The sequence below is a fragment of the Castanea sativa genome, chromosome 8 (genome assembly GCF_040712315.1).
Source record: "Castanea sativa cultivar Marrone di Chiusa Pesio chromosome 8, ASM4071231v1".
Lineage (NCBI taxonomy): Eukaryota > Viridiplantae > Streptophyta > Magnoliopsida > Fagales > Fagaceae > Castanea > Castanea sativa.
In genome coordinates, this window is record NC_134020.1 from 52,807,494 (window position 1) to 52,951,672 (window position 144,179).

The 144,179-nt window shown below is 31.4% G+C and overlaps 6 protein-coding genes, 2 long non-coding RNA genes and 5 pseudogenes across 9 annotated transcripts; 4 read left to right on the forward strand and 9 right to left on the reverse strand.

Moving 5' to 3' along the window:
• The first annotated feature begins 22,208 nt into the window (after nt 1–22,208).
• On the forward strand, nt 22,209–26,424 carry LOC142607693 (zinc finger CCCH domain-containing protein 46-like). Of its 2 annotated transcripts, none has more exons than XM_075779283.1 (9): nt 22,209–23,638; nt 24,042–24,221; nt 24,336–24,515; nt 24,616–24,719; nt 24,820–25,095; nt 25,208–25,352; nt 25,575–25,771; nt 25,856–25,926; nt 26,056–26,424. In XM_075779283.1, exons 1-8 carry the CDS (start codon nt 22,680–22,682, stop codon nt 25,882–25,884), a joined length of 2,070 nt encoding a protein of 689 aa, XP_075635398.1. In that variant the 5' UTR covers nt 22,209–22,679; the 3' UTR covers nt 25,885–25,926; nt 26,056–26,424. The 2 variants fall into 2 exon arrangements, with proteins under 2 accessions (XP_075635398.1, XP_075635397.1); XM_075779282.1 differs by having other exon boundaries at nt 22,217–23,638; nt 24,811–25,095.
• A 9,748-nt stretch (nt 26,425–36,172) lies between these two features.
• Nucleotides 36,173–43,213, forward strand: LOC142607634 (zinc finger CCCH domain-containing protein 55-like). The gene is made up of 9 exons (XM_075779199.1): nt 36,173–37,495; nt 37,729–37,920; nt 40,931–41,110; nt 41,198–41,295; nt 41,515–41,772; nt 41,871–42,006; nt 42,260–42,467; nt 42,592–42,638; nt 42,754–43,213. The coding sequence occupies exons 1-7, from the start codon at nt 36,480–36,482 to the stop codon at nt 42,450–42,452; spliced, it is 2,073 nt and encodes a 690-aa protein (XP_075635314.1). The 5' UTR covers nt 36,173–36,479; the 3' UTR covers nt 42,453–42,467; nt 42,592–42,638; nt 42,754–43,213.
• A 7,512-nt stretch (nt 43,214–50,725) lies between these two features.
• LOC142606534 (glucan endo-1,3-beta-glucosidase-like) lies at nt 50,726–53,300 on the reverse strand (annotated as a pseudogene).
• Nucleotides 53,301–57,184: 3,884 nt separating this feature from the next.
• LOC142606619 (uncharacterized) lies at nt 57,185–59,391 on the forward strand. Its single transcript, XR_012839132.1, has 3 exons — nt 57,185–57,252; nt 58,071–58,116; nt 58,995–59,391. It is a non-coding gene; the product is annotated as an uncharacterized LOC142606619 (long non-coding RNA).
• A 13,278-nt stretch (nt 59,392–72,669) lies between these two features.
• On the reverse strand, nt 72,670–75,555 carry LOC142607983 (glucan endo-1,3-beta-glucosidase-like). The gene is made up of 2 exons (XM_075779675.1): nt 75,419–75,555; nt 72,670–73,821 (listed from the first exon to the last, which is right to left on the reverse strand). The coding sequence occupies exons 1-2, from the start codon at nt 75,507–75,509 to the stop codon at nt 72,875–72,877; spliced, it is 1,038 nt and encodes a 345-aa protein (XP_075635790.1). The 5' UTR covers nt 75,510–75,555; the 3' UTR covers nt 72,670–72,874.
• A 21,674-nt stretch (nt 75,556–97,229) lies between these two features.
• LOC142606536 (glucan endo-1,3-beta-glucosidase-like) lies at nt 97,230–101,259 on the reverse strand. The gene is made up of 2 exons (XM_075777864.1): nt 101,187–101,259; nt 97,230–98,179 (listed from the first exon to the last, which is right to left on the reverse strand). The coding sequence occupies exons 1-2, from the start codon at nt 101,257–101,259 to the stop codon at nt 97,230–97,232; spliced, it is 1,023 nt and encodes a 340-aa protein (XP_075633979.1).
• A 3,725-nt stretch (nt 101,260–104,984) lies between these two features.
• On the reverse strand, nt 104,985–106,900 carry LOC142606537 (glucan endo-1,3-beta-glucosidase-like). Its single transcript, XM_075777865.1, has 2 exons — nt 106,888–106,900; nt 104,985–105,973 (listed from the first exon to the last, which is right to left on the reverse strand). The coding sequence occupies exons 1-2, from the start codon at nt 106,898–106,900 to the stop codon at nt 104,985–104,987; spliced, it is 1,002 nt and encodes a 333-aa protein (XP_075633980.1).
• A 6,727-nt stretch (nt 106,901–113,627) lies between these two features.
• LOC142607315 (uncharacterized) lies at nt 113,628–117,356 on the forward strand. The gene is made up of 3 exons (XR_012839301.1): nt 113,628–113,672; nt 114,495–114,540; nt 117,298–117,356. It is a non-coding gene; the product is annotated as an uncharacterized LOC142607315 (long non-coding RNA).
• Nucleotides 117,357–118,521: 1,165 nt separating this feature from the next.
• On the reverse strand, nt 118,522–121,690 carry LOC142606538 (glucan endo-1,3-beta-glucosidase-like; annotated as a pseudogene).
• Nucleotides 121,691–123,564: 1,874 nt separating this feature from the next.
• LOC142606539 (glucan endo-1,3-beta-glucosidase-like) lies at nt 123,565–124,519 on the reverse strand (annotated as a pseudogene).
• A 7,479-nt stretch (nt 124,520–131,998) lies between these two features.
• Nucleotides 131,999–133,982, reverse strand: LOC142607043 (glucan endo-1,3-beta-glucosidase-like). Its single transcript, XM_075778454.1, has 2 exons — nt 133,854–133,982; nt 131,999–133,058 (listed from the first exon to the last, which is right to left on the reverse strand). The coding sequence occupies exons 1-2, from the start codon at nt 133,909–133,911 to the stop codon at nt 132,109–132,111; spliced, it is 1,008 nt and encodes a 335-aa protein (XP_075634569.1). The 5' UTR covers nt 133,912–133,982; the 3' UTR covers nt 131,999–132,108.
• Nucleotides 133,983–137,981: 3,999 nt separating this feature from the next.
• On the reverse strand, nt 137,982–140,315 carry LOC142606540 (glucan endo-1,3-beta-glucosidase-like; annotated as a pseudogene).
• A 3,612-nt stretch (nt 140,316–143,927) lies between these two features.
• The window catches only part of LOC142606541 (glucan endo-1,3-beta-glucosidase-like), a 1,047-nt pseudogene continuing 795 nt past the window's right edge, over nt 143,928–144,179 (reverse strand).

Here is a 144,179-nt window from a genome sequence, read left to right on the forward strand (position 1 = left end):
TTGAAGTGAAGAACTTTGTAGCCAATAACAATTGATCAGTTGCTTAGAGTTAGTCACAAACTGTGATCCGTATATGCAAAGAAGTCTTTTACAACAGTAAGTCCAATTGGGGATTAGTGTAAAGGTTCAACTATAGGTTGATATTTTGGGATAGTCCAGAGTAGTGGTAAGATTCCTTATATTTGTAACTCCATGTTCTTGATTGGTGGATTCTTGGAAGTGATGACTTGAAAGTTACTCGGTGGAGTTTTTGCCTTGCGAGGGGTTTTCCCCATTCGTTAACAAATCACCGTGTCGTTCAATTTCAACTGCATATTAGTTTATTTGATGATTTGTTGGTGCCTCCACGAATTGCATATAATTTGACCTAATTAATAAATTTAGATAATTGAATTAATTAACCGAGGTCAATCTATAACCCAACAAAATATTCAATGGTTTGCGTTTGTGATGGCCCTAATGGTCTATTTGGATTAAGGGGGAAGGAGAGTAAAGTAGAGTCGAATTAATCCAAAATTAACCTATTTTTAACCAACTTTACTCTACTCTACTCCACTCTCCCTCCCTCTCTCCTCAATCCAAACGAGCCCCAAGTTTTGTATCTTCATGTTAACACAAGATCATGGGTTTCGTTAATGTTCTTTACTTTTAGCTCACAATTTTCGTAAAAATATTGATATTGTTTTGTGGGGAACGGATTGTGTTGGTTTTTGTTGAGTGAGGTGAAACTATCGATTTGGGTTTGTTATGTTATGGCTACCCATGTATTTGGGTTGGTTTTCAACTTATTTAGATTTTAATTTTTTATTATACTAGTCGCAAACTCACGCAATGTGTGAGAATAGATAATTATTCATCAACTTAAAGTAGAATTGGGAAAAAAGGATAAAAAAATTGAGAGAGAGAGAAAGAGAATAATCAATTTTTTAGAAGAGAATGTTAGAGAGAATAGCAAAATAAATATAATATTAAACACAAAATTATCTAAGCCATGTTATGTAAATAGAATAATATTATATTCTTATATACAGTCTTTATAATGCAATAGAATAACATTTAACGATCAAAGAAAAGAAAATTTTAAAAAATTTAAAAACACAAAACTAAATCACATCAACCCAAAGCCTTGTACACCAGGACTGCTTTGAATTTAATCTCCATTTAGAATATACGCAAACATCTACAAATACATATATTGAATGCTCTGCTTTACATATCCTAACATATGCTCCACTTTATACTTGAACTAGCTATTGTAATGTGTGGCAAACAATTTACAAATAAGTATAACTAAATGCATAGTAAAATTTTACCAAGTTTATATATAATATATACATATTTGTATATTTGAAAATATAAATAATTATTAATAAAATAAATATAAGTTTATTTGAAGTAAATGAAAAAAAAATCATCTAAATATGGGTTTTTATTTTTTTTGTTTTTGAATGCGCTTTGTGGTAAATATGTTATTCATTTGTTATTATTTGGCATAATTTTATTATTGTTTGGGCTATTTTAACTGTTATTTGGGATAGTTTTTAGACTATATTTAAGGTGTCAATCCCTCTCATAGATCAAAATAAAATAATAAAATATTAAATTGTGCAATTAAAAATAAGTATTATAAAAATATTGTAAGATTTTATTGTGTATCCCATTAGCTATTCTTTCACGTAGTTTCCTAGCTAATGACTTAATTATCTTTTGTGGAATTTCCAAGCTAATTACTTAGTTCTCCACATAGGATACTTGTAGTGGGGTGAATACTGAGCCTTATTATAACGGGATAAACATTGAGCCTATTTTAAGCATTGGCCCAAACAGGGGAAACAAACCTAGCATTGGCTAGCCCATTCTGATAATAAACAAAGGTCCTCAAATCATTAGTCAGAACCAATGGCCTTCCGGGCCTAGGGCTGAGACCATGTCCGAGGCATATTCGAGTTACTAAGGTAAATCCCAAAGAAGGTACACTTTTCTAAGGTAGCTTTCTAAAATTTTTTGATGATTCCACAACAACCTCCACATTAATGAAGGTCACCTGCCTAGCACCACCACATTTAATGCAGAAGGACAAGCCTAAATAGTAGGGCTGGACCTAGACATTTTGGGGCCTGTCCTAGACATTTTGGGACCTTAGGCGAGAACTAAAAATGAGACTTTTTTTATACTTATATATTAATTAAATTAATGTTTATTTAATATTTTTATATTATAATATATTTCATTTAAAATCTATTTTTCTTGCCTTTTGAGATGCAAATGGGGTCTTTTGTGATATTTTCATTTAAATTTTGTGTTATATTTTGTTTATTACTAATAACAAATTTATCCATTGATCCTTTTTGAGACTCAATTAATTTTTCTTTTTTCTTTTTTATAAGTTTTTCATATCTAGATGCATATTTTCTAGTAGAAATTTCTAATCAAACAATATATATATATATATATATATATATATATATATAAACTCTAAAATAAAAAATAAAAAAAAATTTCAAGTGTAGAGCGAATGAGAAATAGAACTTGATTTATATAAAAAGTATTGTTGTAGTTTTACTGAACAATAATAAGTTTTTAGCAATGTCAACCTGCAATATATATATAAACACAAGATTAAAATTTATAAAAAAAAAATTAAGTACAAGCATAACAAAAATTTAAGCACAACCATAACACAAGGCTTATTAATAAGACCCACCTAACAAAACACAAAACAAATAGTATCTAATCTAATATAGTTATATCTATAATCCATAAATAAAAACGTAGGCTTTATATAAAATAAAATAAAAAATAAAAAAAGTTAAAGGCCCAAACCAAACAAAAGTGAAACGTCCAGGCAGGAGGAGGCAAGCCCAAACCAAACAAATGAAGAGACCAATTCCCAAATAAATTATACTTGATATGCTCATACACAGAAAACTCAAAACGAATGCGCAAAGCACTAAGCGAGGCGGAGAAAGCTATGGAGAGAATCAGAGAAATTTTTGGGCACCAACAACAGTGGAGTTGTGGACAGAATCAGAGAAAGAATGAGATGAGAGAGATCGGAGGCAAAGAGCAGAGAGAAAGAAGTGGAGGGAACATTATAACTAAAAATTTTAGGAATTTGAGGTGTTTTATTTGTTTTGATTTGTGATTGTTTTGTGGTCAATCTCTTAGACCGGATTTGTAGTTTATCTTGTTGATTTTTGGTTTGTCAAGAGGATAATAATGTTATTTTTGAACAATGATTTTGTTTAGAACCAATGTTTAACCAAATTTACCAAAATTTTTATTTTTTGGTTAAAAAGATGTGCTGGATATTTTTATTTCATTTGAAACTTTTTTTTTTTTTTGCCCCTACTACCCTTTTTTTCTAAAATTTTGGGGCCCCCTTCCACTTGGGGGCCTTAGGCAATTGCCTAATTGGCCAAAGGGAAGGGCCGGCCCTGCTAAATAGTAAGAAAAGCTCCAGAAGTCTTTGTTCATGATGAAAAACCAAGAAAGAAGAGCCCAATAAGACTAGACGTTATCCAGGTGGACGCCTGAACAGTAAGAAGAAACCCTAGAAGATTCCATTCATTATAAAAAACCAAGAAAGAAGAGCCCGATCAGACCAAAAGTTATCCAGATGGATAAGGACAAAATACGACAAAGAAGGAGATGGCTTATATAAAAGAGAAGACAGAAGAAAGAGAAAAGAACGACATATAATATATCAAACAGAAGGATAGCTTACATTCTGAGAGAATATCCTTTTAACAAAGAATACTAAATTCAATAAATAGAAGTTCATTTCCATATAGTGTGAGAGTCCTATGATTCATGTGTTATTGTCCAAATTTCGCATTATGGATCAATATTACCCATAATACAAATTAGTTACAGGATTATTCTCCAAGAAGAATCGATAGGTACTTGGGAAGCAATATCTTTTTTTTTTTTTTTTATCTTTGTTTTTTAAAGAGTTTCAATCTATGGTATCCGCTCTTGATGATAGATCTTTATCATCAGACCAAGACACCAATTAATTTTTGGTATAGACAGAGAGTAAACTCTAGATCTCTTTTTCAATCATCAAATACTTCATCAATTGTGCTAACTAGAATCCACAAAAAGCAATATCTCTTTGTTTGTCTTTTATAAGTGATAGTTATTAATGATATGACTAAATGTCAATTTTCTAATATAGACGTTTCGGCTGGCATTGGGATTGTAACAGTATTCTACATCATGATATAGGCTTTTCGGCTGGCATTGGGACTATGTAGTTTCATGCTTTAGAAAAGAACAAATACCAATTATAAAAGTGATCAAGAAGAAGAACACAACAATCAATATGTCAAGGCTTTCTTAATAAATCAAGGCTCGCTTGCGCTCAATCAATATACTTTTTCTGAGATTGAGAAAATCACCAATTCATTTAGAAACAAATTAGGTCAAGGAGGCTATGGTAGTGTATACAAAGGTGTAGTACTGGATGGTCGTCTAGTAGCAGTTAAAGTAAATAATAAGTGAGTTGAAAGGGGGCTATGGTAGTATATACAAACGTATATGATGGGATGGTTGTCTAGTTGCAGTTAAAGTAATGAGTGAGTTGAAAGATACTGGAACAATAATTTATTAATGAAGTTGTTACCATTAGTGGAACTTCCCATGTCAATATAGTCACTTTTTTATGATACTGTAATGACAGAACTAAAAGAGCTCTCGTTTATAAATCATGTCAAATGGATCTCTAAATAAGTTCATATATGATGATACCAAAAATTGTCAGTTGAGTCACTTATCCAAATCTGGAGTATTAAACGATCTTGTAGGATCTGCAAGATAAAAAGAGTTGATCGAAGAGACCACCAGGTTGTGCCTGGTGGGGGAGCCTCCAATGCCTGAGTTAGTATCAATCCATATATTTTGTATATAGATAGTGTTTTGTAGTCTTTTTTTACGTACCTTAGCAAGTGAAGCATATTGTCCCTTTTATAGGTGACTTAGGTAGCTGTTGCACATAAATGAAAGTGATTATTACCCTAATTGTAACGTTCTTTGTCTTGATGAGAATTTAACACCTTTGATGGCCTACTAATGATGCAATAGTCATCCATTAAGATGAACAATCTTAATGACTTTTATGGACTCATCAATTGCCCCCCATTCCGAAGACCGTTTTGCTTTGTGCTGGTCAGGCTTAGGGAATGTTTGCTTTGTGCTGATCAGGCTTAGGTAATGTTCTTGACTTGTTTAGATTCGGACTTCTTTGTCTTCAACTACTTTCTTCTTCAGGAATGGTAGTTTATCTATGACCATTTCTTAGTATCTGCCTTTTGAAGGTCCTTTTGGACGTTCGAAGGATCGTAGCTTGAACTTGAAAGTAAGCTAATTTCTTTGGACAAAATGTGTTAGATTTAGTGGCCTCTTTGGATCCTTTCATCATTCTTCTGTAGCTTGAAGAATTTTGATAGTTGGACGATCTTATTCTTCCATGATTTATATTCTTGTGTGAAGAATTTTTATCATCCGTTGATTTCACAATTTTATTCTTTCACGAAAATGTATTCGCTGAATATTAATTTCACTTTTTCACAAAATGAACTTTTAATGCTAAAGTATTTATTTTATCTTGGCTGTTTTGATGATGGAGCTTCGGAGAAGACTTGATGTTTTTCAGTTGTTGTTTGTCAAGTGATTACATTTTGTGGAAGGACTTTCACTCGTCATATGATTTATATCATTTTGCTCGTCGTATGATTTATACTCCCGTTTGGGGAATTTGTATCATTTTTCTTGTCGTATGATTTATAATCCCCCAAAGGAATTTGTATCATTTTTCTCATCGTATGATTTATACTCCCGCTTGGGGAATTTGTCTTATTTTGCTAGTCATAGTATTTATACTCTCGCTTGGGGAATTTGTATCATTTTGCTCGTCGAATGATTTATACTCCCGCTTGGGGAATTTGTATCATTTTGTTCGTCATATGACTTACTCTCCCACCTAGGGAATTTGAATCATTTGTTGCTGGAAAGATTCCTTGACACAATGTCATTTTGGACCCTCTTAAGGTCATGTTATTATTTGCATTAAGTAGCACATGTGCTTGCCAAAATTTGGTTAAACAAGAATTTCAGAACAATTCATACATGAATACTAAGTTACCAATGGTGTAGTTAGGCCTTTTTCTTATTCGGCCAAAATTTTGATCGGACCAATTACTTTCTTGTAACACTAGAGCTTTACTTCTTTTATAATTCATCTAGTAGTACATACATTTTTGCATGAAATCTCACTAGGTATACATTTTATAGCTTCTACAAAATAAGCTTTGAAACGATAATATTTCATGTGAGTAGTTAGCTGTAAAATGCTAGGGGATAAGAGTTACACAATTGCTAATCATAGTGCATAAATATTATCAATAGAATAATTAACGTAGTGTAATATGTTTCCTCTTGTTCCTTCCCATTTAATTCATTCAAAATGGAATTTTTGACAATTAATGTTAATCATAATTATTCCAAGAATATTGATAATCTTAAATATTGAGGTATGACATTCATCACAATTGTTGTGCTTTATGCATTTGATGGGTTTTCTGAAAATTTCATGAATTTTGCAAACCCAAAAACTATATACCTTTTTTATTTATTGATTATTTATGCAAGCTTGATATGTACTCATTTTTAATAAGATAATCACTCGCATCACTAATTAGATGCACACAAATATCAAAAAAGAAAGAAATAAATGAGTTACCTTAGATGACGACATTATTTTGGCACATACCTCAATCTTTTTATTGTTGAGATCTTCTTGAAGAGCTTTTGTCTTTTAAGATTTTTTAAGCTTAACATGATATTTAATGTCTAAGGCCTAGGTCTCTTTTGCTTCAATCTTTTGAAGATGTAAAAACTAGGCCATATTGTTGCCCCTGTTCAGACATGAAAAGTGCAATTCTTATTTGACAACAACCAGAGGAATCGCCTATCATGGTTTGAACTTGTATTTTCCTTTCTTTGGGCTTAATCTTATTTTTGATGGGAGTGCTTTGACCATGGTCATTTAAGAAAACTCACTTCGATAGAGCTAGCTGCATTTTGTTAGGAATGACAGTATACAAATAGGCAATTGCATGTTGCACAATAATTGATGTCTTTCGACAAAGCGTACTCTATATAAATCATAGATAATTATTATATGATGTGTAAATAATGAAGCTATTGACTATATGCTTCTTTAAAGTGTCGAGACTAAAGTAGAGACCGTTAAGTATTTTGGATACTTCTATTCTTGACAGGTTTCTCTTTGTTTTTACAAATTTCTTCTTTGCTAGATTCACATTTAGCTGGAAGTATTATATGATGTGTAAAGGATGAAGCTATTGACTATATGCTTCTTTAAAGTGTCGAGACTAAAGTAGAGACCGTCGATTATTTTGGATACTTCTATTCTTGACAGGTTTCTCTTTGTTTTTACAAATTTCTTCTTTGCTAGATTCACATTTAGCAATCTTTATAAGGCTATTTTCTGCTTAGTTGACCTTCGTCACAAGATTACTATTAAACTTGGTAGTCCATCAGTGTTTCGGGTAATACAACTAATTGGCTGAACCCCTCCTACACGTTCTGTTTGAATCTATATGAGGGTATATATATATACTCCTTTTTGACCTTACTCAATCACATGAGTAGTTAACTTTCAAAATAACACACCATTGCAGATATTTAAAAGGTAAAAAGAGATGAATCATTAAATAAAGCATTTCATCACTTTCCGCTTTTGAGCACAACCAATAGTCATCTTAGGATTTGGCTTCTCCTTCTTAATGCCCGTATATTATTATGGTATTTAGAGTGATGATGCCAAAGATTAATTTTGTATTTAATCGATAATTTATGCAATGCCTTAAATGTAAACTATATACGTTACACTTGACAATTAAGCCTTAGAAAGTTAATAGGAGAAAGAGTAAGGTTTTAATTACCTATCGGCCTTGGAGACTTTTTTAGAAATTGAATATCTGAGCCGACCTTGGCAAGGATGTTAGAACATGCATGCTTGGCTTGGAAACACTTTGCTCACATGACAAGTGACTTGGATGTGTGTGTGGGTCTTTTGGTATCCTTTTAAGATGATTCCATTTCAATGAGCTCTTCTTTGTTGGGTTGATATTGGCTTCAAAGTTACTAGGGTTTTATTCACTATTTGTGATGTCAAAGGAATTTTCACAATCTTTGGTTGTATTCCCCTTTTCCACTTAAGAGTTTTTTTATCTCTTTCTTTGCTGTTTCTTTTTGTCAAGTTTTCATTCTAAAGCTCATAAACTTAAGAATATAGGTACAATAAATAGTCTAGTACTTTTACTATGCAAAGTGTTAGACTTGGAGTAGCACTGTCAAGTAAGAAATTCACAAATGTCATTAACCACAAATATATAGAATTTGTTGTGGCTTATGGGCGGTTGATGCATCCATAACATAGTCTTTAGCATAGTATCCCTTAGTGTGTTTGCATAACACAAATATGTATGTGCATAACATAAAGAAAATGTAATTTAATTCATACCAAGCACTAAAATAATGGCTCAATTTATGAAAGTATGATGCTCAAACATATAGAGACCACTAAAGTTTGCATGAAACCATGTGGTGGGATTTGTGTATAAATGGAACAATTTTCATGCTCCATTGAAAGCAACATGTATTTATACACAAGAAATTTTGAACAATAGATTGTTCATTCTCTATGATGGAATGTTTCAATATATAAAATCTCATAACTTTTTAAAATAATTTTTGCTTTAACAATTGTCATGTTTCTGTAATGACTGAGGGTGGGTTTGGATACAAAGGTTGGCGTCTACATTTGGGATTTTCACATTTCAGACCTTTTTTTTTTTTTCCTGCACACAAATTTCAACCAGGAGACATGGCGCACTGTTCACCACTGTGCATGAATAGTAACCGCACAGTGGTGCACTGTTCATGCACTTTTCAGCTTTTTTTAATTAAAAATGGGACTTGCGACACTATTTACACATTTAAAATTTATTTTGCTACAGTGTTTTCAATTTTCAGCTGTATCCAAACGGACCCTGAATTTTGTAATTCTTTGGCTCTTTCAACCTTAGACCCACCTTGCATTCACTTTGAAAATTATTATCTTTGCAAGGCTGAATAGGCCATTCTTGTATTTTATCTCTAAAGCTTTCTTTATTTTGGATTTTTTAAGCTTAACATGATAGTTTTCACAATAAGAGTGTGTAGCAAAAATTCAAAATTTTCATTATTCTCATTCTAATCAGCAGGTTTGGCCGGGCTTATTGGACTTTCTCTTATATCCAAATTTAGCGTTTTTAAATTTGGTAAGACAGTAAAATTTGACTTTAGCCTCTTTAATGTCTAAAATTATGATATAGCTTTGGTAAGATAACAAAAAGTTTTGGCTTCATTTTTCTTAAATGCCGAAAGTTATGACATATTATCTTTTGCAAGGCAATAATATTTGACTTCCTTATTTCCAATCTTAGCAAGATGCAGTAGGAAAGAAAAGTAGTGATAAAAAATAAAAAAAATAAAAAAAAATGTTAACCAATGCTCTTAGGGTAAGGGCATTAGTTTAGGAGCTAATTTTAAAAATATTTTATTAGAAGAATGATAAACAATAAATTTTGTTGATAACTTTTTTATATTTTTCATGAAAATTGTGTAAAAACTTTCTTATTATGGTTTATTAACAATTGCCTAAGGGCATTCGTTAACATAACCAAAAGAAATAAAATAAAAAAGCCATAATTAGGATTTAGGATATTAAGGCCATAAAATTTGATAGTGACTAAATCCTTTTAATTCTTAAATGTGTGTAGGCTGTAACTATAAAGCCTCACATTTGTACAACTATTCAAACCCAATACTGGAATCTTAAATTTTGGCTAGACAACAGTCAAGGCTATTGCAAAGCTAGTATAAAATTGGATATCTTTCTTAAAATATTTCTAGGCCGTATATATTTATTACCATGAATTCACGCTAATCTAATTAAATTATGGCATTTTCCATCAATGCTTAACATAGTACTTGGGAATTATAATTTTGTCTAACATTTTGCATTCAAGGATGGAAAAGTATCTCTACCTCTTTCAGTCAAAAAAAAAAAAAAGATGGAAAAGTATTATAGTAATTTTTTTTTTTAATACAAGATAAAATTTCTACTCTAACATAATCTAAGTGTATATGTGTGTGAAGCTCCCTCCTAGAGACTTGAACCCCAACCCTTACCCCCCACACGCCACAAGCACTTATACTTGTGGAGTAACCACCGCACCAAGGGTGCGCAATGGTAGTAATTTATTTTATTAATTCTTATTTCCTTCACCCACGTGTGTCTTTTGAGAACAGCGTAGCGTGAAATAATAGGCTGTGGCTTGTGTCCAATGGAATTTTCCACTGGACACGTTAGATGGTGGACATGTGTCCACTCTTGGACACGTGTCCAGTAGAAATTTCCACGGGACAGAAGTCTTACCCGAAATAATATTAAATATTGTTGTGACTTTCTTGTACAGTTATCGACAAACTATCCAAGCAACAATGGAGTTGGTCACAGAACCATCAGAGGTCATTTCGAAGTCCATGTAAATGCTAATCCTGAAATTATTTAGTTCTTAAAAATTAAATGCAGTAAACATGAATGGTTTTTTCTTTTTTTTTGGTATGCTTTAATTTGAGATTTTAACCTTTTATTTTGGTCATATCTTAAGTTATTAAGTTTAATTGTTTCTTGTTTCAAGATGCGAGTTAAGCATACAAGAATCTGCAGATGAATCTTCAGAAGATTGCACAAGTCTTTCTAAGATTGCACATCCATCATATAATGATGATGATTTCTGACCCTTCTTATGTTTTTTGCCGCAGGAAAAAGGCTTTACCTTCAATTGGGTTAGACAATACTATGGTATGGCCTTTAAGAATTGTGGGTTTTTTTGGCTTTTTAAATTTTGTTTTCATAACCTCCAACTTAGATCATTATTTTTGCTATTAATTGCTTCTTGACTTTAATGTGTGTTGGATTAATTTTATGCGAAGATTCTAATCATCATCATCCTATTTATATGGATGATGATGATAAGCTTGCTCTACAAATGCCTATTGTTATTAAGGATCTTGCTCGCTGTGTCCCCCTCAATGTACCCCCCAATTGTGGAATCTGTTAGGATTAGTGCCCTTAAATCCTATTGTATGATGCTATGTATGATATTATGTATGACATTGTGTATAACTTAATATTATGATTAATAAAATTGTTTTATTATTATTTAAAATAATGGTAACATGAATATTGGGACATTATCATATAGTCCATAAAATGCATAGTATCTGATTTATGTGATTTAGTCACAGAAGATATAAGCCACAAGTTCTTTGTAAACTCTGAATTTATAGTTCGTAGTCGGTGATGAAATTGAGCATTTCATCTGCGAAGACTATAATGTATCAGCTAAGATGATTTGTCTTAATCATGGAAGTGGAAACTGCTAGTTGATATGTTGATATGTTTTAAGAGTTAAGACATATTAAACTGGACTGCTGTGAGATTTATTATTCTCCTAACGACTGTCAAATGAATAATAAATCTCACGACTTCTATTTACATGAACTCTTAATCCTAAGAGAATAATGGACCTGATCATGAAGTGTAGGTTACTTTGATATATCAGGAGTGAGATCTAAAGTAACGGTCAAAACCTCAATATGTTGGGCAACCACATTTAGTGTTGATGGAACATATATTCTCAAGATAGAATTCATAATCTCTTAACGGAGATATAAAATATTCCCTTGAGATAAGTTTAATAGGTTTGGTTATTCAAAGTGTCAGGCCTAACTATTTTAGTAAAGAGTTACTAAAGTATATATTTATGAAATTGGATTTCATAAATATATGATGACTTACTTAAAGGATTAAACCGGGTACTCAAGAATTAAGATGTAGTAATTTTCAAAGTAGCAGTCTATATTTATGACTTTGTATTACTACGTATATTTTATGAAGGGGTTGCATGTATAATAAAGTCTTGGGATATAATTTATTCATAAGGCCTAGAGTGCAATTATAGTTATATAGTGGTATTAAATATAATTAATGGTAACTTTAGACTTGTCAAGAGTTGACAGAAAAGCCCAATGCCCATTGGAGCTAGTGTCTTATTGGTCCCTTTTGGTCTCACTCCAAGCCACACACTAAAGCCCAACTGGCCTATTGGACCATTCCAATTAGATAATTAGTTAGTTATAAAGAAAGAAACATGCAAAAATTTTATGAGTGATATAATAAATGGTGTGTATGTGAGAGAGAGACACATTTTCATTATTCCTTTAAAAACTGATTGAGAGACCACACATCTTGGGCATAAAGTGGAATTGAAGTGAAGATTAAAAGTATTCTCGAGTACTTCAATTTTTGGTTTTGAATTTCACCACACCAAAGTACGCTATCTTGTTCTTACATTCTGAAATTTACATAATGCACGTTATCAATCATGAATGAAATAGATCATTGTTTGTTGCTTCCGCTATGTGTTTTGTATGAGATATAAAACCAGTTATTCCTTTAGAATCCCCCTCGATGTCCCTCCCCATTGTGGAATGAGAGCATGAGTGGAATGAAAGCTTGCTAAGAAAATCTCATGGCTAATATTAATGTGTACATTCTGTGGATGATCATTATTGTAGTTGATATTCTCTAGCACTAGTTGGACAATTCCTTCAAATGCGAAGTTGCTGTGCAACCCTATATTATAGTCAAATGATTTTATTAAGCATTTTAAGGTTTTTATTTTATTGATTTAAATAAACATTCAATTTGTATACAAATTCTATTTTAGTTTACAGCCCCAGTAGCAATGTGACATCAGATTTTTACACCAAGGAAAATAGAGCATGACACATTCAAGTCTCCCTTGCCGATAGGGCGCCTTCCCTACTTCTGCAAATAAGACCCATATTGTGCTACTTTAAATGCAAACAACAATAGGTGGGTCATAATTAATGCAAATCGATTACTATGTTAGGAATGAAGGGATATGAGAGGAGAGTAGAGGGAAAGGTGGTGGGAAGATGCTAAAATTTATTACATTCTAATTTACTTTCCTTTCCTCTTTCTAAACATAATAAGGTTAGTTCATAATTAATTTTCTGATTAGTGCAGAAATGCCACGTTAGTTGAGTGCTTGTTCATCATTCTATGTGTATATGATGTTTGTTCCAAAGCAAGGAGGGTGGAAGCACATTACGACATGGAAAACAGAAGCATTAAAAGAAAACATCAACATAAATAAAGTGAATGAGTGTAGAATGGACAAAGGAGCAAGGATACCCCAAAAGCTTTTCCATGTGGCCGCCTAGATTTGTGAAGCAGAAACCAAATAGGCAGTAGTTCGTGTAAAAATTTTGCCAAAAATTATAACACATTCTATAATCTATGAACACATTCTGGTTGAGATTCAAGTGCTTCTGCACCACTAAAAAAAATGCGTTTCTGCACCAGTTGCTGCAATTACAAACTAACTGAAGTCTAGCTGCTTCACTTAAAATGCTAGCAATAATTATGCCAGTGAATTGGTAATCCACAATGTGTCAAAAGTAGTCAAATTTGATGGTGAGTTTCCTATACCAAGTGCAGTCCTTTAAAAAAAAAACAAACAAACAAACAAGCAAGTGCATTGGTTTAATTGAGGTGTTTTTTTTTTTTTCTTCTTCTTACCATTGGGTTGGGTTGGTGGATTTGAACCTTGAACAATTCTATTGGAAATACCAAAAAATGTTAATTAGGCTACAAGTTGTTTGGCAGTTTAGCTAAGTTCGATTCTACTGCTAAGAAATCTAAATATTCTCCCACTTGAGTTTGGCATGAGTGCGAGATATATATATATATAAACCAAACTACCCTTTTTTCCCCTTTCCTTAAGCATGCCACTAATTGACCACATTGCAAAAGGCCATAGAAGCTCTTGTAACGTATAAAAATAGAACTTGAGAGAGAGAGAGAATTTTATGTGATTCAATTTGATTGCTTAAGTTCACAATAGAAACCCCTTGACAACTACATCTTTACTCTCGGAATACTTTAGGCTTAGTACAGTTACAAATCGTATATACTAGCCTATTATTGTAGAAAACCATAGTCTACATTATTTATCATGATATAAGTGAGCATAAACTCATGAAAACTGATCTGACAGCTTAATCTGACCCAACATGAGACTTCATGGTTGAATGTGTTAGTCGGCATTGGATTTCATGACATGAAACCCAACCCTTGTTAGATGGATAATATTAGGTAATGACATGAAACTCAACCCTTGTTGAATGGATAATATTAGGTAAGGGGACCTTAATCGATAAATCTAAAATTCTCCTCTACTACAGGTGCTCCTTATCGTTGCATAGAGCAATCGTCCAATTGTCGTCGTGGAAGGCTATTTTGGCATTGCGAAGCCACTTGCTTTTGATTTCTACTCATTATCGTCAAATGTCATGACTAAAAACTGGATTCAACAAATCATTGAAGGACACAACCCAATCAAATATCCAAACATCAAAGGTCTACAACATAATCTTGCTTTGTGAACTCAAAATTGCCAAGTTGGATGAAGGATGGAAATGACACCCATGCTAACCCGATTTTGAACACAACCTAATAACCTTATATATTCTAACACGGCTAATTGACCAAATTTACATAAATAATTGACAAAATTTACGTAACTTCAACATGTCAAAATACAATTAAAAACCTTAAAATTAACCACCGCACATCCTTGGTGCGATGGTCACTTCACAGGTATAAATGCTTGTGAAGTGTGGGGGGCAAAGGCAGGGTTCAAGTCTCCAAAAGGGAGTTTTTCACACATTTACACTTAGATTAAGCTAGAGTAGAAATTTTATCTTGTATACAAAAAAACAAAAACAAAAAAACAAACCTTAAAACTAAATTATCACCTCTTAGTATTTCAAAGGTTCAAAACTCTCATCTCCAAATGCCCAATTTTTTTTTTTTAGATCAAAATAAACATCTTAATGAGAAGACTCACACATCAATGAGATCTTTTATTTGCATTAGATGTACCACAAGCAACGGAAGACTGGCTGTGCTATATACATGTGACTGTCTCATATCTCTCGCAACTCGCAACTCGCAACTCGCAACACAACAATTCATGGGCCTTGGCCATGTTCTAAAAGCCTGTTCTATAGCACGGGCTGAAGCTTTTAAGCCCGTCCAAAATTTTGTCAAGCCGAAAACGTTGACCAACACTACCCACCAGTTAATGTGAAGTTCCATATGTAACGACGAACTTGGACCATTGTTGTTTGTTGCTTTAACCAATGCAGTATCCTAGTAACAACAGTGCCAAAATTTAAGTTAAACTATGTTATGATCACCAAATTTTTAGGTTGCTGTGATTTTAGTATTTCAAATATCAAAAAGTTCATAAAAGAATAACTTTGTGGTTTTGTTGAAGAACTGTGAATCCAGGAAGATGCTAGTTTATGTTATCCAAATTAGAATTATGCAATATTTGTTATTTTGAAGCATATGATAACCACCACAAACACACACTGACTTTGGAGTTAAATGCCCAGAGCTCGGTGAAAGTACATGAGCGATATGAGACATTGATACTTTGATAGAGCATAAGATACATCAAAATACATATCAAAATTAAATATAAAAACAGACACAAACATATAAATAAGGGAAGAGGAGAAGCATTGACCAGAATCGCAGTACTTGTCTGGAAAATTAAAAAATTTTGAAATTAAAAAAAAATAAAAATAAAAAAAGAACAGAACATGAGAAGATTCATCAAGGTTTTGAAGTCCCCCTAGGTGAATTTGGATGTTTCCAACATGTGATGGCTGTCTGGATATGGTTGATCTCAAAATTAAATATAGGACTAATGTGCTAAGGTGACCATCCTCTTTCATTCTTAGAATGACAGTCAATTTTTCACCATACTTTTTCTTTTTCTTTTTCTTTTTAGAGTGATTGATAAACTTGTTTGACTAGTCACGTGCTCACAAATTGCATGTAACCAAAATTCACAACTACCTCATTTGATAATAAGTAAATTGCTGCTTTTCATTAAAATGGGTGTACCTTTGGCAAACTTTCTAATACGTGCTCCTTTTATTTTATTTTGGGATATCTTTAAATATTGTATATGAGTCAAAAAACACAAATTTAACAACATTATTTAACTTATTTGAAAAATCAATCTACTTTTTCGTTTACTTTATTTAAGCTAAATAAAAGGTATTATAGTAACAATTAATAACTTTTTATATTGAAAAAACAATACATTAAATTGTTTTTGTTTAAAAATATTAAAAATAAAAAAAATTGATGTTACAATTACATTTCTAACCACCAACATGGATAACAAGTTGTTATTACTTTTCACGTTAATTTATTATTAATAATGTTTTATTATTGGCTCATGCTAACGAGTATTCTTAAGGCAATAATTAATAATCCATTTTAAGAAAGTTTTGATACCACTTTTATAAAAAAAATGAAAAAAAAAAGCTGTTAAAACATTAATTACTTTTTTATTTTTAACTATTACCCTAAAAGTATCTGTTAGCATTTCTCTATAATTTAACATTCACAATTTACCACCTAATTCACACTTGTAAGAAAAAAAAAATTGTATGAAATGAATAAACAAATAATTTGAGACAAGTTTGAAAGTACAGATATTAATGTTCAAAACTCCCCATGTCTGTCTCTAGCTATCATTAGACAAGAAGCTGTTGCTTTCCTATTCATAAATTTTGGCATACAATTTATTTATTGCAATGGCACCTTAGCCCTACCATTCTTCATTTCCTACTCAGGAATTTATTTAACTTTGTACTCGATCGATAAATGCCCTACCATTCCTTGCTTCAAACATTTGAAGAATTGTATTTTTCAATGGAACACAATCTACGATACTTCGTCAAAGACTTTTTTTTTTTTTTTTTGGCAATATAAGTATATAACTGCACTAACAGTATTGTTAAGAGCTGCATTCAAACTGAAATTTTGTCAGCATGTTTCCGAGGTATCTCTTGTGTTTATGCATTGTTTGTAATAAAGTGATTAGTATTGTTGTGATAGAATCAAGATTATTAGTTAAGTATTTCAAAATTCTATGATTTTATTTTTATTTGTTTACAAGATGTTGGAATTTGGACAAGTTAGATTGTTATTGGTGTAAACAACAATAAATAAATAGTCACTCTTATTTGTGCAAGAAGCAATATACAAAAATAAATAATAAATTTTCCACGTGTATGACTAGACTAAATTGTTTGGAATTCCAACGTTGGCCAATACATCAACTTCAAAGTTATAAGACATCGAGAGATAAATTTCTCAAGCAATTTTTAAAACAAAGTTTATCTAAAATGTATTTGTATTTATAGGTGAAAAAAAATAGGTGCCTTTTGTGATGAAACACATGAACCAAGGGTTTCTTTTTTTTTCCTAAGAAAAAAAATAGTGCCATGCTTGGGAAAAGAAAAAAAAAAAGTTAATATTTGAATAGCTTTTTATATTTCTCATAAAAGATGGTATCAAAATTTTCTTAAAATATATTATGACAATTGTTTTAAGGACATTCGTTATCACGGCCTTTTTTTTTTTTTTTAATGTTAACAGATGTTTTAAGGGAATTTGTCAATAAACCATTTTAAGAAAGGTTTTATAACAAAAGAAAAAAAAAACAATTAATATTTTGACAGTCTATTTTATTTCCCATAAAAATTGTATTAAAATTTTCTTAAAATTATTTGTTAACAATTATTCTAAGAGTATTGTTTAACATGACCCTTTTTCAAATAAGGCCGAAAAAAAAAAAAAGATTTAAAATCAACTAGGCTCAAGCTTTAGGGTTTTGGTTTAAATTATATATTCGGAAAACATTATGATGTGCCCATAATTTTTTTGACAAAAGTTTTGGTGAACTGTTTTAACCTAAACATGTGTTGAAGAACCTAGAAGACCGGACCATGACTTCAAAGTCTACTAAAGAATACAAAACTTGGAAACCAACCTTTACCTTCTATGAAAAAGACAAAATGTAAATAATAATAATAAAATAGTAATTTCTAGGGTATTTGAGAGTTTACCATAATATTGTTACGGGATAAATTATACAGGAGATCCATTATCAACGACAGGACTTCAATCATTTTTGCATATTTTTATAGTAATTTACAATATCTAATCACTAATCAGTGACTTTTTTATTATTATTTTTTAGATAGGAATGGACTATGGAGAGGAGATTCAAGCAACAACAAAAAAACATAAATTACTGTAAATTTTGTTATTATTACTGAACTATCATTTGAACTCTACGACATAGTCTTAGTTCTATACCTATAAAAATGTTAAAATATGAAAAATATAAATATTCCATTATACTAGCTTTTTCCTTTTTATATTTAATGTTGGGCAAGACTGAGGTACAATATTTAGGTGTTGTTTCTTATGTTTTTCTCTTAAAATTTTGTCATATAGATTTTTTTTCATAAGATGGAAGTGTATTTTTTTAATTAAGTAGTTACGTGGGTAAATTTTAAGAGGAAAATCTAAAAAATAACATCTAAAATACTGTATCTAAATTTTGTTTAAGTATCCTCCCAAAATTATCAAATTCTCTGCAGGGGATGTGTTATCAAATGCACTAATCAATCTTATAGCTTTGAAGTCCGAAATTTGAGGATTCCATTACAGAAACTAGGCCTATTTTGAATTCATTCTTTTGTTGGGATTTTAAATTTGTTCCCAAACATGTAAACTTTCTAGTTCATAATCTTGCCCATTCGACTATTTTGTATTGTTGGGATAAGCCCCTTATCATCTCCATTTTTTTTTTCATCGGGTCTTTGTTCTTAATGATATAGATGAGCCATGACCAACTCTCCCCCTTTCTCCTTATTAATATAATATAATTATTTAATAAAAAAGTATTATAAAAAATATATAAAATCATTTAACATAACAATTTTTTTTGTTTTTTGAGAATCATTTAACATAACAAATTTAACCCAATTATTTTTTGAAGAACATCAAAATATTTTACTAACTTTAGGGGATGTAATTTGCAAATTACCGTATTTAAAAAATAATAATAATAAACAATTATTATGAATCTCTATAATTTAAGAAGAAATGTCCTAATTTTTTTATTAAACAGTCAACTAGGGATGGCAATGGGGCAAGGCGGGGCGGGGATGAAGGATGTGGTTTTCATCCCCGCCCCGTATAGTTTTGTCTTGTCCCATCCTCGCCTCACCCCACCCCGCATGTTAGGGAAATTTTTCTCATCCCATCCCCCCTGGGGACCTTGTCCCACCCTGTAAAACTCTACTTTTTGTAAATTTGCCTTACAACTAGTACAATTTTTGTAATGAAACCTATTTTATTAATAAAAATATACTTGAAATTACAATTAAATTTATCCCATCAAATCAAATCAATTTTTAGAAAAAAGTTGAATAATATATCCAAGTGTTTAACAAGACAATCATAAAAAAAATAATAAAAAAAATCTCATAGAAAAGGCAAAGAATCACATTAGGTAGAATAAAATAAGCTAATATTGATATGATTGTATAAATAATAGGGTTTTAAGGTTAAAAAAATTATAATTATAACCTTTAACAATGTGGAACGGAGCGAGACGAGAACGAAAGAGAACAAAATAGGGTGAATATAAAAAGTCTAAACTCATCTTTACCCCATCCCACCTCATCCCATAGTACATCTTACCTTATATCCGCCCTAACACTTTTGCCCAGCGGAAAAATTTCCCATGGAGTAAAGCAGGAGAGAACGGATTAAGCGGTCGTGGGAAAAATTGTAATCCCTACAGTCAGCCCATCCCTTGAAACTAATCTATCACTTATGGGTTGGGCTGCTTTCAACCCACAGGAGTTCTGATCCTCGGTTTAAGGACATGGGCCCCCTTGATAAGGACAACCCTGATTGAATTATTATCCAAGAAGCTTTAAATAAAAGGACGAAATTACAAATGTCTCCCTTCTAATAATGCCTTCAAGGAAAAAAGCCAAAAAGGCGAAGTACTCAGAGGGAAAAGTAATTGGAGCCACTGACAATCATTTTAAATTTTAGTAGTATTAAATGTACGGCAAAGGCGTAATTTATTAGTATTTTTTAAGAAAATTGTATTTTACCTTTTCATAATAAATTTTTTGTAATAAATTCTTGTTAAATCTAATTTAAACTCTTGTTGCAATTAGTTTTTTACCTATTAGTAACAGCTTATAACAAATTACTCATTATCTATTATTTAAGATTTATTATAAATAATATTATAAACATATTATTTCCTTATTTTTATATTTTCTTGAGATGGTAAAATATGGTTGGAATATGAGTTTTATTGGCTTGATTTGTTTTCATATTAAAATAGTTTTCAATGTAAAATGATTTAGGAAAATTATTTTCTATCTTGGTGTTTGGTTGCACGTTTAAACGTGATTTAACGAAAACATTTTCCTATCTCACAAGTCATAACCCGACCCACACCATGCACAATTCACCAGATTGATGCAAACCCGATTTATTTACACACAAACAACTAAATCAACTCAAATTTAACCGGATCTACCCAACCCAACCATGAATGACACCTCCCACTATCGACAACCACTACAAGCCACCTCCTGCTAGCCACCAATCCTTGTCTATTATACCACCATTTGTGTACGAGAAAAGAAAGATGGAGGGATGTGTCTGTGAAGGGTCAAGATTAAAAATGTTTTACCAAATTTTTTTTACAATATATAACAATTTTGACCTATATATTTTTAATTGACATCAAATATTTTCAAAATTGACCAAGATTACAATAAATAAACATTAAAAAAATCTTACAAAAAAAAGAAAATATCTTGATCATGATAATATAATGTAATCATTGCCATAATTCAAATAGTACAGCTTCAATATTCTTTAGTTATATGATGGGTTTGTTTAGATACTTTTTATTGTTAAAAATTAAAAATATTGTAGTAAAATAATTTTTAAATGCATAAATAGTATCGTAGGACCCAACTTATAAGTTCAATAAACAGTGTACGAAATTCACTTACAAAGACACAAATGCGCCGAAATTTCATTTCAACGTAACCCAAACCCAGCGGATATATCACTTGTGCATGAATGATAGGATGTCATCCCTAAAAACCTTAAGTTGTTTTTTTGTCTAGGAAGTACATAAACCGATATAGGTGTGAGTATAGACACAGGCGCAACATAATAATACAAGTAATTTATAAAAAAATTATAATATGATATTACCAATACAACACTGCTACGACACAAATATAATACTCTAGTGGAAGGTGTTTTTATGATTTTGTGAAACGTTTCTTTCTTATGATTTTGTGAGGAAGTCAAAATCGAGTGGTGTATGTTTGGGATTTGTATCAGACCTCATGTGTATCAGTAGCACCGAAAGATGTTCTCTGGATATTAATCTAATGTAAAAAAAAAAAAATTACATCACTGATCAAATACTGTACGAGAGAAGAAGTTTGTCAGAATGATGGTAAAGTGAACGTGCACAATTCCAAACTCACGTTTGCTGATAAACTCCACGCTCCATTGTAGCTCGTGCAGAACAATCACAACCTAAACAAAATATTGAAATTTATTTTTAATTCTTTTCATTTTTGTGTATGCAAATTTCATGATTATGCAAATTTGATTTGGTTTTTATTATAAAGGGTCATGACCAAATCTATGATAGCTACACTTTCTTATAGATTTGGTCTCAATTATTGTGAGGATAGTTGAATACTGTAATGAATCTCCACCAATGGAGCAATTTCTTTTAAGTAGATTCAGTGAATGAGCTGAGCTTGCTCAAGTTTAGAGAGACTGGCAGTGTTTTATTTCCCTTTCAAGTTATTAGACAGATCTGAATCCACTCTCCCACTTTGCCTAGTTTTGTCCAATTCTGCAAAGTTCTGAGACAAACTTCAAAATGTCACAAATCCTTTTTTTAATATTAAAAAAAAAGCACATACAAAAAGAGAGAAAAAAAAATTGAAAAAGAAAAAAACACACACAAAAAGTGAGAGTGAGTTTACTCTCCCAAGGCTGCTATTACAGCAGGTATGCACTGCCACCAAAAGTTGTGGTTAGCAGCAACCTTCAAAGGACCAAAGCACCTTTGAATTGATACTCACACTCTTTCTCTCTCTCTCTCTTTCTCTTTTCTTTCCCTTCCACCATCTTCAACCTTAAAGTTCAAACCCCTACCAGGCTACTACTCCTACCACAGCACTACTCTTTTCTTTCACTTCATGGCTATGGCCATGGGAGAAAGAAACTGAGAAAGAAAGAAAGAAGAAAAGTCCCACCTCTTTTGTACATTTTGCTTTTCACTTTCATTTTCATTTCATACCCTTCAAAAACACCCATCATTATAATACTAAAATAATAATCCACCCATTATTGCTCTTTTAAACAAAGTCCACACTCACTCACTCACTCACACTCCTTGCCTCTTTCCCTCTCTCCCTCTTTTCCTCCTAAAAAGCTTTAGGCAGTATACTAAGTATAGTGTAGTGCTTACTTTTGCTAGATTCCTTTCTTGCTTGGTACCATGGATTCATATGAAGCTACTAAGGTTGTTTTCTCAAGGATCCAAACATTGGACCCAGAAAATGCTTCAAAAATCATGGGGTACCTTCTCTTACAAGACCATGGTGAGAAGGAGTTGATACGCTTGGCTTTTGGACCAGACACAAATCTTCACAATCTCATTCTCAAAGCCAAAACCAACTTAGGAATCTCTTCAAACTCACACCCTACTACCCCTTCATCATTAACTTCCTCACCTTTCAACCCCATCTCAAGGCCTATTACTAATCCTTTGTCCTCTTCAAGAATGACAAGCAATGGCTTTGACAACATAATGATCACAAACCCATCTTCACCGTCCTCAAACAGTGCTTGTTGGCCTCGCAGCACTAGTTTTTCAACTCCTTCACTCTCTTACGCTAGTGTTGTTAAGGAAACCAGTAATATTGGTTCCGGCTCATCGTCATCATCATCATCATCTTTATTATCTTCTGCATTGCCTTATAATACTTCTTCTTCTTCTTCTAGCGAACTCATTGATCATGATCAGTACCAACTTCAAGACCATCTGGCTTTCCTCAACGATTCAAAGATGGATGATTTGTACGATCCAAGTGCTTATTATGCTGAATCCACGTTGCATAAGCGAAGCTACTTGGCTCCAAGCATGTGTTTTGGGTCTGAAGATGCAAGCTCTGGGCTTGGATGGAAGCCTTGCTTGTATTTTGCAAGAGGGTTTTGTAAAAATGGCAGTACTTGCAGGTTTCTTCACAGTGATTCAGTGGATGCTACTACTACTGCTGTTATTAATGTTGGCTCGCCCAGCAAACTCAATGAGTTTGAACAGTGCCAAGAGTTGCTCAGATCAAAGGCTGCCCACCAACAAAAACTAGCTGCGGCGTCTCAGTTCATGGCTGGAGCCTCTTTCCCTTACAATAAGTGCCTGAACTTCCTAATGCAACAACAAAATGACACCCAGAGGTATATATATTTATGCAAGATTCAAATATGTCCATGTACTATTATTGCACTTCACACCCTTCAATTTTCACATTTAGTAATGCCATTTTTAGTTCAAGTTGTCAATTTGTAAATTTTTGGATGAGTCTTGCTTAATTAAGGTGTTTTGTTCATACTCTAACATTGTACAGTGTGCGCAAGTTGCTCCTTTTTTAATGGGTCTTCTTTTCTTAATGGAGCCTTGGTTTTCGATATTGGTTTATCTGCTGTCTTGGGTTGTGTGACTTCACATGTTGTATTACCTTAAAGTGTAAAGTTTGATTTTGAATGGGTCTTGCTTATGGGGTTTTTTTATATTTTATTTTAAATTTATTTCGGGTTGGTGATGGTTTTTTTTTGCGGTGGCATTCTGATAATGCTACAGATCAGCAGCGGCATTGATGATGGGGGATGAGCTTCACAAGTTTGGGCGGTGCCCACCTGAAAGTAATGATTTTTCATCGATAGGATTGGGTGGAATTGTGAATCCAGGTTCAAGACAGATTTACTTGACATTCCCAGCTGATAGTACTTTCAGAGAAGAAGATGTTTCCAATTATTTTAGGTACTACAATTTTTTTAGTTTGTTAGGATTTTCGCTCAGATGGAATTTCTAGTAGACGAGGAATTATAATTATAAAAATGGTTTCTTTTTTGTGTGATTGTGTGGTTTTTGAAGCATTTATGGACCAGTTCAAGATGTGAGGATTCCATACCAGCAGAAACGAATGTTTGGATTTGTTACATTTGTTTATCCAGAGACAGTGAAGATGATTTTGGCCAAAGGGAACCCTCATTTTGTTTGTGACTCGCGTGTGCTTGTTAAGCCTTATAAGGAGAAGGGAAAGATACCAGACAAGTACTACAAAACATATTTTCTATATTGGTTTCTTGTTTTATATGTTGGTTGCTTTCTACGTTGATTTTTTTTTTTTTGTTAATTAATTGTACAATTTTAGGAAGCAACAACACCAACAGCAACAACAATTGGAGAGGGGGGAGTATTCAATGTGTTCAAGTCCATCTGGGCTTGATTCCAGAGAGCCTTTTGACCTCCACCTTGGTAAGCAAATATGTATATAACAATCTAGCAAATTCCTTTGTCTGTGGCACATATTCTATTGTTCTCTCTTGAAGCTCTTATCTGTGTGAAGTGAACACAGGAGCAAGAATGTTTTATGATACCCAAGAGATATTAATGAGAAGGAAACTAGAGGAACAAGCTGATTTGCAGCAAGCTATTGAATTACAAGGGAGAAGACTAATGAATCTCCAACTTCTAGACTTCAAGAATAATCATCAGCATTATCATCCTCCACAATACCATCACAACTTATCTGTTGTTGGGTCCCCAATTCCTTCACCAACTCTAACTCACACTCCCAACAATCAAACTCTCATTCTTCCACCTGATGGCATTGATCAACAAGTCCCAACAGGTTAACTATCATCGATTATTGTCACTCAACATTGAACTGGGAATTCATTGTTTCATACTATGCAAAAATAATGGATTATTTATGGTGTTTTATTTGGATATTGTTGCTGCAGAGAAAAGTGGAAACCCAGCTGAAAATGAGGATGATCAACATCAACTACTGAAAGAAATGAATTCAGCTTGTAATATTAATGGCAATTCTAATAGCAGTGGCAAGGAAGAGAAATCCAATCCTGAAGAGAGTGAACTCCCTGAAAGGTATGAACTCTAATTTTTAATGCAAAGAAGGGTTACCCACAATAGCAAAGAAACATAATATTGCTCAGATTAAAGTCAATTCCTGCTGTATGCTGCATTGGGTAATCTGCTTTTCTTTCTTGTTTTCAACACAGCTGCCTAGTTCATGTCATTAATTAGGCTCTTGTTGTTCTCTATTTCTTTTATTTTATTCGACTTTTTTTCCTTTTGTATTGTGAACAGCTTAGAGCACATCCTCCCTGATAGCCTATTTGCTTGTCCAAAAAAGTCAGCTGATGACAACCACACTGCCCTCACCACTGCTCCTGTGGAAGCCAATGAAAACACCTCAACTCCATCTTCTAACAATAACCAATTGCTGCCTTCAGCTTCCCCACTCACCATGGCTACTATGAAAAATGTGTTTTCTAAGTGTCCAGGTAAGCAAATCCGCAAAAAGGAGAGCTTTGTGCAAATATAATATATTTTTCTTTATTGTGAAATTTTTTTCAATTATTTTTCAGGTTTTCTTTTGGGCATGGAATGTAGTTAATAGAGTAAGAGTATGGCCAGCAAGGGGGTTTCAATATGCTAGGTAAAAGACTTATAACTTTAAGAGATTACTATTATATATCAATCTTTGAGATCTTCAGCCATATTGCTGAATATTTAGTCAAATGGGTCTTTAACATTATACGTTTTGCTTTTATGTTTGGTTGTGCAGCAAAGATATGAGAAGCAGTATACTAAAGAAGAAAATCCTCCTAGCTGTACAGCCAAAAAATCATACCCACATTAAAGAAATCTGTAGAGTCAACATGGATCTCGGCAGGGATGACCATCACTATCATCATCATCATTATGATCATCATCATCATCAACCACAACAACAACAAAAAATACATACTACGACTACTTACAATGAATACATAATGCATACGTAAAAAGACAGATGAACTGATTTAAAGAGAGTGGGGTCTCTCTCTTCCTTAATTTACTGTGTACTCTCACTCTCTAGTGTGTGCTGGACCACACAGCAATAGTAGAAGAAAGTCTAGTAGTAACTAATATTAGTATCATATTGTTAAATTCAGTCTGTGTCCTATCTTTCACCACTTCTTTCCTTGTGAGGTAGTACCAAAAAAAAAAAAAAAAACCTCTAGAGTAAAATGATAGCCTGTAACATGCAGAAGTAATCTATATATTATATATATATAAATGTTGTACAGAAGTACTAGACCCCCAAGAAAGTTTAAAGCAAACTGTAGCAGAAGCTTAACAACTATACTGATTTGGAACCTCGAAATGGAAAAATGGAGTGGCATAGCAATGGCATGACTGAAGTGGGTGGTAAAAGCTGTATCTCTCTCTCACTTTTTTTCAGTTTTTATTGTCCTTGTTGCAGTAGCATCTGCATCTGTCACCCATTAGATTATGATACAGAAAAACTTTAAGGAATTTTTTAAAAATAAATAAATTGGGGTAAAGAAAAGGTTGTTCTTTCATGTGATTAAAGGCCACTTTAAGGGACTCTTTTGTCTCATTTTTTGGTTTCTTTTAGGTGAACATGAAGGGGTAAGGGCCACAATGTCACATGGGTTCTGACACCATATATGAATGGCCACGCACTCCTTTCCCTATCAATCTTTAACCTCATTCAAATATCACTATGCATATAGATGTTTTTATTTATTTTTTGGTTTATGGGTTTTGGTGTGTGTCCCTTGGTATGGTAGTAAAAGATTATGCGTGGTACTTTATTTTGCTGTATTTATTTCTGGCCCCGCACAAGTGACTATGTACGATGTTCTAATAGTGGTGGAACCACCTTATGTGTTGCAAAATGTCCCAAAATTTAATTTCTTTTTTCATGACATGTGCACTTTAACTTTTTTTTTTATTGAACTGGCATTAAATAAAAATTTTGAGTTCCCCACAAATTTGAGCTGACTCAAAAGCTCAATGTTAATGGACCCCATAAATAGAATATTTAGCTACTTGGTCTAGTGGCCCCCCTTAATAAAATTTTTGAAAGAAAGATTAATTTGGTCTCAGAGATATGTTTCTTTTATATTCATTAACGAGCAATGAATTTGATTTAAGGATGCAGGTCAAATAGCATAAATATTTTTTTTTTTGTTTCTTAATTTGTTTGTCAACACTTGATTGAGACTCCAAATACTAAACTCATTATGGTGCTTGAAGGATTAATTAAATATGGGAGATTTAATGTTATAAAATAATAGTGATTGAAAGGAAAACTGATTTTTTTTTATTAATAAAACCATTAAAATAATGGTGATTTTTTTTGCTAATTTTATGAATATAGGAGATTTAAAAAGTAAATAAATAAATTTGTTAAGAACTCTACTGTGGAGATAGTAATGGATGAGTTTGGAACTCAACATAACTTTGACTAGGGATGTTAATTTCTTTTTTGTATTTATTTTTTTGGTACAAGCTTAGCAACTACAAAATTTTTTGTATATTGATTAGGAGTTTAATAAGATAATAGGTTTTCTTCAATCTTGTGTGCGTTTTAAGTTTTTTAAAACTAGCAAAGTGCTTCGGCATTAGTGTTAGTGATTACGGCCATTTTGTATAGTAGTTTAACATGTTTTCAATTTTTAAACAATATTGTACGTATTTTTACTTACTTTTTTATTCACTCATATTTCAAAAGAATACAAATAACGTTACTTGAACAACATTACCAAACGGCCCCTAAAGTACTTGATGCAAGTCAAATTCAATCTTAATATGTCCATCTTCCACTGAGTCAAGGCACACAAAAAAAGAGTTCACTAAGCATATATATTATTGAATTACTGATACAGTGATGTCACTGCTGGTGGTTGTGGAGATCAATTTGTTTTTTAGAGCAGAAAATCCTTTTTTTTTTTTTTTGTAGAAAAAGTTTTCCATACAATTGAAATTGCTTACTTAAAGCGATTCAATTCGTTGCTGATGCCTTGCTTATCGAGTAGACAAGCACCTGAACCACAATTAAAATGTATGTGGTGGATTACTACATCATTAAACCCTAATGAAGTTAGGGTGTCAACATCGATCCCCATTGTTATGTGATATAGCTGGCCACCTCAATACAATTAGGAGGGTCTTGTTGTTCCTGATTTGGTTTGTTTTAGCAATAAACTATACAAGTTTTATTATGTCAAGTGCAATGTCCAAATCAACCTATAACATGAAGGTCAAGAATCTATTAATCTGCAAGTGATAGATACCTTTGTTTGTGATAGTGAGCAATCTTATTGTTGTCACGTAGTCATTGTCACAAATGCCTCTAGTCTATAAGACCTAAACCATAAGATCTTTAGAAATGTTTTTGTTATTAATGTATTAGATTTGGTGTCAAATATTCCTTCATGAGCTTATGATTTCTCACATAAAATTTTATCAAACAATGATCCTCTCAATTTCAAATAAAATGGATAAAAAGTTCATTTTACTATTAGTATTGCATTTCTAAATGGATCTTAATCTCTATTAATTATATGATTTTTAGCATTTTCGTATTAAATACAGTTCCTTCACAAGTTATATTTTGATAATCGTGCCCTAAATTATGACTTGTGGAAATATTTACATTAACATGAAATTGGAAATTTGACAGCAAATCCCTAATAAAATTGTAACCCACAAATATGTTGTTGAGATAAAAGTGCCTGCTATTTTGAGCCATCAATTTTACCCATCTAACCTTACCTCCATGTAAAAAAAATGATGCTATAAAGCTACTATGATGATTATTACACTAAATTATATTTGCTAAAGCGCTAAAGTATTTAGATTTGTTAGATTTGAAGTTTTTACTAGTGCACCAGAAAAAGTAGGGGTGAGTTTCCTTTGGTAAAGGATATAGTTGGAGAACAATAATGGCTAGGATTCTTAATTAAACCATAATTTCTTCTCTTTATAGTAGAGCCCTTCCAATCATCATGACAAATTCATTATTAGGACAAAATGATCATTGTGATAAAAAGGTTTAAGGGAAGAGAATAATATAAGTGAAACTCTTATATAATCATTGGAGGCACATAAAGAACCCGAACATTTTACACTGTACAAAGTATTGGTTGAGGAATCGCAAAGGTGTTGATGCAGTTTGGTAAACTTTGGTCCTTTTTGTTTTTTATTTTTTGGCTAAGAAAAAAGTAATAAAGTAGGAGATAAGTCATTGTGAATGTGACCCTAATGGAGTGAGATCATCTAGACCTCTTAATATGGAGTTTTTAAAATTAGCAAATTTGATTTTACTTATTCATCAATATTTTAAAATAAATGCTAAAGTTGTAATAATCAACATTTGTTTAAAAATTTAAATTTGATATGTGATAAAATGTGACATACTTGCTTCAAAATTAATGAATAAGATTTTACTATTTTAGAAATTCCATAGTGGAGTTACCAAATAATTTAAATGACATTAATTTAACCATAATAACTTATGCTTTGTTGAAAATATTAAAATAATAGTAAAATGATTAAATTTATTAGTATCTTTGTGGGGAGTAAAAAGACCTAAGTGGGCATATGAGCCATTGGGCTGTAGCAAGGAGGGCCGACCTACTCTTAAGCTAAGAATCTGTTAGTACTGCAAATCGGTCCATACGCCGAGGGTCCGAGGACACATCCGAGGGTAAGTTTCTCCTCGGATAGACCCAGGGGAACTCGAAGCTTCACCATAAAGGTCAAGGCAATATTCCGGAAAGACTGTTGGTTAAAGGGAGGAAACCCTAAACCTTCGAGGTACACCGGTATTAGAAAGATACCAAAAGCAAAGGCTGCCACCTCCACATTAAAGACTCTGCACCTACCTCTCTTGCCACATTAATGGGGAAGTGACCCCTGAACAATAGAACTGAAACTTCTGGTCACTATTCAAAGGCACTAAGAAAGGAAATATCTAGGAGGGAGTGGGTTGGAGCAACACGTGGATAAAGCATCAGGAAAAGAAGTATTTAAGGGGGATGAACGCCAAAGAAAGAGAGGGGGTCTGGAACTAAGAAAGAAATTAAGAATTGTAACCTTTAAGAAAGAAAGAGAAATAATATAGAAGTAGTCCTCGGCTCACGTTCGAGGAGGTCTATTTGCAATTATCATTTATTATTTACAAGTGTTTGTAACTTTTAGCTTGTTATCAAGTTCTCAGTACTTCAAATCTAGATTTCAAGCCCACACTCTACAAATTTCATTGTTTAAGGCTCATTGGGCCTGAGCCCGTGATTGTCTTTGAGTCCAGGTGCAATTGTGCACTTACAATCTTATAACCACTTATATTTTTTAAAATAAATGATAATTTCTCAAAATAGATTGTATTGAGTGGGATGATATATTTTCTTTAAATCTCCAACTCAACTCGATCTATTATTTAAAAAGTTAAACAACCCCTAAATAGATTTTTTTTTTTTTAAATAAAAACTCAAAATGGATGAGTTATTAAGTTATGCTTGTTCAAAATTTGAAATATCACCTCCGCACACCCGTGAGTTTGATAGTCACTTCACAAGTATAAATGCTTATAAAATGTAAGGGTTAAAGGCCAAAATATAAATCTCTAAGAATAAATTTCTTCCCTACCTATACTATAATTAGACTAAAGGAGAATTTTTATTCTGTATAAAAAAAAAATTCAAAACATCCAATGAACCTACTTCACCCGTAAATGTGGATCTATAAGTTAAACCCGAGAGAGAGAGAGAGAGAGAGAGAGAGAGAGAGAGAGAGAGAGAGAGAGAGAGGTGTAAATGTAATTAATTTGACAGAGAGAGAGAGAGAGGTGTAAATGTAATTAATTTTTACAGTATAATTAATTTTTACAGTAACCTTTGAGCAAAATAAGGAAGTCAAGGGGTCTCATGGACGGAGTTTCAATTATTATTATTTTTCTTGGTACGGGATAAGAGGGACATCTTGACCAAACATTCAAGCTGACTATGATTCCCTTCTCTAATGTTGTACATCCACATCAAATCTACACCATCTGATTTACACCTTTTACACAAGTCACAAGCATCGAAGGGTCAAAAAGTTGGAAAACACATGAGAGTTGAAACTCATTAGCAACACCATTTGGTTTTGTATTGTTCCAAAAAATCTAAAATAGATTACATCACAGTGTACTGGGGAAGAGAACTTAATTAGTCAGAATAACAGTAAAGAGAACGTGCACTATTTTTTGGAGCTAAAAAGTTGCGACTGCTTTTTATCACACGCGCTGTTTCCCAAAGTTTAAAATAATATTATTATTTTATATGTTACTCATTCTGACACAGTATTATACGGTATCTTCTTTTATATATATATATATATATATATATATATATAAAATCCATTATTTTAGAGTAAATCTAGTGTCACAGATTTTGGCACAATAAATACCACAATTCGTCACATGGCGAGTTGTGATTGGTAGAGAAGTGTATATCACATGGACCCACCATCACCTCTCTACCAATCACAACTCAGTATATGGGGCGAGTTGTGATATTTGTTGTGCCAAAATGTGTAGCACCAAACTTATTTATTATTTTATGTGTATTTCTAAGATTCCTTTTATGTTTTTTTTTTAATAAAAATATATATAATCCCACGGGCTGTTTAGACTTTAGACTTGGCTTAGAGTGGGTTTAGAAAATATTATTTTTATCAACTTATTGTACTATTCAGCTTATTTTTGTTACTATTTATAGTTCTTATTATATTTTTTGGTACTCATGGGTCTCATTGTATTATTTTACTTTTATATTTAAGTGCATATTACAACTTACTCACGTAGTTTAAAATTTTACACTTTACTCACATGGAATTAAACCAAAATTTAAGTTGTCTACTTGTGATTTGAAATTTCATGAAGCAAGTGTTCAGATGGATTTTTTTTTTATATCTTATTTGATGTTGCATTTTTATGTTTTCTGTGTTTTTGGAGGAGAGACACATAAAAGTAAAGCAAAAATTACATATTTAGCTATTTTTTAATAGAGGTGGGTTATAAAAATCTAATTGAGCTAATCTCAGATGGGGAAAGTGTCAAATTTTTAAATCACAGATAGACAACTAAAATTTCAGCTAAATCATAAGTGGATAAATTGTAATTTGCTCTATGTTTACTTTGTCATATTATTGGTCTATAAAATTTTCTAAATATTTCATAGTCTAATTAAAAGTAAGGGCACGAATTTCTTATATAAAAAATAAAAAGTATTATTATTTTTTACTTAAAAGGCAGGGATAACTATATCAAAGGGTTATTTGTCATTATCTCTAAAACTATAGGGCAGTTGTAAATTGTAATGTACATTTTAAGTTTCTATATCTTATGGTCAAAATTTTAATTCAAAAATAACTTATGATATACACCCACTATTCAAATTAGAATATAAATTAGTAGTAGTATAAAAGAAACGTGGGTATATAATTTCCTAATGTTCTATTAATCTATACAATATGATATAAGGAGTTTCTCCTTATTTTTTTCCCCTTTTAAAAAGTTAAATCAATAGTTATAAATAATATAGAAGGAGGGTTTGAACCACGATCCTAAATGGTCACACAGCAGGCTAAATAGGCTTTTAAAAATGGGAGTGAATGATAAAGTAGCATAGTCCATCTTCAATGGAGTATACAATAGATATGTGGAAGTAAAAAATGAGAAACTTTTTCCTTCACCGTTCATAAAACTTTTTAGGTTATCACTAATTAAATGAGAAATTTTGAACCCACAAGCTGGTCTTTAACTCATCTTCTCCCCCTATTAATGTTTTTTTTCTCTTTGAGAGCGAGCTGTTTATGTATTATTAAGCCATATAATTGAACTCCATTATGTCCACTTATCTGTCTTATCAAAAAGAGAGAGTAGATATTACGACGAAGGGGTTAGCAAGGCACCTGTTGCGTACGTTGTACCTAAAACATGAAAATGGATTTGATTCCTGCTATTTTTGTTATCATTAATTTGTTGGGTGTGCCTTAGAATTTTTTATTATATCAAAAACCCCTAAACGAATTAAAAAAATTTATTCTATTAAAATATATTCTAATCTTTACACACTTTTCATGGATAAGAATATAGAAATGCACAAATGATACAATATTTAAAGGATTTACTATAGTGTAGTTTTCAGTAGCTATTTATGGAGGTGCCTTAATCTGTCTATTGCAACTATTTGGGACTACACATACTAAAGGACTAGTTAAGTAATCTAAGAATTATGGAAAATGCTACCGAATGCACTTAGGGTATTGTTTAATAATCTATTTAAAAAAAGTTTTTATGGGGAAAAAAAGAAAAACAATTAATATTTTGATAGTTTTTTTTATTTCCCATAAAAGTGATGTCAAAACTTTCCCTAAAATGGATTGTTAACCAATGCCCTAAGGACATTCATTAGCATGACTCAAGAATTATAAACATCCGCATTTGTAAAAAAAAAAAAAAAAAAATTTAAATATTTTTACTTAAAATATATAGAATAACGATAAAATATAAATGAGTAACTAATTTTCAAACTAAATAAGTAAGAACAAAATCTTATATGACATGCCTTTTTGAGGACTAGATTATGATGCATAATTATATAGAGATTGACAAAATAAATGAGATACGTTTTTGTTCACTTTTATTTGTAATCAAAAGGTGATGATATAGTCAAAGGTTAAGACACAACTTCTTTAAAAATAGCTTAATTAATAACAATAACGTCTAACAACCATAAGATATAAAACATTATTTAATTATGGCATTTAAGAAACTACATCTAAGAATAATAAGATATAGTAGTGCATTTTTAACTAAGGCATTTAATTACATCATATACCCCCCCCCCCCCCCCCCTCCCCTCATTTGTAAGTCTTTGATATAACTTTTAACATTTTCTTTTTAGTTAAGGTAGAATGGCCAAGATAGCCCAATTACTAATTGACCTCAAAGTTGTTTTTCTTTTGGAGGGGTGGGGGGTATATGATGTAATTAAATGCCTTAATTAAACAATTTACTACTATATCTTATTATTCTTAGACGCAGTTTCTTAAATGCCATAATTAAATAATGTCTTATATCTTATGGTTCTTAGAGGTTATTGTTATTAATTAAACTATTTTTGGTTGATGTAATTGATAGAATGTACTAATAAACAATTTTATTAATTACTTTTTTGAAGTTGTATTTAAAGTATACGTAGTAAAATTGGTTGTATTTATATCATCACTTCTCTAATTAAAATATCATATATACTTCCTTGCAATAGTATATTAAATATCCCTCTTTCTTTTCCCGTTTCTACTTTCTACTTGAGCAATTGCTCTCGTATCAAACTTTTAATTTTATAAAATTGCTATTAAATAGCCATTTTTTTTTCTTCAATCTAGATTCTTTTAATTGTTATAAATTTGTTTTGCAGAGATGATATCCTAATCTAGTTTAAAGATGCACTGGTATTTTTCAATTCAAATTTTGTTGAAAAATTTGTATTGCTAAGATAGCAAATTATATAATATTAATGCATAATCTTTTGCAACACTACGTCCAATTGATAAAACAATGATTAAAATTCAAAATTTGCTATGTGTTTAATAAAAGTATCAAATAAGACCCAACGTAATTTTCCCTCCTAATTGTGAAGGTTTTGAATCTGTATTTGCGTAATGGCTAAGAAACAAAATTAAAAGGGAAGTGAAAAGCAAAATCTAATGACACGATCTGATTGGAGAAGATGTAGAAAAGCAAAATTCAAAGCCATGGACCAAAAATGCATAAAAGAAATACACAATAAGTCAAATTAAGGACTTGAACATTTTAATACGACTTGTTATAAAAAAAAACATCTTTGCAATGTTCTTTTTTGGCTGTTTGCTGTTCTGAGTCTTCTGACACTCATGTCCTTTTCAAAAAATTAGAAATTTTCATTGTAAAGTGCTTTATTCGTATTCTTATCCTATAAAAGAAAAAGAATGTTTTAATAGGAGTAATTTTTACTTGAAACAATTAATATTCAAGGGATAATACTAATAGTTTTGTAAGTTTATATTTATCTATTTTTTTGATATGGTTAAAAATTTATCCTAATATATATATATATATATATATATATAGAGAGAGAGAGAGAGAGAGAGAGAGAGAGAGAGTATTATCCTAATCTATTTTGAAATGTTTCTTTGGAGTTAAAATTTCGATACCCTAATTTAATTACTAGAAGAATGAGAAAATTACCGAATTAGAACTATAGTTCTCTTTATAAAAAGAAATAGTACAATTTCATTGAATTACAAAACTCTTAATACTATATAATAATGAAAACGATGTTAAATTTACATGAATTAAAGTAATAATTTATCAATAAAAATAGAAGGACGATAATTTATTTATTTCTTGAGGATTTATTTTTTATTAATGTGCAATGGTCTATCACTTAAATTGGGAACATGCCAATCAAACAATTACAAATCTTAATGCGACAGGTTAGAGTGACATTACTGCATGGCTTCTGGTTGGTGAAGAAGAGAAAAGGTTATCAGGTTCAAAGTTTCAAACTTTGTTAAATTAGAAAGAAACAAAAAAATAACCTTAAAAAGTATTTATTGGTGTTATTTCCCACCATAAGAAAAATTCTCAAATAAAAGAGCGGGAAAAAGGGAAAAAATAAAAAGAAAAATAAAAAAAGTCAAAAAACAACGTAGTGGTCCCACAATGAACTAGGGTTTCATTCAAAGGTCCAGTAGAAAAAAGAAAAAAACCTTTTCTCTAATGGTAATGTGGTATAGGAGAGAGTATACACTATTATTGTACTCTTCTGTATAAGACGCACAGCCTTACACTCTCTCTCTCTCACATGAATACAAGGGTGTGCTGGTAGACACAATGACACTTACCCATTGAAGTAGATCTGAAATCTACCACTCTTCCCCTTACAGATAGAGAGAGATTACAGTGAGAAATAGAGAAAGAGAAGCACATTCACACAGAGGGAGAGCGAGAGTGTGTGTAAGAGTGTTTGGTATTAGCTTTAGGTAGACCAAGCCCGCTTGTTATATTTCAAACCCTACTGATTCTCTTAACCCCAACACTCTCTCACTCTTAGGAGTGAAAACCCAAAACCCAGAAGCACAAAAAAACTGAATACCCAGAAGGCCATGGATCCACTTGAAGCAACAAACGTAGTGTTCTCAAAGATCAAATATTTAGAGCCAGAGAACGCCTCAAAAATCATGGGTTACCTCCTCATACAAGACCTAGGTGAGAACGACTTGATACGGTTGGCTTTTGGGCCAGAAGCATATCTCCACACGCTCATTCTCAAAGCCAAAACTCATTTAGGACTTTCATCAAACACTTCGTCTACACCTTCAACTCCTTCCTCTCCTTCCCCTCTAAACCCCATAGCCAGACCGACCAACACCAACCCATTTTCGCACTCCTCACCTAGACTCCCAAACGGCTTTGACTTTACCAAAAACCCATCTTCTCCTTCCTCAAATCCCTGGCCACTTTCTGCTTTGCAAAACAACAATAACAACCCCATTAGCCCAAACTCAAGCCCTTTGCTTTCGTACGATAATATTCGCTCCGCCTCGCTTGCTTTGCCTTCATTCCCACATCACAAAAACGGTTATGAAGCTACTGCTGGTACTGTCACTAACACTGAGCTCCTAGACGAGCACCAACTCAATGACTACCTCTCTTTCCTAAACGACTCGTCGTCTTCAGATTTGCTTGATTTGGGTCATGGAGTGCACAATTGGGCACATTCGGGGAATAATGGGGAGACCCATTTCCACAAAAGGAGTTACTCGGCTAGTGATGTGTGTTTCGGGTCAGAAGAACCGGGTTTGGGAACTGGGTACAAGCCTTGCCTTTACTTTGCTAGAGGGTTTTGCAAAAATGGTAGTAATTGCAAGTTTGTGCATAGTGGTAGTGGCTTTGCCGAGTCTGTGGATGGTGGTCCCACCATTGTGGGTTCACCTAGTAAGTTTGAGGAGTTTGAACTTCACGAAGAGATGATGAGATTGAAGGCTGCTCAGGCACAGCAACAAAGACTGGCTGCTGCACAACACTTCATGGCTGGTGGTGGAGTGTCACCTTCGCATTCACACTCAGCTTACACCAAGTACATGAATTTCCTCTTGCAACAAAACAATGACCCGCAGAGGTACACTTGAGTTATGACCCATTTTGCTCCCTTTTAACTTACTGTCTCTGTTTTAGTAATATATGAAGGTTATTGTTAATTGGAGTTTGTATTGGTTCAAATTGATGTATTGGTGAAGACCCATTTTCGTTTTTTAAGCTTTAACTTTGAGTTTGAGGACATGGGTTATTGATTTATTTAGTTTGTTTTAGCTTCGGATTGGTTTGATGTATTTTGTTGGTGATGCATTGTAGAGCGGCAGCAGCCGCAGCAGCAGCCTTCATGATGGGGGAAGATTTTTATAAATTTGGCCGGTGCCGACCAGAAAGGAATGATTTTTTGGCAATGGCGTCTGCAGAAAAGGCGAACTCAGCTTCTAGGCAGATATACTTGACCTTTCCAGCTGACAGCACTTTTAGAGATGAAGATGTTTCGGAGTACTTTAGGTAATAGAACACTCTATATTTAATTATAATAATCTTATAACAACCAAGCTGCTGCAATATCAGCATCATTAATTAAGTTTCCATAGATTGTATTTCTTAAGCATGTGTTGATTTTGGATGAATTGATTTTGCTTCTGCAAAATGATGCAACTTGATAAACTATAGATTTGTTTTTAGAAAGGCATTCTTGGCAATCTTTTTTGAACCATATTGGGAATATACTAGAAGCCTTTATAGTAGCAATATTATCTTTGAACATTCTGAGGCAGCTATGCATTCTTCAATGGTGTATAAACAATTATGATCGATATTATAATTGTATAATGTATTTTACGCAATGTATTTTCGTATTTGATTTCCTGCAATCTGTTTCTGTTTCTCTGTGATTTTATTTTTTTGGTATTTGTTTCAAGCACAGTCTGTTCATCATGGTGAACATGATGTACTTTTTTATTAATGAAAATATCTATTACCTATCAAAAAAAAAGAAACAATTATGGTCGATATTAAGGGCTTTGACCTACATTGAACACATGGCTATAAGCCTTTCTACTCTTTTACCGTGATCAATACATTTATTTTTTTTTTGACAATGGAACTTTAGAGTTGACATTTGGTGTCCAAGTTTATACTGGCTTGCCACTTTACATCTTCCACATTTTGGAATCCTTGTCTTGACAGTCACCTTGTACGTTAAAATAGAGGTGTGTCCATAAGCTTTCCTTATGGTCACCTTCCATTTCAAGGACAGCATCAACTGTAACTTTAGTGTATAAAACTCAGGTTGCAATTTTTTCGCTTGGCAATTGTCTTGGAGAGTTGTGTTGAAATTCCTGCCTGTAAGGGATAAAGTTTGTGAATCATCATGTGTTATTGCTTTGACAATGTAGTTATAAAATTGTGACTTATGCTTCTTGGATATGATAGCCCACTATACAATGTTGTTTGGGTTTTAGCTATCATTCTTTTGATATTTTCTATTAGTTCTCAATAACTAAAAATTAAAAAAGGTATTATGATCCTTGAATTCTGAATCTTATGGTGTTCTGACCCCCTTTTCCCCCTTCTAAAAAAAAAATCTCAGTGTATCTACTTATATTTTGTGCAAAGAGATTATTGCTTCAGCCTTAGTCATCTACTTAGTAAATATTGAAGTTGTCATCCTACTCCTATTCCTCTTCCACAATTTTGCTGTAGAACTTCTCTGTTTTGATTCTTTTAAAGCCACACTAACTTACCAATGCCATTGAGTCTGGTTCAGAGAGAATGAATAAAAATGACAGAGCTGGTAATTATTCAAGTAAATATCCACAATGGGATTTTATACCCAAAGCCTGATTTAGATGCCATATTCTCTTCCAGGTACGATATACCTACTAACAGACAACAGCTTGTGTATATCTTAACCCGTATCTGGATCTTTTACATTTCATTTTGAAATGGAGGTGGGACGATTTTACAGTGAAGGTTTAGTTTTTCATAAATTTAAAGGTATACGTGATGCCATGTCATTTTAAAATCATGTATGGTGTTTGGTGAAATGAGATCTTAATTGACATGGCACCTATACTTTGTTGTTTTTAGATTCAATAAAAATTAAATCTTCACCATGAAATAGACACTTTCCATTTCAAAGTAAATGAAGAGGATTTTCTTTAATCCAGTACAATTAAAGATTATGTTATAATCCATGTAAAACATATGATTATTAAAATTTAAAAAATTCTGCAGGAAGCATGGCCAGTCATAGACACGTTACATTTATTTTAGGGGTGGGTGGACAAGTCATGCAGAGATGGTTATAATATGCTGTTTTTCCCCAATGCCGTTGGATTGATAGATGTTTCAGAGAGGGAACAGTATCAGGCTTATACTATTTTGTCATGAAATTGTCTGATACCTTCATTCTAATATTATGGCTGTTATGCATAATTTGCATATTTCCTATATGGAATGTTCCTTTAAATTTGTGTCTGATTCTGATATCTGAAATATTCCTCTGAATTAGTTAAAGCTGTATGAAAGCCGATATAGTAACAAGATCTGATGCAAAATTTTGACTCAGAATAAATCCAAAACGGATGTGCAATAACAAAATTGAAGAATAGAAAGATAAAAAAAAGATAACCTAGGAATGAACACCCAGGCTTGCTTGGAATCAACACTAAGCAAGAGAGAACAAACCTAGGAATCAGCACCTAGGGTTGGCTGGAGTCAGCACCAGACTATTGGAAAAATTCCAAGAGAATTTTTATTAATCAAGCAAACTATAAAACAATACTGAACCTTGGGTGCCTTAAATATTGTCCCAAACTTATTGTAGTAGGAATAGAAAATAACTCTACTAAGCTAGTAAGAAAGGAATTACATTCCTAAACAAATAAGGCAAAAAAAAAAAAAAAAAACCAATTACACAAGCGAAATAAATTATAGACATTAATTTATTAAGCCTTAGGCTACACTAATAGTAGGCTCTATCAATAAGGCCACAGGTTGGGGCGTCTTCATTTTTGTGTCTAAATCCTTAGGTTTGTGTAATTGGAGGCTTATATCTTGTGTTCACACCAATAGTGGACTGTGAAGTTTTTAGCAAGTAGCATTCTCTGTCCATTTACTTTTAGCAGGAGAAGTTTGCAGCTTGTTGGTTGTGATGTTTTTACACGTTTGCCTCTCAAGAATAGACTTGTATGGAAGTACTCCCTTAGCTGACTGTACATATTGGACAACCCTTTTCACCTGATTGAGTGTTCTCTGTATTTATGCTCTTTTTGAAGAATGCTATGAGCAAAAGCACTCAAAATTACTTCTGAGGATTGTCAGGAATGAGACCCATTCTTTAGCAATTGAAAGAATGGTTTTGAGAATGGCTAAGGAAAAATGTTTTTGTTTATGTATATTGAGTTATTAAGCTAAATGGATGAATGTATGTGTTTTTTTAAGATGCATTTATGCATTATTTAAAGTCAAATCAAAGAAATTAATTAGAAATTTTCTTCATCTCTCTCTGAAGCAATTTTGGACCAGTTCAAGATGTAAGGATTCCATACCAGCAGAAGCGAATGTTTGGATTTGTTACATTTGTCTACCCAGATACTGTGAAGCTCATTTTGGCCAAAGGGAATCCTCATTTTATATGTGATTCACGTGTGCTTGTCAAGCCTTACAAGGAGAAAGGAAAAGTTCCTGACAAGTATGGGAATTTTTTGCTCTTTTTCTATCCATATTTTTATCTTGTCCACAACTTGTGTAGATGTTATAGATATTTGATGGAATGCAGGAGGCAACATCAACAACAGCAACTGGAGAGGGGAGAATTTGCTCCTTGTTTGAGCCCTTCTGGGCTTGACTCTAGAGAGCCCTATGACCTCCATGTTGGTAAGCTGACAGCATGCACGCTTGACTGTTTCCTTTGTGTTTACTTTATCCTCTCTTTTTCTATTCCTAGGTTCTTGAAGTGAGTGGTATTACTGAAAAGAAATGGCTTAAAATGGATTCTATTCTGTTCATTATGCATTTTGAACTTTTTCTTATTTGTAATTCATGAATCAGGCATTGCTTGAAAATTAATCCATTGAGTCTGAAATATTTTTGTAGGAGCTAGAATGCTCTATAATACTCAAGAGATGTTATTGAGGAGAAAATTGGAGGAGCAAGTTGAACTACAGCAGGCCATTGAACTCCAAGGAAGGAGAATGATGAATCTGCAGCTTCCAGACTTAAATGATCGAATGCACCATCACCATCGCAGTCTGTCTGTTGGTTCTCCAGTTCCCTTACCCCCTCAGCCTGATGCTCACATCAATCAAAATGTCACAATTCCATCTGATTGCAGCAATCAAGAAATTGCAGAAGGTAAGCCGTGGGCTGGTAGCCATCTGATATAAACTGTGGCTTTATAATTTTAGAAGAAGTGGAATGTTGGTAGCAATTGATGCTTTATGCTGTTGCAGGCCACAGTGACAATCCTACTGCAGCTGCTGAGCATCTCCATAAGCCGGAGGTGAATCCAGCTTGTCTTCACAACAATAGCAGTGGCAACAGCAAGGAGGAGAGTTTCAATCCAGAAGAATTTGATAACCAGAAAAGGTATGGAGCTTTATAGTCATATAAAGAGAAAGGGTTGCCATGATAGCAAACACCACACCTTTGATTTTATTTGAGTTGAATGGAGTGCTTTATGTTCTTAGCTAATTCATGGGTTCCAGCTAATTCATGGAGTGCTTTTGATTTTATTTGAGTTGAATGGAGTGCTTTATTTGGTTCTAGCTATTTCATCTTTGTAATTTTGGGTTCTTCTCATTCTTTGGCCATATGTTCTTATTTTTGTTTTCCCATATAGTCATGGGAGCAATGTAGAGCAGGTCCTTCCTGATAGCTTTTTGCCTTCTCCTACAAAATCAGCGGTAGTTCTCTCTGACTTCTCTGCTGCTACAGTGGAGGTTAATGAGACCGCTGCATACTCAACTACTCAATCTTCGGAATACAACTCTTTACTGCCCACCACTTCTGCCAGTGACAAGGCTTTGCAATAATGTCTGAATGTTAAGGTTCTTCTCAATTAAAACTATGGTTCTCCTGCTATTACCCATAAGAGTGTATGGTGGTTGATTCAATTTGAGATATATATTTTTGCCTTAGGTTTTTTATTGGCTTGAAGCTTTTGCTATGTAGGTTTTATAATAAGGGTCAACATGGCAGCAGGGATAGACTTTGCTAGGGTAAGAGATTCCTTCGTTTCTCAAATGCTATCATATAAAGAAGCTACAATTTGCGGTTTTATAGTCAAAACGGTTTCTTTATGAGTGGGATATTTATGTTTGTTTATCTATGCAGAGAAAGTAGAGAAGCATATAGAAGGAAGAAAATTCTCTAAATGTATAGCAGAATTATACCTACAACAAAAGAGTAGATCCATAGAGAAGATCTCAACCAGGTCATCACCATCAGCAGCAATACATACTACTAACAGCAAATACATAGTCCATACATAAAGACAGATGAATTGATTTGAGAGTAGAGTAGGGTGTTTCTCTTTTCTACTTTTGTACCTTCTCTGTAGGTGTGTTTCTGGACCACACAGACTAGAGCAGAACTAAGGATTGTAACTTGTCTTACAATGCCTTCTACACTTTTTCTTTCTTTTTTAGTAGAATTGGATTTTGTGCTAAGTGAATTAAACCTTTATGTACAAGCTAAATGTTTAGCACACAAAAGAAGTTTAGAGGAGCCTAAACAAAGTGTTTATTAAATGGACATGGAAGCTGGTATTTTTTAGCTCCACTGTCACCGCTAAGCCATAGTTCCAAAATGTTGGGTTTGTTCATAGCTCAACAAACTAATTAAGGTCGCTTACTCGATTTTTTTTTCCTTTTTTTTTTATTTGAAATTTCTACTAATGTTATTTTGGGTTCTACGTCTTCTAACAATGATGATTTGGACTGATTTGAGCCTGAGAAATGAGATACACATGGACCCCAAGGGGAATGTTATATGTCTAAGCTGGGAGGAGCAATGTCACACGTTTGAGCCTGAAGTGAGGTCACATGTATGGACCTCAAGGTTCCTTGCTACATGTCCGAGCTTAAAAGAAGTGGAGGTAACACGTTTGGACCTCAAGGGGAAGGCTACATGTCTAAGCTTGGAAGAAGCCAGATTACACTTAGGGATCTCAAAGGGAAGGCTACACATTTGCCCGAATAAATTCATTCTTGAACCTTTGTATTGACTGTCAATCGGCTCGACTAATTTGTTTAAAAAAATCATGATCAATTTGCCTAGAAAATCATTTATCTATCAAGAAAACCATCACTCAAGAATTTCATCAAGAGATCAATCATTTTCTATTTATCAAGAAATTTATTTAAAGATTCATCATTATCTACCTTGATCAACCCATTTCTATTTTTTGTGTAATTCTTGGTTCTTTTGATCCTAACGGATTTTATTCTACTCCCTGAGTTTTCTTGAGTTCGTATGAATTTTAGATCTCAATTCTCATGTAATTTTGATTTTTTCCTTGAATTTATGGATTTTTGTGAGTTTCTCCCTAAATGTCATATTTCTCTTTATGACCCTATATTTTATTTTTGAATTTTCTAAATTACCTAATATTTTTGATATGTTGAATTTTAATTTACTCTTAAGTTTTCTTGAGTCTTTCTAAAGTCCTCATGACAAGTTTTGGTCACTTGATCAACCATTCACCACACTTGATCAAGTCCAAAACTCACTAGGATGAAACAATTAACACGAATTTAGGTGAGACAACTCGCCTTGTGAGTAGAGGAGAGAAGTTCATCATGTGAGCTCTTGATTCATTATGTATGTAGGCTTATTTTGCAGGTGGATTCATTCTTGAATCTAATTCTTTTCATTATTCTTGCTTTTATTTGAATTTCCTCTTCTTCTTTTTTAATTTTGTCTTCTCATTTATTATTTATTATTTTCCCACCATCTTCTTTCATTTGAATTCTCATTTTTCCATAGAATCATATCATTTCAAGTTACTTATCAACATGGTTACCCTAAATTTTGATTATTTCCCCCTTTTCAATTATTTTTTTGTATTTTCATTTATTCACTTTTTACATTTTTTTTAGCCACACTTATCAATTAGGGGTGAACATGTATTTTTCTCCAACCAATCAAAATTCACATTATTATTTATTATTATTATTATTATTATTATGACTTTTTGTATTTTTTTCTCTCCTTTTTGGTGTTTTGTCTATGGAACTCTTTGTCTCATATTGTTTTTTAGGCCCACATGTTGGGGAGGGGCAGCTCTTGTCACATGGGTACTGACATTAAATTAATAAATGTTATCTGTGTATCACTTTCCTTTCCCTTTCAACTTATTGAAATCTTCTTTATTTGTATCTTTGTTTTATGGATTCTAGAGCCCCTTCATATTCAAATTCTGACCGATTTTAAATTATGGTTGTTCTAAATGGAGCCCATTCGCTATTGCCCAGGTGGCTTTGACTGTAATAACTTTTTAAATTTTGACCCTCCGCAAATTGATGGGTTAAATAGTTAATTCTGCACTTATGCGATAGAGAAATAGAACATGGAGTTCTTTAGTTCTTCCCATTCTAGAGCCGAGATTATATATTTTGGCAGTAATTTTTAGGTATTTTTGAAGCACAGTAAATAATATATATATTATTTTTATATTTATTGTGAGTTTTATTCATCAAATTTACTAATGTCTATCATAAATGCAAGAGAAAATGTGAGATGAGCACTATTTTACTGTACTTCAGGAAAATGTAAATAATTTCCTCCCGTCACATTCTATTATATAAGAATTGCTTGAAAGTTTTTCATATTGTGCAACTCTCTAACTTGGTGTAATTTCTCTTCAAGTAAATAAGATCGAGTTATTATTGGGCTGTGTGTGTCTTTTTGCAACATGTTGAAGCACATGGTCGACCACTTTCGAATCGTACATCACCAAAAATTATCAATGTACAAACTCTTTTGGCTTTTGCTAAAGCGTTGACCCCCTTGTGATTGTGTTGTTACATCTCTCCATAGTTGTTAGTTAAAATCAGTGTATCTCATTTCACATATCATATTAATGTCATCAAATAGTTTTGGAGAAATAGTTTTGTTTCTAGTAGTGAGTTTGCCTTTTTAATTTATTTGTTAATGCACAGTTTTTACTGCTGCATTTTTTTTATAAGTACAATAATAGTGTTTTTACTATCTTTCAATAAACAAGCTTTTAACTTAAAGATAATCCAAAGGCACACTAAAAAGTTTGAAATCGTTTGGGTGAATAGTCTTTGGATTTCATGAATCTTACTGAATTGTGTCATGTGTGAATTGTGATTCGTTTCAAATCGTCCATTTGTTTAGCACTGTACAATTACTTTACTTTTTGTTTAACTATGCATAAGTCGAAGAAAAAAACAGAAAGAAAAGACACTTTGTTTTTTTTTTTTTCCCCTTTTTCTCGGGCAGTTCAATTTTTTAAGATTTCTATACATCTTCTACAGTTTTATGACAAATATATATAGCTTTCCGAAAGCTCTCTTCTTTTGTCTTTTATTTTCACCAATGCCTTTTATGTTTTTTTTTTTTGGGTTAGTTTTCTCGTCCAATCTATCTATATCTATATCTATATTTATATTTATATATTATTACTAAGAGAAATGATATGTCCACAATATTTTTACAACAAATCCTAAGTGGCAGGATGTTACTGGTTGTTATTGTTGGGGCAAAAAAGTAATCTTAGTGTTAGGTTCAAATTTGAACCAATAACAACTAACCACCTATGATTTGTTGTAAAAATGTTGTAAAAATGTTGTGGACATAGCACCTCTCTATTACTAAAAGTTGAAACGTAGCATTTAATACTGCTAAACTCACGTTGAGCCATGTTAGCGTTCACGTCATTATTTTTTTCTTTTCATTTTCTTATAATTATTTTTAATTTTTTTTTATTTCATATTTACACTTCTCCAAATTTTCTCCATTCTTTACCTTTTCATCTTCTCATTACTTCTCCAACCTTTCTCCTTCCCTCACCTTCTCATATCTCCACTACCCACTACCTTCTACATTAATATCATTATTCATCTTTCCCTTCATCTTCCTCTATTTTTGTTTCTTCTTATTTACACCCTCTCTCTCTCTCTCTCACACACACACACATGCACACAATTTTTGGGTGGATTTTTTTAAAATTTTTTTCTTGCATCTTCGCTTTAGGTTGATAATTTTTTATATTCTTTAGAATACTTTAGGTTAATGCTATTTAGTTTAGTTTTGTTTTTTTTTAAATTGCTGTGTTTTTTTTTTCTCTCTCTCTTTGATTGCTAAATGTTATTCTATTGCATTATAAATGATTAAATATAACATATAAAAATATAATATTATTCTATACATAGCATGATTTAGATAATATAATTTGGTAGTTATTGTAATTTGATAGCATGATTTTTATAGTACTCAATTTAGATGTTAAACTATGAGACTTTAATCATTTTTGTTTATTTTTTAATCTTTTGTGGTGGACAAAGTACTCTTAATAATTGTATTAGAAGTACTCTATAATGCCATTTATTTAAAGAAAAGTAAAGGTTGGCTAAACAAAAATTATTGGATGAGAGACAAATTTTATCTTTTGCCATTTTACTTTAATTATTATTATTATTATTATTATTTTATAACAATGCATACATAGAAATTTAATTCTTAGATTTTGCTAATAATTGTTTATTTGATAATATGTTTTGGGTGGACGAAATTACAATTTCTGCAAAGAAAATAACTTTATTAGATTATAAACAACAAATTGTTTTCCTAATTGGTCCAATTAATAATAGTTAAGTTTTATTAATTTTTTAGTTACTTTTTTTTTTCCTAGTGTTTTGGATTGTAGATAGAAAAAACAAGTTTGAGAAAGTTTGTTTAAAATTAAAAGAATAATTTCCAAATTTTATATTCTTTTTAATGATTCACAAAATGTTTTAATAACTTTTATTAAAAAATGAATATTTTCGTTAATTTGCCTTTTGAATTCCTGAGAAAAATTGTATTTTTTTTTTCATTTTAATACGACAAAAATTATTAAATTTATAATTTATTATTGTTCCTATATTACATTTATGATTATTATTATAATAAATAAAAATATAATTACAAAATACATTACTCTTTATTTTATTAGTTTAAATTGTATAAACAAATTTAATAAAACCACCATAAAATTAATTATCATGCACAACGCATAGGTTCGCGGCTAGTATATATATAAAATCACAATTTTGTTTTGTTTTTCAATAGAGAGAGAGAGAGAGAGAGAGAGAGAGAGAGAGAGAACGTTTTCTTTGCAATTAAAGGTAGGGTGTTTCTCTATAAATTTTATATTTTATACTTTTTTTCATTCTTATCTATATATTTATTTATATTATACAAGATATAAATTATATTTTAGTCTAATCTAAGTGTATATGTGTGTGAAACTCCCTCCTGAAGATTTGAATCCTGACCATTGTCCCCCACAAATACTTAATACTTGTGGAGTTATCATTGCGCTAAGGGTGTGTGGTGATTTTGTTCTTCATATATGTGGTTTTGTTGAGACTTTAGATTGGCCATTTCATTTCGCTTTGTCTTAAAATTTATTGAACAATTTTTTCCCCTTAAAAAAATGTATGCTAGTTTTAGATAGTTTCTATTTTGGCAAGTTGGTGAGAAAGAAGAATATATATACAAGTGCTATTTATCACATGCTATAAATTTTTTTGAGAGAAGATGCTATCATTTATTTGAAACAAAAGTTAAATTTATCTACTTTGTTGTATCTTAAAAATGATATGATAATTTATTAAATTATAGATATTTCAAATACACTTTCATTTGACTTGTTATTTATTAACTAGTTGTAGAGCCACGCAATGCATGAGAATACATAATAACTTTTTTATTATAAGATAATGTATAATTTTTCCTCTAAATTTTTTTGAAGATAATTTGTTCTCCCTAAAAATTAAACAATTTTTATTCAGTCTACTTCGGTCCAAGTTGGTCCAATCGGTCAATTTTAGTTCCCCTTCAATTCATTTTAGACTAATTGGGCCTTAAATTGATTCTTTTTGTAGACTTTCTTTTTAAGTTTAGCCAAAAATTAATTTTATAATAAAATTTTTGGGTTGAAAAGTATGAAATTTTATTATATTTGGACTAAACTCTCTAGTTTTGAGTTAAAAATACAAAGAAAAAACTAAAATACATATTAGAAATTAGAAATATGAGCCCTAAAAATGATAAATATTCAATAGTCTTATTCAATCCACATTGGTTCTATTCAATCCATTTTGTCCTCTTTGGTCCAATTTGGTCATATTCGGTCCTATTTAGTTTGTTCAGTCCACTAAATTTCTATTTGGTCCATTCAGTCCACATTGTCTCTATTTGGTTCGCTTAGGTTTTATATTTGGTCCAATTTGGTTCTATTTGGTCTATTCTGTCCACCTCGATCTACTTAGTCCTATTTGGTCCACTTTGGTCCTATTCGGTCCATTTTGGTCTAAGTCCGTCCATTTTGTCCACCTCAGTTCTATTCAGTCCATTCAGTCTACATTAGTCTTATTTAGTCTACTTCGGTCATATTCAGTTTTATTTGGTCTCATTCAGTCCATTATGTCCATATCAGTCTATTTGGTCCTATTCGGTCTATCTTGTTCCTATATGGTCCATTTGGTCATATTCTATCCATTTGTTCCAGTCAGATCACTTTGGTTCAATATTATGGTCCACTTGATCTATTTTTGTGTACTTACATAATAGGAAAAGACATATTTGGGTTGAAAGAACCTAATCTAAATCCAAATTTATTAAAAAAAAAAGTCTCAAACTCATAATATTTAAAATCTTAAGCATAACATATATAGTTGCTGCGCTTTTGTTGAGTCACATTAATGTAGCATTTCAATCCACTTAGGTACAACTAAATTTAAGTAAAAGTCTTTCTAAATATAAAGGCTATGAATATATAAATGTAATCTTTATGGCAATTATTCATTTGTTTAAAAGTCATTACTTTTAAATGAATTGCAATGAGATTGATTATACATTTAAGCAAAATAAATAAATATATACATATATGTATGTAAGTATATATTCAGCAAAAAAAGGGGAAAATGGCCTATAACCAATTGATTATGACTGAAGTGAAGACCCCTATTCTGCTAAGGCATTAAGAGAATATAGAGCTCATATGAGTCACCAAAAATATGTAACGAGGCCTAGAGCAAGTATTTCGTGATTATGCATGGCCATTGCAGCCAGCATTGTTATTTGCATAACCAAAAACTATGTAGGGGAAATGGATCTTTATTCCCTCATTATCCATGCAAAGGAAAGAATATGTTATTCTCTCATCGAATGTCACAAAGGCGAGCTATTAATCATTGCTTCGATTGTGGTTTACTGATAATTCAATTTAAAAGTTTATTTAGCGGTGAACAAATTAGAGACGTCCACAGTGGAAGATCAAAGAAAGCATTAGGTTTAAAGAAATAATCCAATCTGTAACCATGAATATTGAAAAGAGGCTTAACAAGGGTTCAAGATCAGATATTAATACTAGGACATCCCCTATAGATTTTGGACAGACCATATTGACAGAGTAGCCAGTAGTATAATTCTGTTTATGTATCCTTGAAGACCACAGTGAGTCCGTGACAAAAGCTGCTATCAATTAGGTAAACATGGCGTGTCAACTGTAATGTTGTAACTAAATTGGTTTAGAAGGAATGTGTATGTGTCTGATATATTGATATAAGGTTCTGCAACCTATTTTCTTGAACCTTAGAAGGCCATTTACTCTTTTTGTTTTTGGATAATTCCATAATTGGGGGAGGGGGATTTGAACCTAGATGTCTCCGTTGGAAATACTAATAGGTACTAGTAGGGCTACAAGACTTTTGATTAGAAGGTCATTTTCTGTTAATGCTAAATAAATTAATTGTATATAATTACTGTAAAACAAAATTTGAGACCAATGGTATGTAATATGACAGTGCATGTAGCTATTTGATATGAAGAAACAAGTGAAAAGGAATTGAAATAAAGAAACTAGAGACAGTTTATAAGCATGTTAATTAAGACAATTGAATTACATTTTGTAGCATTAGCACTAATAGGCTATATATAATACCAAAATATGGCATCATCAACTTATTCTAACACAAATAATCCCTTGTTATACTTGCTAGGGTTGTAAAGGGACAGGATTATTTCCACCCAAAAATTGTATAAATTTTACCCAAAAAATAAAATTACTCTTCTAATTGAATCTGATTTGGTTTTTTGGCTGTTTATCAGGGTGGAAGAGACCAAAGTGTCGCTTAGTTTCTTCAGGGCCTTTTTTGTTTTCATCAAACATAGCAAACAAATAAGTTTGTATAGCTTGTCCAGGCCTCTTTGGAGTCCCACTGTTCACATGATTGATCAAATTCTGGTAGTAAGTGGTAGCATTATCAATTGTTGCAGCAGCATGACCCTCAGATGGCCAACCGCTCTCTGATACAACTACCTTCACATTGGAACCACCTGATTTCTTAGGGGCAGAATAGAGAGCATCCAAGATTGCATCAAAGAGATTTTGGTATCCATACTCACCATCTTGTACCACAACCCCTGGTGATTTTAATAAGGCATAGTCTAAACTGATGCTTTGTGTCTAATCAATGTAGCTAAAGTATGGGTACACATTCGCAAAAAGTGGTGCCCCATTGTTTGCTAGGAAGGAAATGACTGAGGCCATGTATGAACTTGCACTGTCACTGAATGAGCCTGCTGATGGAGGGTATGCATTGCCCAACAGTGACATATCTATTGATGTTGAAATCTTAATTTGGTCTTGTAAATTGGCTGAGACAATTGCATTTGAATGTTCTGCATGGCTGGTACAACATAATGGGCCCTTCCATCATTAGGCTTTATTTCATTCCCGACAGCAAAGTACTTATATGTGACATCTGGGTAGTTCAGTACATTTTGCCGGGCCCAATCATTTGCGGTTGCAGCATCAGAAAGGGCTTGAAGTTTATCATTAGTGACATCCAAGATCAATTCTATGTTGGATCCTCTAAGGGCCTCCAAGATTGCTGGATTTGGACCATAAATTCTCATTTTTCCAATGCCATTTGTTCGAAAAAGATTTACAACTTCTTGTTCAGGTGGTAAATTGTCTCCTATCTGTCCATAGCAAACACCTATGGGTTGTTCACTTGCATCAAATTGAACCAAGATTTTTTAGTTTTCAACAACAAGACAAAATTGATATTTTTAGTTTTCAAAGACAAGATAACATTCATATAATTTACAGTGCTTGTATTTTGGTTAAAATCTAATAAAGTTTGGAATGTTTAAAGTTAAATAGTAAGGTGAGGTGCCCAAATTTGGGCAAGTTAAAGAACTTATTGCAGTTTTTTATTCTCACCTATTCAAAAGTCAAGAGGGTAGTTTCTTTCTACAATAATGTTTACCTAATTAATATATTGGTTTTCCCTAAGAGCAGGCAAAATGTAATATGTGTTGGGTACGTGAATATGGGTAATTGTGCCTTTATTATTATTAAAACTTGAGTTGTCTTGATATATACAATCTCATCCTAATCCAACATGTTCACAAAAGAAACTCCATGAACCTATTAAAATACTTAAAACAGATAAAAAAAAAAAAGAAATTCTAATTAAAGACCAACATTGGTTTGACCTAAACTCTAAACCCTACCAGGTTACTAAATGGGTAAGGTACGAGTCAAAGGTTTTTCAAATTATTCTTTTAGGTTCTAAGGATTTAGATTAAATGTTTAGAATCATGGTTGCATTGTGTTGGCAAACCGAGAGCAAAACAAGTCTAGTTTAAGTGTTTAGAGTGTGCTTAAATAAGTATGTTTCAAGATTTAAACTCCAGTTGATTGCAAAAAAGAAGAAGTCAAGTTCTGCCTTTCTTGACCGATCAAAAAATAGACTCGACCAATTGAAAATCGAAGATTGGGTTTTTTGCAGAAGGTTATTTCAGTCCAATCACAACAAAAACATTTAGAGTTTCACTTAAAACTTCTCCGCATATAAAAAGAAAACCTTAGCTATGTTTTGGAGACTTTTGGAAGACTTGTGTGTTACTCTTTGTGAGATTTGAGAGGTTCTGTACTTTCTAACTACACAAGATTTTTCCGGAGCTTAAACTACAATCAAGGATTGGTAGAGTTAGTTGCTGCATTCAAGATCAACTATTGATGGTGATCTGAAACCTTTGAGTGGAGTCTCGAAGTCACAAGCAATGGTGTGCTTGTGTTGCTGTTAATCCAAAAAAGAGAAGGAGTCCGTGGATTCAGAGCTTGCCCGTGGTTGTGTCAGTAAGTTACTACTGGAGGTAGCATTAAATTTAGGGTTAAATCTTTTGTAAAAACTTCAATTTTCTTATAGGGGATTTGGTTTACCTTGAGGATAATTAGGTCAAATCCTTCCCAGTTTTTTATCTTGAAACAGGTTAGTTTCATTGGTTTTCCTGGGTAATCATATTGAGGTGTTATTTACTTTTCCGCATCTTTACATGATATAATTCATTTGTGTTTAGCCTAGATCTAAAAATTAATCTAAGTAATCACCTGGTTAATATATTAGGTTAAACAATCTAGTTTAAAGGGTTCTAAACAAACTCTCATTTGGTATTAGAGCAGGTTAGCTCTTGTTTTTAGGTATCTTTACCTAGAGTTGATCCTTGATCCCTACTGTCATGGAATATGACCACTCTCTTGTAGTGTGTGCACTTTAAGTGTTTTATAAAATGCCCAAATGATATTTTTTAGCTATTTTGGACTCCGATGAGTACCAGTTTTTGGGGATTACCATGATTATGCATATTTATCATGTTTTGATCATTGGTTGTGTGTTTTACATATTTTGCCCCATGAGTGCTTGCTCATGCATCTGAAATGCACACTAGATGCACATTTATTGCACACACTCTAACACTTGACATGTTTTGTATTTATTCATGCTAGTTAAGTTTTTTTTTAGACATTTTTAGCACATGTAACATGTTCTTGTGTCTATGTCATGCCTAGGTCTATATCATGTTTCATCATCCTTAGTATGTGATGTTTACTTTACGCTATGTAGCATAGTGTCTTTAAGATGTTTTATCTTTTGTTTGAACTTTATTTTCTCATTCATCTTGCACCCCTCATGCATCATTTTTTACCCTTGTTCATATCTCATTTTCTTTCCCTTCTTCCTCTTGATTCATTTGTCTATTCGTGACAAAAAGGGAGAGAGTATACTAGAGAGTATATCGGTGTGTATTGTCATTTTTATATGACTCATGTGTACATTCTTAGAGAGAGAAATTTTACCTCGTGCACATTCGTAGGGGGAGAAAGTCATAGGGGAGATGCATATACTAAGGGGGAGAAGACATTTTTTATGAGAAAGCTTTGTTTTTGCTTTGTTTTACCTTATGCTTGTTTTCTCGTTACTTTATGGTGCTTTGAGTTATGTTTAGTATCTATGCTTTGTTGCTCTCATTGCATCATGTTTGTGTGACATACATACATCCTTATGCTATTGTGCTTTATTAGTTGCATGTTCGGATGATCATTTGCTTTGCTATATGATTATTGTAGCTATTTCCATATGACTGTCTTGTATGATCAAGTTGCTCATATGTTTCACATTATGTTTACTTGATCGCATTTTTACTTATTACATTATACTTGTCATTTTATCACTTGATTTACCTTGAGGGTATAATGTGTTTTGTGCAAGTGTTTTAGGTTACAAGTATATATGTTCCAAGTTTATCACATGTTTTAGATTTAGGTGTGAGTGAGTTTTGTCATTATTTCCAAACTCACGTTTAAGTTTAGAGTCTGTTATAGGATGTTTTGTCACGGAATAGCCAAAGGGGGAGATTAAAAAGTTGTGATTTACAACTAAGTTTTATGTTGACTTTATTCCATGACAAAAAATATTGTAATTGCTTTAATTTTATTCTTTGTATTTTGTGGGATTTTATTGTATTGGGTTTAGTATTAAACTTGTGAAGAATTGAGCATGTATTAGAGGAACAAGTCGATTCCGTGAGAAGATTGCGACAAGCCTACCTGTGAAAGTGCCACATGAGAAGCACATGCTGGAAGCTGAAGAGTTGTACCAGGCTGTCAATTTCGTGAGTGTCTCATGAGTAAGGCCTTCTCGCGAAATACTCGCAAAACATTCTGCTTGGAGGAAAGTGTGACTTTCTTACCCTTTACCCATATTATATATACCCTCATTACCCACAAAAGTATAAGAGGCCATTTAGAGAGAAAAACCTTAGATAGATTTTTTACAACACACACACCCATCTTTTAGAGAGAGAGAGCTACTCATTCTTAGTGAGAAATCATTGTAGCCTCTTCTCCTTCTCTTTCCCATTATCATACCTTGAGAGGATATTTGTACCCAAATACAACCAAACCTATTCAGAGTGTAGAGAGTGTTTTGGAGCTTGGGAAGTTTTGGGGATTTTCCAAAGGAAGCCAGAGAGGCTTGGCAGATGCGATCGGGAGTATTGTGGGATTCAGGAAGTTAGAGAAGACATGACTCCGAGAAGTCCGTTGGTTGCAGGAGCTTGGAGGGCTCAAGTACATTAGGTAACCTAGGCTTGAAGGGTCTTTTGTTATTCGTTTACTCCAACTTTATTCTCTAGTGGATCGATTTATCGCTTGAAGGGCGGCAGAGAGGTTTTTCGCCGAGTTCTTCGGTTTCCTCTTCAATAACACGTCTTGGTGTTATCTTGTGTTTGCATCCTTCTTCCCTTACTCTTGTGCTATACATTTATTGTTTTTTGTTCATGTTTATACATTAGAGTAGTTATCGGTTTATTGTGCACATTTACTCTTGTTCCGCACTTTGATTAAGTAAGAGTAAAATCAATCTAACTGTAATTTTAATTCAGGTGTCTAAATAAAAAACGTACTTGCTAATTTTCTACAATAGTTAATAACTAAGAATCTATTAGTTGAGAACCTACTAGGAAACTTTAATTGATAGAAAGAAAGGAAAAAAAGAGAAAATTTTAGGAATTATTTTAAGAGTAATGCTACCGTCATGAACTATTTTACAACATTTTTATAAAATGTTGATATGACCCACCTCTTATTAGTTTTCGTCTAGACTCACCATTAATATCATTTATTCATTTAACTAATAATCACTTATTACATTAGCAGTTTGTAAATTTTTTTATAAAATAGTTTGTATTTCTAGCATTATTCTTATTTTAAATTATTGAATGTCGTGTTGGCTAGACTCATTCCTAGACTCATGCCATGATTGATGAGTATTTTCAGAAGGTCCTTTAGTCGTCTTTGACCATGGAACAAGACCATATTTTTCCAAGGTTTGGAACACAAATGATTCAAGTCATTCAACCAATTCCTTGAAAAGTTAACCAGACCAAACCAATTAAAGACCTGTTCTTATTGCACTAATTAATGAATCTTGAAAGTTTAAATGAGAAAAATGACTGTAGATCATTTATCTGATCTGATCTAAAAATGGATAGGATCCCTTAATTGATAGAGTGCCATCTTATAGATCATTGATTATTGTAAAATAAAATTAATTGAGTCTTCTTATGTAATTTAGAATTCTAATTATTTTGCTAAATTTTTTTTAGAGAGTTTCAACTTATGGTGTCCGCTCTTAATGATGTTATTTATCATCAGATTAAGATACTAATTAGTTTTTGGTATAAGCGGGGATTGAACCCTAGATCTCTTATTCAACCATCTGAGACTTTACTAGTTGAGCTAACTGGAATCCACATTATTTCGCTAAATTTAATTGTTTGAATGAAAGGTATACGGTCCACAAGACATTCATAATGTTATTCAGAAAAAAATATAAGGTCCACATGAATACACCGTCTTTTTTCTAACAAAATTTCCAATTATTAAACCTATATTAAAAAAAAAAAGAATTCCAATTAGTGAACCCATTCCTACAAATGCAATCTGACCTAACCCATTGAGCACCAACTCTGAAGACAGAAATGCACTAGTGGCATCTGAGCCATTTTCTGATTATGACTCTTTCCAAGAAGTGGTTTCAATCCAAATTGCACTAGGGGGTATCAGCTTTAGCAAAAAGAGAAAAGTGGGTATTTGATAAGTCATGGTATGGTCCATTGTCATAGGTAGCATATACCATATTTGGTTAAGGGCCAATGCTAGGAAGTAGTCCATATATTCTTTTGGTCTTTGATTCAAGAAGTCCAATTCTCAATAGCTTTGAAGTCTACAAATTGCTCATTCTATAGGCCCAGACCCATGCAAAGGTATCTAAATTATTAAATTATATGGCCCTTTCTAAGGACCCTAACAAGAAGACAACAAAAATTATGGTCTTTCTTTCCCTAGATGTAACAGAAGTACTCAGTATGAGCTAAGGTTGAATCATTTTTATATGCATGTGGGTCCTAAACATGCACAAATATTCTGATTCCCACTAATGGACGGTAAAGGAAGGCATGGTGTGTGTGAGAGAGTTTTACATCAATGGCTAGCAAAGCTCTATGTACTAAGATTTACAGTGGAAATCTTTTATCCATCTGAGGAAAGTTGCCCTACATCAATACATCATGGATTTTGTCTTTCTTAGCTAGCGTAGCTATAGGTCATGTACCATTCCCACTAGTCCATTCATCATTCAGCTCAAATTCATATATAAATCGTGCAGGGGCACCACACAGAGAGAGAGAGAGAGAGAGAGAGGATTAGGGGCAAGCAGTGCTTGGTGGAGAATAAAAAAACGTAAGGTCTGTTATCTAGTATTACTGTTGATGATATTTTACAGTTTAATTCATTTCAGAAAGATTTTTACAATTTTTGAGTATTTTTATTGTCTGAAAGTTCTCTTCCTTGGATCCCATAAAAATTTAATAAAAAAAAAAAATCTGAAGAAGATTTGCTATATAAAAAAAAAAAAAAAAAAGAGTTCGGTTACACATATTACTAAAAATTTCAATTAAGTTGCAACACTGTTTATCTTTTTGTCTCATTTTATTTTATTTTGCTTTTCCTTAAAAAAACAAGATTTTAGTAAGTTTTATGTTATTATGAATTATCAAATGGGAGGAATTTTATCCCATAATTTTCAGAATTAACATGCTAGAAATATGTCTAACCAAAGATTTCTAGTTTGACATGTTGGAGACATACGGAACCATATCATTAAATGGGCCAATTTTTTTAATTTTCATATATATATATATATATATATATATTTTTTTTTTTTTCCTTGGACACATCATTGATTTGGGTATAAAACACAAATTTTCAGCCTAGACTGCAAAATTCACATTCCCCAAAATATAGTAAGCATTTTTATTTTAAAACTGAAAATTTTAATTTATCATGTTATGATTATGAATAGGCTCATGCATATTTCACATCCAATACATTAGTATATTATGAATCGGGGAAGAAAATAAACTAACCCATTGTCAATTTTTTAAGGTTTATATTTTTATTAATGATTTTAAGTTTCTTTCAATGAACTTTTAGTACATTTATTTTGTTATGGTATACTTTCTGAGATCTTTGAGTCTTTAACTCTTTTTATTTTTTTTTATAGAAATTCGTGAAAGTTATGGAAGGTGGCAGTTCAAAAAATTTCGCAGGTACTATATTCTTCTTTGCTCCCTATTCCAATTTTGATGTGTAATCCCTTTGTGTTTTTTTGCTGAATAATCCCTTTGTGTTTTTAGAATGGACAAAAACAAAGATGTCCTTAAATTATTAGTCTTGAATAGCAATAGCTACTTCTTGCCTGAGATTTCGATGTCGTGTTAACACAAAAATAGAAATTTTTTTCAATTTTTAAATTTGTACATTTTTGCATCAATTGTGAATATATTAATGGAATAATAGTATAAAAGAAAGTGAAAGAATATTTAGTACCTACAAAATACATGCTTCTTCCTAAATAATAATTTCGCTTTAAAAAAAATACAAGTTTTAAGTTGTAACTTGTATAAAAAAAGTCCCATCTATATATCTCAATATACTAATTTCCTAATATTATCTTCTACTTTTATATTGAAAAGTATATAATCGCCCATACTTTATTGTAATAAATATATAAAATTGAAAAAAATTTAATTCCTGTTTTTGGCAATGGACTATTATTTAGAGGTAAAATGGAGATTGTTTTATAGGGAGGGGGAGTAATATCTTAAACATTTTTTTTTTTTGAGGCAAATATCTTAAACATTTTTATTTGAAGTGGTTCATTTCTTCTTAACATGGCAGGCTGAGCCCTACATTTATTGTAAAAACGGGTTAAATAGGTTTTTAGAGTAGGATGTCAAACACCATCAATTGGGACACAGAAATTCAGAAATCCCAAGAGGGGATTGGTACCTTTAATCCTTGATAGCAAAGTACACACACACACACACATATAAGTTCTGATCAAATAAAATCTGGACTTCAAGATAGTTTTGTTTTTCACATTAATTGTTAACATGAATTATATGACAAAACCTTACAATTTTAGCTACGAAAACACCGGACTTGGAGGTGCTACGTAAGCAGCTTGAGGAGAAAAGTGCAAAGATTGAAGAGCTCAAGAAACAAATTGAAGAAACTAAGCATCTTCTGGAAAATAAAAAGAAGAAAGCTCCAAATCAGGACCAAAAGGAAGCTTTCAAGAAGTTGTGCGAGAAATATAATGGCATGAGAGAGGAATATAATGCATTGTTGGCCAAGAAGTCAAGGAAACAAGAGACAAACGATCCCATCTAGTCTCAAAATTGCTGCTATATATAGACGACTTAGCTAGCTAGCAAGCAAGCAAAAGTACTAGTATGCTTCTTTAGTAATTATCATATGCTTTCTTTTAAAAAGGAGAGCTGGAAGTTATGTGGGGTAACATGAATGATATATATTCTACTTATCTTTTTGTACATGTTTGTTGCTAAGCTTGACTAATATTAGATTTTGAGGGAATCATATAATTTATCCCTTGTGGTTTGAGCATATAATTTAGTCCACAAACTTTTAAGGGTGTGGATTGTATAGATTGTGATGATGTTTGCGCAGATCCACATGATCATTCTGTTGAAAGGTATATGGAAAAGAGTGGTGAGGAAATTTTTTCTTCAAGAAAGTGATGAATGTTTTGTCATTGTATTCTTGAAAATTTTCAAATCAAAAGATTTTAATGGTACCAGAATATTGTGTTTGAACCATTTTTGAAAATGTTGATAAATATGAGTGAGTTTAGACTAATATTCTAAGAGATATATGCATGTGTATTATGAGTAATCATAAAAAATGATAAAATACTAGGATCATGCCTCAATAAGGACTGAAATCAGACCCTAATAAATATTAGAGTGAGCGAGATTAAAAGGTGTAGAAGAAAATGAGTTATTTTTATAGAAAGGTTCTAGATAATAGGAGATACAATCAAATTTTCTGTTGTATATAGTTTGTAGCCAAGTTTCTAATTTTTCACATATGCTAACTCAAGATTTCCTGCTCTGATACTATATTAAATTACTAATTGTTCTAAAAGTTTAAACTATTGAGATATGATAAATTTAATCATTTAACCACAATTTTATCACTCACCCTAACATTTGGGTCCAAACTCCTTTTAATAGGTAAGGTCCAATACATGAAATTTTAGTATGTAATCTTGAAATGAAAGATTATCTAAATTCCAACACAATTGGGACTCTCTAATAGAATGAAATCACAAGTTTGTTGTAGGTTATCGACTCATCAAGGGGAAGGGTGTAGAAGGTGAAGAAAGCAAGGGAGTCAATCTCGTACCGGAGGCTATATCGGTTTGAGCAGTGGAACAATATATTTCGGTACTGGTCAATACCACTGTACCGTTTCGTATTTACCGTTATTTTTTATATTTATAAATATATATTATAATGAATATAAAAATTTACAATAAAACATTACCTCAATTTAGAAAAAATTATTTATGGTTTTATACTTTAGTATCAATTAAAAGAAAAAAAAAACACAATATAAAAAATAGAAAGCTTAATTGTTCATTGCATACTAAGAAAACAAATAATACTAATAAGTTAATGCAAATAAGTTATCATTCTGCCTTTACAAATATTCAAAAATTACAAAACTAATTTTTTTTTTTTACCGGTCAGTATTGCCCGAAATCGGCATGTATGGCCAGTACATGACCGGTATTTAAACCGGTACAAAATGTTGGTGTTTTGATACCGGTATATGTACCGGTGCGGTATCAATTACACCAGAAGAAAGTGAACACAATAATTTTAAGCAAACTAGCAATTTTTAAAACCAATTAAAGTTTGTAGTTTTCCAACTAATATGTTGGTTCTGGGTTTCAAAATTAATAATATATCATTCAACAACTCACAGTGATATAACAAACTTGAAATAACTCAAAAGAATTAAATATTATTGTTTTAATCATCTTAAAATGAAAAATAACAAATTTAGAGTCAATGTTTATTGAAAGTTCAGATTTGTGTTAAAAACACAAAAGCTGTTTAGACCCCAAAATAAAAAAAATTACGGCTCAGTTGATTTTACTCTAACTTAAACTAAGTACGGAATAAAGTAAATGCGAGTAAATAAATAATACAACTACTCTAAGCCATATTCAACAAAACATAGCAGTAAAAAGCAAGCTAAAAGAGTAGAAAAAAGAGATGCAAACACAAGATAACATTCCAATGTGTTATCGAAGAGGAAACCGAAGAATTCAGCGAAAAACCTCTCCGCCGCCCTCTAAGCGGTAATCAATCCACTAGAGAATAAAGTTGGAGTACACGAATAACAAAAGACACTCCAAGCCTAGTCTACCTAATGTAATTGAGCTCTCCAAGCTCCTGCTATCAACGGACTTCACGGAGTCATGTCTTCTTTAGCTTTCCGGATCCCGCAATACGCCCAATTGCATCTGCCAAGCCTCACCGACTTCTTTTGGCAAATCCCCAAAACTTCCCAATCTCCAAAACACTCTTTACACTCTGGAAATGCGTGAGTTGTGTTTGGGTACAAATCTCCTCTCAAGGTATGCCAATGGGAGAGGGAAGGAGAAGATGCTACAATGATTTCTCACTAAGGATATGAGAAATTTTTAATATGTATTTAGTGTGTTTAATCATATAAAACATGTATTTTTCAAAGTATTTTTGTTTTAAACGGTTAACATATTAAAAATACGCATATGTAACAATTAAATCCTATTTGCACTTTTTTTTTTTCAGCATACTATTCAGACTGAAAAGAATATAATGACCATCTTCCAAATTAAGATAGAGCATATTCATTTAATAAATTAATAGAAAAGAAAAGGCACGTCTTTATGCACTAAAACATTAACGGCTAGGTGCATGTTTAATAAATTTATTAGGTATTCTTGTAGTATGATGTATATTACACCACTAAGGCATTGGAGAATGTGTAAGTGGTTGAATTTGGACTATACTTGTGGAATAGCTATGAGGGAAGAGAGAGTAGGTAATGGCTAAAAGATTTTGTCCTGACTAGTGCTAAAGGTGTGATTGCCTTAAGAAGGAAGTGAGATTTACACCTGACACAGTCCTTAAACAATCATAAAAAAAGGGACATAGTGACCTTCAGAGTTGAAGGCTATTAGGACATCCCTTATTGGTTGAATGCACAATGAGTCACCCCTGAGACACGTGTACCAATCACAGTATTCCTAATGTCCCTTGTGATGACCAAGACTTGTCTCCCAAATAGTGGCAAAGCTACCTACCTACTGGCCCCAGTGCCACATTGGCACAGTTCTTATCTCTTAGTCAGTAGATAATATCACAACTGTGAAAAAATCTAAAAGAGAGAATATGATGACTTGACACCTGTTCTTTATACTCAGGCATATTCCTTAGAGTATAAAAGGAATATGCAGCTTAGTTTCTAGGGCAAGAACCTAAATAGATATTTGAGATGAAAGTGGAGAGTTGGTAGGAAAGAAAGGCAACTTCATTGTAAACTAATCTCTATGATACATAATATTAGCTGAGCCGAGCAAGAATGTTATGTTCTTGCTCAAATCATGGTTTTTTATCCCTTCTTTAGTGTTTTTCTTGTACATCCTGTATTGTTTTGATAATCAACTTTTTCTTCTTGTTTAAATGTGCGTCTTTTTCATGTCCTACCATCATTTTCTTTATTTCTTGTTTGAGTGTCACGTCAAAACTTGCATTTTTTCGAGACTTTTCATGTAGATATACTATTAGATAACTTATTTCACTCCCATAAATAAGCTCAAATCTAACTTGCATGTACATATGATGGCGTGGTATTCCTTCTTTTCACATTTATAGTAGACTAATTATGACTTTACTAAGAAGAATTTAACATGAATGTGGTTGCTAAGAGGACGAACTTTGACATCAATGCACCAGACTTCAAGAGTACCTAATAACTAAATAATAAATTACTAAAATATAGGAGTCATTTTAGGAACTCTAAAAGTTGTTAAGTAGCTGAGCTCGTTTTGTAGATTACCTCAATTATGTGAATTTGTGGCCAACTAATTTTCATAATTATAATGATCATTGATAAACAAATTTTGCCTTTTTTATCATGTGTTACATCACAAAGATTACAATGCAACCTACTATCCATCGATTAAAAAAAAAAAACTAGCAGTTCATTTCACTTATTCCAAGCTAGCTAGGGCTTGATTTTTATACATTAACTTGGTATTCTAAGCCATCTAAAAAGTAGTACTAATATCAAGCATGCTTACTTTACTATGAATGCCATACAAATAAGAATATCATACCATATAACAAACAAATAAACAACCAATCAGCCGCACTTGATTTTCCTTGGCTTGTTATCAACAATAGTAGCAATAGCGTAGCCATAACAGGTTTTTTACTTAAAGCCATAGTGGAAAAGGAGAACTGAGAACAGATTTTCAATCTAGATGTCTTTGCTTTACTATCTACACCCTATACCTCTTCATATATATAGTTAATGAAATTTGATAATTATGGAAATTATTAATAATTAATTATATTTAATTTAATAAGATTATAATGGAAGGTTTGAATATAGAATATAATTTAAAGTTAATTAAAAAAATAGTAGATATAAACAATAGTTGAATAATATTTACAATTTTTCAATGTTAGTAATATCCAATTTATTAAGGGACGGTGGAAAAATTTAAGGCTCATAAACTGTTGGAGCATTTTAATATTAATTAATTAAAATGGATTTATATGACAACATAAATATAAAAATGTGAGAGTTAATATGAAAGACAAGAAGTTAGTGGAATATTTAATCTCACATTGAAAAGGAGAGAGATTTTTTTTATTCTTTTTAATTGTGGTAATTAGTGGACTGATATGTATTGATTTAAATATTGGGCTAGATACAAACACTTCAATCCAATTTATTATTGTGTTTGCACCAACATAAACTTCATAACACATTAAAAATAATTTCTATCGCAAGGTCACATATCATTGTACTCTGAGGCTAAAGAAACACTATTCTTCTATTGTTTTTTTTTTTTTTTTTGAGAGGAGGAATTTGGCTGTAATTGGTAAATCCATGTTCCTTGATAAAAAATTGCAAGAATTTGGATTTGGTTACCTTTCATTGAATATATACTTAGATTAAGGCAAAATTTGGCTACAAATTTTTTAGCCTAAAGATACAACTTCATTCAATATATATTTTTTATTTGTATATGAATTTTGACAATTTTACGATTGGATTACATTTTCTTCTTATATCCTTCTTGCTTGTAAATTTTTCAAAAGATTAAAAATCAATAATTATGTTATCAATAAATTGTTTATATTGCAATATTTGTAATCTAAAATCATCCGTAAAGATAAGTTGATGAATCATATATTAAATAACATGCATTTGTCACAAAATTTGACATGTATGCCATTAATAAATTTTTTAAAATACAAAATTTTGCAATCTAAAATTATCCATAAAGATAAGTTGATAGATCATATAAGAAATAACATTCATTTGGCACAAAGTTTGACAATATATGTTGATAGCATAAAGAATATGCAATCGAATGAATAGATTTTCGAAATAAATAATCATGTTAAGTTTTTTAAAGGAAGTTTTAGACAAAGAGAAATGATATGTCCACAACATTTTCACAACAAATTCTAAGTGGCAGGTTGTTACTGGTTGTTATTGTTGGGGCAAAAAAGTAATTTTTGTGTTAGGTTCAAATTTGAACCAATAACAACTAACCACATGTGATTTGTTGTGAAAATATTGTAAAAATGTTATGAACGCAGCATCTCTCTTTAAACAAATTATTTCCTTTAGATTATTCATCTTAAGCAAACGCCATACAAAAGTTAGACATTAGTTGAATCTTACATATCACGAAAAAAAAAGGTTGGAAGCTTGCATATTAATGTTATAGTTATTTATGTGATTTAGCTATTCAATAGTTTGGTTATGTTTTTATTAAAGGGAATAGTAATTCTGTAAAATGAGGGATAACTATTCCTCTTTATAAGGGTTGTAAAAGCTATTACTTAGTAGGGGTAGTAATTTCTAATATTATTATATTTCCAAATAAACAAACTTTCCATATCTACCCAACAATTATGGAAATAAAAAATCATTAAAAAAAACTCATCTCTCTTAAATTTAAAATATATAATTTTCTAGGAAATATAATTGTATGAGTGAAATATTTCTTAAAATAGATTTTAAGTTTTATTCTAATATTACAACTCACAACTAAACTAATGAATATGTTTTTTTTTAAAAGGAAATAGTAATATTTATTAGAACACACGAATATGAAAGTAATATATAGAGTTTTTTAAACAGGCTTATAATATATTACATAACCAGAGTATCACTACAAAAGAGCCTAACCTTTATATTAGTAGCCTGAGATTATAAGGACTGAAACTCTAACACACTGAATATGTTTAGTTATTCTATTACAATACATTTTATTCCCAGTAATAAAGATTAACATTCTTATCGTAATCTACATTTATTGTACCAAGCGTGGCCATGTGATGGGGGGATTGACAAGTATTTGCTTATTTCCTTGGAAAAGAATATAAAGAAATGTGTCAGGGGGCATGATAAGAGTTCTCTTTGTTAGAAAATAATATGTTTTGTTAGGTTTCATACCTCTTAACACAATATGTTTAACCTAATATTAAGTCAAGTTGATTAACAAGTTTGTTATTCAAATCTAAGTTAAACAAAAATGTGTAAAATAGATATATTGCGGAAAGTAAAGAACACAAAGATCTGATGACCTAGGAAAACTAAACCGGTAAAAAACCTGGGGAGGATTTAATTTAGTTATCCTTAAGGTAAAAACAGATCCGCTATGAAAGAATTGAAGTTTGTACAATAAGACTTAGACCACTAAGATCCTAATGCTATCTCGTATAAAAAACTTACTACCATGACCATGTGTTAACTCTAAATCCACAGACTACTTCTTTCCTTGATCTGTAGTAACCATGAGTTCTCCTATTTGTGACTTTGAGACTTCACTCATAGGTTTTGGATCTTCTTTGAATGTTCTTTATGCAACAACTAAATCACCTACCAATTCTTGATGTGACTCTTGATCTTGGTAGAACTATGCGTGTATTCTAAGGTAAATACCTCTCAAATCTCACAAAAAATCAAACACACAACACTACAAATACTTCTAAAACGTAGCTAGGGTTTTTCCTTTTATACTAGGAGTGAAACACTTAACCCTACACGTCATATGGGCTTGGGTTGCGTTTGAAAATTCTGCAAAAAATTTTTGATCCTCGATTCTCGTTTGATCGAGTCTTTTCTTCAATCAATCGAGCCTTGCAGAATTGAACAATAATTTTCTTATAATTACTCGATTCCAAACTTACATTAAAACAAACTTTGAGCAAGTCTAAACCTAAATTAAATGTTTTGATCATAGTTTGTCAACATATACAAAATGAAGTTTTAATATATTTAGTTTCTGAAGTCTTAGAACCTAACATGTTTGAAGAGTTCTAATTTTCTTAGAAAATACTATAAAATGGAAATTGATATTTATTTTTTTTAAAGGGAAATTGGTATTTTCTTTTAAAAAGGAAAGAAAGTGATATTGATATTGATACGTTGCAAGTTTTTTTAGAGTCATAATGTCATGCGTACTTGATAGTGAATATAAGTTGATCTGTGATATATTGTGGTAATAATCCTTCATTTTTTTCAATATTTTCATAATAATTTCACAATAAATTGCAGCTTCTCATTTAGGCAATAATGTTGTAGTAAGTTGTTATTAATTCTAACTACTGTATAATCTGTGTAAATGCACGTACAGTACAATTAAAAACAACAAAATTACACATATATGAATTCAAATTATACTTGGTTTAAGTAATAGATATATACATGAGTTTTTTACTATTTCTTTCTTCTTTATATTTTTATTCTATCTTATTTTTGGGATATACACATGAGTTGACTCTTTTTTATTGGTTTTTTAAAGGTTTATTTATATTAGACTAATCATCTTTTGCACAATATTAACTCACTTAGAAATTAAAAAAATATATAGACAGGACATGTGGTGCAAAATTAGATTACAATTAGAATCCAATTTGAAATCTAATTGGATTTTTTCTTAGCTTTACCTATATATATATATATATATATATATATATATATATATATATATATATATATATATATATAGATTTAGGTCTAATACTAACAAAATTTTTTTACCTACCAAAAATAGCTTCTCACATAAGATATGTTGTGAAAATGTTATGGATATAGTATTATTTTAAAAATAATTCTGGTCCTCCAAATATAATCCTTAACCTCTTAAAAAAAATCTTAAAACATAGTTAGGGTTTTCCTTTATATACTAGAAGTGTTTCACTTGAACCCTAACACGTTTAGGTAGAGTTTGGGCTGAAATAGAATTCTACAGAATTTTCATGTCTGTAAATTTCGATCGGTCAAACTCTTTAGAAATTGAATTCTCCTTTCTGTAGCTAGAATGTTCTTGTATTCTGACTTGTAACACATTGACTATTGTCTAATCACACTTATAGACTTAGAAATCTATATCTAGACAAGTTTGTACTCACAGTTTGCCAATTGTTCTAAACCTTTACATGACTCCGTCAAATCACTCCATGGAAATCAATGTACATGTAACAATATTGACCAATTGTTGCAAACAAAAAAAGAAAGTTCAAGATACTTAACTAGACACGAATAGCACACACAAAGAGAGTTTTATTACATTTATTTATTTGCATGCACCTATAAAAAATGTAGGTAATTTAAGATGCAATCTCTCCTATATAATTAATTTAAGGGGGCATGACCTGAATCAAATAGTCCAGGTTTGTGGGGTTCTATTTTGAGTAGCGTCTAGCTAGCTAGGTCTAAGCTTGATTGACAATCCAGATCAATTGAGAAGACTGACCCGGTATCTCATAATCCATTATTTGTTCAAAGTCACCTAGTCAAAGTATATATCTTTAAGCAATTCTCAACTACGAATAATGATCTTATTTGAGACGTCAAGCATGGCAGGAAATGTTGGGGAAAAAAATCCTTGATCCCCTCAATATCTATATGTGAATTAAAATATATAATCACCAAACAATAGCAATATTATAAAACAAAAAAAATTTCAGCAAGAACCACATAAACACATCCACACAAGAACACCAAATCTTACGTGACAAACCCTCCGGTGTAAAGAGAAAAACCACAAAACAGCTCCAAAAAATGTCCACTATAAAATAGAGATTATAACTTTCAAGTTTGTGCTAGACTTAAGTCCATAATAAATTGGATAAATAACAAATAAATCTCAAGGAGTAAATACAATCTCACCACAAAGCCAATAGCAAAATCTTCCTTTGAACACTCCAACTCTCCATGGTTGTAGCACTAAAAAACTCCAAGAGAACTCCGTCAATTTATCTATCTTGTGTGTAGCTTGAGCAAAGAAAAATGTGTCATTTTTCTTTTTCACTCTCTCACACTCTCACTTTATTTCTCTCTATCTCTTCATTCGAACTGCATCTCAAAATGACTGAATATCTCTCTGTGTTTCTTGCTCACTCTGTGGAACTCACAATGTTTCAGCTCTGTGTGTGTGTGTTTCTTCTCACACTCTCTGGCCGAATGGCCTTTGCTTCTTTCTTTTCTTCTTTTCCTTTTTCTTCAACATGTCCAACACGTCTTGCATCACTTCTCATTAAGAGAAGTCCGACCTCTCCCAAGCTTTGGTCATTTCTTAATAAATGAGAAAGCTTACTTTGAAGACTTTTGGAACAAGCTCATAAATGAGCTTTGACAAGGCATGTGGGTTGGACCCACACGATGCTTTGCACCTAACAATCTCCCCCTCTAGCCCACTACAAAGGAGATCTTCAACCCAAGTCTTCAATTAGAATTCATGCCGGCCAACTTGACAAAAAGCTTTAACTTTTATTTAGACACAACCTTGGTCAACATGTCAGTAGGATTTTCATCTATATGAATCTTCTCTAATTCAAAAGATTGTTGCTCAACAAATAGTCTCAACCAATGGTATCTCACTTCAACGTGCTTCAAGCGTGCATGGTACATAGAATTCTTGCTTAAGTCTATAACACTCTGACTATCACAATCAACTACATACACATCTTGCTTCAAACCCAATTCTTGGAGAAACCGTTTCAACCAAAACATCTCTTTACTTGCTTCATTAGTTGCAATGTACTCAGCTTCGGTTGTAGATAAGGCAACACACTTCTGCAATCTTGACTGCCATAATACAACTCTCTCTACAAAAGTAAATAAATACCCCAATGTAGATTTCCTACCATCAAAGTCAATTGCCCAATCTGCAACTACATGACCCTCTAAAACTGGTTTAGAATCACCAAAAGTCAAGCACAATTTAGAGTTACCTCTCAAATACCTGAAGATCCACTTCACTACTTACCAGTTATCTTTACCAGGATTAATCGTGAACCTACTGACAACACCAACTGCATGAGCAAATCTGGTCATGTGCAATCCATAGCATACATTAAACTCTCAACTGCTGAGGAATAAATAATTGATACTATGTCTCCCTTCTCTTTCTTTGATGAAGAACAAGATCTCTTTCTTAACTTGAAATGAGAACTAAGAGGTGTACTAACTGACTTGGCATGTTTCATATTGAACTTTTCAAGAATCTGCTCAATATACTTCTCTTGTGACAACCACAGCTTTTTAGCTTTCCTGTCACGAAGAATCTGCATACCCAAAATTTGTCTTGCGGGACCCAAGTCCTTCATATATAATGACTTGAACAAGTCCTTCAAATTTCCAATCACACCTGCATCTTGTCCTACTATGAACATAACATCTATATATAGCAGAAGAATAACAAGTTTACCATTGGAAAATTTTCTGACATACACACAATGATTTGCATTTGTCTTTGTGTACCTGTGATCTACCATGAATGGGTCAAACTTCTTGTAACACTATCTTGGAGCTTGCTTCATACCATACAAACTCTTCTTTAACTTGCAAATCATGTGTTCCTTCCCTTTCACTTTGAATCCCTCTGGTTGATCCATGTAGATTTCTTCTTTCAAATCATCATGAAGAAAAGCAGTCTTCACATCAACTTGCTCAAGCTCAAGAACCAAGCTAAATACTAATCCCAGAACTACCCGAATGGAACTCATCTTGACTGCTGGAGAAAATATCTCATTAAAGTCAATCCCTTGTTTCTGGCTGAAACCCTTAACCACCAATCGAGCTTTGTATTTCAGAAACTTGTCACCATCTTTCTTTAGCTTGAACACCCATTTGTTTCTCAGAACCTTCTTGCCTATAGGAAGTTCCACCAAGTCATAAGTCTTATTCCTATTCAAAGAATTCATCTCTTTATGCATAGCCTTTAACCAACTCTACTTATCCTTATGAGACTGTACTTCCTGAAAACTTCCTGGCTCCCTCCCTTCAGTAATCATAGTATACTCAGAAATGGGGTATTTAGTCGATGGACGATGCTCTCTAGTAGACCTTCTACCAACTATGTTCTACCAACACTTGATTGTAGTTTTGGCTCCGGTAGATTTTTGTGTAGTTAGAAGGTACAAAACTTCTTAAATATCACAAAGAGTAACACATAAGTCTTCTCTAAAGTCTTCAAAACGTGGCTAGGGTTTCCATTTTATATGTGGAGAAGTTTAGGTCAAACCTTGAAAGTTTTTGTTGGCTTGGGCTTGTTTAAAACTCTGCAGAAAAACTGGACTTGCGATTTTCGATGGATTGAGCCTATTTCTTGATTAGTTGAGCAAGGCAGAATCACGCTCCCTTTTTATGCAATCAGTTGGACTTGAACCTTGAAACAACCACTTTTAAGTATTGCCTAAAAACATAGTCTAGTTATATTTTGTTATCGATTTGCCAACACAATACAAATATGATTCTAAATATTTAAACATAAATGTTTAGAACCTAACAGAACCATTTCTAAAAATGTTGATAAATATGAGTGAGCTTAGACTAATATTCTAAGAGATATATCCATGTGTAATGTGACTAATCATAAAAAAAATGATAAAATACTAGGATCCTGTAAGGACTGAAATCAGACGCTAATAAATATTAGAGTGATCGAGATTAAAAGGTGTAGAAGAAAATGAGTCATTTTTATAGAAAGGTAAATTTGTATGTTTTCCTAGATGATAGGAGGTACAATCGAATTTTCAGTTGTATATTTTTTGTAGCCAAGTTGCTTGTTTTTCATATATGCTAACTCAAAATCTCCTGCTCTGATACTATGTTAAATTACAAATTGTCCCAAAAGTTTAAATTATTGAGATATGATAAATTTAATCATTTAACCACAATTCTGTCACTCACCCTTACATTTGGGTCCAAACACCTCTTAATAGATAAGATCCAACACATGAGATTTTAGTCTGGAATCTTGAAATGAAAGATTATCTAAATTCCAACACAATTGGGACTCTCTAATAGAATGAAATCATAAGTTTTTTGTATGTGATCGACTCATCAAGGGGAAGAGTGTAAAAGGTGAAGAAAGTGAACACAATAATTTTAAGCTAACAAGCAATTTATAAAACCAATTAAAGTTTGTAGTATTCCAACTAATATGTTGGTTCTGCGTTTCAAAAGTAATAATATATAATTCAATGACTCACAGTGATATAACAAACTTGAAACAAATCAAGAGAATTAGATATTATTGTTTTAATCATTTTAAAATGAAAAATAACAAATTTAGTGTCAATGTTTATAATAGTAAAAGATTAAGAAAGATATTATATCACTGTTATATGACTTCGCTAAGGAACATATATTTCACTCTCTTTAGGGTGTTTCTTGCCACTGCAGGAGAATATAGGGCACAAGTGAGTCACCAAAAATATGTAACGAGGCCTAGAGCAAGTATTTCATGATTATGGCCATTGCAGCCAGCATTGTTATTCATGCAAAGGAAAGAATATGTTATTCTCTCATCGAATGTCCCAAAGGCCAGCTTTTAATCATTGCTTCGATTGTGGTTTACCGATAATTCAATTTAAAAGTTTATTTAGCGGGGAACAAATAGAGACGTCCACAGTGGAAGATCAAATAAAGCATTAGGTTTAAAGAAATAATCCAATCTGTAACCATGAATACTAAAAAGAGGCTTAACAAGGGTTCAAGATCAGATATTAATACTAGGACATCCCCTATAGATTTTGGACAGATCATATTGACAGAGTAGCCAGCACTATAATTCTGTTTATGTATCCTTGAAGACCATAGTGAGTCAGTTACAAAAGCTGCTATCAATTAGGTAAACATGGCGTGTCTACTGTAATGTTATAGCTAAATTGGTTTATAAAGAATGTGTATGTGTCTGATATATTGATATAAGGTTCTGCAACCTATTTTCTTGAACCTTAGAAGGCCATTTTACTTTGTTTTTTTCTTGGATAATTCCATAATTGAGATAGGGGGGATTTGAACCAAGATATCTTTGTTGGAAATATTAGGAGATACCAGTAGAGCTACACGACTTTTGATTAGAAAGTCCTTTTCTGTTAATGCTAAACAAATTAATTGTGTATAATTACTGTAAAACAAAATTTGAGATCAGTAGGCTATAAATAAACAAATGAAAAGGAATTGAAATAAAGAAACTAGAGACAGTTTATAAGCATGTTTATTAAGACAATTTGAATTACATTTTATAGCATTAGCACCAGTAGGCTATAAATACTACAAAAATATGGCATCATCAACTTATTCTAACACAAATAATCCCATGTTATACTTGCCGGGTTAACAAAGGGACTAGATTATTTTCAAACAAAAACTGTATAAATTTTACCTAAAAAAACAATTACTCTTCTAATTGAATCTGATTTGGTATTTTGGCTGTTTATCAGGGTGGAAGAGACCAAAATGTCGCTCAGTTTCTTCAGGGCCTTTTTTGTTTTCATCAAACATAGCAAACAAATAAGTTTGTATAGCTTGTCCAGGCCTCTTTGGAGTCCCACTGTTCACATGATTGATCAAATCCTGGTAGTAAGCGGCAGCATTATCAATTGTTGCAGCAGCATGACCCTCAGATGGCCAACCACTCTCTGATACAACAACCTTCACATTGGAACCACCTGATTTCTCAAGGGCAGAATGGAGAGCATCCAAGGTTGCATCAAAGAGATTTTGGTATCCATATTCCCCATCTTGTACCACAACCCCTGGTGATTTTAATAAGGCATAGTCTAAACTGATGCTTTGTGAGTTATCAATGTAGCTAAAGTATGTGTACACATTGGCAAGAAGTGGTGCCCCGTTGTTTGCTAGGAAGGTAACGACTGAGGCCATGTATGAACTTGCACTGTCACTAAATGAGCCTGCTGATGGAGGGTATGAATTGCCCAACAGTGACATATCTATTGAAGTTGAAACCTTAATCTGGTCTTGTAAATTGGCTGAGACAATTGCATTGTGAATGTTCTGCATGGCTGGTACAACATATTGAGCCCTTCCATCATTAGGCTTTATTTCATTCCCAACAGCAATGTACCTATATGTGACATCTGGGTAGTTTAGTACATTTTGCTGGACCCAATCATTTGCAGTTGAAGCATCAGAAAGGGCTTCAAGTTTATCATTAGTGACATCCAAGATCAGTTCTATGTTGGTTCCTCTAAGGGCCTCCAAGATTGCCGGATTTGGACCATAAATTCGCATTTTTCCAATGCCATTTGTTCGGAAAAGATTTATAACTTCCTGTTCAGGTGGTAAATTGTCTCCTATCTGTCCATAGCAAACACCTATTGGTTGTGCACCTGCATCAAATTGAACCAAGATTTTTTAGATTTCAACAATAGGACAAAATTCATATTTTTAGTTTTCAAAGACAAGATAAAATTCTTATAATTTACACCGCTAGAATTTTGGTTAAAATCTAATAAAGTTTGGACTGCTTAAAGTTAAATAGTAAGGTGAGGTGCCCAAATTTTGGCAAGTTAAAGAACTTATTGCAGTTTCTTATTCTCACCTACTCAAAATTCAAGAGGGTAGTTTCTTTTTACAATAATGTTTACCTAATTAATATATTGGTTTTCCCTAAGAACAGGCAAAATGTAATATATGTTGGGTGCGTGAACATGAATAATTGTGCCTTCATTATTATTAAAACTTGAGTTGTCTTGATATATACAATTTTATCCTAATCCGACATGTTAACAAAAGAAACACCACGAACCTATTAAAATACTTAAAACAGATAAAACAAATTCTAATTAAAGACCAACATCGGTTTGACCTAAATCCTACCATGTTACTAAATGGGTAAGGTACGTCTCAAAGTTTTTTCAAATTATACCATAAACCCAACTTACGTAGTTTATACTTTATAGTTTAAATAATAATATAATATATGTATTTTTAAATATGTTAGCTTGATTTATTTTGATAGTTTGATACTTAGTTTTGATAAAATTAGAATATTATGTTCAATTGTGTGAATCGTAATTATTTTTTAATAATAAGCTTTAATAATTAAATGAAAGATTTATTTCTATTTTGGTAAATGAAATTAGAAGAATTAATGCTAAGTTAAAAATTTGGCAAGACACACTAGAATCTAAAGACTTTTGATTTTGTAGGACTCAAGGATGTGACATGTAGATTTAGCAAAAGTAAAAAAAAAAAAAAAAAATAGTGGTAAGACTCAATGGCCAAGAGATACTAAAGAGAGAAAGCTTTCATTATCTTGAATTAATAATTTATAAAGATTGAGAGATTGAAAAGTGTGTGAATCATAGGATAAGAGTAAAATGGATGGAGTGTAACATTGTATACGAGGCGATATGTGATCCTAGAATACTTATTAGGTCAAAGAGAAAATTTTCTAACACTTTCATAAGACTAACTATGCATATTAAGAAGCAATATATTCATAAAATGAGCAAAGCTTAAATGAAAATATTTGATTGATAAGTGAAAATGCATGGACATATACTACTAAATATGAGGATCTTCCTTTAAAAAAGGGCATGTTAATTAAAGAAGTAGCAGAGAGTATGATTTGGATAGAAAAAAAAATAACCTAAAAAGAATGCATATGACCAACTTTAACTAATATGTTGAGGATTTATAATTGACTCTAAAAATTTGGAACTAAGATTTGTATGTTGATATATTAAGCTTGACAAACTAGTATCAACTTGACGACTTAACCCAATCCAATCCATGCATACAGGTTGCATTGGGTCGGGCTAAAGATTTCTCAACTCAAAAAGACCATTTTAGGTTGAAAAATATCTTAAACCCAAGCAAATACGTCCCGTGCATACTCCTAATATTTAGCTACATGAAATGATGATAAATGTGTACGTACACTGATTAAAAAAAAAAAAAAAAAAGGCCCAATAAACATACCTATTTTTTCTAGGGAGGATATGAACAACCCAAGAAGCATGAATATAGCAAGTATAAAAAATTTATTATTAATCTCAAAGCAATAAGCCATTGGGGATAGGAAGCAAAAACTACAATAAATTTTCTTGCCCTTTGGATATCTCTCTGCCTTGTGAACTCCCACTTATACCACTATATATAGGGAAAGGGAAAGAGGGTCAACCGGTCAAGTACTCCCATGTGCTTGCATTGGAATAATTCCAAGTTAGAATTATGAAGTTCAGAAAGTCAGAGTCTTTATATGAGTTATAATCGATCTATTGCCCAGTAGTTACATAATTCTAGGAGGTGGGGAAGAATAATGAGGAGGTTCAGGAAATACTCTGACATTTGAATATTATATCTTATATTTATTCTGTAACTTAGTAGTAATTAAAAAAATCAATAATTCTATAAAATTGTGTGTTATAAATTCGACCAAACCTTAATCTTAATTATTGGGATTTAGTATGCAATAAATATCTTTTATATATATATATATGTGTGTGTATATATATTAGAGAGTTTCAATCTATAGCGTTTGCTTTTGGTAATAGTTATTTATTATCAAATCAAGACACCAATTGGTGTTTGGTGTAAACGGAGATTGAACCTCAGATTTTTTATTCAACCATTATAAACTTTACCAGTTGAGCTAATTGGAATTTACAAATAATCTTATAACTTGCTAGAATCACCATAACAATTTTGATGGTGATTTTTGCTATGTGTGTGTATCTTCTTTTGAAGATTGGTGTTAATAAAGTCAGGGTTCAATCTCTACGTATATACCCTATGAATTAATTGATGTCTTAATCTGATAATAAAGAATAATCATTATGAAGTGGATGTTATAGGCCTTTTTTTATTAATTTATTATTATTATAGAAAAGTGGATAATATAAGTGAAAATTCAAAATTCTATTGTAATCGTATCTTAAATAAATTAAAAAAAAAACTATGACATAGTTGTAATGCTCCTGTTAAACTTATAAATAAATAACATCCTCTCATGACCATTGGTAATAAACATTTTATCTATGCCGTTAACAAAAGGTTAAATTTCTGTTAAGCATATATATATATATTTAAAAATGTTGATTTTTATTCCTGTTAATTTAGCAGGAATTCTAAGGATAAAAATTAAATTGAAACATATATTGTTAAATTTTGATATTTTAGGGAAAAATTACACCATTTTCTAGGAAAAAAAAAAGTGAAACCAACCCAATTATTATTATTATTGTTGTTGTTGTTGTTGTTATTATTATAAAGAAGGTTACATTCAATATTATCATATAGCTGTCTAGCTGAGTATTGTTTTTTCTCCTATATCGGTAAGGTGTGATATTAAAAAGAGGTTTTTCACTTGTTCTGCGACACTACCTACCGCATGCAGTTTTGGTATTGATGTGAGAGTGTATTCCTTTATCTTATCCCCTTTCCTCTTTTATATATATATATATATATATATATATATATATATATATATATATATATATATATATATATATATATATATACACACACACAAACAGACACACATGTGTGTGTTTCTAAAAAAAAAAAAAAATTGAGCATTGTTTTCCTTTTCAATTAATACATTTTGTGAGCCCGCCAATAGAAGCGGAGGTAAATGCATGGTCCATGTTTTTGCAGGAATATAAGCATTCAAATCAGGCCAACTCCCAAAATAATTCTAGTAGGTCCACTGACAAGACTGACCAGGTCATCATAACAACCAAACCCAACTACACGTTGTTGTAAAGGAGTCGTTTTTGTTTGTTTTGTTTATTTATTTTTTAAATATGATAGGATTTAAATTTGATGGGCTATTAACTTCATTTTCATGATGATTTTTGGTATAAGTGAAATTTAAACTTAAATCTTTTATTGGGGCAAAAAAAAACTTAATTAATTATAATTGAACTAACAGAAGGTCCGAAATCAACTGTGTATGTATAGATTTTAAAGAAAACCGTGTAAAATTTTAAATTACTTAAATTCACACCATCAATGAGTTACTATTAATAAAAATTAACATAATTTATATATATATATATATATATATATATACACACACGTGTGTGTGTTTCTAAAAAAAAAAAAAAAATTGGGCATTGTTTTCCTTTTCAATTAATACATTTTGTGAGTCCGCCAATAGAAGCGGAGGTAAATGCATGGTCCATGTTTTTGCAGGAATATAAGCATTCAAATCAGGTCAACTCCCAAAATAATTCTAGTAGGTCCATTGACAAGACTGACCTGGACATCATAACAACCAAACCCAACTACACGTTGTTGTAAAGGAATCGTTTTTGTTTGTTTTGTTTATTTATTTTTTAAATATGATAGGATTTAAATTTGATGGGCTATTAACTTCATTTTCATGATGATTTTTGGTATAAGTGAAATTTAAACCTAAATCTTTTATTGGGGCAAAAAAAAACTTAATTAATTATAATTGAACTAACAGAAGGTCCGAAATCAACTGTGAATGTATAGATTTTAAAGAAAACCGTGCAAAATTTTAAATTACTTAAATTCACACCATCAATGAGTCACTATTAATAAAGATTAACATAATTTCTATATAAAAAAAAATGAACATAATCAATTGTGACTAAAACCTCTCTAAACCACAAAAAATTATTCCTTGTGAGATATAAGTATACTACATGAGAATCGTAGATTTATGTAACAATTCATTTAGTTATTTTCACAAAAAACATTTACAATAATGTATTATATAACCTCATCTTCAAATTATATTATATATTATAATAAAAGTTGTGTCATACAAATTGATGCCCTCTCATTCTTTATTACTACTAGTCGATAATCCGTGCTATGCACAGGAACCTACTTATTGGTAAGGTAGACTAAAATAATTTTATAAAATTTTAAATTGATGAAGAAATTACAGTATTACATGATTTTCTTTTTTATGACTTCAATTTATGTTACAATTTGATGAAGAAACTATTGCTTGAATGTGCAATGGCTCACAAAAAATTTGTCAGATAATTTCAGATACTGTAAAAAATAACTTTAAAATTCAGATATTAAAACTTCTAAAAAACAAAAAAATACAAAAGAATCAAATGATTCATGGCTTAGAAATTATTGAAACAAAAAAAAATATATGACTAAAAAATAGAAAAAATATAAGAAAAATATTGGGTTGCATTCAAAAGAATAATCCATGGTTATAAGTTTGCATCCTATCATAAAATATTACGTTAGTGAAGTAGAGAAATAATAATAATAATAATAATAATAACATCAACGTTTGAGTTTGAGTTTTAGTTGAACTTGTTAGGGAGATAGAGTTTCACTCCTTGTTAATTTTGGATTAAACAAAAATAATTTTGTTTAAAAAAAATGATGAGTTTGAGTTTAAGTTGGATTTGTTAAAGAGATAAAGTTTCACTCCTTGTTAAGTTTGGACTAAACAAAAATAATTTTTTTTAAAAAATAAATTGATAATTTTATTTAAATATTGTGTTGACGTGGAAAATTGTGAGAACTTTAGAGGTTTCAGTTTTATATATATAAATTATTTGATTTTTTTTTCTTTTATATTATGTGACACACTATAATTATTTAAAATAATTAATATATTCGCTTTAAGTGAAACACTGTTGCCTAAATTGCAAAATATTAAAAAAAAAGTTTACTCCAATTAAAAATGTTCCATTACCAAATATTTTCAGAAAATCAGAAAAAATTATTATTTATTTTATATTATTTTAATAATTTACCATAAATCCTTTTTTAAAAATAAATCTAAGTTTTATTATTTATTTAAAATAATTTTATAATGTGTTGTACTTCTAATATATTATATTTTAATTTTGACCAGAATGTATAGTAATATTTAGTTCTTGATACAGACTTGCATTTTGCATAATTTCGATATATAAAAACTAAAAGTCTAAAACACAAACTAGTGACATCGTGTGCTTTCTTTTACGATTCTTATACATTGGCCTTCACGTCGGCCAAATTGACTTGCGTGGCTTTGATTAATTGACTGGAATACTTGATTTGCGCTTTGACCACGGAAATGGAAAAAAAAGAAAAGAATTGGAATATTATAAATGTGCGAATTTATTGGAGAGAATTTTTACTTTTAGATTTTTTTTTTTTTTGAAGATACTACTTTGGAAAAAATTATAAAGTAATTCTGTTATACTGTACTTCGTTGTAGCTAGGGTGAGGGAAGGAAAAAAAAAGATACAATGGAAAAAGAATTATTTCTCTTTTGCTGTGTTTAGATATAGAAATACAAGTTCAAGAACGAGGGCAATGGAGAACAATTTATCTTACCTTTTTTTGGCTGGTGAAGGAAGGGGAAAAGAAAAATATGCGTTTTACCTTTGTGCCCTTGTATATGAGAAGAAGTTATGGGTATTTCAATAACATTAGCATGTTTTTTATTTTTGAAATTTGAGATTGCTTTTGTTAGGTTCTAAAAGTTTAGAACAATTGGCAAATCGTGAACATAAACTTGTCTAGGTATAGATCTTAGAGTCTATATATATTATTAGACAATGCTAAAGGCGATATAAGACAAGATTCAAGAACAAGCAAATTGCAAAAAGAAGAATTTAGAATTTGCCTAGTTCGACCAATCGAGAGATAGGATCGATCGATTGAGAGTCGTATTTGCAGAATTTTAATTAAACCCAAACAACAGTTAAAGCTCATTAAGGATTACGGTTTCAGATCTATTTCTTCTAGTACATAAAGGAAACTCTAAGCACATTTTTTAAAAGGCTTTTCAGAGAGAGAAGAGTGTGCTTCTTTTGTAGATTTATAGTTTTGTACCCAAAAGCTCTCTAGAGTCTTTGTTGAGTTGTGTGATGAATTTTTTGTGAGATCTAAGAGGTGTTTACCTTCATACACACACACAGAGCTATCAAGATCAAGATTCACATCAAAAACTTGATGGTTGTTTCAGTTGCTACATAAAAAACATTCAAGAAGATCAAGATTCACAAGTAGGAAAACTTGTGGTTGTTGCAGATTAAGGAAAGAAATAGTTCGTGGACTCAGAGTTATCATGAGGTCGTGGTAGTAAGTTTTTTGCTCAAGGTAGCAATAAAATGTTAGTAGTCTAAGTTTTATTGTACAAACTTCAATTTTTTCACAGTGGATTTGCTTTTTACCTTGAAAATAGTTAGGTTAAATTCTCCCCAGGTTTTTTACCGGTTAGGTTTTCCTGGGTCATTGGATCTTTGTGTTCTTTATTTTCCACTGCTTTATATGATATGATTATTGTTGTTTTAACCTAAATCGGAATAATAAACCTAAGTATTCAATTGGTTAATTAATTAAGTTAAACAATCTAGTTTACAGGGATCTAAAAATGTACAAGTGGTATCAGAGCGGGTTAGCTCTTGATTTAGGTTATTATACCTAGAGTTGATCCTTAATCCGTATTATCATGGATAATTTAAGTGTTTTACTGTTTTTGATTGTGATGATTTGAATAAAAAAGACACTATTGTTTTTGTTAATCTTTTTGATGCTTATGAAACTCTTCGTAGGGAATTAACTAAATCTATGAAAATTGCTAAGAAATTCAAAGAAGAGTTAAAATTGGCTAATCTTGAAAAAGAGGAAATGGTTGTTAGATTAGATGAATCTAATAAAAAGAATAAATTTTTGAGAAATCAAGTTTCCTCTCAAGATGAGAAGATGAAAAGCTTGGAATAAGAGTTAGTTGAATCTAAAACTAAAAGTGAAAATTTGACTAGTACCAAGCTTGTTGTTGATAACAGAAGTGTTTATGTTTTTCTTAAGCCTAAAACTGAAAAAGTTTATATCCCTCATTTCAATAGAAATAATAAAGAAACGGCTTATTTTGCTAGGTTAGACAAAGGTAAAAATTTTTATGTAGATGCTGAAGTTTTTAAACCTATGTTTAAACCTACTGTTAGATAGCATAATAAATCTGTTTTTGTGCCTACTTGTCACATTTGTGGTGTTGTTAGTCATATTAGAGTAAATTGTTCTTTGTTGAGGCAAAAACATAAATCTAAGACTAGATTTGCTGTTAGGAATACTGATGTTTCTAAATTTGTTCCTGTTTGTCACTTTTGTGGTGTCTTCAGTCACATTCGTCCTAATTGTCATAAATTGAAATTTAAGCATTTTGTATTTCAGTCTAGGATATGTGATGATATTTCTCCTTCCATAAGTCCAAACAAATTGTTTTATATGCTTTTGAAAAATTTAAGTTTGATGACTTGTGAAAGGAATTTGCAGGATTTCAGTCTTTCTCAAAAGATTGGTGTAATCCCTCAATTACACTCAGCTTCTCATGGATTTTCACCTACAAAACCGAAGATTTGTGCTATATGGGTGAGAAAAGACTTGCTAAGGTGAGTGTTGTTTACTTGTTTCTGATTTAATTCTTTCAATTGTTTGTGGACATGTTTTGTTTCTGTATTTGGTTGTTTTATATTTTTAGGTTGTTTTGTTTAAAAAAAATCCAAAAACATTGAAAAATTTCAAAAAAGACAAAAATATTTTATTCTGTGTCTTGTTTTATTTGTTCTGAGGATTATAGGAGTTATAATGTCTCTCTCTTGATTTAGAACACGCTTGACATTGTGGAGAAACTTGAATAATATGTGTTATAAAAGTGCTAAGCTATTTATGATTTTGTATAAGTATGTACTAGTTTGTACATGTACTCATGGGTTAATTAAGAAATTGATATTTCTTGTTTGTGTACATTGTTTAGCTTAGTTAAGCACTATCATGCATTGCATTTGTATTTTTAATCATTTAGCATAATGTGTGTTTTTAGTTTTGATCATAAATTTTTTTCAAAACCAAAAAGATTTTTATTTCTTTTGTATTACACATCATGGATTTGTAATCAAGATTGGCCCATTATCTTTAGATAATATGCTTGTGTACCTTGTTTAGCTTGGATGAGCTTATTTTTCTGCGCTTTGCTAGTTTTAGCTATGTAGTGCATGTTATGTGAGAGTTGTTTATAATTTTTGATCACATGATCTTGATTTTGAAGTCACATGCTTTTGATTATAAGAACTAAAAAATCCTAAGAGAAAGGCATAAATAACTATCTCACCACTGTTTACTAGCCAATCATGAACACCTTAGTGCATATCATAAGATTTTGTACTCGAGAAAGTGTATCACATGCACAAAAAGAATATAAGATGTAGCCTCAGATATAATAAATTTAAATGAAATAAAATCGGAATGTACATTATTGGGCTATAATAAATTCAAATGAAATAAAATCTATGTGGTGAATTTTATAGAAAATGTGATTGAATACTATCTACTTATCACCTCACATGTATCTTATACTTTACTAGTTGCACACACTTCATAAGTTATTCTTTGCTAAACTTAGTACATGAAATTGTGTGTGAATTTGGTTTGGCCATCCAAGATTATGTTTTCTATGGTGTTTGATGCAAAATATGTTTGAGGGTTGGCAAAAATTGTATTTTTGATGATTAAAAACTTTTTTTTGAAGTTCTAGGTTGAAAACTTATGTTTCTGAAAAATATTTAAACTCATTCTAATGCATTTCATTCATGAAATTCCTTGGTATGAGTAGTTTTTGCATAATCTACTGTAGTTTTTCAAAAAAATCCAGTTTTCCAGAATTTTGATCGATCGAATGTGTTTTTCGACCGATCGAAAATCCCTTGATTTTTAATTATGACTTTCTGCTTGACTCAATTGGTATTCGATCAATACTCGATCGATCGAAACTGAAAATTTTTAGTTTTTAGATTTTTGACCAAAATTTTTTTATGCATTATTTGTGTTTAGGATTCACATGCATTGCATTTTTTTTTTCTGTATCCATCTTGCAGTCTTTTCTTTCATTGTTTTTACACATAATATGCATACACTTTTCTAAATTGGGTACTCAATTTGATTTAAAAATTGATTGATTATTTCTAAGTTTTGTATAGTTTAGTATATGCTATTTTTATGTGTGAACTGCAAAAAATATTTTTCTAAAAAGATATGATGGATAATCGATGTGCAAATATTTTCTCTACTTAATTTGAGTTCAAACACCATCTGTTTATGGGTCACATAGTGTCAAGCTTTCATATATTGAAAGAGAGAATATTTTTCTTCAAGTGAATCCTCAATTTTTTAAAAGTTAGGTTTGTGTGTTTTTAATTTTCCCCATCTCCTAAATTTTTCCCAATGTTTATTGTTTTTTCCAAAATTTGTTTTGTTTTTCCTATTTTTATAGGGGGAGAAGCTTGTTTTTAACTTTTGTTGTTCATAGGGGGAGTTGTTGCTCTTCATAGGGGAAGTTGTCTATATTTTCTATAGAGTTGAATTTTTTGTGTTCCCTTAATTCTCTATTTGCTCTTATCCTTTGTTGCATATGTTTTCTGTTTACTCTTTGAATGGGTTGTCTTTGTTAATACGTGACAAAAAGGGGGAGAAAATAAAATTTTTGATTAGGAGGAGAGTTAGTTTACTTATGTTTTTATATTGTGTTTCATATTGGTTTACTTGTATTTTCCACACATGCGTTTATGGTTTGTTTAGTGTTTTAGGAGTTTATAGGTTAATTCATTTGAATCTGTTGTCTACTTTTGCAACTGATAGATAGTAGTTAGGTTGAATTGTTACTTAGGCATTTTTATTGTATTGTGTTCTTGTATTTGAGCATTTCATATTATATGTAAGTTTTGTCATAAATTGCCAAAGAGGGAGATTTTTAGATTCTAAAAGTTTAGAACAATTGGTAAATCATGAACACAAACTTGTCTAGGTATAGATCTTAGAGTCTATATGTATTATTAGACAATGCTCAAGGTGATACAAGTTAAGATTCAAGAACAAGCAAACTGTAGAAAGAAGAATTCGGAATTTGCCTGGTTTGACCGATCCAGAAATAGGCTTGATCGATCGAGAGTCGTATCTGCAGAATTTTAATTAAGCCCAAACAGTAGTTCAAGCCCATTAAGGATTAGGGGTTTCAGATCTACTTCTCTAGTATATAAAAGAAACCCTAAGCATGTTTTTTAAAAGGCTTTTCAGAAAGAGAAGAGTGTGCCTCTTTTGTAAATCTAGTGTTTTGTACTCAAAAGCTCTCTAGAGTCTTTATTGAGTTGTGTGATGAATTATTTGTGAGATCTAAGAGGTGTTTACCTTCATACACACACATAGTGCTATCAAGATCAAGATTCACATCAAGAACTTGATGGTTGTTTCAGTTGCTGCATAAAAAACATTCAAGAAGATCAAGATTCACAAGTAGGAGAACTTGTGGTTGTTGTAGATCAAGGAAAGAAATAGTCTGTGGACTCGGAGCTATTGTGGGGTTGTGGTAGTAAGTTTTCTACTCGAGGTAGCAATAGAATGTTAGTGGTTTAAGTTCTATTGTACAAACTTCAATTCTTTTATAGTGGATTTGCTTTTTACCTTAAGGATAGCTAGGTTAAATCCTTCCTAGGTTTTTTACCAGTTAGGTTTTTCTGGGTTATCAGATCTTTGTGTTCTTTATTTTCCACTGCTTTACATGATATGATTATTATTGTTCTAACCTAGATCATAATAATAAATCTATGTATTCACTTGGTTAACTAATTAGGTTAAACAATCTAGTTTACAGGGATCTAAAAATGTACAATTTTTATTTTAGCACTTTTTGTTTTAAAATTTTCATTTTCATGATGGGCCAAACAGAATACTTAATTAAATTTGATGTTTGGCCAACTAGCAAGAAAACTTAACCAAAACATGGAAAGCCAATACTTCGATTCCTCATCTTTCCCTTCCCTCCTTTTCTTCCCAACCAAACTTAATAGACCTACAACTTTTTAAAGCTACATTGTTTCTTAAACACACTCAACAAGTCGCTAAGTCATACGATGCACGAGATAGTTAAATAAAAGGATAATTAGCCATCCTCATGTTAAAAGAAAAAGCTAAAAGAATTAGTGAGAGACTAATTTGCCCACAATGAATTTAAAAGAAAAAAAGATTAAGAAAGGAAAAGAAAGTGCAATGTTACATCAAAAGTGTAATGTTGGAAACTGAAGCAACATTAAAGACAATGGGGAAACTGTTTGCAAAGAGGATTGCAACCTTTGTATATTTACTTGGCTCAAGGCCAAACTTCAAATTCAATTTTGCAACCCAAAAAAAAAAAAAAAAAAACAGCCTCACTATACAAATCCATTTTTTGCTCTAATTTATTTTGCAAATCATACACTATCAATAATTTCAATAAACACTATTTCTAAATCTGCTGTTTATTGAAACAAACTTGATGTAAAGCCAAACATTAGGCTTTCTAGGGGTTCAACAAATAGATTTTTAGCATTTGAAAAGATGATTGAGCAATAGCTTTTGAAACTTGAACATTTTTTTTTATAATGAATATGCACAAATTGTGAATGGTTTTCATGTATATAGCTAATTTAAAAAGAAAGCAAAAATGTGTAAACAATCAAATTATTATTAAGTAATTGTTTGTATTGATCTCAAAAGCCATACCCTTGTATAAATACATTAAATATTTTATATATACATATATATTATATAGCCTATTATATACTATATAATAGGCTACTTGGACTGGAGCTGGAGTTGAGAGAACGACCATAGACATGTGGTGCGAGTGCATAGCATAGACACAATAATGTAGTTTAATTTGTTTGTTTGTTTGTTTGTTTTTTTTTAAAAATAATGACCTAGGATGATTTAGAATGTATTATCTGGGGTTTTTTGTGTGCTAGTATTTAGATTTAGAGGGCCACAGATTGAATGATTTACCAAATATATTGGGGGTTTTTCTAAACTATCGGGTTGAAGTTAAACAGAGAGTGTGACAAAGATATAAAACTTGATAGCTATTTTGGCTGACAGTGACGGTGACAGACAACAGTGGCTATGTCATATGTGGGAAAGAGAGAAGAAAATTGGGGAGGGCGTTTGGAGTTTTCAATATTTTTCTGGAAGAGATCTGTTTTCGTGTTTGACAGAAAACCTATAGCCTATAGTCGGGGTTTGTCAAAGGTTTTGGGTAGATCGATTTTACTATTTAGTTTAAAAAATTTAAAATTAAAACGATGATGTGGAAAATTGTGAGAGTTTCAAAGATTTTAGTTTTATATATATATATATATATATATATATATATATATATATATATATTAAATCTCAATTAATTTTATCTTACAAACATATACCATAACCCACAAACCCTAAGATGAAGTCTTGAAGGATGAATAGGTTCTATTAGGATAGTGAGTGCTATCTTATTATGATCATAATAATTTGTAAAAATAAATTGAATAATTTTGTTTTTGAAGATTTGAAAATTATAATAATGAGGAAAGGAGATTTGAATCTTTGTTCTCTTAAAAAAGAGAGGAGGTTATTCCATTAAATTACAAGGTTCTTAGTAAAAAAAAAAAAAAAATTGGTTTTGATTTTGATTTATTTATTTTTTTGCTAAGCATAAAAGTATAAAATAATTGGCTGTAACACAATAAGAATGCGAAAGAAAATGCATTTGTTAATTTTCTACAATAGTTAATAACTAAGAATCAATTAGTTGAGAACCTACTAGGAAACTTTAATCAATAGAAAGAATGGAAGAAGAGAGAAAATTTTAGGAATTCTTTTAAATTATTGAATGTCGTGTTGGCTGGAATCCAAGACTCATTCCTAAACTCATGCCATGATTGATGAGTATTTTTCAGAAGGTTCTTTAGTTGTCTCTGATGATATGGAACAAGATCATATTTTTCCTTCGAACACAAATAATTCAACCAATTCCTTGAAATTTCAACCAGACCAAACCCATTAAAGACCTATTCTTATTGCACTAATTAATGAAACTTAAAAGCCAAAATGAGAAAAATGATTGTAGAGTAATACCATTTTTATCTGATATAAAAATTGATAGGATCCCTTAATTGATAGAGTGCCATCTTGTAGATCATTGATTACTGTAAAATAAAATTAATTGAGTCTTCTTCTATAATTTAGAATTTTAATTATTTCGCTCAATTTAATTGATTAAATGGAAGATGTACCACCAAATATTCATTATGTTATTTAGGTTGATTTGGCCTTCCTTAATTAATGAGTACATTGTCTTTTTTTTTTTTTTTAATTTTAAATCCAATTATTAAACCTATATTTAAAAAAAAAAAATTCCAATTAGTGAACCCATTCCTACAAATGAAATCTGAACTAACCCATTGATCACCGACTCTAAAGACAGAAATGCACTAGTGGCATTTGAGCCATTTTCTGATGATGACCTTTCCAGGAAATGGGTTCAATCCATATTGCACTAGTGGATACCCGCTTTAGCAAAAAGGGAAAAGTGGGTCTTTCATAATTCATGGTATAGTCCTTTGTCATAGCTAGCATATACCATACTTGGTATAGGCGAGGATTGAATCCTAAATTTTTTATTCAACTATCCGAAACTTTACCAGTTGAGCTAACTGGAATCCACATTATTTCGCTAAATTTAATTGTTTGAATGAAAGATATACGGTCCACAAGACATTCATAATGTTATTCAGAAAAAAATTATACGGTCCACATGAATACACCGTCTTTCTTCTAAAAAGAATTTCCAACCTATATTAAAAAAAAAGAATTCCAATTAGTGAACCCATTCCTACAAATGCAATCTGACCTAACCCATTGAACACCAACTCTGCAGACAGAAATGCACTAGTGGCATCTGAGCCATTTTCTGATTATGACTCTTTCCAAGAAGTGGTTTCAATCCAAATTGCACTAGGGGGTATCAGCTTTAGCAAAAAGAGAAAAGTGGGTATTTGAAAAGTCATGGTATGGTCCATTGTCATAGGTAGCATATACCATATTTGGTTAAGGGCCAATGCTAGGAAGTAGTCCATATATTCTTTTGGTCTTTGATTCAAGAAGTCCAATTCTAAATAGCCTCTTTGGAGTAAAAAAAATTGCTCATTCTATAGGCCCAGACCCATGCAAAAATTTCTAAATTGTCAAATTATATTTCTAAGGACCCTTATAAAAAGACAGCAAAAATTATGGTCATTCTTTCCCTAGATGTAACAAAAGTACCCAGTATGAGCTAAGGTTGAATCATATGCATGTCGGTCCTAAACATGCAAAAATATTCTGATTCCCACTAATAGACGGTAAAGGAAGGCATGGTGCATGTGTGTGTGTGAGAGAGAGAGAGTTTTACATCTATGGCTAGTAAATCTATGTACTAAGATTTACAGTGGAAATCTTTTATCCACTGGGTATCTAAATTATCAAATTATATGGCCCTTTCTAAGGACCCGAATAAGAAGACAAACAAAAATTATGGTCTTTCTTTCCCTAGATGTAACAGAAGTACTCAGTATGAGCTAAGGTTGAATCATGTTTATATGCATGTCGGTCCTAAACATGCACAAATATTCTAATTCCCGGCCACTAATGGACGGTAAAGGAAGGCATGGTGTGTGTGAGAGTGTTTTACATCAATGACCAGCAAATCCCTATGTACTAGGATTTACAGTGGAAATCTTTTATCCATCGGAGAAAGTTGCCCTTCATCATGAATTTTGTCTTTCTTAGCTAGCTTAGCCATAGTTCATGTACCATTGCCACTAGTCCATTCATCATTCAGCTCAAATTCATATATAATTCCATCCTCCAATTCGTGGGTCATGAAAGTTGAAACACCATAGTGCAGGGGCACCACAGAGAGAGAGAGAGAGAGAGAGAGAGAGAGAGAGAGAGAGAGGATTAGGGGCAAGCAGTGCTTGGTGGAGAAAGTAAAAACGTAAGGTCTGTTTATCTTGTTTCTGTTGATGAGATTTTACAGTTTAATTCATTTCGGAAAGATTTTTACAATTTTTGAGTACTTTTCTTGTCTGCAAGTTCTCTTGCTTCCCATAAAAATTTAGTAAAAAAAATTCTGAAGAAGATTTGCTATTAAAAAAATAGAAAAAAAAGAGTTCGGTTACACATATTACCAAAAATTTCAATTAAGTTGCATCACTGTTTATCTTTTCATGCTTTCTCTTTTTGTCTCATTTTATTTTATTTTATTTTTCCATAAAAAATGAAGAAGATTTTATCAAGTTTTGTGTTATTATGAATTATCAAATGGGAGGAATCTTATCCTGTAAGTTTCAAAATTAACATGTTAGAAATGTGTTTAACCAAAAATTTCTAATTTGACACGTTGGAGACATGCAGAACCATATCATTAAATGGGTCAATTTTTTTAATTTTCATATATATATATATATATATATATATATTTTCTTGGACACATCATTGATCAGGGTATAAAACACAATTTATTAGCCTAAACTGCAAAATTCACATTCCCCAAAATATAGTAAGCATTTTTATTTTTAAATTGAAAAATATAATTTATCATGTTATGGTTATGAGTAGGCTGATGCATATTTCACATCCAATACATTAGTATATTATGAATTGGCGAAGAAAATAAACTAACCCATTGTCAATTTTTTAAGGTTTATATATATATATTTTTTATGATTTTAAGTTTTTCTTTCAATGAACTTTTAGAACATTTATTTTGTTATAGTATACTTTCTGAGATCTTTGAGTCTTTAACTTTTTGTTTTTTTTTTTTTTTGTTTTTTAATTTAGAAATTCGTAAAAGTTATGGAAGGTGGCAGTTCAAACATTTTCGCAGGTACTATATTCTTCTTTGCTCCCTATTCCAATTTGATGTGCAATCCCTTAGTGTTTTTAGAATGGACAAAAACAAAGATGTCCATAAATTATTAGTCTTGAAAAGCAATAGCTACTTCTTGCCTGAGATTTCGATGTCGTGTTAACACAAAAATAGAAATTTTTTTTCAATTTTTAAATTTGTACATTTTTGCATCAATAGTGAATATATTAATGGAATAATAGTATAAAAGAATGTGAAAGAATATTTAGTACTTACAAAATACATGCTTCTTCCTAAATAATAATTTCGCTTTAAAAAAAAAATACAAGTTTTAAGTTGTAACTTGCATAAAAAAAAGTCCCATCTATATATCTCAATATACTAATTTCCTAATATTATCATCTACTTTTATATTGAAAAGTATATAATCGCCCATACTTTATTGTAATAAATATATAAAATTGAAAAAAATTTAATTCCTGTTTTTGGCAATGGACTATTATTTAGAGGTAATTAAAATGTAGATTGTTTTATTGGGAGGGGGAGTAATATCTTAAACATTTTTATATAAAGTGGTACATTTCTTCTTAACATGGCAGGTTGAGCCCTACATTTATTGTAAAAACGGGTTAAATAGGTTTTTACGCTCCGTTTGTTTCAATAAAAAACCTAGTGTAAATGTAGTTTTTCTTATTTTTCAGTGTTTGGTAGCATAAAAAAAAAAAGAGTCAAAGGAAAACTATCTTTGGTCAACATAAAAAGTATGGCATATTTTTAAAAAAATTTTTCCATTAAATTTTTTTGGAAAACAACTCTATCTCATAGCAAGCTAAATAAGGGAAGTTAAGAAATTTTTTTCAACTCATTTAAAGTTGCAACCAAACATGAAAAAATGAGATAGTTTTATAGAAAATGTTTTTTAAAAAACAACTCATTTTTTAGAAAACATCATTATTGAAACAAACAGAGCGTTAGAGTAGGGTATCAAACACCATCAATTGGGACACAGAAATTCAAAAATCCCAAGAGGGGATTGGTACATTTAATCCTTGGTAGTAAAGTACACACACACACACACACACACACACACACACACACACATATATATATATATATATATGAAAGCTTACTTGGTGTGAAAAATATTAGTGATTATTTAGAACCCTAATTTCAAATTAACCAACACAAGCTTATACTCAAACAATAGATATGCGGAATGATAAGTACAAGCAATACCCAAAAAAATAAACAACTCTAAACCATAATTAATCACAACATAGCAGTAACTAAAAGGCAAGAGTAAGGGTTAGAGAGATGCAAATACAAAGATAATACCAGCATGTGTTATCGAAGAGGAAACTGAAAAACTCGGTAAAAAACCTCTTTGCCGCCCTCCAAGCGATAAAATGATCTACTAAAGAATAAAGTTGGGATACACGAATAGTAATAGACCCTCCAAGTCTAATCTACCCAAGTCACCTAAGTGCCTATTTGTTTCCACTTTTTCAACCCAAAAAAACATGTTTTGAAAAAAGCAAATACAAAAGTCCATTTGGTAAGGTATAAAACGCAACTTTTTGGAAAAAGTTGCGTTTTGAGTATGTGAAGAAAAGGCGCAAGAGTTGCGTTTTGGAAAAAGGAGCTCAGAGCTCCTTTTTGGAAAAAGCCCATGCGCGTTGAGTAATCCTACCGTTGGACTCTGGGTGAAGTTACCAAATTGCCCTTCACGTCATTCCTCATTCCTCTCATCTCTCTACTTTGTCCTCTGCTCTCTCAATAACAAATTTCCAAATCCAAACACAAAAAAATTTATAACAAATTCCCAAATCAGCTAAGGAGAAAATAATAATAACAAATTTCCAAATCCAAACACAAACAAATCTATAACAAATTCCCAAGTCAGCTAAGAAAAAAAAAAAATCAATCCCTTGCAAATTAGGATTTCTCAAAATACAAAACAAAAAAAACATCAGAATATAACAAAATCTTTCAAATGGAGTTCTATGGACAGATGAGTTCTTAAGGACAGATGAGTAATTGGTCATCCCACACAAGGGTTTCTTGTGGTAGCTCTGTGGACGGATGAGTTCTTGAGGATGGATGAGTTCTTGCGGTAGCTCTGTGGATGGATGAGTTCTTGCAGAGAAAAAAGCAAAAAAAAAAAGAAAAAAAAAAGAAAGAGGAAGAAGGAGAGCTCTGTGGAATGTTTTGGAGTATGGAGGAAGTGGTTAGGAAAAAGAGAGGAAAGAAGGAAAAAAAGAAAAGAGTGAGGGTACGTGGGTGGAGGAGAAAAAAAGAGTGGGGGAAAAAAAGAAAAAAATGAAGAAAATGCATTACGTGTGTGGAGGAGAAAAAAGAAGGAAATGCTATCACAATATTTTCACAATAAATTTTAAGTGGTAAGTTATTATTAGCTAATATTGGTGAGAAATTTTTTTTTTTTAGAAAAAGAAAAAATAATTTTAATTGTACGTTCAAATTAAAATGAGTATCAATTTTTATCACAATATTTTCACAATAAATTTTAAGTGGTAAGTTATTATTAGCTAATATTGGTAAGAAAAAAATAATTTTTTTTAGACAGAGAAAAAAATAATTTTAATAGTATGTTCAAATTAAAATCAATATCAATTTTTATCATAATATTTTCACAATAAATCTTAACTGGTAAGTTATATTAGCTAATATTGGTGAGAAAAAAATAATTTTTTTAGAATGAGAAAAAAATAATTTTTTTAGAAAGAGAAAAAAATAATTTTAATAGTACGTTCAAATTAAAATCATAATAAATTTTTATCACAATATTTTCACAATAAATCTTAAGTGGTAAGTTATTATTAGCTAATATTGGTGAGAAAAAAATAATTTTTTTAGAAAGAGAAAAAAAAAATTGTAATAATACGTTCAAATTAAAATCAATATCAATTATCACAATATTTTCACAATAAATTTTAAGTGGTGGGTTATTATTAGCTAATATTGGTGAGAAAAAATAATTTCACAATATTGATTTAAGTATGAAATAAACTTCCTTATATATACATTGTCATTTTTGGTAATTTATTTCTCAAACTGCCACTTTTATAAATGCTAGTCAAACACTTAGTTTTTTCAAAAAGCACTTTTTAACCGCTTTTACCAAACACTCAGCTTTTTAAAAAAACACTTTTTCATATTGCACTTTTTGAAAACTCCACTTTTTCAAAAAGTCCAGTTTCAAAAAGCTGAACCAAACTCACCCTAAGCTCTCCAAGCTTCTTGCTCCAACAAGGTTAAGCCTAAATGTGTCTTCTTTAGCTTTCCAAATCCCACAATAAGCCAATTGCATCAATCAAATAAATTGGTCATCTCTGAACTGCTTCCCAAACACCAAATAACCTCCTCGCAGATATGGGTGTGGTAATATATGGATTTGGCTATTGAACGTCTCAAGGGTATATCAATGAAGAAGGTGAGAGTAGAGGAATTCGAGAATCAAAGGAGTAAGATTATTGATGAATTAATCTTGTTTTTCTCTAGGGTTTCTATTTCAAAATTCTCTCTGGAAGCTCTCTACATTTCGTGGGTATAAGAGTATTTATAGTAGGGTATGAGAAGGAACGTGAAAAGTCATTTTTTTGCATAACAAGGGGTTTTAGCGACTGACTCGCATTTGGAACTAGTCGCGAGTTTCAGTTGCGAAATAATTGCCTGGTCAGACTGTACTTTTTTTTTTTCCTATAGTGCTCTAACTGTCATAACCCTTCAGCTTCCTGCATACTTCACACGTGTGGCATTTCTGGCAAGTCACCAGTTGCAAGCCACTCGAGAGATCCAGTTGCGCGAATGCTTCTTGAATGCACACACACTTGAATTCTTCACACTCTTACATACAACCCTTATATGATTCCCACCTATATACATGATATTTAATTGCTGAAATACAAGTAAATTTGGCATGGAATAAAGCCAATAAATAGACGAATAAATTCAACCTTACTATATATATATATATAAGTTCTGACAAAAAAAAAATCTGGACTTCAAGAAAGTTTTGTTTTTCACATTAATTGTTAACATTAATTATATGAGAAAACCTTACAATTTTAGCTACGAAAGCACCGGACTTGGAGGTGCTACGTAAGCAGCTTGAGGAGAAAAGTGCAAAGATTGAAGAGCTCAAGAAACAAATTGAAGAAACTAACCATCTTCTGGAAAATAAAAAGAAGAAAGCTCCAAATCAGGACCAAATGGAAGCTTTCAAGAAATTGTGCGAGAAATATAATGGCATGAGAGAGGAATATAATGCATTGTTGGCCAAGAAGTCAATAAAACAAGAGACAAACGATCCCATCTAGTCTCAAAATTGCTGCTATATATAGACGACTTAGCTAGCTGGCTAGCAAGCAAAAGTACTAGTATGCTTTATTAGTAATTATCATATGCTTTCTTTTACAAAGGAGAGCTGGAAGTTATGTGGGGTAACATGAATGATATATATTCTACTTATGTTTTTGTACATGTTTGTTGCTAAGCTTGACTACTATTAGATTTTGGCCGGGGGAATATTATAATTTATCCCTTGTGGTTTGAGCATATAATTTAGTCCACAGACTTTTAAGGGTGTGGATTGTATGGATTGTGATGATGTTTGCTTAGATCCACATGATCATTCTGTTGAAAGGTATATGGAAAAGAGTGGTGAGGAAACTTGATCATTCAAAAGTAATAATTTAGTCCACATGATCATTCCAACTAATATGTTGGTTCTGCATTTCAAAAGTAATAATATATAATTCAACAACTCACAGTGATATAACAAACTTGAAACAACTCAAAAGAATTAAATCTTATTGTTTTAATCATCTTAAAATGAAAAATAACAAATTTAGTGTCAATGTTTATTGAAAGCTCGGATTTGTGTTAAAAACACAAGAGCTGTTTAGACCCAAAAATAAAAAAAATTACGGCTCGGTTGATTTTGCTCTAACTTAAACTAAGTATAGAATAGGGTAAATGCGAGTGAATAAACAATACAACTACTCTAAGCTATATTCAACAAAATACAGCAGTAAAAAGCAAGCTAAAAGAGTAGGGAAGAGAGATGCAAACACAAGATATCACTCCGATGTGTTATCGAAGAGGAAACCGAAGAACTCGGCAAAAAACCTCTTCCCCGCCTTCCAAGTAGTAATCAATCCACTAGAGAATAAAGTTGGAGTACACGAATAATAAAAGACCTTCCAAGCCTAGTCTACCCAATGTAATTGAGCCCTCCAAGCTCCTGCCACCAATGGACTTCACGGAGTCATGTCTTCTCTAACTTTACGGAACCCGCAATACTCCCGATTGCATCCACCAAGCCTCATCGGCTTCTTTTGGCAAATCCCAAAACTTCCCAATCTCCAAAACACTCTCTACACTCTGAAAATGTGTGGGTTGTGTTTGGGTACAAATCTCCTCTCAAGGTATGATAATAGGAGAGAGAAGAAGAAGATGCTACAATGATTTCTCACTAAGGATGGGTAGCTCTCTCTCTAAAAGATGGGTGTGTATGTTGTAGAAAACTTATCAAGGGTTTTTCTCTCTGAATGACCTCTCATACATTTGTGGGTAATGAGAGTATATATAGTATGGGTGAAGAGTAAGAAAGTCACACTTAAAAATTCTTCAGGCAGAGAGTTTCGCAGGTATCTTATGAGAAGGCCTTACCCACGAGACACTTGGGAAATTGATAGCCTAGCATGACTCTTCAACTTCCAGTCATGTGCTTCTCACAGGCTCTTTTCGCGAGAACCCATCTCACAAACCTCTCGCGAGCTAGTCGTGAAATGCATTAATCTTCAATTAAGCTTGAGTCTTCACCAACTTAATACTAAACCCAATATAATAAAATCTTATAAAATACAAGGAACAAATTAAAGCAAATACAACATTTTTTGTCATGGAATAAAGCCAATATAAAACATAGTTGTAAATCACAACTTTACATTTATAATAGTAAAAGATTAAGAAAGATAGTATATCAATGTTATATGACATATATTTCACTCTCTTAAGGGTGTTTCTTGCCATTGCGGGAGAATATTCAAATGTACATCTAGTTAAATTACTGATTGTCCCAAAAGTTGAAACTATTAGAATATGATAAATTTAAGTATTTAACCACATACTTCTAACATTCCTCCTCACGTGTGGGCTAAAGCTACCTTTTACTAGGTGAGATCCAATGTGTGGGAATTTAAACAGGAGGCTGAGTGGAGGAGACAAAGATTGAAATCAGGATCCCATGCTCTGATACCTAGTTAAATTACCGATTGTCCAAGAAGTTTAACCTATTGAGATATGGTAAATTTAATTTTTTAACCACATACTTCTAATACATCTCAACTATGTAGCAAGTTTATCAACATACCATCTCAACTATGTAGCGAGTAATATATTCAAATAGAGTATATTACATCATAGTAAATTTTGTAAGAGCAAAATTATAAATTTATTTACATTTATAAAATACACCAACACAATATAGATTACCAACAACGCACCTAGCTTCTCCAACCAATCTAGTATCATATATACATATTTTGCATGCGCGGGCGCGCACACACACACACACACTCTCTCTCTCTCTCTCTCTAAACTAAGGGTATGTATGATATACTGTAACAGGTTTTGTAATAGGATGACTAGTCTTGTGAAATAATCATTTGATTATTTGGTTGCAAATTTATTATAAGTAAGACTTATTCCTTGGGAATAAATATTCCTTAAATTAAGGAACAACCGGCTCTTTTTGAAAAGATTGCAATAATTATTCCTTAGTATGTACGTGTAATAACTTTTAAAATTGATATATTTCCTAAATTTACACTTTCAATATGTACACAAAAATTATAAAATAGAAAGATAATCTCTCTCAAATTTAAAAAATATTCATTTTTAGGAAATAAAATTAAATAATTGAGGTATTTCATAAATATAGATCTTGAGTTCTATTTCAATGTTACAATTAAATTTATGGTTATAGTTATTCCTTTGCAGCATCTTTTATTTCATGATTCTGAAAAAAAAACATATTTTATTTTAGTAATAAAGATTACAATTCCTACTGCAATTATCTTAAGAAAAACTGAGCTGGTACTTGGGTTGCTTGGTAGGTGAGAAGAGACCAAAATGTTTCTCAGTTTCCGCTGGACCCTTTTGGTCTTCATCGAACAGAGCAAACAAGTATGTTTCTAATGGTCCAGGCCTCTTCGGAGTGCCATTGTTCACGTGACTAATCAAATTCTTGTAGTAAGTTCCTGCATTGTCAATTGTAGCTGCTACACCACCGTCGGATGGCCAACCAGTCTCTGTTACAATGACAGTCAAATTGGCCGCACCAATCTTCTCAAGTGCAGAATAGAGAGAATCGATCATTACATCAAAGAGATTTTGGTACCCTAAGTTACCATCTTGTAGCACAACCCCTGATGAATTTAATAAAGCATAATCAAGCTTAATCTCTGTTGGGTCACTTAAGTAGGCAAAATATGGGTACACATTGGCAAGAAGTGGTGCCTTAGTGCTTACTAGGAAGCTAGTGATTGCATTTATGTATGCACTTGCATTGTCACTAAAGGAGCCTGTAGATGGAGGGTAAGTATTGCCCATCAATGACATGTCTATTGCTGTTGAAACTTTGATTTGGGTTGGAAAATTAGAAGATGTAATTGCATCGTATAAGTTTTGCATGGCTGGTCCAACATATTTGGCTAATGGATCATTGGGTTTTATTTCATTCCCAGCAGCAATGTAACTAATATTGACATCAGGCAAGTAGGGACTTATGTTTGTTTGCACCCAATCATTTGCAGCTGTATGGCTTAAGGCAAGGCCTTGAAGGTCATTGTTGACAACTCCAACAATGACTGATATGCCGGATCCTTTTAGGGCTTGGAGGGTTGCTTGATTTGGATCGAAAATCCTCATTTTCCCTATGCCACTTGTTTTGTATAGGGCTATTACTTCAGTTGCAGGTGGTAAATCATCGGCAATTGTTCCATAATTTACACCTATAGATTGTACAGCTACAACACATAGCACCAAGATAAGAAACAAGTTAATTAACACCAAAGATAAATTTGTTTGAAGGAAATGTATAGGTATCCAATGGAGTTGCAACAAATAGAATTAAGATAAAAAAACTAGTTATATTTAACACCAATGGTAAATTTGTTTACGGAAATGTATAGAGCCTGGTTGATATGTAAAAAAATTGTAGCCAAAAAAAGAAAAAAAGAAAAGTGATTGGTAGTAGTGTTTGATCAACTGTGTTTGAGTCACATTTTTCAATTTAGGATGTTCAAACACTGTATTTTTTTTTTTTTTTTTGAGAAACAAATACACACACACACAAGGAGAGGGAAATGAGTTTTAACTTAAAGGCACACTACAACTCCATTCAAAACTCATGGTAACTTTTGATAATACATTCAGAGTAGTTTTTAGTTTTTGAGTAGCATTGCTCAATGACATGTATAGGTATTCAGCAGATTAAAATCCTTTGGAGTTCTTAGGATAACATAAGTACTTTATAAAATCTAATCTAATCCTTTGGAGTTCTTAGGATAACGCATGTACTTTATAAAATCTTATCTATTTATTTTTTGCCATATGATCACTAATTTAAATAGATACAACACCATTGGTTAAATGGTACTTAAGTTATAAAATCTAATCCTTTTATTTTAAAAAAGATGGATAAAATTGTAAGAGTTCCATAGTGGAGTTACCCTAAAACCTCTAATAAAGAATTATAAATTTGTAATTATGTATGCAATATTTAGAAGTCTACAAAAACTTGGTTAAAACCATAGTTAGTAAGGAATGTGGGAGCAGGGATCACTATGTTACTGTACTTTAAGAGTACCTAATAATTAGACAAAAAATTACTAATAAATTTAAGAGTCATTTAAGAAATCTAAAAGAGTTCAGCTGGTTTCTTAGATTACCTCAAGGATGTATATTTGGCCTACGGATTTGTATAATTTTAATCACCATTAATTTTAAAACAAAAATTTTCCCTTCTATCATATATATGTTACATCGCAAAAAATACAATGCAAACTTGTATTCTAAGCCATCAAAAAGTAGTACTAATATCAGGCCTGCGTAACTGTATTGTGAATGCAATACAAATAATAATACCATACAAACAACCAATCAATCATACCTGATTTTCCTTGGCTTGTTATCTACAGCAGTAGCAATAAGGCAGCCATAACAGGTTTCTTACTTAAAGCCATGGTGGAAAAGGAGAATTGGTAATAGATTTTCATTTAAGATGTCTTTTTTTTTGTGTGGAAACAATTAAGATCTTTCTGGGTTACTATCTACACCCTATACCTCTCTATACATAATATATATAGTTGTATGAAATTTGATAATTATGGAAATTATTAACAATTTATTTTTTGCTTAAATTTTGATAAAATTATAATGGAAAGTTTAAATATAGAATAAAATATAATTGGGATAGAACAAAATATAAAAGAATAATGCTAGAGATATAAACTATTTTACAAAATTTTTACATACTGCTGATGTGGTGAATGATTATTGGTAAATAAAAAAGTGATATTAATCGTGGGCTTAGATGAAAACCAATAAAAATTGGCCAAATCAGCAATTTGTAAAAATATTATAAAATAGTTTGTGATTGTAACATTACTCAATATAAAATTGAATTTTAGAATAATTAAAATATAAATATTAGAACAATGACGTGTAAAATTGTGAAGTCTTAAAAAGATTATATGACAAAATATTATAATGTCAACCTAAAAATCAAACGTCTATAGTTTTATATTATAACAATTTGAAAGTAAAAATCAATAATTGGATAATATTTACAATTTTTCAATATTAATAATAGTCTTTTTTTTGTCTGAATATGAAATTTGATAATTATTATAGTCATTAATAAGTTATGATGATAGTTATTCATAATTTTTTTATATTAATTTTGAAAAAAATATAATGGGAGGTTTAAATATAGAATAGGAATTAAACTCAATTAAAACATTTATATTAGGAATGTAACGTGAAAAATTGTGATAATTCAAAAGTTTATACGACAAAAATATTATAATGCAAACTAAAAATCATCTACAATTTAATTTGAAAGATAAAAATGATAATTGGATAATATTTACAATGTTTCAATGTTAATATTATACAATTCTTTTATAATAAATTTGAAAGTTACAACTTATAGTTTACAATGGGGATGAAGATTTGAATCCTAAATACGACCCTAATTGGAAACATTAAGAGATGCTAGTTGGACGGTAAAACTTGTGGATAATAACATCCAGCTCTATATAGATAAACTTAGAAAAAAAAAAATCCAACTTGACTTTTCTTCAAGTGAAGTTCTTAGGATAACATATGTACTTTATAAAATCTTATCTAATCCTTTGGAGTTCTTAGGATAACACGCGTACTTTATAAAATCTTATCTATTGGCTTTTTGCCATATGATCAATAATTTAAATAGATACAAAACCATTGCTTAAATAGTACTTAAGTTATAAAATATAATCCTTTTATTTTAAAAAAGATGGATAAAATTGTAAGAGTTCCACAGTGGAGTTACCTTAAAACTTCTAATAAAGGATTATAAATTTGTAATTATGTACGCAACAATTAGAAGTCTACAAAAACTTGGTAAAAACCATAGTTAGTAAGGAATGTGGGAGCAAGGAGCGCTATGTTATTGTACTTTAAGAGTACCTAATAATTAGACAATAAATTACTAATAGATTTAGAGTCATTTGGGAAATCTAAAAGAGTTCAGCTGGTTTCTTAGATTACCTCAAGGATGTATATTTGGCCTACGGATTTGTATAATTTTAATGACCATTAATTAAAAAACACAAAATTTCCCTTCTATTATATATATGTTACATCGCAAAGAATACAATGCAAACTTGTAGTCAAAGCCATCAAAAAGTAGTGCTAATATCAGGCATGCGACTATATTGTGAATGCAATAAAAATAATGATACCATACAAACAATCAATTAGTCATACCTGATTTTCCTTGGCTTGTTATCAACAGCAGTAGCAATAAGGCAGCCATAACAGGTTTCTTACTTAGAGCCATGGTGGAAAAGGAGAATTGGTAACAGATTTTCATTTAAGATGTCTTTTTTTTCTTTTTCTTTTTTTTCTTTTTTGTGAGGAAACAATTAAGATCTCTTTGGGTTACTATCTACACCCTATACCTCTCTATACATAATATATATAGTTGTATGAAACTTGATAATTATGGAAATTATTAATATTTGATTTCTTACTTAAATTTTGATAGGACTATAATGGAAAGTTTAAATATAGAATAAAAAATATTTTTTTGAGAATACATATAAAATAAAATAGAATTGGGATAAAAAAAATATAAAATAGAATTAGGATAAAAAAAATATAAAATAGAATTGAAGAATAATTAACATATAAATATTTAAACAATGACGTGTAAAATTGTGAAGTCTTAAAAGCTTATATGATAAAATATTATAACATCAACCTAAAAATCAAATGTCTATAGTTTTATATTATAACAATTTTAAAGTAAAAAAAATCAATAATTGGATAATATTTAAAAATTTTTAATGTTCAAAATAGTCTTTTTTTTTTTGTCTAAATATGAAATTTGATAATTATGATAGTCCTTAATAAGTTATGATGGTAGTTATTCATAATTGTTTTATATTAATTTTGAAGAAAATATAATGGGAGGTTTAAATATAGAATAGGAATTAAACTCAATTAATACATTTATGTCAGATCTATAATGTGAAAAATTGTGATGCTTCAAAATTTTATATGACAAAAATATTATAATGTCAACTAAAAATCATCTACAATTTAATTTTAAAGATAAAAATGATAATTGGATAATATTTACAATTTTTCAATGTTAATAATATACAATTCTTTTAAAATAAATTTGAAAGTTACAACTTATAGTTTACAATGGGGATGAAAATTTGATTCCTAAATACCTTGATTGGAAACATTAAGAGATGCTAGTTGAACGGTAAAACTTGTGGCTAATAACATCCAGTTCTATACAGATAAACTTGGAAAAAAAATCCAACTCGACTTTCCTTGTCTTGTTATCAACAGCTCAATAACAAGGAATAAGGCAGCCATAAAAGTTTTCCTACTTATGGAAAAAATTGATGGTAATAGCCATAGTGCAAAAGGAAAATTAAGAATAGATTTATAAGGACAAAGTTTGGCTCCAAACATTTTGAAGCTTTGGGCTCCAACAACCAATAGAAAGACGACATTAGTCTTTATCATGTATAATATACATGACTCACTTAGCCCAATTAACCAAGTGAATCGTGTGCAATGCATATGACTAAATATATGTTATATTCATAATTTTAGCTGGAGTCCAAGGCTCCAAACGTGTTTGGAGCCAAACCTTTTCTGATTTTTAATTAATGCCTATTTGTTTTGACATTTAACTTTTTCCAAAAGCATTTTTTTAGAAAATTATCTCATTTTTCTATATTTGGTGCCAATCTTAAAATGAGTTAAAAAACTATCTCTTAACTTCCCATATTTAGTTTCGTGTGAGATATATTTGTTTTCCTTATTTAGTTTCGCGTGAGATAGAATTATTTTCCGGGATTTTTTTTTTCTTGGAAAACAACTTTATTTCACACGAAACTAAATAAGGAAAAAAATATATCTCATGCGAAACTATATAAGGGAAGCACATGTCAGACTAAATAAAGGAAGTTAAGAGATATTTTTTCTATGATTTTTTTTTCCTTTTGATACTACCAATCATAGAAAAATGTAAAAATTATCTTCACATAAGGTTTCCATTGAAACAAACATTGCGCTACATATCTGCTTTGGTATCTACACCTTATACTTCTTTCTCTCTCTATCTAAAGTTACAAGTTTGTTAGAATTGAAAAGTTTATTAGGATTCAAAAAAAAAAAAAAAAGGTTTAAAGGGCCATATAACCTAATATAAATGTATATATGTGTGTGAAGCTTCTTTCTGAAGACTTAAATCTAGGCCCATGTCCTTCTCGCCTCACAAGAACTAGTACTTATGGTAGTTATCACTATTTTATTATTTTAATTATAACAAGATTATAATGGTGGGTTTAGATATAGAATAAAACTTAAACTTTATATATATATATATATAGAGAGAGAGAGAGAGGGAGAGAGAGAGAGAGAGAGAGAGAGAGATGGGTTCAAGTTACACCTAGTGTAACTTCACAAGAGTTACACATTTTTTGAACCATTGATTACAATTAGATCTAAGAGTAAAAAAACACTCATATTAATTTTATTATTACTCTCTAGAAATTAGTGATTTAGGCATTAACTCTTCTTATTAAATGGGAAAAAAAACTACAACATTAACTCTCCACTATCTTTCACGTCATCATCTTCTTCCTCTTATTTTCTCTCACATCTTTCTTCTTGCACTATGTACTTTTAGGCCATCACCATTGATTTCTTAATAGTATATGCTATCCTTGAGTACACTTCCTATCATTTGGTTTGGTATTTTGTGTTTGGGAAACATATTTGGCTTGTTCTATAGGAGTCGCTAGGTGTTGTGATTTATTTTGATCTTTAATTTTGAGTGCTGTAGTAATTAGAAGCGGGAGATGCCATAATGATGTGATTAGAAGTATAGGGGTGGTCTTTGATAAAATGAAACTCATATTTCGGTCACGCTTGGAGAGGTGGTGGTGCTGCTGATCAGCAGTGTTTGTAGTCAATCTACTATTAATACTACCTTTAGTTTTCACTTGAGAATCGTCTCTCCGACTAGCCTAGCAGCGTGAAGTGGATTTGGTGGATGTACACTCGCACTGGAGGCATTTTAACATCTTCAAGGCTGCGAGTTAGCTAAAATTCTGCTTCAGATTTCTTTTTGAGTTTTAAGTAGACAACGATTGTTGAGACTAATTATTTCTAAAACTCTCATGACAAATTTTATTCAAGGTACTAACAAAACTCAAATGGATGAAAAAAAATTTCACCTTTTTTCAAACCATATATTGTGCTAAAGTAATGACAAAACGATACTCCCCCCATAATAAATGAATTCGCAAAATGGTAATCATGTTTATTAAAACAAAATAAAGATAGCTTGCATTTACAATTTAATCTTGAGAATTTTATGAATGGTGAAGGCTTGAAAGTATAGTGCAAGAAGATAGACAAGAGGAAGAAGATGGTGATATGGAGGGGAAAAAAAAAGAGTTAATGCAGCTTTTTTTTTTCATTCCCTTTAATAAGAAGAGTTAATGCCTAAATCACTAATTTCTAGAGAGTAATAATGACAATACTATGAGTGTTTTTTTACGCTTAGATCAATAGTAATCAATGGTTTACAAAATGTGTAACTCTTATGAAGTTACATTAGGTGTAACTTGGAGTCAAAGTAGGTGTTATCAATTTGGAATTTCAATTCAACCTCAAAGTTATGTATTTATGATGGATTTTTTTTCCTTCTAAACTCAAACCCAAATGATAATAAATATATATGTTGACACATATAATTGTTATGTAATTTAAGGAAATGACATTGTCATTGCAACTTGCATCCTTTTGTTTTGGAGATTCAACTTTTCTAATATATATATATATATATATATATATATAATAGATAAATATAGATATATAGACATAGATATGGATATAGATGTTACAACAAAATACATTGTTTTATTTATTTCATTATAATATCTTTTATTATAGTATACAAATGTTAAAACCAAATGCATCGTTTTAGTTATTTCATTATAATGTCTTTTATTACCGTAGACTAAACATGTCTTAAGTGAAAGTTAGTTGGTACTTGGGTTCCTTGGTGGGTGAGAATAGACCGAAATGTTTCTCAGTTTCTGCTGGACCCTTTTGGTCTTCATCAAACATAGCAAACAAGTAAGTTTCTAATGGTCCAGGCTTCTTTGGAGTCCCATTCTTCACATGACTAATCAAATTCTTATAATAAGTGCCAGCATTAACAATTGTTGCTGCTACACCACTATCTCCATCTGATGGCCAACCACTCTCCGTTACAATGACCGTCAAATTGGCTCCACCAATCTTCTCAAGAGCAGAATAGAGAGAATCCAGAATTGCATCAAATAGATTTTGATACCCTAAGTTACCATCTTGTACCACAACCCCTGGTGAAGTAAATAAGGCATATTCAAGCTTAATGTTTGTTGGGTCACTTGTGTAGGAAAAATATGGGTACACATTGGCAAGAAGTGGTGCATTAGTGCTTACTAGGATGCTAACGATTGCATTTATGTATGAACTTGCACTATCACTAAATGAGCCTGCAGATGGAGGGAAAGAATTGCCCAACAATGACATGTCTATTACTGTTGAAACTTTGATTTGTAAATTAGAAGCTGTAATTGCATTGTTTAAGTTCTGGATGGCTGGTCCAACATATTGGGCTAATGGATCGCTTGGCTTTATTTCATTCCCAGCAGCAATGTAACTAATTTTGACATCAGGGTAGGGAATTATGTTTGTCTGCACCCAAGTATTTGCAGTTGCAAGACTAGTGGCAAGACCTTGAAGGTCATTGTTGACAACTCCAACAATGACCTCTATGTTGGATCCTTTTAGGGCTTGGAGGGTTGCTTGATTTGGATCAAAAATCCTCATTTTGCCTATGCCATTGGTGGTGTACAATGTTATTACATCAGTTGCAGGTGGTAAATTATCAGCAATTGTTCCATAATTTACACCTATAGATTGTGCAGCTGCATCAAATAGCAGGAAGATAACGAACAAGTTAATTAACACTAAAGATAAATTTTTTTGAAGAAATTGTATAGGTATTCAATGGAGCTAAATCAAATAAAACCAAGATAACAAAGAAGTTAATTAATACCGAAGGTAAATTTGTTTGATGGAATGTAGAGATAGATACCCAATATTAAAATTATTTGGAGTTTTTAGGATAATCATGGAATTTATAAAATCTTATCTATTTGTTTTTTGTCATATAATCAATAATTTAAATAGAAACCAAACCTTTGGTTAAACATTTCTAAAGTTTTAAAATTTAATCATTTTATTTTAAAAGCATGGATAGAATTGTAGGAGTTCCATCATGGACTTAACCTAAAAACTCTAATATAGGATTATAATTCTTTATGCCATAACTACAAAATCTTATGATATGTAATGTATGAGACAAAATATGTGATGCATATGAGACAAAATATGTATGGTATGTAATACGTATGCATTTCATTTTGCTCAAAATTTTAAAACTTTTTTGTAAAAATATATGATTAAACTGGAAATGAAAATAAAACCTAAACAGACATATGTGTGCAAGTATGTGCAAGTATATTATGAATTTGATTGAAAAATTCAGGACAAAAATATGATTATGTATGTTGAATTTAATTTTTAATATGTTTAATTACCATCTACCAAATTAAGATAGAGCATATTCATTTATAAAATTGAAAGAAATGAAAAGGCATGTCTTTATGCACTAAAACATTAACGGCTAGGTGCATTTTTAATAAATTTATTAGGTATTCTTGTTGTATGATGACATGGTACTCCTTTTCATATTTATAGTAGGCTAATTATGACTTTACTAAGTACAATTTAACACGAATGTGATTGCTAAGAGGGAGAACGTTGACACCAATGCACCATACTCCAAGAGTACCTAATAACTAAGTAATAAATTACTAACATATAGGAGTCATTTAGGAACTCTAAAAGTTGCTAAGCAGCTGAGCTCGTTATTATGTGAATTTGTGGCCAACTAATTTGCATACTTATAATGATCATCAATAAACAAATTTTGCCTTTTTTTTCGTGTGTCACATCATAAAGATTACAATGCAACCTACTATCCATTGTTTTTTTTTAAAAAAAAACTAGAAGTTCATGTCACTTATTCCAAGCTAGCTTGGGCTTGATTTTTACACATTAACTTGGTATTCTAAGCCATCTAAAAAGTAGTACTAATATCAAGCATGCTTACTTCTACTATGAATGCCATACAAATAAGAATATCATACAATATAACAAACAAATTAACAACCAATCAGCCGCACCTAATTTTCCTTGTCTTGTTATCAACAATAGTAGCAATAGCGCAGCCATAACAGGTTTCTTACTTAAAGCCATGGTGGAAAAGGAGAACAAAGAACAAATTTTCAATTTAGATGTCTTTGCTTTACTATCTACACCCTATACCTCTTCATATATATAGTTAATGAAATTTGACAATTATGGAAATTATTAATAACTAATTATACATAATTTGATAAGATTATAATGAAAGGTTTGAATATAGAATATAATTTAAAATTGATTAAAAAAAAAAAAAAATATATATATATATATATATATATATATATATATATATATATATATATATAGTAGATATAGACAATAGTTGAATAATATTTACATTTTTTCAATGTTAGTAATATCCAATTTATTAAGGGAGGGTGGAAAAGTTTAAGGCTCATATATTGTTGGAGCATTTTAATATTAATTAAACGAATTAGATTTATATGACAACATAAACGTAAAGATGTGAGAGTTAATATGGAAGATAAGGAGTTAATGAAATATTTAATCTCACATTGAAAAGGAGAGAGATTCTTTTATTCTTTTTAATTGTGGTGATTAATGAGCTAATATATATTGATTTAAATATTGGGCTAGATACGTGCACCTCAATCCAATTTATTATTGTGTTCACACCAACATAAACTTCATAGCACATTAAAAATGATTTCTATCGCAAGATCGCGTATCATTGTACTTTTGAGGCTAATGAAACACTATTCTTTTTTTTTTTTTTTTGAGAGGAGGAATTTGGCCGTAATTGGCAAATCCATATTCCTTGATAAAAATTTGCAAGAATTTGGATTTCGTTACCTTTCATTCAATATATACTTAGATTAAGGCAAAAATTGGCTACAAATTTAATTTTAGCCTAAATATACAACTTCATTAAATATATGTTTTATTTGTAAATGAATTTTGACAAATCTACAATTGAATTACATTTTCTTCTTATATCCTTCATGCTTGTAAATTTTCCAAAAGATTAAATATCAATAGTTATGTCATCAATAAAATGTTTAAATTACAAAATTTGTAATCTAAAATTATCCATAAAGTTAAGTTTATGGATCATATAATAAATAACATCCAATACTCACAAAATTTGACATGTATGTCATTAAAAAATTGTTTAAATTACAAAATTTTGTAATCTAAAATTATCCATAAAGATTGAAACAAATTTTATCTATGCAGAAAAATAGATTCGAGTATTGTGAAATTCAAACATGAAAAAGCATTCAGATTTGGCTTTTAAATTTAGAAAACACGATTTCACTAGGTGTTTTATGAGAAAACAGTGAACAATTTATGCAGTGAAAAGAGAATAATTTATGCAGAAAAGAGAGTGAACAATTTTTTAAATAATGCTAAATAGAAAATAATTTTGTGCATAATGCTAGAAATAGTTTATGCAAAAAACAGTGAACAATTTTTATGAGAAAACGATGAACAATTTTAATTAACGTAGAAAACAAATTTTTTGAATGCAGTAAGCAGATTTGAATATATCGTAAACATGATGTGCAGAGAGCAAATTTTATTAATGTAATTAATGTAGAAACAGATTTTATCAATGTAGAAAAACATATTAGATTATTGTGAAATTTTAACATGAAAAAGCATACACATGTTAGGATGTGTGCTCTTAAATCCTATTGTACGATGTTATATATGGCATTATTTATGATTTAATATTGTGATTAATAAAGTTGTTTTATTATTATCTAAAATAATAGTAACATGAATATTTGGACATTATCATATAGTCCATGAGATGCATAGTATGTGATTTATGTAAAAAGTCACAGAAGATATAAATCACAAGTTTTTTGTAAACTCAGAATTTTAGTTCGTAGTCGGTGATGAAATTGGACATTTCATCTGCGAAGACTGTAACATATCAACTAAGATGATTTGTTTTGATCATGGAAGTGGAGACTTCTAGTTCATGTGTTGATATATTTTAAGAGTTAAGATATATTGAATTGGATCGCTATGAAATTTATTATTCGCCTAATGACTGTCAAATGAATAATAAATCTCACGACTTCTATTTAAATGAACTCTTAATCTTGAGAGGATAATGGACCTAATCATTAAATGGGGATTGCTTTGATAAATCAGGAGTGAGATCTAAAAACACAATCTAAATCTCAGTTTGTTGGGCGGCCACATTTAGTGTTGGTGGAACATATATTCTCAAGATGGAATTCATAATCTCTTAACGGAGATACAAAATATTCCCTTAAGATAAGTTTAATAGGTTTGGTTATTTAGAGTGTTAGGCCTACCCACTTTAGTAAGGAGTTACTAAAGTATATATTTATGAAATTGGATTTCATAAATATATGATAAATAACATAGAAGATTAAACCAGACACTCAAGGATTAAGATGTAGTAATTTACAAAGTGGCAATCTACATTCATGACTTTGTATTACTGCGAATATTTTATGAAGGGATTGCATGTATAATAAAGTCTTGGGATATAATTTACAAATAAGGCCTAGAGTGCAACTATATTTATATAGTAGTATTAAATATAGTAAATAGTAACTTTGAACTTATCAAGAGTTGACAGAGAAGCCTAAGGCCCATTAGAGCTAGTGTCTTATTGGTCCCACTCTAAGCCACACACTAAAACTCAATTGGAAAGGTCTAAAAGGCTAGCCGAATTAGATAATCAGTTATAAGGAGAGAAACATACAGAATTTTTGTATGAGTGTGTGACATCATTGTAAAAATGGTGTGTTTGTGAGTGTGAGATATTCTTTTATTCTCTTTTTGAAAACTGATTGAAAGACCACACTTCTTGGGCGTAAAGTGGAATTGAAGTGAAGATTAAAAGTGTTTCTTTGTACTTCTGATCTTTTGTTTTGAATTTCACTGCACCAAGGTAGGCTCTCTTGTTCTTGAATTTTGAAATTTACATAGAACATGTTAACAATTGCGAATGAAGTAGATCCGTTAATTTTCCACTGCGTATGTTTTGTATGCGATACGAACATGTATTTAACCAACAACAGACTTGGCTTTTAAATTTAGAGAACACCATTTCAAGAGATGTTTTATGAGAAAACAGTGAATAATTTTTTAAATAGTGAATAGAGAATAGTTTATGCAGAAAAGAGAGTGAACAATTTTTTAAATAATGCTGAATAGAAAATAATTTTATGCAAAATCCTAGAAATAGTTTTTACAGAAAACAATGAACAATTTTTATGAGAAAATAACGAACAATTTTAATTAATGCAGAAAACAGATTTTATGAATGCAGTAAGTAGATTTGAATATACTGTAAACATGATGTACAGAGAGCAAATTTTATTAATGTAGAAACATATTTTATCAATGCAAAAAAACAAATTCAATTATTGTGAAACTTAAACATGAAAAAGCATATAGATTTGACTTTTAAATTTAGAGAACACAATTTCAGGAGGTGTTTTATGAGAAAACAGTGAACAATATCTAAACATGGGAAGCTACAACTCGCCAAGAAAAAAAAGTTGCCAAAGCGAAATCGTATATCTAAACATGAGTGGCCTAAAAATTCATATTTTGAAATTAAAATCTCTATATTTTACAATGCTTCTATTTAAATAAATAAAAACATAAAAAAAAAACTACATATTTTATGTTTATGTTTATTTGTCGATTATAAAAAAAAAAAAAAAAAAGTTATAAGGAACTCGAGCTAACCAAACTCGAGTTCCATATTACAAGGAACTCAAGCTTGGTAAGCTCGAGTACCATAGAAAAAAAATAAAGAACATTTTATTTACAAAGAACTTGAGCTTGGTATGCTCGAGTATTGTGTTGTATGAAACTCAAGTTTACCAAGCTCGAGTATCACATTAGTTTTTTAATTGCACAAATTCCAGGTCAGAAGTGTCATGCTAGCGACTCCCTAGGAACTCGAGTTCACTGAACTCAACTACTATTGAAAATTTGATTTTGTGAAACTCGAGTACTAAAAAAGTAGTACTTTTCCAAATATTTTCGAAACAATGCTAGTTTGCTACAAATTTTGCAAAATGGTGGTATTTGGCCGTTTTCACCTCATATAATAAATACCATTCAATTGGCAAAAAATTTGACAATATATGTTGATAGCATAAAGTTATTAGTGTTTGTTTCTCTCCACTTATCTTAAGAAATTAGGGTAGTTTATTTTGTTATACTATACTTGGTTGTAGATAGGGTGAAGGAAGAGAAATAAAGAGTTATTTCCCTTTTGATGTGTTTAGATATAGGAATACAGGATTGAGAAAGAGGAAAATGGAGAACAATTTATCTTACCTTTTTTCGGCTTGTGAAGGAAGGGGAAAGAAAAATATGCGTTTTACCTTTGTGCCCTTTTATATGAGAAGAAGTTAAGGGTATTTCAATAACGTTAGTATGTTTTTTATTTTTAAAATTTGAGATTGTTTTTATTTTAGCATTTTATGTTTTAAAATTTTCATTTTCACGATGGGCCAAATAGAAAACTTTATTAAATTTTATGTTTGGCCAACTAGAAAACTTGACCAAATCATGGAAAGCCAATACTTTAACTCCTCATCTTTCCCTTCCCTCCTTTTTTTTCCAACCAAACACAGTAGACCTGCAACTTTTTAAAGCTACATTGTTTCTTAAATACACTTAATTAAATCTCAATTAATTTCATAATACAAACATATACCATAACACACAAACCCTAAGATGAAGTCTTGAAGGATGAGTAGGGTACGTGTCTATTAGGATAGTGAGTGCTATCTTATTATGATCATTATAATTTTTAAAAATAAATTGAATAATTTTCTTTTAGAAAATTTGATAGTTATAATAATGAGGAAAGGAGATTTGAATTTTTGTTCTCTTAAAAAAGAGAGGAGATTATTCCAGTAAATTAAATGGTTCTTAGTAAAAAAAAGAAAAAAAAATTGGTTTTGATTTTTATTTATTTAGTTTTTTGCTAAGCATAAAAGTATAAAATAATTGGCTGTAACACAATAAGAATGCGAAAGAAAATGCATTTGTTAATTTTCTACAATAGTTAATAACTAAGAATCAATTAATTGAGAACCTACTAGGAAACTTTAATCAATAGAAAGAAAGGAAGAAGAGAGAAAATTTTAGGAATTCTTTTAAATTATTGAATGTCGTGTTGGCTGGAATCCAAGACTCATTCCTAAACTCATGCCATGATTGATGAGTATTTTCAGAAGGTTCTTTAGTTGTCTCTGACCATAAGGAAAAAGATCATGTTTTTCCAAGGTTTGGAACACCAATAATTCAACCAATTCCTTGAAAATTCAACCAGACCAAACCCATTAAAGACCTATTCTTATTGCACTAATTAATAAATCTTGAAAGTCAATGAGAAAAATGATTGTAGAGTAATACCATTTTTATCTGATATCAAAATTGATAGGATCCCTTAAATTGATAGAGTGCCATCTTATAGATCATTGATTATTGTAAAATAAAATTAATTGAGTCTTCTTCTATAATTTAGAATTCTAATTATTTTTCTCAATTTAATTGATTAAACTGAAGATGTACCGTACCACCAAATATTCATCATGTTATTCAGGTTGATTTAGCCTTCCTTAATTAATGAGAACACTGTTTTTTTTTTTTTTTTAAATCCAATTATTAAACCTATATTAAAAAAAAAAAAAAAAAAAAGAATTCCAATTAGTGAACCCATTCCTACAAATGCAATCTGAAGACAGAAATGCACTAGTGGCATTTGAGCCATTTTCTGATGATGACCTTTCCAAGAAATGGGTTCAATCCAAATTGCACTAGGGGATACCCGCTTTAGCAAAAAGAGAAAAGTGGGTCTTTCATAATTCATGGTATGGTCCTTTGTCATAGCATATACCATATTTGGTTTAGGGTCAATGCTAGGAAGTAGTCCATATATTCTTTTGGTCTTTGATTCAAAAAGTCCAATTCTCAATAGCCTCTTTGGAGTCAATAAATTGCTCATTCTATAGGCCCAAACCCATGCAAAAATTTCTAAATTATCAAATTATATGGCCCTTTCTAAGGACCCTTATAAAAAGACAGCAAAAATTATGGTCATTCTTTCCCTAGATGTAACAAAAGTACCCAGTATGAGCTAAGGTTGAATCATATGCATGTCGGTCCTAAACATGCAAAAATATTCTGATTCCCACTAATCGACGGTAAAGGAAGGCATAGTGTGTGTGTGTGAAAAAGTTTTACATCAATGGCTAGTAAATCTATGTACTAAGATATACAGTGGAAATCCATCCTACAATTCGTGGGTCATGAAAGTTGAAACACCATAGTGCAGGGGCACGAGAGAGAGCGAGAGAGAGAGAGAGAGAGAGAGGATTAGGGGCAAGCAGTGCTTGGTGGAGAAAGTAAAAACGTAAGGTCTGTTTGTCTAGTATTACTGTTGATGAAATTTTACAGTTTATTTCATTTCAGAAAGATTTTAACAATTTTTGAGTATTTTTCTTGTCTGAAAGTTCTCTTGCTTCCCATAAAAATTTAGTAAAAAAAATTCTGAAGAAGATTTGCTATACACATATTACCAAAAATTTCAATTAAGTTGCATCACTGTTTATTTTTTCATGCTTTCTCTTTTTGTCTCATTTTATTTTATTTTGTTTTTCCAAAAAAAAAAAGAAGATTTTATTAAGTTTTATGAATTATTAAATGGGAGGAATCTTATCCTGTAAGTTTCGGAATTAACATGCAAGAAATGTGTCTAACCGAAGATTTCTAGTTTGACACGTTGGAGACATGTGGAACCATATCATTAAATGGGCCAATTTTTTTAAAATTTTCTTACTTTTAAATTTTTTTTTTCTTGGACACATCATTGATCAGGGTATAAAACAAAATTTTTCAGCCTAAACTGCAAAATTCACATTCCCCAAAATATAGTAAGCATTTTTATTTTTAAATTGAAAAATATAATTTATCATGTTATGGTTATGAATAGGCTCATGCATATTTCACATCCAATACATTAGTGTATTATGAATAGGGGAAGAAAATAAACTAATTAACCCATTGTCATTTTTAAGGTTTATATATATATATATATATATATATATATATATATATATATATATATATTTTAATGATTTTAAGTTTTTCTTTCAATTAACTTTTAGAACATTTATTTTGTTATGGTATACTTTCTGAGATCTTTGAGTCTTTAACTCTTTTATTCATTTATTTATTTAGAAATTCGTGAAAGTTATGGAAGGTGGCAGTTCAAACATTTTCGCAGGTACTATATTCTTCTTTGCTCCCTATTCCAATTTGATGTGTAATCCCTTTGTGTTTTTTTGCTGAATAATCCCTTTGTGTTTTTAGAATGGACAAAAACAAAGATGTCCATAAATTATTAGTCTTGAATAGCAATAGCTACTTCTTGCCTGAGATTTCGATGTCGTGTTAACACAAAAATAGATTTTTTTTTCAATTTTTAAATTTGTACATTTTTGCATCAATTGTGAATATATTAATGGAATAATAGTATAAAAGAATGTGAAAGAATATTTAGTACTTACAAAATACATGCTTCTTCCTGAATAATAATTTCGCTTTTAAAAAAAATACAAGTTTTAAGTTGTAACTTGTATAAAAAAAGTCCCATCTATATATATCTCAATATACTAATTTCCTAATATTATCATCTACTTTTATATTGAAAAGTACTATATAATCGCTCATGTAAGTGCACAATTGCATCTGGACCCAAAGACAATTACGGGCTCAGCCCAATGAGCCTTAAACAATAAAATTTGTAGAGTGTGGGCTTGAAATGTAGGTTAGAGGTAACGAGAACTTGATAACAGGCTAAGAGTTAAAAACACTTGTAAATAACAAATGATAATTGCAAATAGACCTCCGAGGACGTAAGCCGAGGACTACTTCGGTATTATTTCTCTTTCTCTCTTAAAAGTTACAATTCTTAATTTCTTTCTTTGTTACCGACTGACCCATTTTCTCTGGCGTCCATCCCCCTTAAATACTTTTTTTTCTGATGCTTTATCCACGTGTTGCTCCAACCCCCTCCCCCCTAGATATTTCTTTTCTTAGTGCCTTTGAATAGTGACCAGAAGTTTCAGTTCTACTGTTCAGGGGTCACTTCCCCATTAATGCGGCCAGGGAGGTAGGTGCAGAGTCTTTAATGTGGAGGTGGCAGCCTTTTCTTTTGGTATTTTTCTAACACCGGTGTACCTTGAAAGTTCAGGGTTTCCCCCTTTAACCATTAGTCTTTCCAGAGTTGTGTCTTGACCTTCATAATGAAGCTCTGAGTTCTCTTGGATCTGTCCGAGGAGAAGCTCGCCCTCGGCTGTATCCTCGGACCCTCGGCGTATGGGCTAATTCGTAGAGTTAACAAATTCTTAATTCTGGAGCAGGTCGGCCCTCCATGCTACAGTCCAAAGGCCCATATGACCACTTGGGTCTTTTTACTCCCCACAGCTCATACTTTATTGTAATAAATATATAAAATTGAAAAAAAAAAATTCATGTTTTTGGCAATGGTCCAATGGACTATTATTTAGAGGTAAAATGTAGATTGTTTTATTGGGAGGGGGAGTAATATCTTAAACATTTTTATTTGAAGTGGTTCATTTCTTCTTAACATGGCAGGTTGAGCCCTACATTTATTGTAAAAACGGGTTAAATAGGTTTTTAGAGTAGGGTATCAAACACCATCAATTGGGACACAGCAATTCAAAAATCCCAAGAGGGGATTGGTACCTTTAATCCTTGGAAGCAAAGTACACACACAGATATATATATATATATATATATATATATATATATATATATATATATATGAAAGCTTACTTGGCGTGCAAAACATTAGTGAATATTTAAACCCCCAATTTCAAATTAACCAACACAAACTTATACTTAAACAATAAATGTGCGGAATGATAAGTACAAGTAATACCCAAATAAACAACTCTAAATCATAAATAATCATAACACAACAGTAATTAAAAGGCAAGAGCAAGGGTTAGAGAGATGCAAACATAAAGATAACACCAGCACGTGTCATCGAATAGGAAATCGAAAAACTTGGCAAAAAACCTCTCCACTGCCCTCCAAGCGATGAAATGATCCACTAAAGAATAAAATTAGGATATACGGATAGCAATAGACCCTCCAAACCTAATCTACCCAATGCACTTAAACCCTCCAAGCTTCTTGCTCTAACAAGATTAAGCCTAACTGTATCTTCTTTAGCTTTACAGATCTTGCAATAAGTCCATTGCATCAACCAAATAAATTGGTCATCTCTAAACTGCTTCTCATGCATCAAATAACCTCTTCACAGATATGGGTATGGTAAGATAAGGATTTGACTAATGAACCTCTCAAGGGTATGTCAATGGAGATGGTAAGAGTAGAGGAATTTGAGAATCAAAGGTGTAAAATTGTGGATAAGTCAATCTTGTTTTTCTCTAGGGTGTCTCTTTTAAAATTCTCTCTAGAAGCTCTCTACATTTCGTAGGTATAAGAGTATTTATAGTAGGATATGAGAAGGAATGTGAAAAATCATTTTTCTGCATAACAGGGGTTCTAGCAACTAACTCACGACTGAGACTAGTCGCAAGTTTCAGTCGCGAAATAACTATCTGGTCAGACTGAATTTTTTGTCCTGTAGTACTTCAGCTACCATGACCTTTCAGCTTCCTACATGCTTCACACGTGTGGCATTTCTGGCAAGTCACCAGTTGCGAGCCACTTGCTAGATCTAATTGCGAGAATGTTTTTTGAATGCACACACAGTTGGATTCTTTACATTCTCTCACACAACCTTTATATGATTCTCACCTATATACAGGGCATCTAATTGCTGAAATACAAGCAAATTTGGTACGGAATAAAACCAACAAATAGATGAATAAATTCAACCTTACAATATATATATAAGTTCTGATCAAATAAAATCTGGGCATCAAGATAGTTTTGTTTTTCACATTAATTGTTAACATTAATTTTATGAGAAACCTTACAATTTTAGCTACGAAAACACCGGACTTGGAGGTTCTACGTAAGCAGCTTGAGGAGAAAAGTGCAAAGATTGAAGAGCTCAAGAAACAAATTGAACAAACTAAGCATCTTCTGGAAAATAAAAAGAAGAAAGCTCCAAATCAAGACCAAATGGATGCTTTCAAGAAGTTGTGCGAGAAATATAATGGCATGAGAGAGGAATATAATGCATTGTTGGCCAAGAAGTCAAGGAAACAAGAGACAACCAATCCCATCTAGTCTCAAAATTGTTGCTATATATAGACGACTTAGCTAGCTAGCCAGCTAGCAAAAATACTAGTATGCTTTATTAGTTTATCATATGCTTTCTTTTAAAAAGGAGAGGTGGAAGTTATGTGGGGTAACATGAATGATATATATTCTACTTATCTTTTTGTACATGTTTGTTGCTAAGCTTGACTAATATTAGATTTTGAGGGAATATTATAATTTATCCCTTGTGGTTTGAGCACATAATTTAGTCCACAAACTTTTAAGGGTGCGGATTGTATAGATTGTGATGATGTTTGCATAGATCCACATGATAATGTCATGCTTACCAGATAATGAATATAAGTTGATCTGTGATATATTGTGGTAATAATTATTTATTCTTTTTCAATATTTTCATAATAATTTCACAGTAAATTATAACTTCTATTTAGGCAATAATGTTGTGATAGGTTTTTATTAATTCTAATTAGTGTATAATCCATGTACATGCACGGAACAATTAAAAACAACACAATTACACATATATGAATTCAAATTACACTTGGTTTAAGTCATAAATATATACATGAGTTTTTTTACTATTTCTTTCTTCTTAATTATTTTATTTTATTTTACTTTTTGGATATACACATGAGTTTACTCTTTTTTATTGGATTTTTTTATGATTTATTTATATTAAACTAATTGTCTTTTGCACAGCATTAACTCACCTAGAAATTAAAAAAATATATATAGGCAGAACGCGTGATGCAAAATTAGACTATAATTAAAATCCAATTTGAAATCTATTTGAATTTTCTCTTAGCTTTATATATATATATATATATATATATATATATATATATATATATATATGTATGATTTTTTTTCATCCTTTTTTTCTAGCGATGCGCGAATTATAATTGTAGGAAACTTATTTATTAGAAGAGTGATTTAGTAAGATTTAAAGGGGATACATAGCCAGTGGAACACTTATTTAAAATTAAAACAAATATGCAATTCTAACCACACTAGCTAACTGAAACTGATTCGGTACTTGGGGTTGTTTGTTAGGAGAGAATACACCAAAATGTTTCTCAGTTTCTGATCCATCCTTTAGGTTTTCATCAAACATTGTAAACAAATAAGATTCTATTGCTAGTCCAGACTTCTTTGGAGTCCCTCCCTTCACATGATTAATCAAATTCTTGTAGTAAGTGCCTGCATTGTCTATAGTAGCTGCAGTACCACCTTCAGATGGCCAACCACTCTCTGATACTACAATTTGTAGATTAGGAGCACCAACTTTCTCAAGAGCAGAATAGAGTGCATCCAACAATGCATCAAAGAGATTTTGGTATTGAAGACAACCATCTGTTACCACAACCCCTGGTGAAGTAAATAAGGCATATGGAAGGCTTATGCCTTGAGGCTTATAAGTATAGGCAAAGTAAGGGTAAACATTGGCTAAAAGTGGTGCCCCATTACTGACAAGGAAGTTGATAATTGGGATTATATATGAACTTGCACTATCACTAAATGAACCTGCTGATGGAGGGTAGTTATTGCCCAACAAAGTTGTATCTATAGCCGTTGAAACCTTAATTTGGTCTTGTAAATTGGCAGCTACAATTGCTTTATGAATGTTTTGCATGGCAGGTAGAACAAACTGGGCTTCAGCTTTATCATGATGTCCTTCATTCCCAATAGCAATGTATTTGAATTTGACATCAGGCCAGTATTTTGTTATGTTGTTTTGGACCTAATTTGTTGCAGCTGTAGCATCAGTGAGGGCTTGAAGATTGCTGTTAAGGATGCCAATGATGAGTTCTATGTTTGATCCTCTTAAGGGCGTCCAGAGTTGTTTGATATGGTTCATATATCCTCATCCTTCCAATGCCATTGCTTTTATACAGATCGACAACTTCTCCATCAGATGGTAGATTGTTTCCATTTCGTCCATAACATACGCCAACAGAGTGTGCTCCTGCATCAAAGTTATAATAAATTTTGATAAGAATTAGCTTAAGTAAACATTGGAAAAGGCTGGGGAGATGAACTGATGGGTTCTTTCAATCTTTGTGTTCCTATCATCATTTGGTGAGATAGCTATATTAGTTTAAAATCGAACCCTAGAATTTTAAAATATATCCATTTAAACCCCTAATTAAAACCTAAAATCAGACCTCCAAATTAAACTTGAAAAAGTTCAGGGTGTAAATTGCTACAATTTTAAAAGTGTGGGACACGATTTGAAATTATAATGCTATTTCTTCGATTTCCACTACGTCCCTGGCTAAAACTGAAAATACAGAACAATCTTAAGGGTTATTTCTTACTATTTAATAATAAGAAATTAATATTAAATTTAAAAGCCGTTGGAAATAGACTATAATAAAAGGAAAAAAATAAAATTTAAATTTACTGACAAGTGAAAAACCAGAAATGAGAGTTACTGTTATGGAATTTATTTACCGTTATGATGACGTGAAGCGAGGTTGAAGATGAATGGATTGGGAGGTGTTTTTTGAGAGTTTGCGTTTGTGAGTTGTGAATGGATTGGGAGGTGTTTTTCTTTTTACTTGTAATATATATAGCTCTTTAGTTTTTATTGGCTATTGCAATTGCTACTTGCTTGCGATTTGCGAAGGCAACTTATAAAGGTTTGGTAAAGGAACCGTGTACCTTCGATCTTCCAACATGTGGCGGGATAAGGCATCGATAACCGTTGGATTAAAACTTGGATAGAATCTTCTTCTTGCGAGCTTTTTCATATATAAAAAAAAAAATTTATTTTAAGTAGGAAATTATACTTTGTTATTTATTTGAAAAACACTTTGCTTATTTGTGTTTAAAAAATTGACACTTTATTTATTTGAATTAAATTTTATTTGTCTCCTATTATCCACATTTGTTAAATATAGGGATAAATTTGTATTTTTATTTCCTTTTTATATTTCTCTACTCTCAAAACATTAAAAAAAAATCTAAAATCTAAGGGTATGTTTGGTAACTGTTTTTTTTTTCTTATTTATGTTTTTAAAAACAATTTTCTATTTTTGAGACTAAAAAACTTGTTTGGAAGTTAAAATGGATAGAAAACAAAAACAGTTCTCAAAACTTAATTTGTGAAAGAAACTGAAAACATGCAAAATGCTGTTTTTCGTTTCTAATTTTCAAAAATCAATGAAAATACGTATTTAAGGTTTGTTTGGAATTCGCTTATTTTGCTAAAACTGAAAAAAAAAATGCTAAAAGTACTGTAAATAAAGGTAAAAATTAGCTGAGATAGTACAGTGGGACCTATAAATAGTACCAAAAAGTGTCGTGAGGCCCAAAAATAGTAGCAAAAATAAGCTGAATAGTAAAATAAGCTGACTTTTTAATTTGGAGTCAAATGCGCACTTAATTTAATGAATTTGTCTCATTTAATGAGTTAGCATTATAATTCAAATCCTAGTAACAACATATTTTAGTATTTTCTATTTTTTATTTAAAAAAATTATTTTTTTTAATTTCAACTAACCAAACTTGTATTTTTATTTCAAAAATACAATAAATTTTTTTTTTCTTTAAATTCTCAAAAACAAATTTTTGAAAATAGAAAACAATTATAATTACCTAACATACCCTAAGTTTTGTAAAAATTAAAACCTAACTTTTAATTTAAATAAAAAAAGATTATCTATGATCAATTGCTTCGTTAAATAACGCTATGATAGACCCGAAAGTACTTGTATTTGGGAAAGTATAAATTAGGCCGAGGTAAGATAGACCCGAAAGTACTACATGCGTTGCTTTCTGCATTGGCTTCATTGCAGCAGCTCCAGTTCTCAATGCATCTACAGTTTCAGTATTTGCTTTTGCACCTTTTAAGAATATCATCTACAACATTGATATACTAGAAACTTTAGATACTAAAATCATTCCATGCAGCAGCAAAACAGAAAACACACCTTTTTTTTATTTATTTTTTAAGAAAGTATAAAACACTAGTAGATATAAAATGAACAAGCATACCTGATCATGCATTTGCAATTGGAAATTCCCAAGCCGCTCTATTTGTTGTTCATATAGCCTCTTCCTCTTCCAACATTGTATAGCCGCTGCAGAACAAGTTAGCATTCAACCAATTATTATTAGCACAAGTTACCCTCTTCCTCTTCAAACATTTGTTTTTACATTATTATAATGTTCTAAATTCAAAGCTAGGTTTTAATTTTTACAAAATCTAGCTTTTAAATCTTATTTTCTCTTTATTTTTTAGTTTTTAATGTTTTGAGAAGAGATAAACATAAAATGTTAGCAAAAATACAAATTTACCCCTATTTTTAAGGTGAGATGTACATCTCACAAACATTTTAGAATCAGGATGAAAAAAATGAGAAGATAGAAAAGTTGAGAGATAAAAGGTATTTTAATTTTCATCATTTGTGTTTGATTAAAGTGTGGAAAATGGAGAGATAAAAATAGAATTAGTATAAATTTGCTCATTCTAATGTCTCTATTACGTAACTTTTTTTTATATATAAATATTTTTATAAAGGTCAAAAAATATTAGTTTGGAATAAAATAAGTAATCCAAATGTGGAGCAAAATCCCCAAAAAAAGAAAGAAAAAATAAAAGAGTTTAACGTTGAATTTTGTTTGGGAGGAGGGGAAGCGGTAGATGAGTAATTTTCATCCAACCCTTTCTCCTCCCCATTTTCTTTTCAATTTGGCAGCTAGAAAGTGGTGGGCCTAGAGAGAAAACAACCAAACTACTTAATTTTATCTCCCTCAAAATCACTCCAACCAAACTCCCCTCTTATCCAAATTTCTCTTATTTTCTCTTTCTCATCTTCCATCCTCTTTATTTTCACTCCAACCAAACATAGACTTAAAAATGACACTCTCATTGTTGAGGTTTTATAAATATATCAAAAATAAATTTAAAAAGTGCAATAAATAAATTTATTCCCTCCTACAACGTTATCGTTAGGACATATGTGGATATTGTTAGAGACATATATTTTGTAAATTGGACAAAACACACTTTACTTGTAATTGGATAGATCTAAGATGAGTTTAGTATTTCAAGGGATAAGAGTTCAAGTCTAGTATTGAAGTCATGCAAATTTGTTCAAGAAACAAGTGAAGAAATAATGTTCATTAAAACTTGACAAATAGCTCAACAGATAGATATCTATTGAGGTTTAATGCTTGTGCTCGATAGCTGCTCGATAGAAACAATATTTATCGAGAATTACGAAATTCAGATTTCCAGATTTGTTTTCACGCATATCCAAGTGTATTTGTGTAGGGTTTTTTCTCACAACCCTAGACATAGAATTGAAGTTTTACAATAGCGACTTAGACCACTAACATCCTATTGCTACCTCGAGTAGAAAATTTACTATCACGACCACGTGACAACTTCGAGTATACGAACTACTTCTTTCTCAGATCCATAGCATCCACAAGTATACCACTTGTATTTCTTTAAGCTAGTTATGCAGCAATTGAAATGACCATCAAGCTCTCAATATTAATCTTGATCTTGATAACCCTAAGTATGTATGAAGTCAAACACCTCTAGATCTCACAAAAGATTTATACACACAACATAAACAACCTAAAAACGTGGCTAGAGTTTTTCCTTTTATACTTAAAGCAAAACATAAAACACTACACGTCATATGGACTTGGGCTGAATTGAAAAATTCTGCAAAAAAAAACAATCTGCATGAGCTTCAATCGATCGGGTCTAATTTTCGATCGATCGAGCCTTCCAGAAAGTGAATGTTAATTTTTTGCAATTACTCGATTCTAACTTTACAATAAACATACTTTGAGTAGTCTAAATCTAGACTCTACCTTTTGATCATGGTTTGCCAACATATACACATTGAAGTTCTAAAACATTTAGATCCTAAATCCTTAGAACCCTAACAGTTTTATTTATTTTATTATAATATCTTTTATTACAATATACAAATGTTAAAACCAAATGCATCGTTTTGGTTATTTCATTATAATATCTTTTATACCGTGTACTAAACATGTCTTAAGTGAAAGTTAATTGGTACTTGGGTTCCTTGGTGGGTGAGAATAGACCAAAATGTTTCTCAGTTTCTGCTGGACCCTTTTTGTCTTCATCAAACATAGCAAAAAAGTAAGTCTCTAATGGTCCAGGCTTCTTTGGAGTCCCATTCTTCACATGACTAATCAAATTCTTGTAATAAGTGCCAGCATTATCAACAATTGCTACTACACCACTATCTCCATCTGATGGCCAACCACTTTCCGTTACAATGACAGTCAAATTGGCTCCACCAATCTTCTCAAGAGCAGAATAAAGAGCATCAAGAATTGCATCAAAGAGATTTTGATACCCTAAGTTACCATATATCTTGTACCACAACCCCTAGTGAAGTAAATAAGGCATAGTCAAGCTTAATGTTTGTTGGGTCACTTGTGTAGGCTATATATGGGTACACATTGGCAAGAAGTGGTGCATTAGTGTTTACTAGGATGTTAACGATTGCATTTATGTATGAACTTGCACTATCACTAAATGAGCCTGCAGATGGAGGGTAAGAATTGCCCAACAATGACATGTTTATTGCTGTTGAAACTTTGATTTGTAAATTAGAAGCTATAATTGCATTGTTTAAGTTCTGGATGGCTGGTCCAACATATAGAACTAATGGATCACTGGGCTTTATTTCATTCCCAACAGCAATGTAACTAATTTTGACATCAGGGTAGGGAATTATGCTTGTTTGCACCCAAGTATTTGCAGTTGCAGGACTAGTGGCAAGACCTTGAAGGTCATTGTTAACAACTCCAACAATGACCACTATGTTGGATCCTTTTAGGGCTTGGAGGGTTGCTTGATTTGGATCAAACATCCTCATTTTCCCTCCATTGGTGGTGTATAATGTTATTACAGGTGGTAAATTATCAGCAATTGTTCCATAATTTACACCTATAGATTGTGCAACTGCATCAAATAGCATGAAGATAACAAACAAGTTAATTAACACTAAAGATAAATTTTTTTGAAGGAATTGTGTAGGTATTCAACGGAGCTGAATCAAATAAAACCAAGATAACAAACAAGTTAATTAAAACCAAAGGTAAATTTGTTGGATGGAATGTATAGATATTTACCCAATGGATTAAAATTATTTGGAGTTTTTAGGATAATCATGGAATATATAAAATCTTATCTATTTGTTTTTTGTCATATTATCAATAATTTAAATAGAAACAAAACCTTTGGTTAAACATTTCTAAAGTTTTAAAATTTAATCATTTTATTTTAAAAGCATGGATAGAATTGTAGGAGTTCCATTGTGGACTTACCCTAAAAACTCTAATATAGGATTATAATTCTTTATGCAATAACCACAAAATCTTATTAAAACCATAGTTAGTAATGTATGAGACGAAATATGTATGGAATGTAATATGTATGCGTTTCATTTTGCTCAAAATTTTAAAACTTTTTGTAAAAATATGAGATAAAAAATGGAAATGGAGAAAAAAAAAAAAAAACCTAAATAGACATATGTGTGCAAGTATATTATGAATTTGATTGAAAAATTCAGGACAAAAATATGATTATGTATGTTGAATTTGATTTTATAAAAATTAAAATAATTAAGAATTTAAGAAATGCAGTATTTGTTTTCAAATTTTAGTTATGTTTTTAGTGAATATATATAACAATTGAATAAAGGAGATAATGTTTAATATATTTTTATATTTTTTCATGCACTTACTCACCAAACAAGAGTATTTAGTGGCTCTCGTTATTAAAATTTCAAATGATTTTAGTTTTTGACAATTTTAAATCCAGTGTATAGATTATATATGATGATAGTATCATATAATTCATTTATAAAAATATTGATGAAAAAAATTTCAAAATTATAATAAAACATGAAAATTTTGATGTTTAATATAAATAATAAAATATGAAACTAAAAGTATTAATTTTCATAATTTAATTATTATATATAATGACACGGCCGAACATAATAAAAAATTAACTGTCAATAAAAGTCATTTGGTTTATTTGAAGTATATTTGTACTAGTATAATATGAGAAAATTTTAATATGTATTTAGCATGTTTAATTATATAAAACATGTATTTTCTAAAGCATTTTTGTTTTAAACGGTTAACATATTAAAAATACGCATATGTAACAATTAAATCTTATTTGCACTTTCTTTTTATTTTCAGCATACTATTCAGATCAAAAAGAATATAATTACCATCTACCAAATTAAGATAGAGCATTTTCATTTAAAAAATTAAAAGAAATGAAAAGGCATGTCTTTATGCACTAAAACATTAATGGCTAGGTGTATGTTTAATAAATTTATTAGGTATTCTTGTAGTATGTTGACATTGTACTACTTCTTTTCACATTTATAGTAGACTCATTATGACTTTACAAAGTAGAATTTAACATGAATGTGGTTGCTAAGAGGTAGAACTTTGACACCAATGCATCATGCTCCAAGAGTACCTAATAACTAAGTAACAAATTACTAACATATAGGAGTCATTTTGGAACTCTAAAAGGTGCTAAGCAGCTGAGCTTGTTTTGTAGATTACCTCAATTATGTGAATTTGTGGCCAACTAATTTGCATAATTATAATGATCCAAATTTCGCCTTTTTTTTCATGTGTTACATTACAAAGATTACAATGCAACCTACTATCCATCGATTAAAAAAACCAAAAAAAAAAAAAAAAAACTAGAAGTTCATGTCACTTATTCCAAGCTAGCTAGGGCTTGATTTTTACACATTAACTTGGTATTCTAAGCCATCTAAAAAGTAGTCTAATATCAAGCATGCTTACTTTTACTATGAATGTCATACAAATAAGAATATTATACAATATAACAAACAAATAAACAACCAATCAGCCGCGCCTAATTTTCCTTGGCTTGTTATCAACAATAGTAGCAATAGCGCAGCCATAACAAGTTTCTTACTTAAAGCCATGGTGGAAAAGGAGAGCTGAGAACCGATTTTCAATTTAGATGTCTTTGCTTTACTATCTACACCCTATACCTCTTCATATATATAGTTAATGAAATTTGATAATTATGGAAATTATTAATAATTGATTATATTTAATTTGATAAGATTATAATGGAAGGTTTGAATATAGAATATAATTTAAACTTAATTAAAATATAGTAGATATAAACAATAGTTGAATAATATTTACAATTTTTGACTGTTAGTTGTAAAGTTTTAGATCCCTGTAAACACAATATGTTTAACCTAGTTATTTAGCCAAATGAATACTTAGGCTTATTATTTAAATATAGGTTAAAACAATAAAATCATATCATGTAAAGCAGTGGAAAATAAAGAACACAATAATATGATCATCTAGGAAAATCAAACCAGTAAAAAATTTGGGGAGGATTTAACCTAGCTATCCTCAAGGTAAAAATCAAATCCACTATAGAGAATTGAAGTTTACAATAAGACTTAGACCACAACATCCTATTGCTACCACATGTAGAACTTACTAACACGATCACGTGCAAGCTCCGAATCCACAGACTCCTTCTCTATTAGGCCTTTGCAACACAAGCACCCACACTTGTAACTTTGAGACATTAGTCAAAGGTTTTGGATCTCTTTAAACGTTAATCTTGTATGCAGCAACTTTTACAATACCGGATCTTGAGATTTTTCAAGATATAACACCGGTAGAAGACTTTAGAGAGATTTTGGGTACAAAACCCTAGATCTACAAAGAGGCATAAGATGCACTCTAATCTCTCTGAAAAGCCTAAAAAGCCTCTCTAGGGTTAGCTTATAATATCTTATAAATACTGGAAAAAACGGCTTGCGATTTGGGCTTCAAAGGGATAAGTTATGGTCTTTTTACGTTTACTGATTTTTGCTGATATGTGACTTTCGATCGATTGAATCTAATTTTCGATCGATCGAGCCTTGCAGAAATTGAATAGTAATTTCCTGCAATTACTCGATTCCAAACTTAATTTAAACCAAACTTTGAGCAAGTCTAAACCTAGACTAAGTGTTTTGATCATGATATGCCAACATATACAAATTGAAGTTCTAATACATTAGTTCTTAAAATCTTAGAATTTAACAATCTTCCCATTTGACAATCCATGACAAAACACATCACAAAAATGAATTGCTCAAAGTTAAAAATAACCCAATCAGATTTAAAAGCCCTAATTACAATTCAACCTAACTACTATCTATCAGTTACCAATGTAGACAGCAGTCACGACTGAATTAACTTGTAAATTCTTGAAACACTCAACAAATACATAAACGCATGTGTGAAAAATACAAGTAAACCAACAAATATGCAAACTAACTCTCCCCCTAAGTTAGACACATCAAAAAATTTTATTTTCTCCCCCTTTCAAAAATAATTTCATCTCCTCCTAAACAACCTAACATTAGTAATATCCAATTTATTAAGGGAGGGTGGAAAAGTTTAAGGTCCATAATCTATTGGAGCATTTTAATATTAATTAATTAAAATGGATTTATATGACAACATAAATGTAAAAATGTGAGAGTTAATATGGAAGATAAGGAGTTAGTGAAATATTTAATCTCACATTGAAAATGAGAGAGATTCTTTTATTCTTTTTAATTGTAGTGGTTAATGGGCTAATATATATTAATTCAAATATTGGGCCAGATGCATGTGCCTCAGTCCAACTTCATAACACATTAAAAATTATTTCTATCGCAAGATCACGTATCATCGTACTCTGAGGCTAATGAAACACTATTCTTCTATTGTTTTTTTCTTTTTCTTGAGAGGAGCAATTTGATTGTAATTGGCAAATCCACATTCCTTGATAAAAATTTGCAAGAATTTGGATTTGGTTACCTTTCATTGAATATATACTTAGATTAAGGCAAAATTTGGCTACAATTTTAATTTTAGCCTAAAGATACAACTTCATTCAATATATCCTTTATTTGTATAAGAATTTTGACAAATCTACAATTGGATTACATTTTGTTTTTATATCCTTCATGCTTGTAAATTTTCCAAAAGATTAAAGATCAATAGTTAAGTCATCAATAAATTGTTTAAATTGCAAAATTTGTAATCTAAAATTATCCATAAAGATAAGTTTATGGATCATATAATAAATAACATCCAATTGTCACAAAATTCAACATGTATGTCATTAATAAATTGTTTAAATTACAAACTTTTGTAATCTAAAATTATCCATAAAGATAAGTTTATGGATCATATAATAAATACCATTCAATTGGTAAAAATTTTGACAATATATGTTGATAGCATAAAAAATATGCAATCTAACAATTATATTTTCAAAATACATAATTATGTTAATTTTTTTAAAAGAAGTTTTAGTCAAATTACGTCCTTTAGATTATTCATCTTAAGCAAACACCATACAAAAGTTAGACATTAGTTGAATCTTACATATCACAAAAAAGAAGAAGTTGGAAGCATGTGTATTAATGTTATAGTTATTTATATGATTTAGCTATTCAATAGTTTGATCATGTTTTTATTATGAGTATTACTCAGTAGGTGTAATAATTTTTAATATTAATATATTTCCAAATAAGCAAACTTTCCATATCCACGCAGCAATTATGGAAATAAAAAATCATCAAAAAATAACTCATCTCTCTCAAATTTAAAATATATTATTTTCTAAGAAACATAATTGTATGAGTGAGATATTTCTTAAAATAGATTTTAAGTTTTATTCTAATATTACAACTCACAACCAAACTAATCAATATGTTTATATTACAACATATTTTATTTCCAATAATAAAGATTACCATTTCTGTTGTAATTCACATTCAATGTACTAAACGTGGCAATTATATGGAAGGATTGGCAAGTATTTGCTCATAACCTTAGAAAAGAATGTAAAGAAACGAGTCAGGGGGCATGATAAGAGTTCTCTTTGTTAGAAAATAATATGTTTGAAGAGTACTAATTTGGTTACAAAATACTATAAAATGGAAATTGATTTTTTTTTTTAAAGGAAAATAGATATTTTCTTTTAAGAAGGAAAGAAAGTGATATTGATATGTTGCAAGTTTTTTTTTTTTTTGGAAATTGATATCTTCTACTTTGATTTTCTTCTTTAAAAATTTTAAAAAAAAAATCTACTATATAATTTAGAGTCATAATGTTAAGCGTACCGGATAGTGAATATAAGTTGATCTGTGATATATTGTGGTAATAATCCTTCATTCTTTTTCAATATTTTCATAATAATTTCACAATAAATTGCAGCTTCTAATTTAGGCAATAATGTTGTGGTAGGTTGTTATTAATTCTAACTAGTGTATAATCCGTATATATTCCCATTACAATTAAAAACAACACAATTACACATATATGAATTCAAATTATACTTGGTTTAAGTCATAGATATATACATGAGTTTTTTACTATTTCTTTCTTCTTAATTACTTCATTTTATTTTATATTTTGGATATACACATAAGTTTACTCTTTTTTATTCGGTTTTTTTTTTTTTATGGTTTATTTATATTAGACTAATTGTCTTTTGCACAGTATTAACTCACCTAGAAATTAAAAAATATATATAGACAGGATACGTGGTGCAAAATTAGACTACAATTAAAATCTAATTTGAATAGGGATGGAGCTGTTCATTGACTAGGGGGGGCCTAGATTTAAAAAAAATCATAATAGTATATGTAAGTGCACAATTGTACCCGGATCCAAAGACAAGTATTAGGCTCAGGCCCAATGAGCCTTATACAATAAGATTTGTAGAGTGTGGATTTAAGATCTAGGTTAGGGGTGTTGGAAGCTTGATAAACAAGCTAGAGTGCCGTAATCTGTGCAAATGATAAACAAATATGACAAAGAGACCTTCTCGGACGTAAGCTGAGAACGATTTGTATATATACTCTCTTTCTATGCTCAAGTTTACAATTCTTAGTTCTTTTTTAGTTCAGGAGCCGATTCCCCTCTCTTTCCTCTCTCGTCTCCTTATATACTTCTTCATCTTCACTGTTCATTCACGTGTCATACAAATCTTTCCCTTAGATACTTGTCCCATCCACCACCTTCTTGAAGTTTTTTAAATAATAGCAAGAAGGTTGAATTCTATTATTCAGAGGTCATTTCCCCATTAATGCGGCCAAGGAGGTAGATGCAGGGTCTTTAATGTGGAGGTAGTAGCATTTTCCTTAGATATTTCTCTTACATCTTTGATTCTAGAAGGTGCTTGGATCGCCCTCTTACCCATCAGTTATTTCCAGAATTCTGCCTTTAATCCTTTTAGCAAGCCCCAGGATTATCGCGGGGCATGCCCGAGGATGCACTCCTCCTCGGACAGCTCCTCGGACCTTTACAGTGCAGACAGACTTGTGGGTTTGGAGGCCATGATAAAAAACAAACTGATACCAGCCAATCAGACCCAAAACCCAAATGTTTATTAAGGAGCTTTCATCCCCCACAATATATATATATATATATATATATATATATATATATATATATATATTCTAATTTTTTTTTTTTTTTAGAATTAGGTCCAAGATAATTACTCTTGCCCCCCCCCCCCTCTCCCCAACAATTTACAAATTGGCCTTTACAACCCAACCAAAAAATAATAATAAATAAAAAAAGCACATCACTTTAATTAATAGACTCTCCATAGACAAACAAACAAAATCCTCAAAAACAAGTAACAAATCCTCGAACTATGAGATATATAACCAAAAAAAAAAAAAAAATCCTCTCTAACATCCCGTTTTGCGTTGTTTATAAGAAATAAAGAGACAACTCAAAAAAAAATTACCAGACATTGTAATATCTAGAAAGTCACTCTACTCTGTTTAGAATGTTATTTGAGAGAGATGAAGGATTTGTACTTAGACTACTCTCGCTCACTCTTAACTCTTTTTTGTGTGTGGCCATAAGCTATTGTGTTACTAAGAGGACTATGTGTGTGGCTATTAAATTCTAAGGAAATACTTCTAATATTTAACTGGTTAAATTGGTTTAACTTGAAAGTTGAAATGTTTGAAGTTTTTTTTTTTTTTTTTTTTTTTTTTTTGTGGAAAACGTTTGAGGTATGGGCTTTAATTATCTTCTCTTTGTTTACATTTTTTTTTTTTTATTCTCAATCAGTAGAGCTATAAGGTTTGAAATTGATGAAACATTTGAAAATTAATTAAATAAATAACAAAATGAACTAATGGAAACATTAATTTTTATAAGATAGTCTCATTTAGCTACAAGTCAATAAATTTTCTTAACAAATGTTTTGCCCCCCTAAGTCTAAAGTCTGGCTCCGTCCCTGAATTTAAAATTTAATTGAATTTTCTCTTAACTTTACATATACATTTATATATATATATATATATATATATATATGATTTTTTTCATCCATTTTTTCTATCAACACACGAATTATAATTGTAGGAAACTTATTTATTAGAAGAGTGATTTAGTTATAACATTTAAAGGGGATACATAGCTCATGGAACACTTATTTAAAATTAAAACAAATATGCAAGTCTAGCCACACTAGCTAAGTGAAACTGATTTGGTACTTGGGTTGTTTGTTAGGAGAGAATACACCAAAATGTTTCTCAGTTTCTAATCCCTCCTTGATGTTTTCATCAAACATGGCAAACAAATAAGTTTCTATTGCTTGTCCAGACTTCTTTGGAGTCCCACCCTTCACATGATTAATCAAATTCTTGTAGTAAGTGCCTGCATTGTCTATAGTAGCTTCAGTACCACCTTCAGATGGCCAACCACTCTCTGATACTACAATTTGTAGATTAGGTGCACCAACTTTCTCAAGAGCAGAATAATGTGCATCCAACAATGCATCAAAGAGATTTTGGTATTGAAGACTACCATCTGTTACCACAACCCCTGGTGAAGTAAATAAGGCAAATGGAAGGCTTATGTCTTGAGGGTTATAAGTAAAGGCAAAGTAAGGGTAAACATTGGCTAAAAGTGGTGCCCCATTACTGACTAGGAAGTTGACAATTGGGATTATATATGAACGTGCACTATCACTAAATGAACCTGCCGATGGAGGCGAGTTATTGCCCAACAAAGTTGTATCTATAGCCGTTGAAACCTTAATTTGGTCTTGTAAATTGGCAGCTACAATTGCATTATGAATGTTTTGCATGGCAGGTAGAACAAACTGGGCTTCAGCTTTATCAGGATGTACTTCATTCCCAACAGCAATGTATTTGAATTTGACATCAGGCCAGTATTTTATTATGTTGTTTTGAACCCAATTTGTTGCAGCTGTAGCATCAGTGAGTTCTTGAAGTTTGCCGTTAAGCATGCCAATGATGAGTTCTATGTTTGATCCTCTAAGGGCGTCGAGAGTTGTTTGATATGGTTCATATATCCTCATCGTTCCAATGCCATTGCTTTTATACAGATCGACAACTTCTCCATCAGATGGTAGATTGTTTCCATTTCGTCCATAACATACGCCAACAGATTGTGCTCCTGCATCAAAGTTGTAATAAATTTTTATAAGAATTAGCTTAACATTGGAAAAGGCTGGGGAGATGAACTGATGGGTTCTTTCAATCGTTGTGTTCCTATCATAATGTGGTGAGAAATATTTTGAAAAACAAAGTTTTAATTGAATGATATATAGTAACCATTTTGATCTAAAGTGCAAGAGATGCGATAGCTTACTTTGCTACGTTTTAAACAATATACAAATTAAACTAGGAAGTTAATTTAAGACTATTACAAATTAAGCCATATAGTTATATTAGTTTAAAATCGAACCCTAGAATTTTAAAAATATATTTATTTAAAAAGACCTAATTAAAACCTAAAATCAGACCCCCAAATTAAACTTGAAAAGTTCCAAGGTGTAAATTGCTACGATTTTAAAAGTGTGGGACACGATTTGAAATTGATGAAATTATATATAAAGTTTATTTTGTAACAGTACGAAACTTATGAAACTATAGATTTTATTTTGAAACCACTCTTCCAAAATAAGGTTCAAAATTCTGTAACTGTATTAGTTCTACCACCACATGGAGAAAAGTTTAGGAAGAACTAAAGTTTGACTGCCTTTGCCCCATGCAGACAGGCCTTGAATCTCTGATCAAAAGTTCAAGGCCAAACTCCTTGGTAAAGACTAAAGACCAAAGAATATAGTGCTTTTCTGGATGCTTACAGTGCTAAAAACCAAGACAGAGCTTACATCAAAAGATTAGACCATAGCAAATATATGCATGCAGTAAGTAAATATACAGGGAGAGAGACTAGCTATATATATACCTGTTAATTCCAGGCCAGATATCAAAAAACCAGTAAGGAGCAATAATATTGGAGCCATGGGGAAAAGGAAATGAAAAAGAAAAACCAACTCTTTTTTTTTTTTTTTTTGAGAAGGGAAAAACCAACTCTTAATGCTTAAAACACGGATATCTCTTCATTAATTTATAGGGATCGGGTGGAATTTAACTCCATGGAAATCAATGTACACGTACTGACCAATTGTTGCAACAAGCGAAAAACAAAGTTCAAGATCCTTAACTAGACACGTATTACAATAAGATAAAGTCGTACGTTCACATTTATTTGTTTTTTGCGTCTTTGATAAGTCTAGGTAATTTAAGAGGCAATTTCCTTCTCCTATTTAATTTAAGGGGCCCTGACCTGAATCGAATGGTTTAGGCTTGTGGGGTTCTATTTCAAAGTCTAGCTAGCTCGACGGATCAATTACGGTCAATTGAGAAGACTGACCAGCTGGTATCTCTTACAACGAATGGAAAATTAATAACTGACCCAGTTATCATAAATCAAAATCCATTTGTTCAAAGTCACGTAGCCGCGTATATTCTATCTTTTTAATCTTTAAGCAATTCTCAACGTAAGGAAAATGATCTTATTTGCAGCTTCCACCATGGAAATTAAGAAAGATATATATATCTGTGCCTTTTCACGAGATGTTTTTTATTTTTTTTATTTTTTTCTGTTAATTGACAAAATTTTAATGGTCAATAATGAGAATGAAGAATATAAAATTTTTAGAAAGATTAGCCTCCATCACAATTTCAAAATTTTATGGGGTATTAGAATATAAAAAGAATGAAGAATATTCACTTTTTTTTTTTTTGGAAGTGAAAAAACAAGTCGGATTAAGTCGGGTTAAGATTGGATCAATCAAGTTTGCAAAACGAATTTTCTTAAATAGGTTAGAAACAAGTCATGTTAATCAAGTTGTGGGTCGATTGAATCAGTTTGGATCAACCAGTATTTTTCACATTAAAAAAAAATTATAAAACATGTATTTGCCACTTGGTAAATAATAAGTATTACTTGGGGTACATGCTCAAATTAACAAATTGATATTTGTTCATTAATAATAAAATTGTACAAATTTCGACATTGCTAATCAAAAACAAAATAGAACAAACACAAAGGTTTGCGTTTAAAATAATTGAAAAAAAAAGTTTCATTTTGGTTGATTGTGAGTTTGGTTGTAAAATGTTGCTTTTAAAATTTTTTTAAAAAAATGTTATTTGAAATTAGCAATGTTGAGGTTGTAGGATTTCGGGTATATAGGGCCAAAAAAAGTTTGCTAATGTAATGTGCACCCTCTAATTAATGGCCAAAAATTGCAATCCGATCAACTGTCAATCTAGATTATATAGCAAGGTTGATGGACCAATTATATGAAATAATAAATTCATTGATGCCACTACATGATTGTTGGCCCCAAAAAAATTCATTGTTTTTAATCTACACTACATGATTAAGTGTAGATAAAATATAAGGTAAACTACGTACGTATTTGGTCTTTATCCTATAAACTATATTTCAATTTGATTCCTAATCTTGAAATTATATTAATTTAGTCCCTAACCTTTTATAGCCTTGTTAATTTAGTCTCTGTTGTTATTTTTTATGAAAATTAATGACGTGTTTAATAGTCAAAATAAAAAATTAGCTTCCGTTTATGTGACAATAGTCAATAAACTTAAATTTTATTTTGGTCGTTTGTCATGTCAACAATTTTCATTGAAAATATAATGACATAAACTAAATTGATACGATATTGAAAAGTTATGAACCAAATTGATACAATTGAAAAGTTATAAACTAAATTAAAATTATTTATCAACTCTATATATATACCTGTTAATTCTAGGCCAGATATCAAAAAACCGGTAAAAAGCAATAATATTGGAGCCATGGGGAAAAGGAAATGAAAAAGAAAAACCAACTCTTAATGCTTAAAACACATTAATTTATATGGAATTTAAAGTTCTAGACTTTAATTTAGACAATGCCCTATACCATGTAGTACTAAAATGACTTTGTCAACCACTTCATGGAAATTAATGTACACGTACTGACCAATTGTTGCAATAAGCGAAAAACAAAGTTCAAGGTCCTTAACTAGACACGTACGTATTACACTAAGATAAAGTCGTACGTTTACATTTATTTGTTTTTTGCATGTGCCTATGCATACTTTTCTTCTTGAAAAGTCTAGGTAATTTAAGATGCAATTTCCTTCTCCTCTTTAATTTAAGGGGCCCTGACCTGAATCGAATGGTTTAGGTTTGTGGGGTTCTATTTCAAAGTCTAGCTAGCTCGACAGATCAATTACGGTCAATTGAGAAGACTGACCAGCTGGTATCTCTTACAACGAATGGAAAATTAATGACTGTACCCAGTTATCATAAATCAAAATCCATTTGTTCAAAGTCACGTAGCCGCGTATATTCTATCTTCTAATCTTTAAGCAATTCTCAACTGGCAGGAAAATGATCTTATTTGTAGCTTTCACCATTGAAATTAAGCAAAATATATATCTGCCTTTTCATACGTGGTTGATTATTGTAATGAAAGTTCTGGCAGTATATTCTTATAGCCCATAAATATATAAGATCCGTTTGTAAGTAAAATATCTTGGCAGTCTGACCTCTAAATTACTTATCAAATAAGTCATCAAAGAAAGCACAATCTAGAGCAGCCTAGACTCTTGACTCTTGAGGGTTAAGAAGTTTCGTTATGGTTTTGCACATTAAATGTCCTCGTCTACGTGCCTGACAAATTTGTGAAATGAAAATGTAAGCTGTAGAATTTTTAGTTCAAGATGTGGTTGCAGTTGGCTACATGAGCTACCCCACTTTACTGTGCAGTGTTTTCTCTACCTCGAAGAGGTGACAGGGCATGGATGTGTTTTGCTTGCCCCATCTTGTTTCTTGCTTTGTCTGTCTCATCAAATGTGTGTGTATATGTTTCTATTTATTAGTTACTTCATTAAGGATGATAAATACCTTCATCGATCCGTTTCAAATCCAACTTGACTGAAGAAGAGATTAATTTTTTTGCCTCGACATCCCTAATTCTACCCTAGCTACTTCATCCTATTATTATTCCTATTGAAACTTGCACCTCATTAAGTCTTTTTTTTATATAGATAGATAGCCTAAATTATAAATTGCAATCCCTAACTTTGATCTATTTTTAATCTAGTCGTTTAAGTTTTATTTTATTTTATATAATTTTAATCCTTTTAACTTCCATTTGTTTTCAATGTAATCTTTTTGTACAATTCATACCATTAACTTCACCAAAATAATGTTGTCTTGGAAAGTTAAAAAGACTATAAAACCAACGGCAAGATTTGATAAAACTAAAAGGAAAATTTAAATTGAAAATAGATTAAAGCTAATGGATCGATACACGAACTCTTGTGGCTGATATCTTGCTAGTAATTGATTGGGCCAAAGTTAAGGAGGACTGACAGAGATAATTTATTTTGATGGACCTTAGGCACACTGGGCCTAGCCCATAGCCTTAATGAATCCATTTGTTTCCCTTAAGAGGATTTTTTTTTTTTTTTTTTTTTTTTGAGAAATAATTACAACAGGCTGCTAATCTTGCAACTCAAACCATTTTTTCCTTAGACCTTGAAACACTTTGTATATGGAGAGGTGTTAATTCAGCTACAAAGCCTTTGGCCTTTAGGATAATTGTTGGTAGTAATAATTATTTACTTATTTTGTAAACGTTGCAGTACTAAAATCACAAAGAGAGAAAAGCCAGGGTATAAATTTCAGCTCTTTTAAAGTTAATGCATTAGTTTATGGTCAAAGATCAAAGTCCCAGTATTGTGAAGGCTTTAAGTCAAGCAAACAATGGTGACAATTGACAAGTATTCATTAATAACTATCAGCAAATAAGTTGACTTGAGATGCTAACATTTATCATATTTGGTTACTTTGATTTATTAGTGCCAAGATGTGTTTTATTAATTGTTTTATTTGAAGAATATCACTTCCACGAACACAACAAATGTACAAAATCTACTCTCTATTAAAAATAGAAATTAGAGAAGACTTTTAGTATCTCCTCAAAAAAAAAAAAAAAAAAAAAGTGAGAATACTTTTAGTACACCCCATTGGGAACCTTTCGATTCAACCTAACATCATACTTGAGCTGCATGTTAGTGTTGAATAGGCCAAAATGTCGCTCAATTTCCTCAGTCTTCAGGTTCTCAGCAAACAAGGAAAACAAATAATTTTCTATAGCCTTTCCAGGCCTTTTTTGAAGTCCCTACTTTCACATGATTAATCAAAATTTTATAATATGTACCTGCATTCTCGATAGTTTCCACAATACTACCAGCAGATGGCCACCCACTTTCTGAGATAACAATTTCCAAACTTCCTCCTTTTGTTTTCTCAAGAGCAGAATACATAGCATCCATCAAGGCATCAAATAGATTTCTATACTCCAATTGGCCATCGGGTACCCCAACTCCTGGTTTAGTAAATAAGGCATAGGGGACTGGTTGGTTGTTGTACTTAACTCTAAAGTAGGAATAAATGTTAGCAAGAAGCTAGCCGTGCTCCATTGCTAACCAAAAAACCAATGATTGTTTCTAAGAATGGCCTTCAATTGTCACTAATAGCACCTGCTGATGGAGGATCAAAAACACCCAACAAATTTGTGCCCACTGCGGTTGAGACCTTTATTTGGTTTTGTAGACCAGCATCTGATGTTTCTTTGTAAATGTTTCGCATTGCCCAATGAACAAACTGAGTTGTTACACTAGTTGGGTTTACTTCATTTCCAACAGCAATGTACTTGAACTTGACATTGGAAGTGGAAGAATACTCTTTTATATTGTTCTGAACCCAATCACCTGCAGCTGAAGAATTGGCAAGGGCTTGAAGTTTTTCATTAAAGACACCAACAATGAGTTCTATAGTCTCTAATGACTTCGTGAATTTCTGTATATGGAGAGTGAATGCGCATCCTTCCAATCTTATATGTTTTGCAGAGACTTGCAGCATCTGACTCAAGTAGTAAATTGTCTGCATTGCCATGTCCTCCATAGCAAACACCTAAGAATTGCACTCCCATATTACATTGCGAACAGATTTAATGAGTTTCGAAGAAAGCGACATAAAATTTATACTGCTAAGTTTGGTAATCCTAAAATGACATTACCAAGTAAAAGTTATATCTATTCCACCTATAGGTTCCAAATAACATAGGAGAGGCCAAAATTGGAAATTAACATTAATTTCCAAACAATATAATTAGTAGGTACTATTACAAAACTTTATTTTTTACTAATATCTCGAGTCTAAGAGACTTGATTTTGGGCCTAAAAAATCGAGTCTTTAAGGGTTGATTTTCATGGTCTGATCCCGTCTGATGTGGCATTTTTTCCACGTGACGTCAACCTGAAAATCGAGTCTTTAAGGGTTGATTTTCATGGTCTAATCCCGTCTGATGTGGCATTTTTTCCACGTGACGTCAACCTGAAAATCGAGTCTCTAAGACTCGATTTATATCTTATATCTGTGAACTTTTTTATTTTCCTTCTTTTTTTTCTGCTTTTCACATCTGTTCTTCGTGTCTCTCTCCTCACTACCTCTCCATCTGCTTCTTTCTTCCTCCACACTGATCTACACAAATCCAGCCGCCACAGACCCAGCGTCACTGACCCACACTGACCCAGGCTGCCGTGCGCCCAAGTCGCGCGACCCAAGCAGCCGTGGATCTGGGCTTGCTCGCCTTGGTTTTTTTTTTTTTTTTTGTGGTGAGTTTTGCTCAGTCATGATCTTCTACAAACCCTATGTTGGTGGGTGGATTTTGATGTGGGATAGGCAAAATGTGGGTTTTGGGGGTTATTGTGTATTTCTGGGAATGGATTGTAAAAGACTTAGACTTTTTTTTTTTTTTGACTTGTAAATCGAGTCTTAGAGACTCGATTTCCAGGTAGATTCCACGTGAAAAAAATGCCACATCAGAGGTGATCAGATCATGAAAATCGAGTTTTTAAGAGTCGATTTATAAGCTCAAAATCGAGTCTTTTAAACTCGAGATGTTGGTAAAAAATATAGTTTTATAACATTGCCTACTAATTATATTGTTTAAAAAATTAATGTTAATTTCAAATTTTGGCCCATAGGATACCTAAATTTGAATCCCATATATATATATGGGATTCGAAATCTATTGGTGTCTATTCTATTGTCTAGTCTTAATTATAAAAAGCAACAGTCATAAAGCGGAGACCATAAATTTCAAATCCTATTATATTTTGAAAAAAAAATTATTCCCTCTGTACTATTGAGCTTAAGCTTGTATTATGGAGACTGGAGCCTCTAGTATGCATGTGTGTGACAAAGAGATTCCTTTTTGCTCTGGGCTATACAACAGCCCAAGAAATAGCAAGATAGCAGCCATAAAAGGTGTTTTCCTCATTGCATTGAATTTATGAAGCCATGGAAGAGAGGAATGGAAATACCAAACATGTCCAGTAGCTATGACAAGTATCATGCATTTTAGGTACTATATATTAGGATTGTATACCTTGTTTTTTAGGTATCATATTTTAGCCATGACAAGTATCATACTTCTTCTTTTTTCTTTCTTTTTTTCTGAGATTTGTAGTTTACTTTATAGAATCAGGTTTCAATGATCAAATACGGTTGCTTTAATTTGACCAGAAGGTTGACCAAATGGTATGTCAAGTCAAATGAAGTCTGCCCAACAAATTATGGATCCACGACCCTTAACTGCATTAGATGTCAATGATCTGTTTCAGATGAAAAGACATAAGAGCTGTCAGTTTCTTTATCAAACACAATGGAGGTGATGTCTAAGGAATTAACATGATCGTCACATGATAAAAGTCCCTGGGAAGCAGACTTCTACTGAGGATGGTCTTGATCTGTCCTCTCAAAGTTGGGGACCTCCCTAAAAGTCCCAAGTTGGATAAAGCCAAAGGTGAAGAACAAGTTCCTGAAGTTTTATTATGTTTAGGATCTAGTTGAATGTTATTTTATTCAAATACAAAACTATTAATAAATTCTATGTCATTTAAATATGACAAGAATGACATAATTATACCACTCTAAATTTGGATGGATTGAAAAAAAAAAAAGATTAGGTGGTACGTATGAGTAATTATCAAACTCTTGTGTGTGTGTGTGTATTCAGTGTGTGAAATTGCAGTCTTGTAACATTCACATCACACGTATGATGTATGTGGCTGGACACATGAGAGTGTGGGCATTAACGAAAAGAATGCATTAACAAAAAGAAAACAAGCACAAAGGGGCAATAACATTCAACATCCAAAATGCCAATATTGTTTTGGACATGGGTATGTAGTATTGTTCACTCTCGTTGCCTTAGAGCTAAGGTCAAGCACTGCTTTAGGTCCAACAATACTACCTGACTCATGTTACTGGTAGGACTCATGGTTGAAGTGTCAGATACAAAAGCAATTGTTATTCATGTGTAGAAATGGAAAAGATAGACCATGACCCCTCCCAAGTATAAAACTAAACAGACGATATGCCTCTGTTTGGATACTAATGAAAAATGAAAATTATTTCACTATTCAGCTTATTTTTTCTATTATTCATGAGCCTTACTGTACTATTTCAGCTAACTTTTACCTTTGTCTACAGTACTTTTAGTAATAAGTTTTCAATTTTAGCAAAATAAGCGGTATCTAAACAGATCATATAAAAACGAAAACAGAGAGTGTCTTGTGTGTATATTCCCACAGCTGTGTGTCTTCATCAAAATGAGGTCACTCACGTACATTCAACTCCGCTCCTCTCACCAATAAAAGGCCAGTTTGTGTGATAGCTGTTTATGTGCAGGAACTTTTTAATCCTTCTACGTACGTACTGTTCCCCCTACGCACAAAATATGTAATGATATTGTTTGGGCTTCACTCCAATTGAAAATGGACTCTCGGTGACAGTAAATTACAATTTAATCCCTCTCTCTCTCTCACTCTCAACCCTTATTTTCGTATTTAAATAAGCTGTAATAAATACTATGTTATATTTATTACTCTTTAACCCTTACACTACACCAAAAAAAAGTCTATTATGTCAAGTGTTAATACAAAAAATAAGTATAGTAGTATTAGACAAAATATTGCATCTACAAGTTAAAATTGTTGCAATAGTAACTTTTTTTTTTAAGAAACAAGTTGCTATAGTAACTAAAAAGTGTTAAAATATTGCATCAACAATAATAAGTTACAATAACTTATAACTTTTAGTTACAATAGAAGTTTTAATAAATTAGGAAAAATTATTGCAAAAACTTAAAATGAAGGAATTTTTGCAATAAATTGACACCAATTATTTCTACAATCTATTGCAATGAAAATGTCGATCTAATAGCTTATTGCAACGAAGTTATCATTACAATAATTTAATATTAATTCTTTTATAATCTATTGTGATGACAAACACGAAACTGCAACAAATATATTGTTACAATAACCTGGTATCAATTATTTCATAATCTATTGCAATGACAAAATGAAGTAATTATCTATTACAATAAAGATATCATTGCAATAATTTAATCCGACTTATTTTGGTCAATTATTTGCAATTTATTGCAATAAATTTTGTGAAGTAATAGCCTATAGCTACAAGATATTTGAAATTGTAAATTGTTTATTGCAACAATATATATATATATATATATATATATATATATATATCATTGTATTAAAGTTATCATTAAAATATTTGGAGTTTATTGGAACAAAATTTGTTGTTGTACAAACTTATTATCTCAAATTTTATTGCAACATCTTACTTCAACTATTGCAATGACTTTAATGTTATTGCAACGATTTTTTTCGTTGCAATAAATATTTTTTCTTGTAGTGTACAGTCGGATTATTTGAGGGTTGCCATAGCCATAGGAAGAGGTGCTCAGTCTGAGTCTGAGACTTGTGTTTTTATAATAAAGTATCATCTTTTTTTTTTCAAAATAAAGAGGGGAAAAGCGTCTAAAAGTGTCAAACTTGCTAAGAAAGTTCCCTCACAAAACCGAACCTTCTGTTTAGTCCACACTCTTTTGCAAAACCAAAACTGCCACTCCCTCGCAAAACCAAAGTCTATTCAGTCCCTTCACTCCGCACAAAAGCATGAGTAAGAGCTACAAGAACTACAGGAAGATAGGGAGAGATACATGTGAAGAAGAAGACAATAGAAAGAGTGACAAGGAGGTGAAGATGAAGTAGTGAGGGAAGAGAGGAAGAAGATGATAAGATGGAAAGAGAGAAGAAAGCCAGAGAGGAAGAAGATGATAAGAAGGAGAGTGGGAAGAGATCAAGAGGAGGAGTGAGAGACGAGTCTGAGAAACAAGGAGGAGGAGAGAGAAAGTTTGTGAGTGGGAGGATGTCAAGTCTAGGCCATATGATGTTAGGTCCAAGTTGAAGGATGTCAAGTCGAGGCTAAAGGATATCAGGTCCAAGCCAGAGGATGTCAAGTCCAAGCCAGAGGATGTAAGGTCTAGGCTAGAGCTAGTCAAGGATGAGTAGGTATGCAATCCGGTGAATGGCCATAAATTGGAGGTGAACGACCATAAATGGTGGCGTTAAAGTCATTGGCGATAGCTGCTAATGGCACCGGTGGAGTGATGCTAGTGTTGGTTGGTGGTGGCAATAGGGATGTGTTGGGTTATGTATTTATTTTAGGTAAGAATATAAGAATAAACATAAAATTAGGATATGCTTAAATAAGTGTACACATGGCAAGCTTTTATTTGTGGAACACAAAATAGCACAAGAAACAAAACATAGCCAAGCCCAAGAAAAGAATAAAAGATCCAAGCTTTGTCTCCAAAAAAAATAAAAAATAAAAAAACCAAAAAAGCCAAGAAATCGTTTCACATGCAATTTGCAACAAAACCCTAACAAAACAAAACCAACAATCGTTGGTCTTAGCCTTAAGTTTATGCCTATGTATCACTATAATAATTTAATCCAACTTATTTTGGTCAATTATTTGCAATCTATTGCAATAAGTTTCGTGAAGTAATAGCATATACCTACAAAGCACCTACTGGTACCCCAACTCCTGGTTTAGTAAATAAGGCATAGGGGACTGGTTGGTTGTTATACTTAACTCTAAAGTAAGGATAAATGTTGGCCAGAAGCGGTGCTCCATTGCTAAACAAAAAACCAATGATTGGTTCTATGAATGGCCTTGCATTGTCACTAAAAGCACCTACTAATGGAGGATCAAAAACACCCAACAAATTTGTCTCCACTGCGGCTGGGACCTTTATTTGGTTTTGTAG

What these genes read in the sequence shown, in the direction of transcription:
- LOC142607693 (XM_075779282.1), top strand. Translation starts at nt 22,680, where the DNA reads ATGGATTCATATGAAGCTACTAAGGTTGTTTTCTCAAGGATCCAAACA. An exon ending in GATGTTTCCAATTATTTTAG is followed by an intron (nt 24,222 to 24,335) that starts GTACTACAATTT and finishes TGGTTTTTGAAG; the next exon opens with CATTTATGGACCAGTTCAAG. An exon ending in TGATCAACAAGTCCCAACAG is followed by an intron (nt 25,096 to 25,207) that starts GTTAACTATCAT and finishes TTGTTGCTGCAG; the next exon opens with AGAAAAGTGGAAACCCAGCT.
- LOC142607634 (XM_075779199.1), top strand. Translation starts at nt 36,480, where the DNA reads ATGGATCCACTTGAAGCAACAAACGTAGTGTTCTCAAAGATCAAATAT. An exon ending in CAAAACAATGACCCGCAGAG is followed by an intron (nt 37,496 to 37,728) that starts GTACACTTGAGT and finishes GATGCATTGTAG; the next exon opens with AGCGGCAGCAGCCGCAGCAG. An exon ending in GAATTTGATAACCAGAAAAG is followed by an intron (nt 42,007 to 42,259) that starts GTATGGAGCTTT and finishes TTTCCCATATAG; the next exon opens with TCATGGGAGCAATGTAGAGC.
- LOC142607983 (XM_075779675.1), bottom strand. Translation starts at nt 75,509, where the DNA reads ATGGCTTATTGCTTTGAGATTAATAATAAATTTTTTATACTTGCTATA. An exon ending in ATCCTCCCTAGAAAAAATAG is followed by an intron (nt 73,822 to 75,418) that starts GTATGTTTATTG and finishes AATTTGATGCAG; the next exon opens with GTGCACAACCAATAGGTGTT.
- LOC142606536 (XM_075777864.1), bottom strand. Translation starts at nt 101,259, where the DNA reads ATGGCTCTAAGTAAGAAACCTGTTATGGCTGCCTTATTGCTACTGCTG. An exon ending in AACAAGCCAAGGAAAATCAG is followed by an intron (nt 98,180 to 101,186) that starts GTATGACTAATT and finishes TATGTGTTGTAG; the next exon opens with CTGTACAATCTATAGGTGTA.
- LOC142607043 (XM_075778454.1), bottom strand. Translation starts at nt 133,911, where the DNA reads ATGGCTCCAATATTATTGCTCCTTACTGGTTTTTTGATATCTGGCCTG. An exon ending in ATCTGGCCTGGAATTAACAG is followed by an intron (nt 133,059 to 133,853) that starts GTATATATATAG and finishes ACTTTGATGCAG; the next exon opens with GAGCACAATCTGTTGGCGTA.